Below are 144,179 nucleotides of genomic sequence, written 5' to 3' on the forward strand. Positions count from 1 at the left end.
TGCCAGTACAGGCTGGGGACTGACTTGCCAGAGAGCAACTATGCAGAGAAGGATCTAGGGGTGCTGGTGGACAAGGAGTCTATCATGAGCCTCCAGTGTGCCCTTGTGGCTAAAAAGGCCAATGGTGTCATGGGGAGCATTAGAAAGAGGGAGGTGATTGTCCCTCTCTATTCAGCCCCAGTGAGGTCGCATCTGGGGTGCTGTGTCCAGTGTTGGATGCCCCAGCACAAGGGAGACACGGAGCTACTGGAGAGGGCCCAGCGAAAGGTCACTAAGCTGATTAGGGGGCAGGAGCGCCTTTCATGAGGAAAGATTGAGAGAGCTGGGACACCAGCTTGGAGAAGTGATGACTGGGGGGAATTTAATCAGCATATACAAATGTCTTAAGGGAGGGTGTCAAGAGGATGGGGTCAGACTCTTTTCAGTGGTGGCCAGTGACAAGATAGGAGGCAACAGGCACAAACTGAAATAAAAGAAGTTCTGTACGAGCATAAGTAAAAACTCCTTTGCTGTGAGGGTGACTGAGTGCTGAAACAGGTTACCCAGGGAGGCTGTGGAGTCGCCATCCCTGGAGATACTTCAAAGCCATTTTAACACAATCCCCGACAACATGCTTGAGACCGGGCTTGTAGTAGATGATCTCCAGAGGTCCCTTCTGACCTCGACCATTCTGTGATGCTTTGACAGAGTGCCCTACTGAACTGAAGTGATTTTATATGGTCATCAGGCTGATCTCTAGTTACTGGGTAAAGAGATTTCATAAAATAGACTTGGAAAAAATATTATTTGCAGGTAGTTATGAGACTAGCCAACTAATGGGACTAATTCTTTTGTCAAATATTGATTTGATGAGTCATATTCATCAAATGTAATGCAACTTGTTGCTTTACTATATGCTTTCACAGAAATTGCCATATGAGCTTGTGATTTTGCTTCAATACTAGCTAGAGCTTGTCTGGGTTCTGCACAATAACCGAGTTTGTTTTGAGCTTTCTGTCACTTCCGTGGCAATTGGTCAGAAGCTGTTGTAAGCAGTATCAGACTTCTGCAGATCAGTCAACGTGTGCAAGACCGAAACAGCAACAGAGGTGCCAGAGTGTCTGTGTTGAAAAGGTGGACTCTGTTGATGGAGTGAATTGCTTTGAGGGGATTCTTGGCTCTGCTCAGCTTCATGCCTTTGCCTGCAGGGGCAGCTCAGTTTCTGATGAAGCAGCTCCTGAACCACTGCTAACTATAGCCTTGTTTCTGAGGAGGACTTCTCTAGCCTACCTTGCTTTATCAGTCAGGACTCTTGAAATACAGTCAGGAATCTCTGAGAGAAGGAGGAGATATGGGACCTCATTAATCCTTAAGTACAACCGATTTGTGTTTGTTGCTGCGAGTACGACGGGAGCAGATTTGCTTTAACACAGTCTTGGAGGACTAAAGTCAAGCTCTATTGAGGCGGTTCAGTGCCGAGCTCCCCATCTGGGTATCTAAGGCAACTTCAGGAAACTGAGTCTGAGAAAAACTAGAGACATTTTTTTGTGAGTTTTTGTTTGTTTGTTTGTTTGATTTTTAATAACCATACTTGGGAAAGGGGGGAAAGTGTTTCTGAAGCATCTTTTAAATGCGCAGATAGAACAATCAGCTTGGAACATCCTCTCACTCAGGCCTGTTACCCCCTCAGGTGTCTGCAGACAGCTTAAGTCCCCAGGCTGACAATGCGAGTGGAGTAATTTGCTTCAGAAATAGGCTTGGGATTTGTTCTGGGAGGACTGTGTTAGCTCAGATTTGTAGCCTTGCTTGCACTTGGCTCTGTATTGACCCTGCCTAAGCAATGTGTCTAGGCTGTCTACATTTCTGACACTACAAATTACCACAAAGAGCCCCTTACCGTGGGAGCTGCTTCTAAGGCAGGCCTATAAAATAGCATTAGCTGGATTTCCCTATGGTGCTTTCTGAAGTGTCAGATTCCTTGTTTAGCAAATGTGATAATACCAGCTCTTGTTCCCCATTAAACCAGCATTTCTTGCCTTCCTCACAGAAGGCAGGTGTTACAGCTATACAGGATATATCCTGGGTGGATCTAGGGGATGAAAATGATCCTTTATCCATGGTAGTACACACATGATAATGTTTCAGAAGAGGGGAGGAGATACTTATTCTCCTCTCAAGGGTTCAGAGTGGATGTATCTCAAATCTAATAATAAACAGGTGGCAGGATCTGCAGTTGAAGTGCTCTGTCCATGTTATCTGGCTAGCTGCACAAGGGTTGAAGATACCGTTGAAAAGTTGAACATGCTCTGGGATATAAGGTGTGAAGCAAGATGAAATGTATAATCTAGACAGGGCGTTCTCAATATACCTTCTGAGTTGTGTTCATGCATTGAAATAACAAATTCATTTATAGCAAGCCTGGGGTCTTGGTTGGTAGTGACTACAGCTCCTGGGGATGTTGCAGTGATTGTGAGTTGGGCATCACACAGTAATTGCAGTAATGCCCCATATACAAAGCCAGCAGCAGCGCAGAGTTTGGCCTTGGCTGTAGCATCTACTCATGAGGCTGCATGAACTCATTGGATGCCTAAACCAAGCCTCTGATTACAGAAAAACGTTGGAGGACTGAAATGAGCAAGAGAGAATCAGGTTGATGAGTACGTGACAGAGGAGATGCTTGCAGAAAATTGAAGTTTTCTGCACATTTTTCTTGAAAACTAGCATTTCAGACTAGCAAACTGCAGAAGGAAGGGAACAGATCAAAAGGTTGTGAGCAATAAGGTTTTTTTGTTAAACTTCTATGGGAACTGGCAGGGAACTAGTGACTTGGGTAGAAAGGGCTGGTTTGCTGAAATGGGAAATTCATGGGCCCATATAATCTTTACTTGTGTGATGGACTCTTTCCCCCTATATCCATGGTATCTGTCTTCCAGGGATGCTCAGGTTCAATTCTCTGCTGTCAGCCACTGCTCTGAACTTGTATTTTTTTTCTTGCTGGAAATAGCATAGTGTGTGAGACAGAAGATGGCCAAGCTCAGTGTTAGGGAAAGAAAGTCCCTTTGTAGTCTGGTGATTAAAAGCAAAACAAAACACACAGACACACACACACACACACAAAACAAGCATCCTGTCTAGAAAGATTGGTTTGCAGTCCTTGCTGTGAGTTGGGCAGAAGCAGCTGCTTCATTTATCGAGGGAAAAATCTGGATACTGTTTTGTTCTGATGCAAAGCAGATTCTTACATTTTTCATAGACCTGAAAATTCCATTTTTTATCTCTCAGCCAGTGGTACCTCTATCCTGCTGGTACTGGAAAATGAAAATTGCTGCCTGACAGAGGTTTAATGAGATGCAAATGGCAAGCAGGGCTTCTCCAGGCCAACAGAGAGCAGCCTTGCATTAAAAAAATGAAAGGTAGACTTAGCTATCGTAGAGAAACACTTCTGAGTTTGCGAACACTGATTAGGAGTAAAGCTCTTCCTTTTATGAAAAATGTACTTTTTATTTTATTTTTTATTTTTTTTTACCTTTTAAAAGCAGGCCATCTTCCCTCTTATTTCAGTTCCTGACTGAACCACTGTCTACAAAGACTGGGTGAGGGTGCTAACACTTTGTCTGCACCTCCTGGCTTGGCTTTTCACCTTTCCTTAGCACTGTCTTTGGAAATGCAGGAGGCCAGAAGTGGCTTCTCACAATGCTTGGCTGTTTGCTGGGGCTGCTGGGAGCTCTTGAGGTGCAAGAAGAGCAGGACTTGTCCAGCACCTGGGAGCTGCAGTCCTGGTCCATTGCTTTTTCTTGGGGAAGTTGGGTTGTTTGTGCTGCTCAGACAACCCCTTCACTTAGAGTCGGTGTGAGACCCTCATCCACACAGCCCAGCAAGACATGCACAAAAGCAGAGCTTCACTCAACCCCTTGGGACATCACACAGGAGCTAAACAAGGTTGAAGCCTCTGCTGCTTTCACAGTTTGGTGGATATTGTCTGACTTGTTGCAAATCAAAGCCGGTGTCATAGTGTGATTGATCACCTTATCAAGCCGTCAAATGTATTCTGGTGTTCCCCTGGGATCTGGGCTATGCCTTGTTTTTTTCTGGGCTGTCTCGATGGTGAGACCAGTGGTCAGGTAGCATTCTGTGGGAAGAGGTGCTGCTTAATATGCAGATCTTGTTAGACATTAAGAATAGCTTATTTTTAAAATTATCTTAATAAATTTTCACTAGCCTGAGTAGAGAAGAGCTCAGGTTGGTTTCTTAAAATATTCTTAAAATATTTAGATGAAGATTTAGTTTGATAAACTGTATGGTCTGCTACTGAGGAGACTTGCTGTGATGAAAAAAATCTACCGTTCTGGAATCAAAGGAAGGAGTGTGACACTGAAGACTGAGGAGAGCACCCAGAAGTTGATGGCCTCTTTGTGGTCCCAGGCTGGACATAGGGGCTGTCAGGACAGCGTGTGTTGTTGAGGGTGTCATGATAGTCCCATCTAGTTTCCACCTCTTGATCAAGCCCACAGCTTGTCCCACACATGGCAGCCATTGGAAAGGGGTTTTCCTTGCAGCAGAACAGGGCTCTGCTCTGTCCTACGCTCTTTGTGGACCACACAACATCTCCTTTGTCTTCACAAGGCCAAGACCAGATGGAGATGAGACGCATCCCAAGCCACTCTGGAGCATCACAGGAGTGCCATGATCCAAGGAGTCTTCAAGGGTCTCTCTCAGGGATCTGAGGCTGGCAGGAGGATCGAGGCCGCTGGACAGTGCGGCTCTTGGTATTTAATAACCTCTGTTAGTGCTATGCTATCTCCAGAACAAGAAATTGTCTCTGCTGAAAGTGTCAGCTGAAACTTGAGGCTTTTAGAGCTACAAATAATTTACTCTGCTGCCAAAAACCAAAAAGGCACCTTTTTGATAGAAGCTGAGCAAGATATAAGGCATGGAGTTTTACACCTTAAGAAAAATCCGGTACGTTTTATAATGCTATGTGTTATTTTGTATTTGAGCCACTAAAATAAAATCTCTGCAGTCATAACCATTACACAGCCTAATTTTTCTAAAGCAGGAAATTAAATGGCATAGCTAGGCAGGGTAATTATTTTACAAGGCTGAGTTGTTATTCTGGAATAGAGTTATTTTTTGGGTGGCATTCAATGTCCATGTGGGGGAGTTGTATACACCTGGGCTGCATAACTATTCTGCTGAAATATTACTTGCCAGCTTCTCTGTCCTCTTATGGTCTTACAGCTATTCATCTACTTAAAAATTGCTCTTCCCTAAGTTATGGCCCCCAAGGTCTAAAAATAGCAGTTAATTTAATAGCAAGCTTTACGCTACCAATGAGATTTATTTACACGTTAAGAAGAAAACAACAAGAAAAATCAAATGCTTCAAAAATGATGTTCATTGAGCTTATCTGTCAAATAAGAGAAGTAAAAAGAAATCATTGTATATGTCTAACAATGTTTCTAGCTACCAGCTTAGAAGATGTTTTATAGAATCAGACTCCATGGTCAAGCTGTTTTTGCTTTTAGAGATAAATTGATTGAGCATTGGGATACAACTGGCCCTTGTTGACTCCCACCCCTCTTCCTCTGCAAAAAGCTGGCCTAGGGAAACTTTATAGGGATTAGACCTCACAGGATTAGTTTGCCGTGCTGACCCACTCTGCAGAGACCATGTCCACATAGACTGGCAGAGCCACCAAGGGCCACCCAGCTACTTCCAGCCCAACATAATGGATTATTAATACCAAGATTGTAGCTCCTGAGGGACATTTGCTGTCTACTGAATATAGTTACTAGGTAAAATTGCGCAAGGGCTTGATATAGACATTGGTGATGTCTGTGTTAGACTTGCTCCTATTTGGATTTAAGTAGTTGGCAAGAAATGTTCCTGTGTGTTCCTGAGTGAGAAGGACACATGGTGCCACCTCTGGTTCTGGCCTTGGGGCTGAGGGTGGCCTCTGGACCTCTGCTTCTGAGCTGCTTTTTGCTTTTATATGCTGTTCCTTTAGAAAGTGCTTAAATGAGGAGGGGAAGGAACAGCCTGTGACATTCTAGTGTCCCTGCGTATCACTTCCCAGCTGAGAATATTGTGTGGAAAGTTTCCGCTTTTTATAGTGACTGGTGTAAGCCAGGTTGCTGTCTTCACTTCTCAGCCATCCAACACATGTGAAGGACTGTGGGATAGAAAGGTTTCATCTTGGGTTTCTAAAAACCCTGGCAGAAATCTCAGTTCCCCATTCTGAGTGTGGTTAATATATTGTTATTTAAAATGTCCATTGTGGGGTTGTATAGCCCTTGCCTCCTGCAGTGATCTTGTGGCCAGGTAGCTAATAGAATCCTAGCTTCCAGTCCCAGGGAAGTGCTCTCCTGAATTAACAGGGGTTATAGAGCCATCACGGCCTCTCCTCGTTTTGCACGGACAGAATGATCAGAGTTGGCGCCTGGGGACCGCAGTCGTGTTCTCTGCTGCTGTAACGTGGGTGACTGACGCTGCCGTTTCCGACCAGGCCTGACTTTGATCCATTTGCTGACTTGCCGCTCTGCAGATCAGCAGAACCGCTGTCCCTGGAGCAGGTTCACCTTTCCATGCAGCGACAGCATCGGCACGGGGGGCGTCCGTCCCCGCTCGCTGCCTCCGGAAGCGCCCTGGAGCAGGCAGTCAAAAACAAAGTCCCTTGATCAGTTGGCAAAGGCAGAAGAAATCGAGGCTGATTGTTTCGAGAAGGAAAAGTGACATTAGTGAAGAGCAGGATGAGTTTCATCTTGCGACTGAAACGCTATCTGAGGTGGGCAGGGGTGCTGGCAGCAAAGGTGACGGGTTTGTCTGCATGAACCTGGCTCATGGGAGACCTCGTGGCAGCGCCGTGTATCAGCGGAGCCAGGTACGGATGGGCCGCGCAGGCTCCTTTCTACCACGGTTAAGCTGCGAAAGGAACAGGAAGTTGCTAGCGAGGAACCATCTTACCTCACCTCTCCTAACATCCCCTGCGTCCTGGGGTCTGGGCCTCCCTCCAGAGGGCTTCCTCATGGCAGGAGAGCACAGGCAGTGCCCGGGCCTATTCAGCAGGTAACGCCAGGCTCACCCGGCCTCGCTGGCCATAGCGGGGTTCCTGCCTGAGGACCCCGGCAGGTGACCACTGTGATCTGTCCCATCCTGTTGTTCTGCTGCTTCTTATGTTGCCCTGATAAACCCGCCCAGCACTGCAGAAATAGCAAACTCTGGGCTGCAGCGAGGAGAGTAGTAGAAACATCTGGTTTGGTCTGGCCACCTCCGGACTGCATTGCGTTTTAATGTGATCGTGGAAGAAAATAGATATCTGGGAGCTTGAATTCATAACCCTAATCTTTCTGCCTATCTGCTTTGATAAGCGTGGGACACAGAGGGAGGGAAGAGCAGACCCAGTGAACGCTTGGGCTTTGAATACGCAGGAAAGGAAGGATTTTGGCAGAGCTGGAGGGCAGATCCTGTGGGGACAGGACCTGCGGAGGCTCCGTCCTGCATTCACAGCCCAAGAAGCAGCAGAAGCAGCAGCTTCGTGCTGGCCGTATCCAGCCCTGATCTAGATGCTGAAAGGGTAACACCAGGATCCCAGGGGTCCTTTTCTCTCCACCCCCAAACAAATCTAATCCCCCTGTCACTGGTGAATCCATGATGCTAATTACAGCCGTGGGAAAGGCTAGTCGTGTCTGCCAACAACTCGTGTGCACTGTCGAGGCTGAGGTCAGCTCCAGGAAGAGTTTTTCTGGAGCAGATCTGTGTTTAATCACAGTAGCTGTTCTTGGCTTCATTACTGCCAGAAATGCTCACGTAATTCCCATCGTATTGCTGTGCCTGTCACTCCGTGCAGGCTTGGGACCTGGTGCATGACAGCTTCCCTGAATGCATGAAGCTGCGTATGGGTAGGTGCTGGGGGAACAGCTCAGATCCCAGCTTGGGGGAGGGAAAGGATGTTTAGCTGAATGAAGAGGAAAATGAACAAAGGTCTTTTGAGTTTTGGGACATCTCATTAATATTTAAAATCAAAGGGAGCATCTAGCTCTGAAAATAACAGAATCATGCTGTGTATCAAGTCATTTTGCTTCAGGCTTAACTCTGCCAGAACTGGGACAGAGGAAGATGACTGTGAATGCCTTGTGTGATTTCGTTTGTCTAAATAAAAATAGCTGGACCACCAATACCTTTTCTATAAGCAGTGCTGAGCAATCATTATTAAAGAAAAGGTACCTTGCCCTGGAGGCCTAATTTCTATGATATTGGAGCAAGGTCAGCAAGGTCTGCAGTCTGTGCGATGATCATCAGTGCTGATGAACTATAGGTGATGAAGACCTTTCTGCCTCTATTTGCCACTTCCCTAGGCTACCAGAGCTTCTGAAGGGGACAAGGAAGACACAGAGCTGTTCCTGTTGCCTTCTGCCCAATTCAGCAGAAGGACAAATGCAGGGAAACACAAGGCAGATGCCTCCAGAGATGTTCCAGCTTTGGGCCACCTCTGCTGGGCTGAGTCTAAAATATATTCAGCCTTGGGAGTTGCAGGGGATCTGGGGATCAATCATTCTGCAGGAAGGTGGTAGGAGAATTGTGTTTGCATGCATTTCTACACAAGCACATATAATGCCACGTAGGTTTTCCTTCTTTGCTCTACCTTCTTTTCCTGCTCTTCAAATGCCTCTGGAGGAAATACTGCCAGATCAGCAATGGATTCTGTGTTCATGAAAGGCAGAAAACACCAAGGCAGGAAGAAATGAAGGGAAAAATGTAAAGTATCTGCAACATTTTTTTAAATGATGGATAAGAATGATGTCTTTGGACTTGACTTGAAAGTCCTCAGCTAGGAAGCAGTTGCTAAAATTGAGCTGATTTTTCCAGACTGAGCAGCAGTGGAGCTGCCCGAAGCATGAAGCTGTTTGCATGTCTGAAAAATCAAACCACAAAGAAATGAAACCAACACATGATGCATAGCTGAACAAAATTTTATCTTTCAAAATCTCTTAAAATGCTGCAGACAGGGGGATTTGGTGTAGTTTGCACATTGATTTTACGGACAAGAATATTAACTGATTTTATCTGTTAGCAACCTTTGAATGAACTTACACTTTTAAGAGTGGGAACAGAAAGGACTGGGGTTTTAGGATATGCCTGAGAAAAAAGGGATATTTACGTGACTATATTCCCTGTAGTTTTTTAATCTCTTTCTAGCACTTGCTGTTCACAAAGCTTTTGCTCTGACACTAGTGCCACAGTTCTTTACAAAGTATTTAAAAGCTGTATAGAGTGCAGGCATTTCTATAAATGGATTTGGTTATCTGCTTTGAGGAGGTTGAGAGGGGACTGAATTAGACTCCAGAAAAGCTGTTGCTAGTGCTACAGATCGTTGGAGTGTGACGCTTGCATCTTCCCCAAAGGGAAAAACGGTAGACGAGAAACTACTGAGTGAAGTTTTCATAAGAGTGATGCAGTTTTCATACTCTGGAAAAAAATGATGATTGTTTTTAATTACATGGAAAAATAATCAAATTTTAGAAATATATTTTCTGTAGTTTCAAACTGTGGTGGCAGCTTCCTTATGTGATTGAAACAGATACTATGGGAACCTGAGTTCTGTCAGTAATGCCGATACTATTATTTTTGCTTAAGCTGTGTGCTGAGGTGACGTGTTATGATGTGGGTTGATCTATGTGAGCGTCACGTCTGGAGCGAGGATGAGAGAGATGCCTGCACGGCAGCCTCGGGCACCCTGCTCGCGGCTCGGCCTGAGCTGCGCTTGGCACTGGCCCATCAGCCCTTGGAAGCAGTAATTAAAACATCTGCATGCAGATCCACCCATCTGACATCAAGTACTTTATGACCAATGTTGCCATGGTCCGGAGAGGAAAGCACACAGCCCAGTCTGTGCCCAGAATTTGAAAGCTTCCTAATAGGTTCTAGGCTGAACATAAATTATTGCAGTTTTGGAGCAAGGGACCTGCAAGAGGAAGTGACGGAGAAGGTGGATACATCATGGTCCTGCATTCAGGTTCCTAAGAGGACTAAAGCCAGAGGGTCACTTGCTGGTGTTAGGCAAGAGAACAGACAAGATTAACAAAATGGGTTCAAATTCAGTGAATCGCAGTGCGAGTGACTGCTGTTGTCTTTTTTGACCATGAGGCCAGCTGGTGAGGTGAAGGCACTAGGAGACTCTTGATCTATGTGCAACAGCTATGTGTGGAGCGAGACCTGGGGCACCAGGGTGCCTTTCCTTTGTAGTATCAGAGAGTGAACAGTGTTAGGAAAACCTGACTTAGCTGTTTTTATACCCATGTGAAAGATGGCCAAATGTGGCTGGTAGCACGGTGATCCCATCGACTGCTCCACTCAGGAAGAGCGTAACTCAGCGATTGCTCTTTCAGCACTGGCTGCCCTCTGTGCATTCAAGCTCAGGCACAGGTTGCACCTCCTGGGAAATAATATTGTGTAGAAAGCAAGCATGACTGACACATCTTGTGTCTCCTTCCTGCAACCCTTCTGCTGCCTTGTCTATGTCATGGGTGACAGCCTGGGACCTGGGCTGGGGAAGCTGGTGGCCTTGGTTGGTGACGCAGCAGTGGTGGGATTGGCATCGCCTCTCCATGTTAGGATGAAGCCTGAGCCAAGGCAGTGGTTGCTGTTTGCCAGCACTTGAGTGAATCGATCCTGCCCTTGAGATGCTCCATAGTGTTTTCTTGCTTTGATCTTTGATTTCCATCTGTACGTGCCATGAGATGTGGAGCAATCTGCAATGAGCTCGGGCTGCTGTCTGCCTTGGGGCAAAGCCATGGAGAAATTAAATTCTGCAGTGCTTTTCTGAGTAAAATGCTTACCTATTTTATAGACAAAAACATGTGTATGGCCTTTTCCTAGTGTTAGATGTAAAATGTCTTTTGGGTAATTTTAGTGTACTCACTTTTGAAAACAGCTTTGGGTGATGCAGCCTCAGGTAAATGTATTTTGTAGTCTGTATTTTAATTATCTTTCCTTCCCTCATGATGTTTTGCTATGGAAATTATGGTTGAGGAAATTTTGTAAGAGAAATATAGCCTAGATGATTTATGTCTAGGAATATCAAATGCTTCATTTTAGGGGGCTGTGAGCCTTTTGAGTGAAATAAGTCACATGAAGGTCTGCCTCTGAGCATATTTTATTTATGCTGAGATAGATAGATAGTATTTCACTTCCACAATTTGTCATCTTGACTTCGGAGAACTAAAGTACAGCTTTCCAATCGCATGACCAGCTGCAAAGGGAGAGAGTCAGCTCTTGGGCTGTGTAAATCTCACTTTTTGTCATGCCGTGTACACGAGCACGGGGGTTGTGTTTATGTCAGTCCTTCCTCGGGCTGGATGTGGACAGAAAGACAAGATGAATTACCCATGTTCTGGTGCTAAGGTTTATCTGAAGATTTCAGCCTCACTTGATTAAAAATTTGCAAACCAATCTTTGCTCTTCCACAAGGAACAGGATGGCAAAGGAGATTCATGCTTGCACCAGTCTAATTTGTTCTGTTTCTTCATGCTTACTTCAAAGTGTATAGATAAGTGGCGTTTTCCAAAGAAACAGAGTTCATCTATTTCAAGGCAAGACATAAAGCAAAATTAAACAGAAAATTGCTGAGGCAATTTCATCTACCAAAAGAAAAATGCTTGCACTAAGGCGCTTATTTACACAGATATGTCCTGGTTTACAATCACCCTGCAAAGAGTCATTAAATTATTTGTAAAAATTCAAATTGAATGTTATTCTTTTTCCTTTCTGATGCTGGCAAAAAGCAAAGCAGCCAGTCAAAGCTTAGGTGCAGAGGTGAGACTTTTGAGCTAAGCATTTGAGTGGCATTTTTTGAACAAATAATTTACCTGTTGAAAAATGCAATTTAAATGGACTTCTTGCTAAGCTCTTCATTTTGCTAAGATCATGGTCAGAGCCAGCAGCTTGCTGGGTCTCTCCTGGCTTGCTCTCTTGCACCTTTTGGTCTTTGTGGCCCATTTTTGGCCTTTGGAGCCCAGGGCATTTTCTGATTTGGGAGAGATTCTGAAGAGAATTCAGGAGCTAGCTTGGAAATATGACTATGTTTCCATATACATGTATTAACAAGACCTACATCGATGAACTCTGAGTGGTCTGCAGTTCACTGAGACAAGATGTTTCTGGTGGCTGTGATGCTCTTTCGGTAGCCAGCGTTCCTCTGGATGCTGCATCTGGGATAGCTGTGGATCAGTGAGCTTGGAGGCTGCAATTAAGTTGCTCTCGTGGGCTTCAGCTGCAATTACCACATATCTAGGGACCCAGGTAAGATCCAAGGCTGAACTTATCTCAGTACCTTTAAAACCACTGGAACTTTGGAAAAGAGAAAAAATCGTGTGGCAGACTCCTTCCTCTTTTCATGCCCTATTTCCTCATTTCTTGGTGTCACTTCTTGGAGAGCATCGAGGGATGCTCGATGGATGTAGAAGACCCACCCTCCACTCTGGTTTCTGTCAAAGGCTGGACCAGAAGCTTGCAATATCACTTCAGCAGTTGTTGAGCATCAAGACTTTATCATGTAAGACTTCAAACTTTGCACAGTTACTTTAAGAATAAGGCTTACAGTTACTGGAAATAAATGTCACTTCAGGTTCTTTGCTGGCTTTACCTAGTTCTGATACGCTGATCTTTGCCTCCTGGCAGGGTGCAGTCAGTGTGTGGTCATGCTCCTGACCCTGAGCTTCCCGCTCCAAGTGTTGCTGCCAACGGATCTCAGAGAAACCGGCCTTGGACTCCCGCGGTGCCGCTCCTGTGGGAGCCGTGGAAGAGTGGGAGGGTTCCGACTCTGTTTTCAAATGCTCCTTTCCCTCACTGAAAAAAACCAAGCAGTTATTTGTCAAAGGATATTTATTATCCTTTACCAAAAAGCATCAGGCTTTTTTCCCTCAATTTCTATTTTCTGTTTGCTTGAAGACATAAGGATAATTAAATGAGCTTTGTTAAATCTTTCATAAAACATTAGCTGTGAAGAAGGCAGGGGAATTAAGAGAGTCTAATGTTTCTCCTGAAGACTTTCTCATAGAGATTCATACAAATAAAGTCTGCCATTTCTATGTGCAGTTGCTTACTTTTACATGTCAGTATTCCTGAAAGCAGCCTTTTTAAGGATGAAGTCTCACTCACCCTGAGGTTTTTTTTCAATTCCATCTCAAGCCAGGACAAGTTTTTTAAATGGGAGAAAAACTTGAAAAAAAAGTCACAATATTTTCAAACCACTGTTTTTTTTTGTTTTGCTTTGTTTTGTTTTGCCATAAAGGATCAATTAATTACTTTAAAAGATGCTGTGCAGGAAAGAGTTTGAGAGAACTAGGATGGCTAGTTCTGAGAGTTCCTAGCTAACCTTCTGAGATTTTCCCAATTTTGGGGTATAAGTAATCTGACAAAATATCCCTGTTCCTGGATCTGCATTTGGAAGAGATTCTGAAAAAAAAGCAAAGACTCTGCGTGCTCAGATGATGAAGGGATGTAAATAAGTTATAGGACAGGTGACTGAGGGCTGGATTTCCAGTTTGAACGGTGTTTATTTCAGTCCTGCTTTGGTGACACTCTTGTACTCATTGCATTTTAAAATGCCTGATCTTTGTGTTAGCATAATTTTATCTTACTTCTTTTTAAATTTTAATTCACTTTTATCTCAACAACTGATGCGAGAACCTCCCTGTCTTTTTCTATCCTTTTTTTTTTTAATTCAATATTTTTATTCCTTAATGTCTATTTTTATCTGTCTTTCAAGCCGCCTAATGTAGTGGATTTTTGACACTTAAAATAAAGCAGATCCCTTACAGGCCAATAAATGTGGTTCTGCACCAGCACCAGTGTTTCTGAAACCAGTGAACCACGGGCGCACTTCTTGCACCAGTGTTTGACTTCTGTGCTACGCTAATTTGCCACAATGCTGTAAGGGGGTCATTTTTTTCTGTGTTTATGCTGGAAGAGTGTTGATATGTTCAGTACTTAGACATGCATCTTTATTGTGACTTACGACAGTTCCAAACAGACCTTGCAAATGACTTTGCTAAATTCAGTTAGTATAAAACAACTGTTACGAAACACTAAAGCTTTTTGTGTGCTTTCGCACCTCCTTGCTTAATGGGGACTATAATTTTTGTAGCAAGTATTTGGTGTGGGAAGACAATTTAATGGAGGCATATTCTCTCCCATTTACAAATCAAACCCTTTCAACAAACAGTGAGTCAAATCACAAGCTGCTTAGGGAAATACTTTCTCTCTCCTACGCTCTTTTGTGTTTGGATAGTCAGTTCTTTGAGGCAGCAGCTACGTTTTCCTCTCTCTGAGAGTCTGGACAGTACTAGTTGGTTTTAATGCCTAGAAGGGTATTATAAAAAAAAGTATAGAAGCAGCTTTTATAAAATAATCTTCACTACCTTCACCATTGCTTTTCACGGTTACTATGTTTTTAGCATAGTTCGATTCAGCATGTAGCTTGACCACTGCCAAGGGCAGATCTGTTTTATGATTCAGAGTATTGTGGTGGGTCACCTCGTTCATCCAATAACCTGGGACTTGAGAGAACTACATGACCTACCTGCACTCACATCTTCTTGAGCTCGTTTTTGCCCCAGTGGAATAGGGCTCTCCTTCCTAACATCATTTTGCAATACAGACAAGTACTGCATGTGGTTTGAAAAGACAAAGCCCCTGATAAGGAGGTCATGTCACAGGATCTATTTATAGGCCAGTGCATTTACAAAAATATAACCCAAGTTTGCCAAGATTTTTAAGCTTTGGAAGGTATCTGTCTGTGTGGATATGACTGAGTCCTAAGACTGTGGGACCGAAATTTTAACTGGGGACCTTGGAAGTACTCACTGTTGCTGAACCAGAGCAACATTTGCTGAGGCCACTGAGCGACCTGCAGAGCACTTGTGCCTGCACAACAGCACCACCGTCCTTCCTGAGAAGAGATGTGAGTGACCATGGGTAAAAGATGTGAAGAACAAACAAAGCCAGGAGGTGCACATCTGGGAAAGGTTAATGGGATTGGCAAACACATCTCTGCCAGGTGATGTTTGCCAGCCTCGCTGTCTCCTCCATGCCCTCATACAGAAAGTGAGCTCACGGAACCAGGGAAACCACAGCTCTGACTCTGCATGCTGGGATCTGAAGTTGTGTCTGAAATCATTACTGAGCAAATAAACATCATTACCGAGCAAATAAACATTTGCCAAAAGGACAAGGAAATTTCTCACGGATGTAGTATTCAAATAGGATACTTCCTCCAAGTAAGCTGCCTGCTTTACGCTAAGTTAAGCTGGTTTGAACGCATGATGCACAGGGGTGTCGATGCACACGACTTCTCCGCAGAAACCAGTCCATGTTCAATTTTGTATTTCTACTTGGCCTTCCATTTGATACTTTCTCTAAAAACTGCACCGTATTATGATCTCAATGAGCTGAAAATCTAGGACAAAAATAAGCCAAGAAGTGAAAAATAGCTAGTGCAAGGGGGAAAAAATGAGTTCCATTGTCAGAACTGCAGGTGGTAGTTAGCATTTCATCTCCCTCCCCTTCCTTATTTCTGATTTATAATAACTGAGCAAATTCTTTGATCTCTTAAGATTGATTTGCACAATATGTGGGAATATTAGAAACTCAAACCTCCAAGAGGTAGAATACTCCAACAGATAAGCTGGCTCTTCAGTTATTCCCTGATTGCTCATCCTGTAGATGGTTTTGCCTCATGAGTCTCTCTGCAGCTGAAGTATGGTAGAAATGGAAAGGGCATTTTAAATAAACATTGAGATGCTCAAGTGATCTTATTTCAACAGCTCAGGTGATAAAAAGCCCTGATAATATGATACTTGATAGCCTTGCCACGAAAAATCTCTAGCCTTGGTCCTGTCAGAGCAATAGATTTGTGCCCTTTCCACTATGACTAATCTCTTTTAACTTGCTCCTTTGTTTAGTAAATGAGGTATTTGCCTATAATTTTCTTTAAGTAAATTGAGCTACTACTGGCTTAGTTTTTGCAGAAGAGATGAAAATGGAACACCATATGGGATGTCTAGATCAAGGGCCAAATTACTGGATTTCCAGAAATGCTTGTATATCTATTTGTAAAGATGCTCACCATGCCTAAAAGTTATTGCATTGATTTTGAATGTTTTCTTGGTTAAAAACTCAATCCTGAATCACCCAAAAGTTGCCAGTTTGGATGCAGTCTCATTTTTCAGCTGCGTGGTTCGTATATGGGGCAAAGAGCTGTTCATGGGGAGAGCCCAGCCTCCCTATAAAGGCAGCTGAGGAGGGGAGAGGCCCCTTGATTTGGTATGTGGGAGTCCTGAGAAGTCTTTATCAATTGGCATTATTTTTGGTGCTCCAAATCACAGAAATTATTCAAGGACCAGGTGTTTTAGGGGTTGCGGTACCTATACTGGATGCTGAAAACAGGCTATCTGGATCCGTCCCCCTGTATTCTTTCTTTTCTGGAGATGGTCTATAATAATATTTGGCCATCAAGAAGAGAGATTGTGACCTATTACTCCTGTCATTTTCTATTTAAATCCTATACGCAGCTTTGAAGTAGAGACACACAAAGACATCACCATTCTGGTCTCATTCTGGTTTTGAGACATCATGGAAGAAAATTAAATAAGAAGATAATATAAAAAAATGGTCTTCAAATTATCCTGCAGGTATTACGAGGGAGAAGTGGTACAGATAAAATAGACAGAGCAATTCCAAATCCATTAGCAGCGGATGTGCTTAGAGGCCAAACGTCTATTATGGAAATCGGTGGGCAGCTGTCCATAAGCTGATAAAATGCTTGCTCCAAGGAATGCCAATGAAATCAGGACAGGGACAGCAATAGGTGGAACTGCAGAAGTCTCTGACACTAAATATTCTCCTTAACTGTGCACACATAGAAAAAAGATGAGGCTGGGAAAATCAGAATGAATGGTTAGCCAGCTTAACAAGGGGAAGCAATCATTTCCCAAGTGTTTAAAAAAGAATTCATCTAGTTAATGCAGATTTAAGGAAAGAGGAGGAAATTTGTTACATCTAACTGCACTCAAGTCACTGCACTGACTTGCACCAAAATCAAAAGCATTTCATAGGTATAATTTGCTTTTCTTATCAAGCATATACTATAGAATAGGATCTAAACAAATGAACACAGACATGATGTTACAGATACTACAACTACTTAGTCATACAAAAAATAAGAAGGCAGGAAAATATTTCTGCAATTTCTCTGTTATTTTAAATCATCATGTTTGTAGAAAAGTAGGTTCAGGAATATCAGAATTCTTTTGTAAATCACTAGAAGATAAAGTGATAATTTCTGGAAAGAAGAATGAAAGATTAGTATGGGTAATGCTCTGTGAAGTTTTAAAGTGCAAAACACTCCCTCATACCTATGACCAAGAAGCTGAAGCTTGGAAATTTGCCTAGAGGTGGGATTGTATTATGGATACGGATGAAAAAATTCTATATAGACTTGTTTCTGCTAAAGCAGAAAAGCAAAATAGGCACCTGCTAACACACAAGCATAAATATGTCACCCATAATATCTCTGATTCAATTTAAATGGATAAATTGTGGATTTCATAAACCACCAGAGCATAACTATATGAGTCACCAAGAAGAGCAGTTGCTAAAAATTTCCAATTTCTCTTTCCTAATATAACCCAGCTGAGGAGGGAAGCTGAGGAGGCCAACACTCCCAAGGGCTGTGCTGCCATTCAGAGAGACCTAGACAGAATGGAGAGTTGCGCAGAGAGGAACCTCATGAGGTTCAATAATTCCTTCCCTGCACCTGGGAAGGAATAACCCCAGGCACCAGTACAGATTAGGGGTTGACCTGCTGGAAAGCAGCTCCGCAGAGAGGCATTTGGGAGTCCTGGTTGACAACAAGCTAACCGTGAGGCAGCAATGTGCCCTCGTGGCCAAGGAGGCCAATGGGATCCTGGCTGCAGCAGGAGGATGTTGCCAGCAGGTGGAGGGAGGGGATCCTGCCCCTCTGCTCAGCTCTGGTGAGGCCGCACCTGGAGTATTGGGTGCAGTTCTGGGCTCCACAGGACAAGAGGGATGTGGAGCTTCTAGAGAGGGTCCAGTGTAGAGCAACAGAGATGACTGAGGGACTGGAGCACCTCTCTTATGAGGAAAGACTAAGTGAGCTGGGCCTGTTTAGTCTGGAGAAAGGAAGGCTGAGAGGAGATTTGATTAAAATGTTCAAGTACCTGAGGGGTGACTGTAGGGAGGGTGGGGCCAGGCTCTTCTCCGTGACAGGACAGGGCTAACACAGGAAGTTCCACCTCCATGGGAGGAAGAACTTCTTTCCTGTGAGGGTGACAGGGCCCTGGAACAGGCTGCCCAGAGAGGTTGTGCACTCTCCTTCCCCGTAGATCTTCAAACCCGCCTGGATGCCACCCTGCCCCCTGGGTGTCCCTGCTGGAGCAGGGGGATTGGATTAGATGATCTCTAGAGGTCCCTTCCAACCTTACACATTGTGTGATTTTGTGGTTCTGTGAAATCGACTTTGCCGTGCTTTTACTACAGTTGTATAGATGCAGCTGTTTGGATGGAATGTTTCGTTACAGAAAGAAACCAAAACAACTACCTCTGACTTGCATGGGAAGTCAAAAAGATGCCAACAAGGAAGACAAATTTATTTGATTCAAATGGGAATAAAATGTAGGCTCTCCAGACAGTGGAGGCACATGAGGCAGAGAAATTTTTGTGTGATACTTTCAGGCCACTGTGAAGTGCTCAGGTAACAGCAGTGAGGGGTCCAGATAAACGTCCCTGTAAGGTATAGTTGATATTTTAAGCTATATGTGATGAGGGCATGAAATCATTCTGTTAAGATGTTGTTGGAGCTCCACTGTCTGTGGAGCAGACTAGTAAGGTGCCAGTGGTGCACATCTTATGATGTCCTTCCCATTTGATGCCAAAACCAGGTATAATAAAGCTCTCAGATGTTATCAGCTAATATGGTATTGGAAGACCTCATTTGCAGTAAGACTACTGTGGTTGACACTTTGAGCTCGAAAGGAGTATATGAACAAGAACTGCAGCCTTCCTGGCATTAGCTATTAGACATGTCTTAAACCAGTAACTGCTACAGAAATCAGAGTTACAGAGTTACAGCTACAGAGTTCCTCTAGTAAGTGTCCAAACCTGAGGTAGTTCTCTAGAGATATGCCAGGTCAGCCAGGCTCTCAAAATGCTTATTTCCCTCCACTGACCAAGAGACTCTAGATCACTGATTCATGTGTAAACATTTACTATATTGAAGCCTGGGTTAGAAGAGATTCATGCCACCTCTATCATCCAGATGAGGTGTCAACTTCACTATCTGTGGAAAGAGGAGAGAAAACAGCAGACGAAATAGGACATTCGGCTTCAGGTTCAAATTATTCTACTTATGTGCACAGGCCTTTCTTCGTTTTGTGCTTTTTTGTTAAATCTGACTAAGCTGGGAAGTGGATTGTGTTGAGATAAACATAAACTTTTGACATGAGCCAAGTGATATAATAAAAGGATTTTTTGTCTGGAAAATTGATGTTGTCCTGTAGACTAATGCTGTAAGAATGCTTTCAGCAGCTTTGCAGACTTTCCTTTTGTAAAGACTGTTATTGTGTGGGTGGATTTGGGTGATGGGAATGCCCGAGTTGTAGGAATTACAGTATAGGCTATAGAAATAACAGACCTTGTCATGTTTTTTTTTCTTGGTGCTTCAGACATGGTAACTCAGAATGAAAACAGAGTTGCAGCGTCAGAAAGATAGAAATGTGCCTAATGCAGTGCTGTGACTGCATGGTGCCCATGTCTGTGGGTGCTTAGTGTCCAATCCTGATGGGTACTGGACATCTGTGGGCCCACTGCAACCAAAGGGAGCAGACCCTGCTAACCCATTCCTGGAGCAGCATGGTATTCCGTGTGTTCAAGTCCTTAGATGTAACATTTTCCTCAACAGTCAGGTTGTAAAATGTGTTGGCACTTACTTGCAATGACCTGCGGTGGATAAGAGGACTTTGTGCTCCTGAGGAAGCCAGGGCATATGTTGGCACCCCATCCTGTCTCACGCAAGTTGCCTGTGGCGTGCCCTCCTCGGTTGAGCTGTGATGAGGAGGGGAAGGAGGTCCCTTCGTTCTCCCTTCATTTGGGTCGTACTCTCCACACCAGCTGCAATCCAGAGGCTGCAGCTGCATCATGAACACTTGTGCCTCCCTCTGTTGTGCATTTAGGAATGGAGAATTCTTCCCTTGTGGTTCGTTTGAGATGGTGCTAATGAAGGAGGGCCATCTGCAACCTCTCCTAAAGACCTTGTGATGTCAGCAGACTGAGCTTGTCCCCTTCAAAAATATCAAGGAGAGGAAGGGTTCAAGGGAAGACAGCTTTGATAACCCGAAGATGGGGAATAAATGAGAACAATTGAGCTTTGTGACTTTCTGAGGAGAAAAGAGAGGAGTGAGGACAAGGAGAGGCCTATTAAAGGCAGAGTGGCCTTGGATGTGTGTAGTTAGACATCATGTCCATTGCCTCTTCTAGTGCAAGGACTCTGGGGCATCAAACTGGAAAGAGTTGTGTCAAAATGAAAAATTTTGGTTTATTACATCAGGTTTAGGCAAGGTGTGGAGCACATGCCAACAGGGAGCTGGAGCTGTTAAAGGTGTGGCCATGATTTCAGGAGGAGGCTGGGCAATTAACCCGAGACATCACTGGTTTTCTACATGAAAAGAAGCAAGATTCTCTCCTTGACATGTCAGTGATGAGGGCGCCTGTGCTTTCTGGGACACCTGGCTGACTCAGAGACCTTGCATCTCCAAACTGGCACCTGACCACAAGGCTATTCGTGCTGCTGGCATGGAGTATATTGTTGTTCTTTCTCTCCCCTCCCTTTTCAACCACTATGGACCAAGAAAATCCACCTGTCAGAGGAGATCCATCCCTTTACTGCTACCTCTCAGAGATGATCCCTGCCAGCACTTCCCAGCAGAATTTCCGCTTGTCATGACTATCGTTAGCTCTGCTAACTAAACCAAAGAAAAGAAGAAGAACCTTATCTTTACCTCTCTTCACACCACCGAGTAGCTTTCTCTAGGAGGCTTGACCTCCAGGAGACTCTTGCTGGGATGACTTGGAGTACCACCTTTTTCTGGAGAGGGTGGTCCATGCTTACACCTTCCCCAGCTACGGAGGGGCAGAGAAAGGAGATGTGGCCTCCCTGGTAGCTTTCCAGGCTCTACACTGTATTAGATAAGGCAATTTGAGATGTTAACTGCATGCCTTGGGGGCTTCTGTTCAGAAAGCAAAGAAAAAGTGCCATCAAAATTTTATGGGCTGTTGTAGTTAATTTAGATGACAGGTCTTCCATTTCAAGATGTGAAAAGCATTTTTTTTTAGTAGCTGTACATGAAAACTATTCTAATTCTTGTGCATCAATAACACTATCTTTAGGCCTGAATTTATGCATGAAAATTCAGTGATTTTCTTTGAGAAGCCTGAACTAATGGAGAAGCTAGGAATGAAATTCACTCTATTAAGTGAGTTTTTTTTTAAACCTTGCTTTAAAAATGTGCTGTGCTTGAGAGCTTGTCCTCTGAATGAAGAGGCTTTACTTTGACTTGGTTCTGGGTATATTGGTATTACATGATGCAGTGTTAAGCAGCAGTACCCGAACTAGGTCGTCTATTCCATAGTGTAGCTGTATATCCTGTGCAAATATGCTTCTACACTGAGAAATAACAAATGTTTCCTCTTCATCTTTGCCATTCCTCCAATGAATTTAGAAGTCCCATTCATATCCCCCCTGTTCTTCTTGCTCAAGTTTGAATGTCCCAGTTTTTTCAGTTATTACTTGTCTGGACACTATTCCATATCCTTCATCATCATAGTCATTCTGCTCTCTACCCTGCCCTCTTTTACCTTCTTGTCTTGCAGAATATTGCACTACTGCACGGAATATTAAAAGTACAAGGGTAGCGTAGCTATATACAGTGGCATAATATTTACTTTTTGTCACAAAACAAACAAATGATGGATGCTTGAGCACACCAGGGTTTCTTAGATGTGATCACAGTGTAAATGAAATACCTTCATAATGAAGTCCCCAAATGAGTTTTCACAGTAGATCAGCATTTTTTTTTCTTCCCCGCACTTTCTTTCTGAACCAGGCTGAAGCATCTGCCAGCTTTGTACCTGCTGGAACCTTTTCCTCACTGCCTCTTTTCCCATTTCTGCTCAGCAATGGGCTTTACACAGACTGTGCTGCTCTTTGGCATTTTGACAAACCACGTTGCACTCGTCAAACCCTTCCTTGCAAGCATGATGACACTGTTCAAACTAATAATAACAATATAATGAAAACTAGCCCCACCTTTTGGCTACTCTCATCTCAACTTTCAAACTGAGTTACCCTGTAGTCTGGGTTGAGGAAATATTCACGAATAAACACTTATGAGTCACGGGTATTTCTAGCAGTCCCCTGCCCTGGGACCTGGCTCACGTAATCCCAACGCCAGATGAGCAGCTCACTCTGATCACCATTGCAGCCTCAGCGATGGGCTGGCCCAGACAGACCTGCTTTTGTCTTTCTTTCCTCTATAGAAACACAAACATATTTTCCGTGTTTAGTCACTGGATAACTATTTTTTTAAGTTAATCATTGTTCTTCAGTTATGAGCATCAGCTAGTACAAATCCCACTGTCAGAGGACAGCAGAATCCCCACTACGGATTTGCACTTATTTTGTCTCTGTGAAATCTGCTTATACAATAGGTATGCCCTGTGTTCCTGGCACTCCTCTGAGTATGCAGTAACCCTAAGACCCTGGCAGCTGCTTTGCACCAGAGCGAGTGATGGTTATCAACGCATTTTCCTCTTCTTTTCCTCCCTGATGGCAACAAACAAGCACCATAGCCCCTCCTTTCTCGGCTCACAGTTAATATTCTGCAGCCTCCCCTGCCCTTGGAGACCTCAGGGGGATTGCCCAGACCGTGAATATCTTCCAGGTGAAGTCCTCTAGGACGTTCAAGTGCCCCTCCATTCATTTTCATTTTGCTCACTTCTTCCCAAGCTTTAGCAAACCAAAATCAAATTAGTGTCACATTAATTCTGAGCATATGTCTCTACGTTGAGATTAATGTGGCTGAATTTGTCCATGGTAACAGTTAATTCCTGGGCCACATGAAGAACAGCTTTTGGTGGCCGAGAGACTGTCCACTTCTGGGTGCTTAAAGAAAAAAAAAAGTAGCCAGGGGGAGGTTACTGCCACTTAATTTTCCCCTTTCTGCTTCATGCAGAGTAGTACTGTGCAGATCCACTGGCCTCCTGACCAGTGGATAAGAAAGGACCCAGAGCTTTTGCTGCAAAAGTGCTTGAACTGAGGTCAACCCAAGACCAATGGCTGTGCAATGGGTGCCTAGCATTGGATGATCCTCCCTCATCGCAGGAGCACCAGTATCCTAAATATGAGTGAAACTACATCATCACTGTCATGCAATGCCCACCCATAATCATATCAACTGAGCTCCCCACGAAATGCCCCAAATACAAAGTTGCTCAGCTCATTGCCTGCCAAAAACTAAAAGGTCACATCCAAGCACCCTCTGGTCTACTGAACCACAAGCAAAATGGGACGCCATAAACATAGGCATCTGGTGCCATTGGAGATGCCAGCGATCCCACGTTCTGACATCTACAAGGGCTGGCAGATGCAGCACACAACCATGGTACCTCCACGGGTGTCTGAAGCAATGAAGCTCCCTTCAAGCAAGTGGGATGTCATGAAGTATCATAGATAGCACTGGCTGACCTTGCTTGAGACTGACCCTGTTGAGACACTAAAGAAGAGGTTAGTAAAGGAGGGTACTGCGTCCCTCCTCTTGCAGCAGCAATGAGTTGTTAAAATGGTTGAAGCTGTTGCGTGAAACCCCACCCAATGATAAATGTCCAAATTTGATCATACAGACAAGTCCCCGTGTGTTTTCCATAACACCTAGAATACCTGTGGTGGCTAGACAAGTGCTGAAACAGCCACATTATCTGAAAAATCAAATCCCAGAAAAGCATCCCAACAGATGCTGATATCCTTCATCGCATTGCTCTGTCACAGTCTGTCTTAAAACAAGCTGGAGAGGAACTTCTACTTGGAAAATTCAGAATTAACTTTTTTGGACTAAACACGCCTTTTATCAAGAGCCCAGACTTTGTTTTTCTTTCTCATTAGTTCCTGAACAAGATCCTTGGCAACACCTGAATGTGAACTGCAAAGCTACTGAACTGAGTACCAATGAGCCACCTCTCCCCTTTTGTGCTAATAGTATTCATTGCATCAGTTTGTTTATCCTTTTGTATTATTGGCACTTCTCACTTTTTTTTTTTTTTTTTTAAGAAATGAAGTAGAGCGACTGTCAAAGAACTTTACCGTATGAGAACACCTCTCTATATTTTTGATCTGGAAGATGAAATAACTCTGCTTTCGTATTTAGTCAGCAGGTTGATGTTCTGTTGGTTTAACAGGGATGAGCAAGACATTTCTCATCCTCCCAAACACACCTGTGCTTTGTGCCAAAGTTTACATTCTTTTTGGTCTAAGGACTAATGCAAACTCTACATCTGATCTGTTGCTGTGACACTGTAGAGTATCATTTGCTGCATGAATCAACTCAAGTTTTCATACAGTGCTCATGAAAGCCCCGGGGAAATAAGGAACTAGACTTATTCCCATATTGCAGATGAGATGAGGTCAGGGAGGAGGAACATCTTGTGCTGTCGCTGTACCATCAGCATCAGTACATGGAGCAGATTTCATTCTCAGCCCATGCTGTGTGTGTCAATATACGTGCACATACCATTATCAGGTTCAGAATACTGGACCACTGGATAACTCAGGCTGTAAGAGTCTTCAGGAGGTCTCTAGATCAACCTCCTGCTCAGAGCAGAGGCAGCTGTGATACCAGACCAGGTTGCTCAGGACTTCATCCAGAGGAGCTTTGAAAACCTCCAAGGGTAGAGACTGCACAAGCTCCTGGGGCAACTTGTTCTGATCCTTGAGTATCTTCATCATGAGAAGGTTTTTTCCTGTATCCAGGACATATAGGGAGAAATACCTCTGAGTTCTTGAGGAAACAGAACTTCCAAGCTTTTGGGAGCCTATCTACTCCACTGTTTTCCTGGCCAAACTCCCACAGATATCGTGGTGGGTATTTGTACGCTAAGGAGAGTGGACTGTATTGGCAAGTGTGGGGAAGGAGGAGTAGATATTGTACCAGCTTAGAATATACCTGAACTGCATGAAACTGTGAAAGGAAACACCAGACTGCTGGGGCAGTGAGACCCTGCTCGCAGCGTGAGGAGGAAAAGCAGTGGCGTCTCTATGAAGAAATGCTGTGCACCAAACCCACTAACTTTTGAGAGGCTTCACTAAACAGTTAACCACCCTTGTACACTTCAGTGCAGTGGGAAATGTTATCTAGAATAAGAAAAGAGTCATGAATATAATTAAGTGTTTAAACAGCCTCACCCTAAAGTGGCGGACGTCTCGGTGGGTTAATCATAAACACGGGCAGATCCCTAGGGCAGCCGGGGGAGAGCGGCGCGTCGTTCAGGGGCTGCATGAGCTGCTGAAGGCCGGTCCGCCACCGTGCACGAGGAGGCACAGGAGATGGACGGAAAGAAGCCAAAGTAATGCCTTGTCTATATTTCATTGTTTTCTGATAGTGAAAATTCAAGACATGCTGGAGTGAGGAAAATGAGGCTTAGAAGTACCTGCAGAGTTAAAATTTTAACATTGATGTGTGTGTGTGAGGGTTTCATTTATATCAGCAGTTTTTGTATTAGTACTTGTTTACGCTTTAAAAATCTTCAGGAGAGTTCCACTGAACTGCAAATCAAGGGACATGACTTTGACAAGTGTATTTTGTTGTGTCTTCAGGATTTTCTTTTCCTGTCCACTTTTACTTAGAAATGCAATATATTGAGGATTAGTCTGGCTCATACGTGGTGTGCATCACCCCAGTAGTGCAATGGGAAGAACTTGCACCAACCAAACAGGGCAAGCAAGAACACAGAAATCACCCAAAGCATCGGGTCTGGTGCTTGGGGGCTCGAAGGCATTTCTACAGCAATATGAATCATTCTGATATAACTGGCATTTCTCCCTGCAGATTTGTCATTCTGCCTTGAGTAAGTACATAGAAGCAACAAGCCATGTCTCTTACATGGATGCTTGTAAACCTTGCCTTGCCAACTGAAAACTTCTTTTGTTTTCTACAGAGTGCATTTAAGGGCAAAGATTGATACTTTAATCTTTTAGTGCTTAGGTATGATCAGCAATAATTTCAGCTTCTCCAAGTCAGTCCAGTTTGTGAGCTGAGGATCTTCCTTAATGTGAAAGTGCTTTTTTTTTGGCCTTCCTTTCTCCCTCTTTCTTTTCTTTCTGTTTCTTTCTTTCTTTCTCTTTCTTTCTTTCTTTCTTTCTTTCTTTCTTTCTTTCTTTCTTTCTTTCTTTCTTTCTTTCTTTCTTTCTTTCTTTCTTTCTTTCCCCTTCTTTCTTTCTTCTTCTTTCTTTCTTTCTTTCTTTCTTTCTTTCTTTCTTTCTTTCTTTCTTTCTTTCTTTCTTTCTTTCTTTCTTTCTTTCTCTCTCTCTTTCTCTCTCTCTTTCTCTCTTTCTTTCTCTCTTTCTTTCTCTCTTTCTCTCTCTCTCTCTTTCTTTCTCTCTTTCTCTCTTTCTCTCTTTCTCTCTCTTTCTCTCTTTCTCTCTCTCTTCTCTCTTTCTCTCTCTCTCTCTCTTCTCTCTCTCTCTTCTTTCTCTCTTCTCTCTCTTTCTCTCTCTCTTTCTCTCTTTCTTCTCTCTCTTTCTCTCTTTCTTTCTCTCTTTCTTTCTCTTTCTCTCTCTCTCTTTCTCTCTCTTTCTTCTTTCTCTCTTCTTTCTTTCTTTCTTTCTTTCTTTCTTTCTTTCTTTCTTTCTTTCTTTTCTTTCTTTCTTCTTTCTCTCTTTCTCTCTTTCTCTCTTTCTCTCTCTCTTCTCTCTTTCTCTCTCTCTTTCTCTCTTTCTTTCTCTCTTCTTTCTTCTCTCTTTCCCTCTTTCCCTCTTTCTCTCTTTCCCTCTTTCTCTCTCTCTCTCTTTCTTTCCCTTCCTTCCTTCCTTCCTTCTAGAGGAAAGGATACTGCCTTATTTCTGAAGAGAAGAGAGAATGCGTGGATGTTTGGTTTATACATGCCTATGAGTGTGTGTGTGTCTGTATACGTGTTCATTTATATACTTACATATTTCCATATTTCCATTCACAATAGGCTGCTTTAAGTAGATATCCTGATTATGGTGTATTTCTTGTTTCTACCTTCTTTTGCAGTATTGACAAACGAATTCTGCCCTACCTGTAACAGACCATGGGTTTTGTGTGATAGCTATAGACTCACAGATGTGGAACTGAGATCAAAGCTTGGTTAGAGGATTTGTCTGATAATTTACCATGAATTAATTTATATAGTGAATTAATTTCAATGGTTGCATAGATTTCACTTAGTGGCAATTTTTATTTTGTTCCTGCCCTAAATTCTAGACTACTGCATGTTGGTTTGTGTATGAAGCGCAAAGCATGCCTTATTTCCACAGTTTTCTTCCTCATAGAAACAGTCCAAGAAAATATATCAAAAGAAATCTGGCATTACCTTTGATAAGATTTAGATCAAGTTCATGCTCTTTCTATTGAAACAGATTCGTTCTGCCGAGTCGGAGTCTGAGTCATTTGCTGCTCTGTGGATCTGGTCCTGTGGTTACGGCAGGCAACAAAAATCTTTTTCATCAGATGCTTGAGATGCTGGATTAGTCCCTGTGTTAGAGTTCCCAGGCTTTAAAATTGACTCTAAACTTCTTATTAATTAGCTTTGAAAGACAATAAGGGTTTGTTTTTGTGGGTTTGATACATTTTGTTTCAGCTAATGTAGTTGATTTTCAAGAAACGATAATTCAAAGCACTATAAACAGCCATCACTAAAGCACCTGGGAAGCTGAGCCAGTCACACATGGCTCAGAAAATGTGAAATAGGACAATGACGTGAATTGGTCTCAGAAATATTAGTATCAATTCCTTGTTTCCTGGAAAAGAGTGGGTCCTTTGCTGAAGTTTTCCTTTTCGACATCAAAAGATTTTTTACTTTGAGGATGATGAATTTGTGTACAGACAAAATATCAAAAGTGTTTCATATTTTATTCAGTTAATCAAACTTGTTTCCTTAACACGCTGCTACTGTGGCTTCTGAAGTTTCTATAGGTAAAGAAATACTGATAATCTGTTATTAGTGCCAACCTTCCAGATGTTGATTCCAGTTTCCTCAGAGCTGTGTTTCTGAGGTAGCCCTGGAGAAATGAGGCATTCCTTCAGCATTTACCCCAGCATACATGGCAGCAGAATTTAATCCACTAAGAATAAAGGATGCAACTGTATTAGGGTAAAAGTGATGGATTTTTATTTAAATTGTAAGAAGCCCAATTTATAAGACAGCTTAGGGCTGAGGCAGGCAGGGAATTTGTCAGAATAACCACAAAAACACACCAGGGGAGCTGTTAGACCTCCCCAGATCTCCCTTGACTAATTCTGTGAGGCTGCAGGGAGGTGTTTGGCTCCACTGACATTGTCGCTGTTTTGGAGAAGGTTCTGGGTGTCTCTGTAAACCCTCAGGGAATTGTAGCTGTCCCCTTTTCTGCCCCTCTCTGTGGGTACCTGTCATCAGCAGTGCTGGTTCGCCTTGCTGGGGCTCAGGCTGTCTCCTGGCACACCTTGCTCCATGTGTAAAGTCTCCGGCACACATAAAGCTTGAGATTTCTGACCTAGAGCTCTGGCCTCCCAGGGATGCTGGGCTGGTGCTCTACGTACTCTTAATTCGTGGTGAGCCGTGAGCTGTGGGCGCAAGTTTTGCTTTTGTGGGAAGGCAAAATCTCACCCAGGAGCTGTATGGTGTGTCTGTCCCATCAACACAGCAAGGAAATTCCTGCTGTTTGTTTTGTACCTGCCTAAAATGTGGTGCCTCACGAGACCCAGACAGTGCCGATAAGTAATAGATTTCTTAAGTACTTCAGACAAATAGTTACCTCTGAGGTATTTTTTGCCTTAGCCTTTCTTCTTCTCCTTGTTCCATACCTTGAATCTTTTTCCGTAGTGTTTTCGTGGGATTGGGATGATGTAGGGACACCGAGAGCAAGCAAGTATCTCCAGCGGGTTCCTTCTGGGCTGGGTCCTAGGGAGCAGAGATGGATGGCACAGAATCTCCAAACCCTGTGAACTACCCTGTTGCTGAGCTCTCTGCACTTATGAAGATTTGAATAATTTACACGCTTCCATAACTTATATCCTCATTTCTCCCCAGTTTAATTTGCTCTGTTTTTGTCTAACTGGAATTTGTGGTAAGTCCAAAGCTACAGATCCTCGTCAGACCACGAGGCAGAATATAATGAACAGCAGGAAGTCTCGGGGGCATAAATTTTTATGAGGAATGCAACAGCAAAACTGCTGTTATTAGAACCAAGTTATCCCTCTTCTTCCTCATCATTTATTACTTTATTCCTTATTTTTTTTATTAGCACGTTATTGTTTATCGCAGAACTACTGCAAAATCTCTGGGAGTCTGGCATTCATGCTGCTCTCTTGAAGCACCCTGAGGTACTGTTGAAACTGCTCTCTGAGGTATCTTTTCTTAGAGATAGCCCAAATGTAGAGTCTTAGGATGTACATGGGATTCAGAGGTCTGGTCTGACTGAGAGGACCCATGTGGATATAAAAGGCCAGGGCTTCAAAGAGGGGCCACCAGGTGGCATTTTAGGGCAAAGTGCTGATGGCACAGGCAGGATTTACATTTTTAGTGACTTCTCCCTCAGGGTGGTGACTGCTAATCCCTAATCGGCCTTACTGCGAGCCGGGGTAAGAGCTCACCCCTCATGCTCTCCTGGGGCTTCACATTAGCTTGTGGGCAGAACTGTCAACTCAGGCCATCACACTGCTCGCTGGAGAGCCTTGATGTACATCTAAGATGATCATGTTCTTAAAAGATGACCTACACTCACACGAGGGTCAATACAAGGGCAGTGAATCCCTTGCATCTTGACTCTTCAAATGAAACCACACAAATTGAAAAACGAAACCAAAAACGTTATATATTATTCCTCAAAACACAATCACTCTACACAATCTCTCAGTGTTTGAAATCTTTTTCTGTTGCTTTACAAAGTTTAATGTGCATTTTTGGTATTTTTATGACCAATTGCCTAGGCTGTACTTGCTCCATGGGGTAGGTTAGATCTGGACAAATATAGATGTTTCACGTGTCCAGATTCCCTCTCCATCTCATGGGGGTAAATGGACACTTTTGGGGCATGATTCATTGGATGCATCTCTGAGTCCTATCTGATGCCGATCACTTGGGATGACAAGGCGGGGAGGTAGCACCCTCGCTGTGGATGTCTGAGGTGAGAGGACTCTGTCACCAGTGTCTACACCTGCGACAACGGCTCATGCTCAGATATAATCCATCTTACAACTTTATGGGGGATCAACAACACGATAAGGAAAGAAAGTCGCTAAGGCAAACAAAAGCACTTCCATACTTTCTGATGGAAGTCCCAGCCAGGGGAAGGACCTGATTCCCACTAGTATAAGTGAGGAAACCTATGGAGCTGTGTGGCAAAAGTGCTATTTGTGGCCAACTGAGTATTTGACTTAAATTTCTATTTCCGTATGAATTCATATTTCCTGCTTTACTTTCAGTTGAAAGTCACTCTGGAAGTCTTCTTTCCTGGGATTTGTTTTTCTTTTTAAAAGTGTACATTTGCACATGATAAAACTGAAGCCAAGGGAATTTTCAATGTGAGCTCTTCTGCTTTCAGAGAGAAGATGAGGTGGATTTTCTGGGTGTTCTATAAAAGTACTGAAATATATGTTCTTTTCATTAAAACAGTGATCTTAAAGTGTGGTGTTTCTGATTGTGCAGGCTTGAGCCACATGTTAAGTCCAAAAACACTCAAAATAGCCTTTTTTCAATCCGTACCTACACCTTGGGGCTGGCACACACACTCTATTTCATCAGTAATAACTCTGGCCTTGTATACTTGGTCTTATATACTCTTAGAAAATATGGTGCAATTTGATTCATTTTAGTCTGCAATGACAGATGTTCAAGTTAAGTCAAATTAGTTGGCATTCCCTGCAGCTAAGGTTCAAGACAACACAGTCATCTGTCTGAAGCCTTTTCACACTGACTGTGCCTCTTCCAAACCATCCAGTGCATCTGCAGTTGGACCTGTGCGAGGCACTAAACGATGCCCCTGGTCTGCAGGCAGATGGAGTTAGCCACCACCGCCAGAAAAACTGCTGTGGTGGAAGAGTCTCCTGTGAAGAACTCCAGGTAGGAAAAGCTATCAGGCTTTGCTGTATCCCTGCTGACAGCAGAGGGATCGGAAATTTTCTGTACTCCTACGAGAGAGAGATTCCAGGATCTCACCGCTGAGAGCAAACAGGCGCTTCCGCTCTTCATTTCTCACCCTGCTTCTGCTAATGTTCCTTCGCTCATACTGGGGATTTATCAGCAGTGGTGAATTGTGGAAGATAAAAAAAAAAGCAAAGTGCTATAGTGCATAGCTTGTGACAAAAATAAGCAGCCCTTTCTAAAGCCCAGATGAGCCTTCATTCCTCACTTTATTCGCGTGCTTTACCTGTGTCCCCAGTAAGCCTGCCATTTGGGCAAGCAGAAAGGAATCGTGCCCTGTGATTTATATTCTAGCCTCTGTACGGCTATTATCTTTTCAGTTCCTTGATTTTTCTATCTTTAAAAATGAGTTTATGCTTGCCCTTGCAAATCCATGTGAAATCCTCAGGAAAAAACAAAATGCAATTATTATCAGGTAGCTCTTTCTGCAGCGTTACTCAAGAGTGAGTTCAGAATAAACAAAAGGAAGTGCCTTCTTCTGCAAATGGTTTATCACCTTAGGAAGTCTCTTGGGAGCTGGATGGGATTATTCACACGGCTTAATTTTAGATATTAAATACAAGCCAAGCTCCTTGTATTGTCACAGGAGGACATGATTCCTCCTGAGGACAATTCAGATAATCCTGGTTGAACCTTTGCTATTCGATGTTGTCTGGAAGGGCTCTCTCTCTTCAGTGGCCTGCCAGGGAGACTGACTGCTGATGGGCAGTAGGACCATCACTTTCTTGACCCCATTAAAGGCAAACACGATGGGTGATTTTTGTTTCAAGGTTGGGACAATAGTTTTATTTATTACTGCTTGGCAATTCTACTAGAGAGCACAGCACAAAAGTGAGCCAATTGTACTAGAGAAGATATGTGTTCAAAATAGGGGGTATAGTAAATGTCTTCAGTGATGAATTGCTTTCCTTCTGAGTAATATGAGTAGGACATTAATTCTCTATGTGTTTTTACAGAAAGAGGCACATTAGTCATTCCTCCAACAATTTTTCTTTATTATAATAATCTATATCTTATTTCACGTTTGCTTGCTTTTCTTCTTTATTAAATGATTCCAGCAAAATATTAGTGAAATTTGAAGCATAAAGGTTGCAGATATGATCTCTTTTGAGGAAGCTAATTCCATTTTCTTCTTCTTTGAAAATAGGACACTGAGCTGAGTCTGACCACAGCTTTCAACAGTTTCTGATATTTCAGCATTTTCTCTTCACTGTGAACCAGGTGACAAGGTCGAGATGCTGACATGGAGTTCACAATCCCAAAGCATGCAGCAGTGACATTTTATTTCCCGTCAGTTTAGCACTGAGCCGTATCTGAATGCAAAGGGGACTCGTAGCATGGATTGCTCTCCTGCTCAGGATTGCTCTCCAGACTATACAGACAGCTATTTTTAACTGGTCATTCCCTTCTCTGATGCTAAGAACGCTTCTAATCACCTATTGAGGATTACCACAGTAACAGACAGTGTTTGCTTGGGGCAACCAAACGTTCTCTTATTGACACAGGGTGAATCATCCTCCAGAAGAGCAAACTCAAATGAGTTGCACCCTGTCAAGGCAGGCTGCTTTCAGGGGAGATAGATGAGAAGCAAATATTAAGATATAAAGATGTTTATCTGAGGTACTCGTGGTGCTTTAATCATTTTATACAGTCTTTGGACAGCTTCCTTCCAACTCCAGCACACTAAAGGACTGATAGCCATCGATGATAAGATGTTGATGGCTATGTCAGAAGTGCAGAGAGTTGTTTGTCTGGAAAACCTTCAAGCCTTCTTATCTGCAAGGTGCTTTGGATGATTTTCTTTGGAAAGCCCGGGCAGGTTGCACTTTTTATATGTTTCAATTTTCTGGCACCAAATGGAAACTAAATTTCTGTAAAACCTATGACATTTCTGCAGTCTCCAGTGTAATAGGTTCATGAGAGTTAGTGTGGAGCTCGTGCTTGTGGCAGAGCACTGCTACTTACCTGCTCAGCATCCTGGTTGCCTGGAGCTGAGTGGCAGCAGTTCCTTGGCCCACACAGTGCTCTAGAAGCTCCCATGGGTTTGGCATGGGCAATAATCTAATGCTTTAATGTAGAGTATTTTAACAAATAAAATCTAGTGCTCTCCAAATAATTACGTTACGTGTGATACTATTTTTCTCTCTCCTATGACTAGTTCCTAGTCAGGAGTAACTAGTTCAGGACCAAAGAATGAAGGGGTTTATTTGCTCTGGTAGGGTACAGGATATCCAGAATAAAAAACAAATCATCCTGCAGTGATTGCTATCTTAAATTTTCCAGGATTGCAGCACCAGCCATTTCATAGAATGTCCAGTTTAAACTTAATATATCTAGACTTTCAAAAGACAAATTTGATCTGAAGATAACCCCCTAAAATCATACTGAAATTTAGCTTGAAAGATCTCCTGAACAAGAAGACGTTCTAGAAGATATGACTTCTACAGTCTAGCATTTCACAGCCCCACTGAGCTGAATAAAAGGGGAAAATTTAGCACTCTAAAAAATAGATTCCTATTTGAAGAGATACCAGAAATACCTGCTACTCTCCTCTTTATCTAACAGTGTCTTTTACTCTGGCTAACAGCTATTTTGTGACTTACGCAGACTGTGACTGAAACAGGCACAATTAAAATCGTCTTACGATGGAAAAGTAGGTTTAAAAAGAAAAGAGGTCCAGTATCGGCAATGTAAGATTGCAGGGAAGTAGGAAGTCAGAGAGTGTTTCAAGCATAAAGGCAGTGCAAAAATGATGATTTTGATCTTATAGATATGCAGCTGTAAGTGTGGAATTACATCACGTGTTCAAAAATTGGTGGTAGTTTTGGCCCCGTCCCTCATCTGCCACAGCTGCCCATCAGGGCCCGTGAGTGTGTCTGACAGGCTTCCTATGTTCAGTCTTTGTACATGTTCTGGACTCCACAAGCGGAAATACAACTTTTCCAAGGTCAAAGTGAAGAAATTAGAAAAAGTTTGTATAATAGGGGTGCTTTTTTTCTTTTGGTTTTTTTCCTGTGCCAGAAGGGATTCATCTGATATTAACACATCCCTGCTGAAAAGTCCATGGTGGTTTGTATCAGTTGGCCACAATTTTGGGCCACTTCTCCAAATAGAAAAATTCAGAGCCCTGTTTTGAGTAGAAGACAGAGCGTTCCTTCTGGAGGTGTACTTTATGGTTCTGCTTGTCCGTGGTGAGGGAATGACTGGTGGTGTATCAGTCCTTGAATCCAATTTGGGCTGACAGCGTTTGGTATAAAATAGGACAGCCCAGAGGATGTTTTGCATTCAGAGCCCAGGTAGCTGTTGATGACTGGAGATGTGTGGATGGGAGAAGGGAGGAAGAGGAGGTCGATCTCTGTGGCTTAGTGCAAACCCTGACAAGACTAACATCTGACATGGGACTGATCACCAAAACTGCATCCAAACCTTATATCTCTCAGTGCACTTAGTCCATCCAAATGGGATTTAATTACTTCTCTCTCATCCTAGCTCTGCAGCATTTTGCTGCCAACTCTCACTGAAAGTCTTTGGAAACTAGAAGATTGACTATGTTGGGAGTATTGTAAGATAACAAGGTCCTAGAAAAGAAGTAAGTTGCGTAGTTGAGCTACTTGCTAGTAAAGCAAAGGCAAAAAGACTGAGTTAAAGATGACATTGCTTGATAAAGCGCAAAATCACTGTCCCACTGGGTGGGACACTGAATGTAATTCTTCACGTTCACAGAGCATTTATTTTGTTTTTGAAATTTGACATCTTTTTTAATGCAGCTTGATATTCAGTAAGAAACACACTCCTGGCAGCATTTCTCAATTCCAGCCAGCATCTACAGCTGTCGACAGGCTCTGGCTCTCTGGCCCTTGCCAGCCAACCTCTAATGTGTCCATCAGAGCTGTGGGAGCCTCGGGAAAAGTATGGGCATGGTCTCCTGTGGGTGCTTTGGATTCAAAGGTCTCGGCTCATGATCAGCTCTGAAGCATCACCTACGAAAGTCATATGCTACTTTTTAAATAAGGCTCTATCAGACCTCTGTACTTGTTTTCATTCAGATCATTACCTAGATGCCTCTGCCTGGATTTTGACACATGGATTTTCTCCCTCAGAAATTACAGTTATCCCATTTGTAGGGACACACTGTCACTGAGATAATGCTCCAATTTGTACCTGCTGAGGAGATGGCCTATTTAAGCGTCTCTCTTTTTTTTTTTTTTTTTTTTTTGCCAAAGTATTACTTATTCTCAGATAACACTGTTCCAATGCTTCCAAGCCTCCCCAGCAGTGGGTGATTTATGGGACGTGTTCTGACATAGTACAACAAGAATTAACTCTCAGTTTATAGTTACCCACATTTGGCAGCAGCAAGCCCAGCTGGGACCAGGCCAGCACCCACAGAGCAAAAAGCATCAGTTCCCTCACAAGTTCAGAGATGACTGAGGACAATGTTTCCCAGCCTTTCCAGAAAGCTGAACCAAAACATGCTGATTTCTGAGTGCCTGGTTTCTAGTTGCAAGGATGCACTTTGCTCAAGGGAGTTTTTATTTAGATACACAGGCCCTTCTATAAATACTTCAGGTTACATTGGAGCACTTTTCTAACAACACTGAAGTCTTCGGATGTTCTTCCCATGGGACAGGTGAATATTTTAAGTCCTTTAACTGAATTTGCCATCCAAAGCTACATCACAGTTTTGGATGTGGCAGGAGTGAGGTTGGCAGTAAACTCCATATGGCCATTTTCGTCTACCCATCCATACTGCTAGACCCGTTTATTTCCCCACAGATCCTGGCTTAGCCCAGGACTGGCCTGCTCTTCCATGACAGAAGATGGGCTGAGTCACTTTCTTAACATATTGACTGCTGAAAACCTCCCCTTATGTAAGCTCTGCAGTTTCTTTACACAAGTGCCCGTCTCATGACGGTGCTGGGCACAACTCCCATCCCGGTTTATCGGGCAGCTTCTGCAAACGCCTCCTTCGTAAATATGAGTTTTGTATCCAGCCTCAGATTCATAAAATGAAATAAAAACACCCTTCTGCAGCTTACTGTGGTGCTTGCTCCCATGGTAGGATGCAGATCCTCATGCCTCAGGGTACTTTGTCTTTGAATGTCAGCAAGAGCCAGCGTTATTCTGGGGACATTTTTCATTGCTTCTGCTACAACAGCATCTGGAGACTAGGAACCAGCTGTTTGGGCCAGGATTTGTGAGTCTCTATCCTGAAGAATTTTAATCTCACTAGTGAAGATTGACACAGGATGAGAGGAAATCAAGCACAGCTTGCTCTGTGAGCAGCTATCAGAGCAAGGAAATAATGCATGGGGCAATTACAGTAATTCAGATTTCACTTTCCATATAATGGCTCTCAGTTTTTAAGCAATTATTAAAGGAAAGCAATATTAAAGGAGTAATTCCTGGGACAAGATTTTCTACCCAGGTGCTGTGCAAACATTGATTTATTTCAGTGCATACATGGTCACATATAGACAATCTTATTGCTGAGAAGCCCTGGACGTGTAAACTTTAAAAAACATGAACAGAAACTACTGTTGAAAGGATAGCAAAGGGCAAAGCAGATCTGTGATCCTTCCTGGAAATTGTTAGAGAAGATATCTCCACCTGGAAATGATTAGAGAAGATATCTCTGTCTTCTTTCCTTGCTATTTATTTTATTGAATCATAAAATTGTCGATAGGACTTCTTCCTCAAACCAACTGCAGACCAGTCTGGAGACACATGGACTGATGTGCCATGTCATCCATCCGTCCATATCTTTCAAGATTGCATCTTTTAATCTGGGTGGACACAGGCACAGCCCTTCAGCAAGGCAGGCACAATGAAAACCTGCAAATGTGGTTGGTTTGCTCCTCTTTGCAGCCTGGACTGTTAAAGTTTACTAAGTCTGAAAACATTTCCTATGCAAAAGAAAGAATTAAAGGAGATACTTGTTGACCTGTTGCAGATCTTTTGGGAAGTTTTGTACAGTTAAGAAAGGGGACACTGGGGACCTGTATGGCTTAGCATGCAAGGAGCCCAGCACGGAGGCTTTCATCCGCAGCAAGCAAAGTTGCATTGCCTCCCAGGGCATTAGTGACAAAAACTCATTAGCTACTGACAGAGGATTTTGGGGTTCTGGGACTGCCTCTCCCCTGGCAGCTTTTTTTGCCTCCAGAGTTGCCAGTTCAGCTTATCCAGATGAAAATTTCAGGGTAATGTAGTGAAACCGCCCCATATTGGTAATGAATCATTTCTGAATTCAGCCCCGCAAGAGAACATGGCTGGAAGTCCTGAAAGTTAAATTTTGATATTGGCCTTTTCTTGGATGTTACCAGGCTGTGAGCAAGCTTCCCCTGAGAGTTTTTGTGTGCTGCTCACAATGTTTAGGATTTCAATGGGAAATGGAGTGCTTTAAAAACAATTTTGGGGAATGAGTTTTAAAATGACAGTGCTATATGGTGCATCAGCCAAGTCTCGCTGGACTCTATCTCCCTGGTTAACTCTGCTGCTGTATAAGTTGTTACACTTTGTCAGGGTCAGTGTAGCTGGCATTTTGTATGAAGAAGTTATGAAGTTTTCTAAGGGAACTAGATGGCAAAAGTGCCTAGAGCACAGGCACACTTCATAACCCTAAGCTTAGGCATGTGCAGGTGATCATTTTCATTATTATTGTTGATTTTTTTGATGATGGCTTATTTGTGTGAGAAACAGCAGGAGAGAAATCGGAAAAAAGAATCAAAGGATAACAACCCCCAAAAGGCAGCATAGGAATTGCGAGTTAGGTGTGGGTTTTGGAAAGGCAAACAGAAAATTCCTGTTCCGCTCTCCAGAACATGCGATTTGTATGCGCTTTTTAAAAAGTAGAATTATATGAGATTTAATTACCAATTTCTCCTTGTAACAGAGACTTGTCCAGCTGCTCAAATTGACCACGAGTGCACCTGGTGCTAAGGGAGGACAGGGCAGCTCCCTGGGAGCTGGGCTGGCTGCTTGGCCCTTGCTGAACCAGCACAGAGCAGGTACTATGAGCCCTTGGAGGCAGCCAGCTGTCAAAAGCGGCCCTAGAGAAATTAAACTGTACAGAATTTTGAACTTAGCCGATCATTTGGGTTAAAAGCTCTTAACGAGGTTTTGTTTGTCACCGCACTTCTCATTTGAGTAAAATTGCAGATGCTTCACATGCTCTATGAACCTCAGTAGTACAGTGAACTTGATGATATAATTTGGGAAGGATGAATTCAACCTACTGGGATTTGAGTACATAAATCCAAAGGTATCCTTAAAAAAGTGTTCAGCCTCATGCTAATAGACTCCCTATTCAATGGGTGACTTCCTTCTCATTTGCATCACAAAAAGTTAAGAAGAAAAAGAAAATAGTCTTTGAGGATATGGCAGAGCAAAGAAGTTCTCTTGCTTCTGTAACCTGCTCTTTGCAAGGAATGTAGTGGCAGCCGAGTTGGAAAAAAAGTGAGAAAATAAAAAGATGAAAATGCAAAGTGAGAAATGAAAAGATGTTCTAAATTGCAACTGCATATGCATACATAAATGCTAATTGTAATGTCTGTAAATATTCAAATGTATACTTGAAGTCAATGCTTTGTGCTGAATTCCAGAATAATTACTTGAAACAACCAACACACAAAAAGCAGAAGAGTAAAATTTTGGTTAGATCAGATGCCTCCACTTCCACAGTGGCCCACTCAGCTTTAAACACTTAAAGGCCTAACTTTCCAGAGAGTCATTGCACAGTCTGTCTAAAAGCTCGCCCCCTCTGAGGTATTGTGGTAGGCATGAGGATCTTGGTGCCCTTTGAGCTTGGAGATGTCACGGGCAGGCAGCGTGCGGCTCGCTGGCACGCTCCTGCAGATCGCTGCAGGACATGAGAGGCGTTAATGTTTGCCCAGGGAGAATTCCTGGTTGTGGTTCAGTGTTTACCGACTCGCCTAACCAGGCGTTACATTTGCTACATGCAAGTGGACAAGTCTTAAATAGAAATATGAGCTTGGAGAGTCTGTTCACAGTGTAACAGGGAAGAATTGCTGGAGGAAAAGCATTCCCAAGCAGGATGGAGCCCTCCGCAACGACACCACAGTCCCACAGGTACGCCTGACGCTCATAGAGGAGGCTTCCAAGCTCTGATTTTAAATTCAGCTAATCATATTTAAAGACTTCTTGAAGAAAAGGAAAATAAACAAGCCATTTAGTGCTTAATTGTTTGTAGCAGAAGTCATTACTGCTGCTTGTATTTATCTATTCCACACTGCCTGGTGCTTTCTGCAGTAATTTCAATTTCAAGGCAAGATTTTCTCAGACCAGCAGTTGATGGCTGAAAGGGGGCATGACTGTAAGAGGTGCAGGAACAAGAGAAACAGACCCCTTGTGTGTAGTAACTGTGTTTTTTATTTCGTGGGTGCATGTGTTCGTATTTATTACGTCCATTACTCGGCCTTTGTGCCCTGACTTAACAATAATTATGGAGTACAGCCTTTGATTTACCCTTGCTCAGGATGTGGCCTCTTTGCTGTCATGACTTATAATTTATCAGAATGCTAAATATATCAGTAAAAAGCAGTTGCTTTTCTGCAGGAGGGACAGGATTTGAAAGACCCAGAGCTATATGTTCTGGTAGGTGGTCCTCATTTGCAGAGGGCTTCTGCTGTTGCTCTGTTGTCCCCTAAGTCTTGTTGGAGGTTTTGAGATTATTTTCATTTGTGAAAGAATTGTGCATGCTTCAAAAGGTTCAAATTACAAGTTGTGCAGAGTGTGCTTGAATAAACCTGGTATTTCCTCTTTCAGATTATCTTTTAGTTAATCAGCGTATAAAAGCATCTAGGGAAGTAGTACTTTTGAATTAAAATGCTAAGGATGTGGGAACAACTGAGTAAGGTCTGCTTAACTGTGGTTTCTGACTCCCTGTTTCTACTCGGGGAAAGCGTCTGTGAAATTCCAAATGGGAACTGAGTGATTCTAATATTAGAAGTTTCCTGCGGTCAGGGAGTTTCTGAGCTGGATGGTCGTTCAGCATCCCTATCAACAAGCTCCATACACTGACCCAAAACATTTTTGAATTGTTTGGTCTTATTCCTGGCAATATGTGTTATGAGTTATGTGCCTTTTGGAAAAACATTTTCATTCTTCACTTTCAAGCTTGTTTTATGATAATTTCATGCAGTGCTCCTGTTTTGTGGTCTCAGGCTGAAAAACTGCAAACACTTCCTCATCCTCCCCATGTCATTTATTACTCCAAACTGCCCTTCAGCTCCAGGTAGATGAGATAGTAAATCCAAGAACCTGATCAAGGATGTGGTGGTCATACAAGGCAGGACTAATTGGACATAAACTCACATCCCAGTTTAAATGTGTTCCAAGAGTGGATTAATTTTGCAGTGTGAGGCTTAATACTGGATTAGGTGTAAACTTCTATTGCATGTTTGAATAATTTTGATGGAAATATGATTACGAACCTATTCCTGAGCCAGGTCCAACACGACTGCTAAATGATTCAGCAATGTGTAGATCTGATATTTATGATTCAGGACCACTAGAACATGAGGAATACTCTACAGAGTCAGACCCAGCATCCATCTAGCACTGCTCTGTCTCCATCAAAAGAGGCGATATTCAGGGAGAGAACATGAGCCTGGCCACTGTCTGTGATCCTTTTCCCCAGCATCCACAATGTTTTATTCTGAGTGTTAGTAAGTCCTTTGGTATTTATAATCTGGTTCATCAAATGCTTCCTAGCTCCCAAGCTGCGGGATTTGCTAAGGAACAGTTCTGCATTCACCTTGTTCACCAGCTTCATTTCATGAACTTTGACCATATTCTCTTAGCTGTCTCCTTTCTAAATGAAGAGTCCCAATTGTCTTAGTTGCTCTTCATAAGACAGCTCCTTCGTCCCCTTGACAGTTTTTGTTGTCCTTCTCTATCATCTATTCTTTATCAACTCTTTTTTTTTTGCCCATGACCAAATGCTTATTCTTTTTGAGAGATACCTGCTTGGAGCAACGTGCAGTAGCCAATTCAGTGGCATATAACATTGTTTTTCATGGCCTTATCCCTTTTCTAACATCTGATTTCACTGAAGTACTACAGAGAATTATCCACAAAGAGAATAACATTTCTTTCCCAAGTTGTAATAGTTAGTATAAAGCTCATTATTGCATGTATACAATTAGTGTATAAATAATATTGGCCAGCGTATTTTCACCTTGCAATTTTGACTTACCATTGCTGATATAGTTAGAGATACTAATACATTAGATAAAACATAATATCATGCTGATTAGATAAAACATAATATCATGTAGATGTGAAAACTCCAAGCTCCACGTAAGTATTTTAAATAGCAGCTTGTCAGATAAAATTGTGTATCCATCTTCTCTGAGAAGTTGAAGATTTTCTCTTACAAATCCTTGGACCTGTCAAAATACAGGAATCAGTGAGAAATCAAGAAAAATGGAAATGAGTTAATATAGCTAGTGAGTTCTTCTGGACTATGAAAGAAGAGCAGCAGAAATAATGGATTTTGGAATACAGGGAGTCTGATTACTGAATCTGGACAGAGTGCCTGACAGTATGCTGTATGAAGCAGTCCTGCACTGGCAAAGGAGATAAATTAATAAACAGCCAAAATCTTCCTTTGACTTTGGTAATTCTGCAAAAAGAATGCATGAAATGAAATGCATTGTTAATTGGCCATTAAGGTGCTTCTTGCTTTCCAGTTGACCAACTATATAACTGTTGTTTTGCTCAGCTCTTTGCAACAATTAAATTTAATGCAATAACTTTTTCCATGGGATTTCATTTATTAGCACAAACGAGATAATAGCTGAGTTGTGCTTACATTATAGTTTTAGACTAATTAAGCTTTTTGTTCTGAAGTCTTGTCTTCATATTTTGAATATTGTGTTTTATCATTTAGAGGATCAGTTTAAATGATGAGATAATTTACTTTTCCTTTCAATTTTCCTCATTGTTTTATATTGTGGAGTGATAAAAGGAGCCAAGAGTCCTTCTTACATTTTTACAGTAAAAAAAAAAAAGTATGTTCTTTTCATTTGGGTTTATTCAACAAAAAGAGAACTAATCATGTGGAGTTAATTATTAATTCCCCAATGCATAGTGTTTGATCTATTGCAAAGTTCTATGGAAAATTTAATTTTATTGAAAGAGGCAGAATTTTAACGAGACATAAAACTGCATGTACAGACTCATCTAACAAATTCTACATTCATCTGTGAAAATGCAGAAGGGTACTTCTCCTGTTTCTTCGATTTCTAACATTTTCTTGGATGTAAAGGCAGTCATTCTGCTTATAGATTTATAGGCCTTAGGCACTGAACTGGCTCAGATCTGAGCTGCACAAAAGTTTGATCCTCCCTAGAATAAAATCATTTTGATAGTATCAAAAAGTTTACTGAAACTGCGTCTTCCGATGAGGACAGGACTCTGTGTGAAAAGTGGGGCATCTGCCCTGGTAGGAATTCTTTGCTGCCAGGAACATGGTGGTAGGTCACTCATGCTGCCCACCTGACTTTTGGGTGGTCTGTGGAGGTGCCAAGGTAAAATAGGGCTAATTTCCAAGTCTGTTGTTTCAAGGATCTCCAGAACCACAAAATCACAGAATAGCTGGGGTTAGAAGGGGTCTCTGGGATCTCTGCTCCTATCCCCCAACTCAAAGCCAAGCCAACAAGAGCACATTTCAGGACCACATCTGAACAAGTTTTAGATATCTTCAAGGATGGAGACTCCGTAGTTACTCTGGGAATCTTATTCTGGTATTTGACAATACTTAATACAAAAAGTATTTTTTTATGCTCAGACAGAATTTCCTGCATGATAGAAATTGAGAAGAGTTTGGTCCTGGCCTCCTTATAACTTCGCTTCAGATATTAATACGATCCCCGTGAGCCCAGGAGGCTGCTGGTCTACTTTGCCATGAGGGCACACTGATGGTCAGCTTTGTGATTGTCAGGATCCCAAATCTTCCTTTGTAAAGCTTTTCCAGGTGATTTGCCCCAGCCTGTATGGTGCCTGGGGTTATTTCTTCCTATATGCATGTTAGACTACATGCCTGAATTTATCGCTCAGGTTATTCTTCTGACTTTATAACCAAGAGGGAGAAATGTGTTTCCTGTAATCCTACAGTAAATATCTAAAACGTGTTTGATAACCCACACCCTAGAAATGCCCATTTCTCTTCACTGACTGTGAAGGTACCTAGGATGGTAGAGGTAGACTTCTAGGTCAGATGAGATGAATCCCTTCCCTGCTGGTAGTGTGATGAAGTCTCTGGTCCTCGTCCTGAATTGAAGGTTAAATACATGATGTTTGACTATTCCTACAGCAAAAAGGTATTCTCATCCTGTGTTAATTTTTATAGGACAGCGTCTATTTGGAACATTATTCTGTAAGAAGAAACTAAGTTTAAACAATGAAGAAAAACTTCAAGTAGATTCTTTTGCTCTCCTGCAGGCGAGTCTGAAATGCTTTTTTTTTTGCTAGCCTTCCTTTAAATTAGACTGCAAATTGCAATTAGATGATAACTGAGAGAACATTATGCAGAGCAAGATTTGATCATAAAGTGCCTATGAAGGGACAGATAAATGAAAATAAAAGCGCATAAAAAAATTTTCTTTTTTGGAATGCTAAAGAGGGAAAGATGAAAGCTGCCATCAATAAATCATGATGAGAGATGAGTATGAAAATGAGTGAATTCAGAGACCTAGTAGGTCTGTGTCATTGATAAGGGAAAATGGACCCTTGTACTTCTAGATCACTGCTTCAAATCCAGCAGTCTGAGTGCAATCAAAAGCTGTTGTACAGCTCAGGTCTCACTGTTACTTATTTGTTTTATCAGGGAAAGATCAGTGAAACATAATGATCCATGGTCATAAACCAGGACCCGTATTGCCATGGTACATACGCAAAAGAAGGAAGTTGTCCTTACTCCAGACTTCTTACAATCTAAGAAACTGTTCCTATATGGAGTAAGCTGCTAGAATAAGTCCCATTTGTATTAAGCAATGTTCCTGATTAGAAGAGATTATTGATTTTAAAATGCTTCTAATCAATCAATTTAAATGGGAAACCTCCAAGCTAAGCATTTCACTAGCCTGTAGGAACCTTTCTCCCATCTTCTCGTTGGTCATGAATTTGTTTTATTATATCTTGAATTAGCTTCTTGGCTCCAGATAGGGACAAAATCCTTATTCATATTCAAGAAGAGAAGATTGAGAAGGGATATTATCAATACGTATAAATATCTGAGGGGAGAATGTAAAGCGGATGGGGCCAAACTCTTCTCAGTAGTGCCCTGTGACAGGACAAGGGGTAATGAGTATAAGTAAAAATAGAAGGAATAGAAGGAAAATAGAACAGGAAGTTCCATCTCCGTATGAGGAAGAAACTTCTTTCCTCTGAGGATGACAGAACCTTGGAACAGGCTGCCCAGAGAGGTTGTGGAGTCTCCTCTGGAGATCTTCAAGACTCGCTTGGATGTGATCCTGAACAATGTGTTCTAGGTGTCCCTGCCTGAGGGACAGCTAGATGGTCTCTGGAGATCCCTTCCAACCTCAAGCATTCTGTGATTCCCTGATATTTGTGTATCATGCAAACCTTCACTGATTCTTGTCAGTGCTACTGTGCTACCCAGCAGTAACCTCACCATACATCAAAGAGATGAATGAACTTTCTTGTACCCCATGCAGTCTGTTCAGGATCCTCTTGAAATCCTGGTTTCTCCCAGTGCTGTATTTCTTCCTTGAGGGCAACAAGAAGATCTTACTAACTCTCCGGCTTGCTTTTCACTGTGGCAAAAATATAGATAGTGTGCACCATGCACAGAGAAACACCTTCTGGGGAAATTCAGAGAAAGCTTACTCTTTTTTTTTTTTTTTTCTTTCCAAAAGAACATTTTTTCTGTCAGGAAAGTAATAACCATAGAGCAGTCTCAAAAGGTTTTAATGACTTTTCTAAGCACATCAAGGGTGCTACCTGTGTGCTCTGGCACAATCCGTGGAGCACAAATGCTATCACTGGATGACAAGCAGCTTATGTATTAAGGTGATGGATTGTCCCTATTGTGAAGGAAAAATACTTTCAATTCCGTGAAAATACCATTTACTTAGCTTAGACCTGTGTGGATGAATGGAGGGGATTTTCTATATCAAATCCTATGTATATAATGGTATAATGAACTTTTTTTTTTTTTTTTTTGCATAAAGCCTGTATGGAAGTTGTCCATTCTTGGCTATAAAGCCAAGCATTGCTAACATTTCGCTTGGACTTGACAACTCAGTTCAATTTGTTTACATAGAACAGGATATTTAGAATTATCAGATTTCCTTTCCTGTTATCAATAACTTTTTCTTTAGAGCTAAGCACACCTGGAGTTTGCATGTGCTTGAGCATTGATTGCTGTCAGGTTTGCTTAATTCATAGGTGCCTGCTGTTTTGGGCTAGTTGGGCTTGATACTTTTATGGAAAAGTTCATTTCTATTCTGACAGCAGTCTCGGCATGTAATTCCTCTAATGATAGGGGAAAAAAATGTGCTGGTAATCAAACCTGCGCACTTGTGGCCATGGATATGTCCCACCTCATGAAAACTCCCTGCTCCTGGACAAGCCTGGTAGGCATGTGGCAAGGTGTTAAGGTCAAAACTGGGTGAACTAGGAACTAAGAAAGCCTTAATGAGGCTAAGAATGTAATTTTAACCAGGCATGATCTGAGAAATAATCCAGCTAAATCCTCACCAAAGCTTTATAACTGGGTCATTTTTTTGGATGAGTTATTTCCCTAATCAAGCTTAGGAAGAAGTGACTGGAGCAGGAAAGAGAGGCAGAAAAGCTGAATTTGGTGGTAGCTATAACTGATGCTGGGGTGAAGCAGGCCTGAAAGCAGCTTGAGGAGAAAGCCCTTGTCCAGCTCCCAGAGCAGCAAGTAAGAAAAAAAAAAAAAGAGCAATAAATAATTTAAAAAACTAAAACAGCTTTTATGGTGGAGATGGCCCCAGCACAGTGGGTGTCATTACAAAGGAAGTTTAAACAAACACATTTACGCTTATCTTATTTCACTGGAACTCTGCTTTTGACCTGGAGCTTGTTATTTGTGAGATGCTTTTATTTGTGGCCTCTGCAGAAGAATTGTGGTGGTGGGAAGTCAACAAGACTGGGAGCTTATCATGGATTTCCTACCTTTGCCTCTTGGTCAGAGAAGAAGTTTCAGCTCTTCTCTCAGTATGTTCCCCTGTGTGCTGCCAGATTTTAAAGTGAACAAAATTAGGTGAAGCACAAAACCAGAATGTGCCTTTGTTTGCTTTATGTAAGAGGGAAATCAGAATAAAATGATCTCAGTGGAAAATTAAATCTCCTGCTTATCAGATCCTTGAATTAAACTAGATTCCACCACAGAAAAGGACTGGAAGGTATGGAAATGATGACTTTTCATTATTTTTTCAGAAAGGGGCTGTTTGCTGGCATGAAGCTGAAGAAGAAGAAGAAAGGTGAAAAAGGGTTAACCATTGCAAACAAAGACGCACTGGGTAAGGCCTCATGAATCAGCACTGCATCTGGTGAGAGCAGGATAGGGACTACATTACACCTAATTTCACAGTGAACATACTGGAATTGTCTTAGGGCTATTGCCTTAGTAATTGATAAAATGGGCAACAAATTCCTCATCACTCCCAAATAACAGAGAGCATATTCCTTCTGCATTAGCTGTTTTGTTACAGCCACTTTAACTTGGATCTTCCCACAGAGGGGCAACAGGTTTTGAAAGATTTTTCCGTGCTCTAAAGACAGATAAGTCATTGCAGGAATGTAATTCCATCCAGAAGACCTGTTTTTGCTAGGAATCGTAATGGCAGAGCCTGAGCAGTATGTGATGGCTGCAAGCTTTATCTAGCAGCAGTTCTCTTAAGAGTGTGCAAGGGCTTGGTTTTTATCTTTATCTAACTGCATATCCACCAAGCACACAGAGGTTCCTGCTTCTTCCTCTGAATGCACTGCTGGTTCTCCTGCTCTCTCCCACTACCGTTGATCTTCCCCAGCCGGACAGTTCTCCTGCTGTCACACTTCACCGCGCTGGTATGTCACCAGAGCAAATTATTTCCCTTATGCAGTTCTGCCTTGCAGTCTTTTGACTCAGATTTCATAGGGCCTTTTAAAGCAGGGACTCCTGTGTGTTTAGTGCAGCCCATGAATTATAGTACTGCAATAAACCTGCCAATATTGTGCAGAAACAGAATACTTATTTTGTGTCATAAGCACTGTTTAGCTGAAGGATGATACTTTCAAAACGATTATCTTTTGGCCTTTGTAGCAAGAAGGGCTTTGGGCTTTTGGAGCAGAGAAAAGCACTAAATATCACTAAACTTCCTTGTAATTACAGATATTTTAGAGTTTATGATCTTATACTCAATAAGCTATACCATGTTCTATATGGTACACTGTATTCTAATTGCTTCAATCTTCCTTATAAGCATCCACACTTCTGCAACCTTTTATTTTAAATGATTATGTCTTTGAAGCATTGGATAGATTGATGTCTTAATGTCGCATCGTCATATAGTTCAGTAGTGTCTTTATTGTTTAAGAGTCTGATATAGCAAAGATAAATAAATTACTGGTTGTTTCTTGTCTTGATTGTGGTTTTGGGCTTAGTTCACCTGCCAGGGACATACGCAGGAATGCGGTTACTCACTGCACCCTTTTCATTTTCTGCTCTTGATCCACACAGGAGGAGAATTCCTGCTGATTAGTGAGGCACAACATGCACAAGGTTATTGAGGAAAAAACACATTCCAGTGTTAAAATGTTAGAAAAATGCAGCTTTAAAGGGAAAGAAACTTTAAGAAGACATTACATCTTAATCAAGACAAAATGGAACTTACAAAGATTGGTCCTGGCAGCGCGTCATGCTGACACATGCCTGGTCCCAGCTGGGCTGGAAATTTTATCTACTTTAGCCTACAAAGCAAATAATAGAGCTTATTACGAGACTACAATCAAACACTCTGCTCTAGAATAAATAGGATGTGGGAGGTAGTCATGGGAACATGGTGCTACAAATGCAGGGCAAATCTGCAGAGTCTGTAGATGGGCACTATGCCCTCAAGGGGTGAAAAGCAGGCTATGCCTATGTGGATAAGGAGACAAGTTCATTCTCCCAAAGTCCTTGAAGTCTGGACACGAGCCAGAGGGGCTGTCGGAGTACATGCAAGAAGGTATATGAGATTGGTAGTGCAATGAGCTTCTTTGAGATGCTGTCTATATCAGCTTCCACACAGCTGCACATAATGGGGCAGCAGGACACGTTGTCTGGAGCTGGTTCATGCCTGGCTACCTTTCAGCACAGGATATTTGTCTGTACCTTCCTGCAGTATATGCCTCCACGCAGGGGCTTATGGAAGGCAGGCCAAAAAAGACAGAGATGCATCCAGGCTTGATGAGAACTATAATGAAGAAATCCAAGCGAGTTTTCCTGTACCATGTTCTTTGCTATCATCACCACAGTTTCTAAGTGTCCATTAAATCTCCATCTCTGCAAAGAGATAGGTAAGCACCATTATAACCCTTTCCCTAGGTTTGTGGTTGGAGTACAATGTCATAGGGTACTAGCAGAAAATGTACTTGGTTGTGCCTTCACTCATTTAATGCAGGGATGTCTCCAAGGGTCACCTAAGCCCATTGGGTATTTTTGTGGTGGATACCATTTGATACTTTCTAGACCATGTCCAGAGTCACTAAAATTTTCCTGTTTATAGATATCAATATCCAAATGAGTTACAAATGAATTTTAAACTTTTACCCATAACATACAGCTCTCTTCCTAAAACAGGCATTGAACCTAGACACACTGGGCAAGGGACAGAGACACTGGCAGAATTTCTACTGGACCAAGAGGATAAAACAGAGCAACATGGAGAGTGCTCTCCTGGCCAAATAATGTGGATGTCTACATCTGAGCTAGTTGCTCATGTCCTCTTTACAGTCAAGAAAAACATAAAAAGGCATTTCTGGAAGCAATTCATCTGATCTGGCTATAGCTGTGTACAAGCGATCGTAGGAATCATGCTCACAGTTCTCTCTTTCTGTGCTTGGTTTTCCAGTCCTTCATCTCTACAAAAGGGAAAGAGGAGAAATAATTTCCACCTAAGCTCCTCTTCAGTCATTTGGAAGGGACTGCAGGATCCAATAACCAGAAATGATAGGCTAATTGCTCTAAAGTAATATGTGCTAAAAACAGCAATAATCTGCCCCACCATCTTTCTACCAGATGAGAGAGGAGATAGTCGGGTGCCTCTGTTGTGCAAGTTTTTGGTGTGGGTTCAAATGGGATGGAGAGAGGGGATGCAGGCACGGTTTATACAGAGCATATGTCTGCACAGAAGGGGACTGCTACTGTTTTCAGTGCCGCACAGCACAAACCACTTCTGTATCTCTAATTGTGACATCCAAATAAATAATATATTCAGCTCATGCTGCTGAATTCACTGCTGTGCTACAGGCTAGCTTTTTGCAAGCAGCAAACAGAGGGTTTTTTTTTCTCTTGATTGTTTTATTCACCAGGTGATCATGATGCAAGTGAAAATCTTCACCATGAAACTCCCAGAAGACAAGAAGAAGGAGAGGAAGACCTGACGATCAATGACGCATCATCCAGTATTTTTCCTCCTTTAAGCCCAAAAAGGAAAAGGTGCTGCTTGACATATCTTCCTTGATACCCTCCCAAACACATTTTCTGTCTTTCTCTGGAATGGTATTGCCACAGAGCAATACATCTTCTGACAGAAAATCTGTTTGCTGACAGTGCTGATCTCTCCACCCCTGTACTTCCACATGACAGAGTGGGATGTACTTGTCAGCAAAATATTATCAGCTCAAGACAGATTGTCACCAGATGCTATCCACTGCAGAGAGATTGAAATGGATGCTGAGAGAGCCTGAACTGCGCTGCTAATGAAAATGAACCAAAGGGGACAGGAGCCAATGTGTCTGTGTAACTGTTCATATGGGAGGAGGAATAGAGTCAGATTTAATGGGATAAGTAGGTGAAATCATTCCCATGTAGGACACAGCACTGGGCTATGTGGATTCAAAGCATTTCCCCATTACCAAATATGTGAGAGCTGGATAGAGATCTGGAGTGATGTGTCATGCAAATCCTGGTATGAAATCCTTCAGTATTCAAGGAGCGATACCAAATTCTTCCATGTTAAGTATCTATGTGAAATGGATAAGAACCTCCCATCCTCTTTTTATGTTCATAATAAGCAATAAGAAAAGCTTAAAGACACACTGGGTGCTGCCCTCAGTGACAAGTAGAATTGCTTGGGTGCAAACTGTTGTGCTTACCAAATTTCTGGATTCAGAGCTAAGTTGCAGTAAGTGTCCTTGCACGTGTTCTGAGCTCCTGAGAAGGACAAGCAAACACAGTGTAGCCTGCTTCAGTTTAAAGAGGAGTAAGTTATTTTGCATTGTTTTCCACTTGCATTGGTCACTTCCACGGGCAGCTCCTGTGACTCGACTTGCTGTGCAACTGTCTTCCAACCATGAGTCTGAGTCCTTGGACTACATGTCCCAGTGATGGCATTAGAGTGATTGCTGGTGAAATCAAGTCTAACAGTCCATAACAAACCTACCTGCCACAGACAATACAGGCTTAGTGACACAAAGTCTTTTCAGTGCATGTCAAAACACTGCTTCTTTCTAGAGAAGCCAAATAATCCAATTTGTGATTTAAACAGGGCAAAGTTGGTGCCCAGAATTCATGGAGAGGAGATGAAAACCCAGAACTACCAGGTGAGTGTGGGGTGAGGGTCTTGATGCACCTGTACAACTCCTGGGTGTGCTGGAACTCCCAGGAGTGCACACGGTGTCCTTGTGCCCCACAGATTGCCATCACCATCACTGAGGCCAGGCAGCTCATAGGTGAGAACATCGACCCTGTGGTGATCATAGAAATTGGTGATGAGAAAAAGCAAACGACAGTAAAGGAAGGCACAAATGCCCCTTTTTACAATGAGGTAGGTGTTTTGTTTTGGAAAAAGTGTTTTCTTTGATGGTTTGGGTGGTAATCATCTCCTCGTAGTTTGAACAGAGATGGACCAGCCAGGCAGCACCTACATATCTGAGCAGTGAGGTACATCCAGAAGCTGCCTAAGTTTTAAGCTTGGTAAAGTGCAGGCAAAAGTTTCCTTGGTTTTAGTTCTCTTTACGCTTTGTCTTCTCAAGCTCTGTCTATCCTGATTCCACATCACATCTTTGCTACTGCTGCCTCACAGCATTTTTCTATGTGATTCATTTGGGAGATCTTTCTAAACTGATCAGTAACCTTCTCCTTCTACGGATTCCCTACTCGAACGTCTTCTTGAAGCTTCCTTATCCCATCTGGTGATAAATGAGACCAAAACATTTCCTAAAACAAAACATTCCTCTGGACCTTTGAGTACCTCCTGTCCCTTTTGACTCTTCCTCCTGATGCCGAATGAGCTCCAGGGGCACTTGCCAATGGCAGCACCATGCAGCCAGGTGCAGACTGAGGAACCATGCAGGAAGAGGAGAGAGGCTGAATGGTGGCCAACAGTTCCTGATCATGATGAGGACAAGCCAGGAGCAGGGAAAGGTGTTTGCTGTGCCCACTGTTGTCCCAGTAATGCCTGGGTTGCTGGCAGTGTTGGCTACCAGCAGCAGGGTGATTCTGATCCTCTGTCCTGTTTTCTCACAGTATTTCGTATTTGACTTTGTTGGGCCGCAAGTCTTCCTCTTCGACAAAATTATCAACATCTCTGTAAGTATCCAGGAAAGCTCAACACTGTAAGTGAAGATCAATCATTTGTGTAACATTGGCTCTAAATGATTCTCCTTCTAATTAAAAAGACAAATAGTTTAAGGTGCAAAGAATGCTAGAAAGTCGGCATGAAGAGTATTGAAGAACGGGAAAGGATAGGGGAAGATTAAAAGGAGGAAAGGCAGCTGGCAACAGTTCGAAGGGATGTAACCCTTGGGCGGCTTCAGTGCATTTTTGGGAGTGCTGTTTTGCTGCAGGCTTGGCAACCCGCAAAGCAGAGGGAAAAACTTCACCTTGTTTAACAGCACCTTTGTTTTCAAACTGCCACGTATTTTGGATTGCTGAGCTGAAACTTCTGGTTTTCCTTTGTTCCTCAGACACAATGTGGATTCTGACTAGAAATCTTCAAGTCCCTTATCCCCAGCAGTGGCTCTGGTGCTCTCCGGGGATTTTAGTGTTAATTAGGAAGGGGGCTCCGAGCGCTCAGTGCTGTTCCCAGTGCTCGCAGCAAGTCCAGACCCAGGGGAGGAGTCCTGATGGACGATACACGCACAGCTTTTGTCAACCTATTGCCTAGAAAAGCCCCTAAAAACTGCTGAGAAGATTCAGGAAAGGGTTTGTGCCAACCTGGTAGAGCCAGGCAACGCATAGGAGCTATAGGAAGGCATCTGTGTGAATCTTCCTCAGAGACGGCTACTGTGTACCTGCTCTGTGGAGCATTTCATTAAATGACTTCATTGCTACACAGATCAAACACCTTCATTTACACATGCCAGGTTGGACAACTAGGTTTAGTTCTGTTAGTAAATTAACAGCTTATATGTGAAAGTCTTAACTCAGAGCCGCCGTGCCACATGCACAGCTCAAATGCACAGAAATAAAATTCATACCTACATAGGGTATCTGCAGATCTTTGCTTCTTCTTGACGACAAAATTCTGACATTCTTGCTTAAATTGGGTTCCCCTTTTTGCATGGGAAGGGGTGCCGTCTCACAGTCATGGCTTATATCACAACATACGACCCCGAGCTTCTGGCATGTTTAGGATCAGGAATGCTCTAAGGCAAAAGGCATTAAATCTTTGTGAAGTGTCGCTGCTTTGGGCTGTAGAGACATTTCTCCAAGATCTGGCCAGTCTGTTGGATCTCAGATTCTGTTGCTAATGCTTATATATATCGAGTGAAAACACCAGTTTTCCAAGTGTGCTGTAGGTGGGAGTATGCCAGATTTATCTGGTATAAATCAGCATAGTTTCATCAGGTTTGGGGATCCTAGGTGAAAATTACATTTTTAAAGGAAATGGTAACCCAGTCCAATACTCCTATATACTACTGAAAACAGCAAGTTCTGTACCATGGAACAGAGTTTTGGAGAAAACAATAAGGGAATAGAAACAAATGAGTGAGTAAATGTGTGCTGGTAAGGAAGGGAACTCTTGGGGATGGAAAGTTTCCTAGCACTTGCTTAGCCTCAATTTCACTTAAGAAGAAGCAAGGACTGACAGCTTCTATTACTAGCAGTCATTCAGGCACTGAATTCACTTAATCCATGAAAACAAACCCCGTATCTGGAATTTGTATCTGAAAAAATCTGTACCTGGAAGCTCAAGGAGAATGAAAAGAGCATCAAACTATTGTTTATCAGTTCAGCAGTTAATCTAGCTGCACTCAAACTCTGCATTTGGAGGGGAAAATAAGTTTTTCTGCTCCTCAATCACTGCTAATGAATAGACTTTTTTCATAATTAATATCTTCCAGTGCATTCTAGCAGTCCTGTAGCAATGTAGTAGTACAACTCTGATGCCTCTTCCGTCCCAAACCTCTGTCATTCTTGTCCTCACTATTCATTCTTGTCCTCATTTTGAAAACACAAAGAAAATCATTTAGTCATTTTTAAAATTTAATCAAGTCTGCAATGATGTAAACCTTTAATTTTAAGCATGATGTAAATCTGCTGCTCCCTGTCAGGGAAGACAAAAGAGTTTGCAATAAGCTCCATGCTTACCTGCTTTGTCCCTGTATGGAAAGTTGGCTTGAAAAGAGATGCCTGGAAAGATGCAGAGCACTAACAAAAGTAGTGAGGTATTTCCTCAGCCCCTCTTTGAGGCTACGATTCTTTTCTGTTGGAAAAGGTTGATTTGGGTGAGCTCCTATTTCTGTGCAGCTTCTCCAAAGATGGAAATTTGTTTGGCTTCAGGATGGGACTCAGGAGTCTTTGTGATTCCCTCTCCCAGGGGCTCCAGTCCAGCCTGGTCAGAAGGAGGTTGGTGCCCTGATGGGTCCTGGCAGGATAAGGGCTTTAGAAGAGCAGTGGTAGCACATGGGGTCTTCACTGTCACGCTACTTCCTCTTCCAGACAAACATCACTTAAGTTTTATTTTCAATAGTAGTGTCAGAAACAAAATATTCCTTTGTCTGCTCTTGATTTTTTCAATCCCAGAGACATTTTCCACATAAAGGTGAGGAGTTGAAAAGGACAAATGAGCACAATCCTTAAATCGTAAGGCCACAGTGGCCCCAGCTCTTTAATGGGAAACGACACAGCACTGCAATTGGCAGTCTTCTGAGTTTTCCAGTAGATCTTGGTGATGGTGGCTGCGATCTTCACTTTGGAGCATATATCTCTTGATCTTAAAAGAAAAATGCACAGAATGAAATCCCATGATAAATTCAAAGCTAAACCCCACCAAGTCCTGTATCCATGACATGCAAGTCCAAAGACAGGGTGTGAATCCTTCCAGAGGCTGGGGCGTTTGGCTCCAGGAATTGACTTTAGCTCTTGTGGCCTTGGATCCAGGGGTTTAGTTCATCTTTGCAGTTTCACCGAGGTTTGTTAGAAGGGTCACTCCACTTTCGGAAACTTTTCCACAAACGAGAACTGGGTTTCAACCTTTAAATCATTCTCATACCAGGTGAGATGTCTATTATTTTTAAAAATATGGTTCTAGAGCAAATCTTCTCTTAGGATATGTTGCTGGCTTCTGTTAAATCTATGAACTGGATTTAACTAGAATGAACACGCATTTATTCACAGCAATCTGAAAGCATGTATTTGAAAGCCAGACACAAAAGTATATAGATACAGGAATAATTTCATAAAATTATTAATTAAATTAATTCAAATTCCTTTGCTTACAAGAAGGATAATAAGACAGATTCTATAGCGCCTGCTTGCCATCTTATTTGTACTCATTTACATCTACATCGTTACATTTGTGTGATGGCAAATCAAAACTGAGTCTCTTGGTTTATGTGCACACTGAAACGTTTGAAAGAAACACTTTAATTCTCTCTCCTGTGGGTGTACTCAGTTTATATGGAAATGTAGCTACTGTGTAGAAAATGATATAATTCATGCGGCCTGTGGGGAACCAATTATACCCCGTGTGTTTAGGTACTTTATGATTTATTTAAAAGCATCAGTATGAATAATGTAACTGCATCTGCTCTGAAGACATGTCCATCTTGTACCCAGTCTGTTTGATCCTGGGATCAAGATTCCAGCTCTAGTGATTTCTAAATTGGCACAAGAATTGGGTGAAGATCATATTTCAAATACTTGCTACTTTCCTGGATTTGCACATTTGTCTTTGGCTGCAGTTGGACACAGCTGCTTATTCTCTTTGAAATAAATGTGATCACTATTTGTATTGTTCTTTCTCATGCTGACTGGAAAGAGAATGACAGTCATTAATGTGCCCTTTTCTGACAGGTTATGCATAACAAACTGATCGGAAGTGTGTTGATAGGCTCCTTTAAAGTAGATCTGGGGACAGTATACAGCCAGCCAGGTATGCATTACCTTTTTGCTTTCTTTTCTGCTAAATAAGGGTGCAGGGATGGAGGGGAGAGGTAGGGGAAAGGGAATTGCACTGATTTACCTATTAGATAATTAGGATTTGTGTCCCATGGTAAGCTAAGCAAGGTTTTCAGAAGAGTTGCTTTTGTATTTAGCTGGCAGAGTAGCAGCCAAATTTCTGAAATTTGAGCAGCAGTGAAAATACCTTGAAAATCTGCCCATTGGCTGGATGTGGGTCTGAGGCCACTTTTGCAAAACTGGCTTTTGTTTAGGGTGTCAGAGTGGCTTAGGAAGCCAGACCCTTTTTGGTCATGATGCAGTGGCTGAAAGTCTGCTAACCGTGTTGGGGTAGGAGAGAGAGGGAGTGTGGAAGGAACCTGGAGATGAGGAGAGAAAAAAAGGACACAGCAGAGATGAGCGTGGTTCCACTTGACCTGCCATCCTCAGAGCTGCCCAGCACTTTCTGAAATTTTAAACCTCACACAGCCCTTTTGGGCCCCTGCCTGTTTTCACAGCTAGCCATAAAATACCTGATTTTCTCTCTTCCCTAATTACTGAAGGTCTTTTTCTCATTCTACAGGAATGGATGTATTTAGGACGTTATAGATGTCAACCAGTCATGGCATCTAAAGTCAAGAGCAATGCGTCATTCAGACCACTCTCTTCTTGGTGCTCTGGAAATAGTAAATAGAGAGAAACAGTGTGACTGTAGTGAGGAGGCTACTGCTTTGGTCTCCTAATGCTGCCCTATATTTCTTTGCACCTGGCTTTACGGGAGGGCTGGAACTGAGGAAAGTTCCTTCGATCATATCACTGAGATCCCAGAGCAGCCTAGTTCGCTCCAGTCTCTCCTTCCCTCTCCTTTACACACATGAGTGGACGGCCAAGGAGTTAGTGTGAATGTCTGAATGCAAGTGGGTTGGGAACCATGGGGCCATGAGAAAACAGAGCAGTAAGTGTGAATGAGGAAAAGGAGAGGAGAGCCAGGGTGAGGCTGGGGGATACATTTCCTTACCTGACCTTTTGCTCCAGCTGCGTAGTGGCTGCCCTCACGCTCTGCAACTGTTCTGCACAGTGAAAACACTCTGCTGCATTGCTCCTCCTTCTAATATTCCTGAGTGCAGCTGGCCCAGTGAATCCCATCCTGTCCATATCCATTAACAGGAAAGGTTTTAGGACCTTCCTTGAGAAGGGTAGCTCAAGAGAAGCTGCTTTTGGCTCCTTCTTCTGAAGGCTGTTTGCCCTTCCGCAGTTCCTAGTTAAGGTTTTGCTACAGAAGAATATTAAGATCTTCAAATAGTCCTCATTAAGAAAAAAAAAAGTCTTTCCTCCTAGAGGCCTGGCCTTAAATCAGTTGCTGAAATCTCACCCCAATCTCCACTGGTGTCCAGTCCTTGACCTTATCAACCCTTGATGAAACTAAGTTTATTCCTGCAGAGATTTAGATCAATCCTCTCACTTGTCTTTCTGGGCACACAATATTTTGGAACTTGCAAATGTGTTTGATAAACAAGGGTAATTCAGCATGATCCTCCTGAATGCTCAAACTTTCTGGCTACAGAAGTGCCTTTCCTGGGGAGGAAGGCAAGAAGAGTTTGCATCGTTTGTATCATCACAGTTTTTGTATTTTTACAGGCCATCAGTTTTGTGACAAGTGGGCTGTTCTCACGGACCCTGCTGACATTAGGACAGGAACCAAGGGATACCTGAAGTGTGACATTTGTGTGATTGGGAAAGGAGACACAATACAAGCCACTCAGAAAACAACTGATACTGAGGAACAGATTGAAAAGTACTGCAGTAGTTTATTTCTTCCTTCATCCTTTTTTTTTAATTGAGTACCTCAAAAGTCCTCTGTTCTCCTTTCAGTCCCTGCCTTGCTAACCTGAAATTACAATTTTGTGGGGAAAAATTATTTGTTGTCTGAGTTTTCCATTTAAGGAAATGGCTTCTTTCTCCTTTTAGGAACCTCTTGATCCCCAAAGGATTTCCATCTGAAAGACCATGGGCCAGATTTTATGTGCGAATTTACAAAGCAGAAGGGCTTCCGAAGATGAATTCTAGCATCATGGCCAATGTCACCAAAGCATTCATAGGCGACAGTAAGGACCTTGTGGACCCCTATGTGGTGGTCATGTTTGCAGGTCAAATGGTAATTGGGATCTTCTTGATCACAAACGTAGGCATTCCTTCATATTAGCTGCAGGCAATGGCAGATATACTTTCACTTGTTTTTATGTATATTCTTTCATCATCAGCAAATAGTCACTTCCTAACTTATGCAGGAACAAAATGAAGGAAATATCTAACGCAAGCCAAAGGACCAATATCAGCAGCATAGCATTGAGTTAGAGTCAGGTGGCAGTAGGAAAGATAATTCTGTAAATTTGTTACTAAAACATCAGGTTAAAAGAGAGTGATTTACAAACTGTGACACAGTATTGGTGCTGTTTTGGTCTTCTTGAGGTGAAAAGAGAAACAGTACCAAGCTGAGGAAACATGGTTCAGCCTGGATGTTAGAGCTTTGTATTTACCTGAGAATTATATCATAATTCAGGACCAGTGCAGATTTTCTGGAGGAAGCAGCAGAGGAAATATTTGAGTAGACACTTCCTCAGTGTTGTTCGGTGTTTTTGATCCTGTAGCTGCAGCAAGACCTAATGCAATGCTATGAAGACCTGCTGAGAGGGCTCTTCTGACTAGCTGGCTTGCAGCTGAATCATCAGGATCTAGTTCTCGTCTTAGTGACAAGTGAGACATAGTGAGATGGAACTCCCCTTGATTACTGGTCTAAATAAGAAAAGAATCAAACTTTTAAAGTCAGCAATACTTTCTACATGCAAGGAGACTATGGGAGAAATACAGTTTGTCCTTTCAGAAGCTTTGGTTATGTGAATGAGGCCTATGGTGACAACTCTGTGGTTTACTGTGAAGCCAAATTGTGAAGTATCACATCTGGAACTAGTGGAGGTTATGCTAAATGCAGACAGCAACTTCAGGTTTAAAAGAAACTTGAAGAACATGTAAGAATGGGTCACTGATGTGAGTTGGCCTGCTGGCATGTAACATGGGGGCTTAGAGATGCTAGTGGGAATCCCAACTCAGTTTCTCACTGAATACAGATGTAGAAGACTTGCTACAGTCTGCAGCTACACTGACATCCTTCATATGGGCCTGCCATCTTCAGGCCTAGCCTCTAAATCCCTACTGTGCAGGCATTTGCTCAGAATATGAGCCGCAGTAACTGCATGCTATATGAGATAAACTGACTCTATTGAGGTAATTCCAGTGGTGCATCCGGCCTGGCAAATGTAATACATTCCATCTTCTACAGGACAATTGTGCTGAATTACTCCAGGCATTCAATGGCCACTTAAAGATGTGCAGTTCATAACACAAATGCCAAGGTCTGACTGCGCAAAGATGTTTTATGCACTAAAAACCCTGAAGAATTAGACTTTACTCCCAGCCCTGCTGTGTGCAAGTGTGGATTCATAAGCCATAATGTGGTCTTATATCAGATACAGAGAGAAATAAAAAAAGAACATCACCTGCATTAGTTACTTTAGCACAATGTTATGTCCTACATTAAGACTAGCTATTAGAAAAGCAGAGGTACTTTCAGGTTTCAGTTATACTAGACAGGACTTTTTGCTTAAAGGTTATCTGCAGAAATGCTGTCAAGTGCAATCTGACCTACACTCATCCCTGTTCTACAGAGTGTGAGCTAAATGCTGGGGCTAAAGTTGCTGGACTTTTATTTCAGGGTCGGACAACAGTGCAGAAAAACTGTGCGGATCCTGTATGGCATGAACAGATTGTCTTCAAGGAAATGTTCCCTCCACTATGCCGAAGAGTCAAAATCCAGGTCTGGGATGAAGGCAGCATGAATGATGTGGCCTTAGCCACCCACTTCATTGACCTGAAGAAAATATCAAATGAGCAAGATGGTGACAAAGGTGAAGGGGGAAATATCTGTTCCAAAATAAGCTCTTAGGGTAGAATCCACTTGCTTGAGATCTGGACACTCACTAATCCCACCTAAGGGATGCACAGAGCTCAGGTGTACATCTAGCCCTTTAGTTCATTCTGGGAGCCTAAACTGAAGTTATATTGCATTGTGCTAATTGGTGTGTGGTGGTCACTGCCTTTCTTACTTATAGGACCACTACATACTTTGGTCCCTTATTGTGGCAATATTTTGCTTAATAAGTTAGCGGTGACTGATATAAGCTCACAGCTTGTGCCAGTTTCTGTCTGGCAGTGAAAGTACAAAGTGCAAACTGGGGCCAAGCAGCTTTGTGTTTCTGATCTAAATTGTAAGAACAAAGCATTTAGCTAGGGCTTGGTTGAGTGTTATCACAGCTCAAGGAATTGCCATTGGCTAGTGCTTTAGCTCCTTACATATGCAGGGTAAAGTTCATTACCCGAAATCTTTCCACGGATGTTTGATCTATGTGTATAATTCTATTTATGTTATGTTATCTCAGTGTGGAACATGGTCATTTATCGTAGCTCAGAAAAGGCATGGTAACTCCTTAAACTTGGCAACTCAAATATCTATAAGAGCCCCTAATAAATAAAAAATACATCACTTAAGGTGAGTAGCAGCATGGACTTGGGAACAATTTGTACAAGGGGAGCAAGATTGCATTTCTCTCCCACCATGACCAAGTCAACAGTCTGCGGCAGCAAGATGTTCTTCCCCACAACTGCCATTGGCCTCATGTCTCCAGCACATGTTGTACTAGCACTCTTCTCGTAAGAAAGAGCTTCATGTTGGTGGAGTTCCTGGTTCACCCCATCTCTCTCCTAAGTATCCCCTGTAAAATACTGCTTTGTATGAAATGGTCCCTGCCTATATAGAAGTGGGTCTAGGTTTGGCTTTCAGTGTCCTGGAGGTAGCTTTGCTTTGGGTAGATGGTGACAGGGAACCTGCTAAAGTCTAAGAGGAAGGCTGAAAATACACTTTTTCTCCAGGTTTCTTGCCTACTTTTGGGCCTGCCTGGATCAATCTCTATGGTTCACCCAGGAATCACAGCCTCATGGATGACCACCAGGAGCTTAATGAAGGCTTTGGAGAAGGGGTCTCCTTCAGAGGACGTCTCCTTATTGAGATTGCTGTGGAGATACTTTCAGGAGGAGCCCGGGAGTCAAAGTTTTCAAAGATGATCAAAGATATCAAATTGCCATCTAAAGATAAAGACTCCAAAGCAGCCAAAGGAAAAGACAAAACTGACAAAGCAGGAGAGGATGGAAAGTCAGCTTCTCCTTCAGATAAGACAAACTCAACTGAAGTGGAAGTCGAGCCTTTTGATGTGCCTTCAGAGGTCAGTATAAGATTAGGAGACTGATTGAAATGCATCCCTAAACCTCTGAGGTAGGTCCTCATATGTGTATTTGACTTCAGGCTGTGGAATATTTTTAGGTGCTTCCTGTTAGCTTCTTCACGTTTCCACAGTTTTGGGATCCTTCTGTAATAATGTAAGCACAAGTGTTGCATGAGCGTATACCCGTAACTCTTTGAATATTTTGAGTAGAATGGTAATACTTGTAGCCATGAGTATTGTGTTAAAGTAAGTTTTTTCCCCCTTACTCTGTTTCCATAAGACTTAATCTCTTTTTCCTATTGTCCCTGTTGTATGACCTGCATCCATGTGTTTCTACTGGAAATTTAAGTGACATAATACCTGCTAAATGGTAGAGAGAGAAGGAGCATAGCTAGTGTTTTTAAAGTCTGTTTTCTTGCTTTTATTTGAGAAAATGGAAAACTGTCAGTTGGAGTCAGCAGGAGCGTGATGCAGTTCGAAGAGATACAGCCTAGGTGGATGCAAGTTTTATTCCTCCTTTGACACCTCATGTCAATATCTACATGTCAAAACCTCCTAGTGGTTGTAGGTGTTTATTCTTTTAGATTGCTAATCTCTTTCAGAGAGGGCATGCAAATTATATTTTCATGCTAAGAACGAAACAGCACGGATGATTGCAAGCCAGTGCGCAAACCAGTGTCCTGGTCTTGTTTTATGTAGTTGTATACATTTAAATTGCCTCTGTGCCTCAGCATTCCTCTGAAGACTGCGCTAGAAGTAATATGAGAAGAAACCCATTTCCATCTTTGCCCATATAGAGAAAATGCATTACTGAGAGGGGCTCCAATACAATGGTTATAGGTGCCTGTTATAACACCAGTAATTATTAGAAGTAATAATAGGATTTTTTTTCTGGCAACTGCATCTGAATTTCAAATACAGACTGAGTATATGAGCAACAACCTAAATTGGCACTGCTCAATATTCTTCTGTTTTTGACATTCAACAATATTTCATGCTGCAGTGGGTACAATGATTACCTTATAACTTTCTAAAAGGAAAAGTAGGAACTGGAGGCATTAGAAACAAGGCAAAAAGTGTGTCATTGAGCCTCTGTCCAACCTTCCCTACAGTCCAATGCTAGTGGCTGAGTCCAAGAGCAAGACGACATTAAATATTGACAGTTTGCTTTCTTTGTAAAAGGAGGTGCATGTGTATGTCCAAGTCTCTGAGCCTCAGCTTTACTAAACCATGGTCTGTGTTCTGGTTGAACATCTATTCTGCAGCTATTCTGCAGCTGCAGTCTGTTTTAGTGCCAGCTTTGATAAGAGATGATGCTACTTCTATCACTGGAGGCCTCTGCCCCTTTGCTGTGCTGGGCAGAGGAGCTTCAAAATGAAGAGACCATGGGATGAATCAAAAGATGTTTCCTACTTTTCAAAAGGCTGGCAAACAAACTGTTAGATACAGCTGGTATCCATTGCTGTCTTCTCTGTTGCAAAAGGAGCTAGTTTTGGGCTTGCTTTCAAAACTCAACACACTGCTATTCCTGCAACGAAATCAGTGCTTTGCCCTGGGGAGACTGAGGCAGCCAGAGTGTAAACTGGGGAGAACTTGAACCGCATAAGCTATGCTGAGCTTGGCCTTAGTTTGGGGTGGTTACATAACACTTAATCCACAAAACTTAATCTCTTTTTCCTATTGTCCTTGTTGTACTACTTGCATCCATGTGTTTCTATTGGAAATTTAAGTGACATAATACCTGCTAAATGGTAGAGAGACAAGGAGGACAGCTGGTGCCCTTTCTGTGAGTGAAAGTTTCCATGTGATGATGCCAGGGAAAGCAAACCACCATGAGGCTTTCGTCCCAAAGCAGAGGTCTAACAAAATGTGGATCTCAGCATTTACCAGAGCAATGCAAACAAAAAGTATTGCCTCACTCACTGTAAAATGACTTATCTCAGGATGGTGATACTTTGTTGCTGTAGCTCCCTTGAACTACTGATATATAGTCTGGATGATAGTGTAATAGTATGTGAAACTACTGAAATCCTTTAGTGGAGACTATTGATGAGGCAGAGTTCAAAGTGGGAGGTGATGATTTTTATTTGACTGTCTGATACAGCTGGAGAGTACTGAAAAGACTGAAGCTGCACAGTTCGGTCCCTCTTTCTAATCATATAAGTTTCTCAAGGAAGCGATATTCTTTCCCCCATGATATTTTCTCACTGATGGTCTCAGTCCAACAGATTTATAACAATAAAACAGCTGTTAACGATTTCAAAAAGCTTCTCTGTGCTGGAAAAAGAAGACCAGAAGGTAAAATAAATGTAATTTGCTGTCTCATGCCTCTCTGATAGATCTATGAAGAAAAACTTGAAGAATTTCTCCTCTATGGGACATTTTTTGAAGCCACAATGATTGATAGGAAGGTTGGGGACAAACCAATAATCTTTGAGGTTTCTGTCGGTAAGTGTTTTAAGCTCTTCTCTGAAGTAGTAAGGGGACACTGCATATTATTGATAACTGTGTCTCAGAGCTCAGGAGTCAGCTTCAAATAAAACTTACACGTTTGAATTAAGCTGTGAACATCATTTTTCTGGATAGTGCCATGTTTCTTCTAGTCAAGCTGGTTTAGCTGTCTTTAGTCCCAGGCAACCCTTATATTAATATAAACCATCTTGCCCAGTGCACAGCTACTCAAACAGTATTTAGCCTTGTAATCTCCTGGGAGATCCAACTTGAACAGTTTTTCCTCAGAGTGGGAGTCACTCAGCAATGCCCATTGCAACCCGTCCCTAGCACTGATGAAGCCCTCTTTGCCCAGTCCTGTTGATGTATAGACATAAGTACATGAGTACATGGCGCAGGGGTGGTAGACAGCCAAGCCTGAAAATGTACATACCAGCACGACTTCTAACATCCTCCTGGTAAATACTGTCCTCTATGTGTATAAAGCAGAACTGTCCAGTGAAGGGTCCTTCCCGTGGCGGGCTGAATTGCCCTTGAGAGTAGACTAAAGAGAAAGCAAAAGCTTTTCCATAAGCATCGACTATTTTCAAAGCAGATGAAATTTCCCTGGAGAGAGAAGTGTTAAATGACATTATTTCCCTTGCAGGGTTTTGTTCATCTCTGTATTAGCTCCACTGGAGCCCAAGTACACAATAGCCTTCTGGCACTTGCTGCCTTTGCATCTGTGAACCTAGGTGCATTTGGTGGTGGTGGTGGGCTGGGTGTAGAGATGTCTCCAAGACAAACACAGGTCAATGAATGGTCCCGCTGCACACTGAGACCTCAGTGAGAAGCAAGGCTGGAAGAGCAAGAAACTCATTTGTATACTGGGGAATTAATGATGCTTATGGAATTAATATTGAAGATGAGTCTGGCTCTGAGCTCTGGACCTGAACATCTATGGGCTTCCTCTGGGCCACAGTTGAAATTTGTGTCCATTATTTGCACAAAGGGCTGAATTAAAATTGAGATGAGGTTTGTGTATGGAGTGATTGAGCATATCCCACTTCCCCTGCAAGTGTTTTTTGCCTAACTCTGCCAATTATACCATCTATAATTGCCAGTCTAATGGATGCACCTCTTTCATAGTGCATTTTAAAGCATATTGCTATGAGAGAAGATAGCTATACTGTTAGCAGCACTATCCAGCCCCGGACATGAAGTTGTGTCCTCAAAGTGTTGCTATTAGTAAAGGCTCCTCTGCAACCCTGCTGTGCTAAATTTGCTTGGCTGTAAGCAAATTTTAGCACTTCTGAGACCAGATTTTTAATGTTGTAAAAAAAAGAGAAACAACTGCTATTTAAGTCAAACACACATAGGGACTCCCAGTTCTAGAAATACCAGGAATTCCTCTGGCAAGCAACAGAAGCAAGTTTTCCTCTAGCAATTCCTCTAGCAAGCAGCATGGTCTTCCTGGGGCCACCAATGAGAGGATCACATTGCTTAGCCACAAGAGCAGAAGTCACGACTTAGCCAGGCTTGGTATTATGGCTGGACTCAAACATCTTCAAGGTCTTTTTAAGCCTCGTGGAGGTTTGTCAGCTCCTATTCATTCATCCTGTCTTTGGTAACTCCGCACCTCCAGGCAACTTTGGAAATATTACTGAGGGAGCAGGAGCTGGAGGAAAAAAGAAGGCACGTGATGACAGAGAAGGGGAAGAAAATGCCCCTCTGCTCCATGACGGGGAGGATGAAATTTCCTGTGACCTTGGAGTGCCCCTGATATCCACCACACACCCTGAGAAGCCACTGGTCACAGATGGCAACAGGTGAGGAGCTGCGTTTCGAAGCCTCATTGTGCAGAAAATTCAAACATGGATTTTTGTTTAGACTCTGAACCTTCACAGTTAAAAAATATTTTTGTCCTTTCCTGCAATAAATGGTTCAGTCAAATTATATAAGAATTAGTGAAACAAAACACGAATGAAAATACCATGGTAGAAATTTGCATTTCTGCAGCAATTGTTGCCTCTCCTCATTAACAATACTGCAGATTTGGGTACATGCTGGTTTATTATCCTCCATGGCAGACTACAGGATTTTTAGTTTTTCCCTTAACAAGAATTTAAACTTAAAGAACTGTTGTAAAAGAATGAATCATTCTTCAACCATGCAATTTGCTTTTTGGCTCACTCCAGTATTAACAAAGCTTTCCCTCATTACAGACTCATTTTATGGAGATGTAAAATGTTTTTTTCACCCTCTTGTGCTGTCTGTAACTGTTTGGCCAGTCAAAGATACCACTGAGTGACTTTATGACCATCACTTTATATTGAAATACTATTAGTCTCACCACTGACTTTGTTAACATTAATCATTAATTACCCCATTAATGAGGTATCCAGTAGATTAAATAAACACGACATTTTCCAGTAAGTGAATGGTAGAAAAGAATATCAGAGCTCATTTTGAAGATTAAAGCCACTAGGTAATTAAAAGAACAGGCAGAAAAATAAGACTACCAAAACAACACTGTGAAATTGCTAGGGATTTTCTTCCCATTTATATCAAAATATATATCAAGGATAAACTAACAATAACAACAACAAAAATAGTCACTACCAAATCTCTTGGAGGGAATGATAGGAAAACTCAATCCTTATGAGCTACTTCACAACCATATTGTTTCCTCAGTAACAAATCCCATGACAGGACTTGGGAGCTCTTTGAAGTCCTGACAGTGGGCAATCGTTGGATTGTTCTTCCCTACTATGAAACCACTGAATGTATGATTGCCCAAGACCTGTGTGGTGATACTACTCACAGAATTTAATGCATAATGGGGGTTATTAATTCACAGCTTTGCTGTGGATTACTGAGGAGAAAGTAGGTAGGAAATTCTATTTCTCTTTTGATATCCCATAGGATGATCAAATGAGGTTGTAGAGAAGACCTCTGTCTATTTCAAAAAACAACAAGGACAACAAAAAAACTGCTTTTCAAGTCTACTTCAAAAATCTACTTTCACTGGAAACATGAAAGTCAGGAGTTATGTCTAGGGTTGTCAATAGTGACAAGTAATTTGGTCTCTCTGGGGTTCATTCAGTGGTTGCCCAGTTTTATTTGAAATGACCTAGGTTATCTGAGGCATCTGTATGAGTAGATATGACACAGGACTATTGCTTCCCACCCATAACACCACATTTCAGAGCTTCTCTGCATGTCTCTTTTCTTGTTTTTTTGCCCACCCTGGGAAGTGCTAGCATTAGATCCACTGGTTCCCAGCTTATCATCTTCAGGAGCGTCACAGGTAGCGTAATTGATACTTCTCATGTATTTACTTGACAGCAACTGTGAACACATCCTGCGGCATCTTCAGTTTCTGTGCCTTGAGAGTACATCAAGCATTTTTTCCTCTAGTGCATCCTCCAAACTCCTTACTCCTATGCTCTGCTCCGTACTTTATTTTCACAGGAACTATCAGTACCTCCCATATGATGAGCGGAAGCCCTGTATCTGTGTCAAGAGCTGCTGGGGAGACCAGACCTTTCGTTTGTATGCTTCCAACACTCTGGAGAAAATGGCAGATCACTTGGTAAGCTGCAAGCATTTTCTAAGGCTCAGATATTTGGCAGAGAATGCCAGTAAGAGGTCATGTTCTCCAAAATGTGTCTTCAAAACTTCCCCGCACTATTCTCCTCCTTATTCAGTTTGTGAAAATGCAGCAGGTATCAGTCCCTTCTTTTTTTTTTTTTTTTTTTTTTTTGTTTTCAAAACTGATTTGGTCTGTTGGAGCTAGTCAGATATTTCTGAACACACTTTTTGAGGGATTTCTCTTTTTTTTGCTATAGGGCTGTCTCCTTAAAAATATTTTATTCAATGTAAGAACACAAAACATTTAAAAGGTGTCATTTAGAATTGTTCTGTTTCCAATGGCCTGCCTCTGGCACCTACTGACCAATTTATCATGTGCTTAGGCTGTAGACACTTTCAGGGATATTTTTGCTTTTATTTTTTCTAAAAAAACATTGATAGATACCAAATCCTGTGTAGTCTCATGAACAGCAGTACTGAAATCATAGTGATGAGAGTTTGAATCATAAGAACAAGTGGCTTATAGATCAATATTTTAAATCAGAATGACTGAAACTTAAGCATCTGAGTACATACAGAAAGACATATTTGATAGAGAGAGACATATATTTGTCAATGTATGGGAACACCCACAGGTCTTGCTGGAAATCCAGCCACTTATTCAAGTAAATGAGAACAGACTCCAGTTCTCAACGATGGCAGCAGGTGTTGGGGTGCCTGCATTCAGATGCTCAATAAATTTTCAGAAGTTACAGAAGAAGCTTGCTAAAGCAAGCAACAGCTCTGTAAACAAAACCAAGAATTATAGAGTTCCATTTCTCTAGCAGAGAATGTTTCGCATTCACTTGAAAGAAGTATAAAGAACCAGAGCTGCTCCAGCAGTAGCTGGAGAACCTCAGCAAAGGTCAGTGCAGTGAGAATCTTCTCCTTGTGCGCTTCAAGCTTAGTGATGTTTCAAAGGTCCTGTTTTCTCAAGTTCTTTCTAGTTATACAATGAATAATGATATTCTAACACAGGCAGAATGATAAAGTGTCCTCCTTTATGGAACATCTTTTTCTTGTCTTTTTCTCAGGAAGAGTCATTAGAACAAATAAAAGACTTGATCAAAGTTTCAGAGATTGCGCCTGAAGAGAAAATGAGGAAGACCATAAGTGATTTTATTAGTCAAAGCAGGTAACTGTATTTACCAGAAGCACATAGAAAACCAACTTCATATATTGCCTACAAATTCCAGGCTAGACTACGAAGCCAGTGGTGGTAAAAGAAACATAGCTAGATAATTGAGATTTTAATTCCAGTATAAAATCAAAGGGCTTCCTAATCCGCAGTATCTATCTACATAGGGAAAATATTTTGCTATCATTTTCAATATTCAGTAATGGCAATAGAAAACTGCCAATCATTAGATTATTATTTTGGGTTTCTGGACTCTAAGAATACAGTGTATGTGGGAATAAGTTGAAAGTAATAAACTGTGTGACAGACATACTGTAAAAATATGCTGAGCTAAAATAAAATCAACGGATCTCCCACGCTGGGATAACCCTTCTGTGGACTCTGTGACAGGTGTCATGAGTGGGCTCAAAATAGGTAGAGATTCTAGTTTATAGGTATGAGCCTTGTTTTATAGAACATGGTGCAGAGTGGTTTTTTCACTCTTTTCTTTGACTCGCAGATAGGTGTGCAATATTTATTTTAGCCAGAGGATTTCAGCATCTCTGTCTTCTGGTTCATTTAATGCAGCAGATAGGGAGCATTTCATTCTACTGTATCCTACCAGAAATAATTCACACAAAGAATCTGCTATTGTGTCCTAGGGCCTTCATTAGCAATGCTGAAAGGAAGCCCAAGGGGTTGAACTACACTGCTTTGGATAAAAAGAGACTCATGCTGTTCAAGCAAGAGCTGGTATGGATGCTTTTTCTTCAGACATTGGTGCAGTGATGTTAACTGAAAATGCACTGGCTGTATACATGTTAAGTTGCGTTTACTTTGTAATTAGTGTGCATATAGTATCCAAGAGCACTTTTAAAAATAAAGTCTGCTTTTTGTGAGGAAGAGTTTTAAGATACCCTGAAATAATTCAGACCTTCTTCTTTTGTAGTACAAATAAGAAACTATAATAATGAGCTGTTCTTCTTTTTGATGCATCTCATAATAGGATGATGTTGGTTTCACTGGAATAATGCCCAATTAACACTGTTGTTAGGCATTTATCTACCGAGGAGGAGCTAAACTCCAAGACTAGTAGAATCTGGTGTTTGGTATTCCCGAACACAGACAAATGCACACATAGATTTCAGTACATTTTTGTGTGCTCTGGTTTGGGTCTGTTCTTTATTTACACATTATTAAGCTTCCCTTACAACACTCTGGTACATTATCCATAGACACGAGCATAAATGAGATACGTAAGGATCTGGATTAGACTAAACATAGCAGTGCAAAGGAGGAATTATGACACTATGTGTCTTTCTTTTTTCTTTTTAAGATTATGTGTGTCTGTCTGTTACCTATCAAGGCATGTCAAGGCCCTATAACTCTAGGTAGTAATCATGCATCTCTTGAGGCTTACAAAGTACATACAGACAAAAGGAAGGTGGGGGCATTTAGCTCCTAAGAGTTAATTCCTTTCAGTTGTGACAAAAGATAATCATTACCTTGAACTGAGTCTCTCTCTCTCTTTTTTTTTGTTTTTAACTTGAATTTTAAACTGTTTTCTCCTTTTATGTACAGTATAAACTACATGCTAATGCATAAAGAATATATGCTGTCTTTCCTGGTTGCAGGAAGCAATGTCCAGTGATGCCGAGGAGATTGTTCAGCAGCAGAAAAAGAAGGTGTCACTGGAGGAAATGATGCGTGAGACTCAGATATTTATAGATAAAATTCGATTCTTAGTTGATGAGGTAAATCACACAGAAATTCAAATAAGTTTAAAATTTAGGATTAGCCTTTCATTTAATCATAATCCCATGTGAATAACAAGTCATGACCTAATTACCTAAAGAGATATCCTTTGGATATCTAGCCCAAAATCCAGCTGGTCAAGTGTTCATTCCCTGAGATTGGTCTGCTGGTAAATCTAGGCACCGTGTCTGTTCTAGCAAGCTAAACAAAGCTATGCTATTCCCTGTCCTAGGGAGCAAGTGGTCTGGTTTGCATCCTTTGGCCAAACTCTTTTCCTTCCCAAAACAGAATGGCCTTGTCCATAGGGCCTCCTGGGAACAGCCCTTGGCCAACACTTTGCTTCAAAGCACACTCAGATTTTTCTTGGGAAATGCTTTTAGGAGCAGGGCATAGCCATGACATGGAGCATCCTAACAGGTGGAACTGTATGCCAGCACCTGAGTTCGTCCCTACTTCTCTTTGATTTGCTGATATAAATGGAGCTGGTGATGTTTCTCCAGATGGTACTTCCAGCTTCCACACTCTGTGACTAAGGGACATCCTGAGCCAGGGTCACATATAGGTTTCTAGTTTTAATTTCTGCTGAAATGAAATCCCCCAGAGTACCACTCCTTAGGCACCCACAGAAAGCACTTGTCTTTGCCTAGGGCTGGAGGTTTGTACTGATTTTGCTAGTTCTGGTTTGCTAGTTCAATACTCCCTGTCATTTAATAGCCGCAGAACACGGTGCCTGACGTGTTCATCTGGATGCTCAGCAACAACAAAAGAGTCGCGTACGCGAGAGTCCCAGCGAAAAGCATCCTCTACTCCCCTGTGAGAGAGCAAAGGGGCAAGGACTGCAGCAAGATTAAAACCCATTTCCTGAAAGTAAGTCTGGGACATCCTCCGAACATGGGTAACTCAATGGAAAAACTCAGTATTTGTGTTCAACCCAGGAGCTGGATTTTACATGTTAGTCTTTGTAATGTACTAAAACATATACATGCTTATATCTACCATCTATTGCCAATGCTTATTTCCTCTATTTATGTTTATCCTTTTTTAACCGTGATACCATGCCAAGGCTCTTGGTGCCTGAGTGATTCATTCGTTTGCTGTTTGTTATAGCTAGATCTGTAGTTTGTCTGTCTGTATGTATATATATATGCATGCGCACCCACACACACATAAACAGACAGAAAACCACAGCCCCTTTCGTGACAAAGCCACCAGAAAGCAGCACGTAGCCCAGGGGGAACTTGTTAGAAGATGAGGATTATATTCAACACAGATAGCAAAGAAACCTAGATAGTCAGAAATACTAAACCCATTTATGCCTGCTACTTGAAGTCTGTTTAGGTGTTTGTAGCATATATCCACAATATTGCATAATATTACTTACTTTGTAGGACAGTTTTAGCGGACATCATACTCCTACAAAGGCAATATGACCTGCAGTATCCAGCAGTGAAATATTACGCAAGGGAATTTTTACTATGATCAGAAGGAAAAATCTGATCATATTAAGCAATAGTAATGTCTATTAGGCAATAGTGATGTCATATAGTATTTTTTTAGCAACTTTTCCTCTGGACTGGTTGGGAGCACTCCCATAAGCACAGCTGAAGAGCAGATAGTAATACCTAAACTCTTGGAAACTGGTCATGGGTGTTGTTAAGCAGGGTAGTCTTTGCTTGCATAAGCAAAAAAAACAAAACTGGAAAACTTGTAATTCACTCTCCAGTCATGTCAATATCAGTAATTGCTTTAGGAATAGATAGTATAAAACAGTGAGTTAAGCAGACCTGGATTAGTTAGAGAAGAAAAAAATACTATTAGTATTTTGTGTCAAGATTAGTAATAGTTAATATTGGAATATATTTTCTGACCTGTCCCATGAAATTTTCAGTGGTGGCCACCGACAGAACTAGAGGAAACGACCGGAAACTGAAGCATCAAAAGATCCACAGAAACTTAAGGAAAAATTTCTTAACAGTGAGGGTGACAGAGCACTGGAACAGGCTGCCCAGAGAGGTTGTGGAGTCTCCTTCTCTGGAGATCTTCAAAACCTGCTTGGATGCAGTCCTGTTCCACGTGCTCTAGGTGACCCTGCGTGTGCAGGGGGGTTGGACTAGATGACCTCTAGAGGTCCCTTCCAGCCTTAAGCATTCTGTGATTCTATGAAATAGTATTTTTAGTAGTACAGAGGACCAACTCTCAGAGACCAGCAAAACTTCATGAAATGTAAAGTGCCCCAAAGTCTGAGGAAAGCAGTATATCAAACAGCACTGACATGCTGGCAGCTGTTAACTAGTTTGCACAAACTTGTGCATACTAGCTAACACACCTTTTACACAGGCTTTCAGCTGAGCCAATTAGTCATTACTTCCCAAAGAGGTTTCAGGGCCACCTGCCTTGGAGACATGCCATTTATCAGTTTACCAACTCCATAAATGCTCCTTTATTTTAGTAGCCTACTGTGCAGGACTCAGCATTGTCATCCCTCTTTATGGGTGTTCTTTCCTCAGTTGCCAGGCAAACGTCCACCAGGCTGGAATGTGCAAGCAAAAGTAGACACCTACCTGTGGCTTGGACCTGCTAGATATGCCCAGAGCATCATGGAGAACTTGCCTGTGGGATATCAGCCAGAAACACCATCCAACACCAGCCCAGGGCACAGCACGGTGCATCCCCCTGCCTGCCTACTGTATAAAAGTAAGACCATGTTTATTCTGTGTAGTAGCAATGTCAGAAGGGTTGTAGGAAACACGTGGCCTAAATACCTCTAGTTTTGAGGGGTGCAAGACCTTTGCTAAAAGTAGCTGTTTTAAGATGATCGCTGTTTAGCATCATCGCATCACAAAAGGCCAGTTTCATTGCTGAGTCCCCAGTCCTGTCATTGACAGAAAAAGAAACTGGAAAGGAATTTTATATTTTCTGTTTCCCATCCCATGGTTCTGTCTTCTCGCCATGAGGAGGCATCCCTCAGGTCTCCTGATGGAGCTACCTTGATGAATATCTAGTAGATAGACACGTGATGGGAGATAAAAGCTGACAATTAACAGTCTCGCAGTAAAGACTTTCCTCAGCTATTGATTTTAAGTGCACACAGCAGGCTCACCTCTGAGTGTATGAAGTATTTCATTAGCGAAATGGTGCTCGAAACATTTGCCAGGCCCCTGGTCGGACGGCGGGTGGTCAAGCTCCCCCTCTTGCATAGGTGCTGTGTCATTTCCATGAGCTGACACTGCTGTTTTCATTGCAATGACGTAGCCCCGCACCTCTTCCAGCTGAGAGCCCACATGTACCAGGCGCGGGGGCTCATTGCAGCTGACAGCACTGGACTCTCCGACCCCTTTGCAAAAGTTACTTTCACGTCACACTGCCAGACCACGAAGGTAAGCTGCACAGCCCCCTTCAGTAAATGAAAACAGCTTTCTCAAGCAAGCTGTGAAAAGGAAAGATGTTGGTTTTGTGAGGAAACACCTAGCAAGCAAAGTCAGATGCCTCCTTTTAAAGAGCAACTCCTGACAGGCCACTGTGAGCGAGGAAATTGTGTGAGTGCAGTCGGCTACTCTACTGCGAGGTGCTGTAGAAATGTTCAGCTCAGCTCCTTCAGATGTCAGGTTCCCTAGGTCTATTGGTCTCCTGTAGAAAGTAAATTACCTTTCTCTCCACCTATTTCTTTTGAGTTTGTGCCATTTTCATTGTTTGGTATGAGGATGATCCCCCATAGTTTTTTTTTTACTATCATCTGTATGTGCAATCATAGCGGAAAGGAAGTAGAAGAGCTTCAGGGTGGGTAAAGTTGAATTGACCTGAAGGTGTAGTGAGGGATCTGCATCTCCTAAATGCTGCAGAAGGGTGATCTTCTTGAGCATTCCTATTAAATGCATTGCAGTGTCTGTGGTGCACTAAGGAGCTCATCATCAGAGGCCGGTGGAGTTGCACAAGCGTGAAAAGGCATCTTTTAGCTCTGTGGCACCTCAAATTTGCCGATCTTTTGCAAGATGGAAAGATCTGACCTAGAACACAACCCAGCTGTATTTTCTGAGCTGTCGTCACTGTCCTTCTAGGCTGATCTCTAACACCTGCTGTTTGGCAGAAAGTTCTGCAGCGCATATTTGGGGAGGGAGAAGCAATAAACTTTCTCTGCTGGAAGCTGTAGGTGCTTGACTGCTGCTTTTACCTTGAGAGAATGAACTGATGCTTTTCCTCCTGGCATCTAATAATGCTGGTGAATAAAACTAATGAAGTTAGTGCTTAGATGCACCAGATTCAGGAAAGCAGAATGTGGTTCAGGATGACAGCATTTAATAGGCATGAAAGTGTGAAGTTTATTCACTGCCTGAGTAAAATACTGCAGGCAGTAACTTGCATGTTTTTAGAAGACTGTCAGCCAAGTGACAATAAACCATAGTGAAAAGCCTTATTTCCATTGAAAAAAAATGCTATGAAATGTTATGAGCCATTTTACAATTGCATATTTTTTTCCTTTTTAAATGTTATCTTAATTTAAAATATTTCCTGCCAAGGCAGTTCAAACATTATCTGTGATGCAATTCCATAAGCATCCTAGTAAGTTAAAGCACAGGAGACTAAAAAATAGTGATTTATTATGAGTGATTCATTAAAATATCATGTTTTTTATAAAAGCATATGTGTTGTTATATTGAGGAAAAAAATAAATTCAAAGAAATGTACTCTGGAGAAGTGATAATTGAAATCAGTTTTGAGCAAGGCCTTTATTTAACAGCTTTGGGCCTGACCTTGCTTTTCTAAACCAACAGCTTTCCTCCTGATTTAATTCAGAGTCTTCCTACACAAAAAGTGTAGGTCACATGGTGAAATGTTTGTGATGAGACCATGAGGCAAAGAGGGAACTTGAGAACAAAAACCTTTGGGAAGAACCGGAGATACAGACATCAAGGCAAATCAACCATATTCTTTTGGGTGGGAATAGCTGCTGAAAAATACAGTGTCTCAGACACCTGAGTTGTTCAAGGCCATGGGAAAGATGTCACCAGCATGTCAGCATGTCCTGCTGAACCAACTCCAACCAATCTATAGCATATTCAACTTTTCCTCTTTTCCATTAGATCATTCCTCAGACGTTATCCCCTACCTGGAACCAGATGCTGCTCTTCAACAACGTTGTGCTTTATGGTGACAGAGAGGAAATCACTCAGTTCCCCCCTGAGATTGTCATAGAGCTATACGATGACGACGCAGTGGTAAACTTGAAATCCTTCTGTTTCGCCTTATCAACAGCTTAAAGGCAAAGCTGTGTCACTGAATAGGCATTTTAAAAAAAAAAAAAAAAAAAAAAAAACAAGCAATCTGGATGACCTTCCTGAATAGAGCTCAATGTTACAACAGTTTGCAGCTGAATATAGTTCTAAGGCTAAAAATTCTTGCAGAGCTGTGGCCTTGTCTTTTCCAAGTGAATGCATCCCCAGGCAGATTTAAAGAAATTAGAAACATCTTTTCCTCTCCCAATATACAGCTGTAAATATTGTATGTATATGTCTGGGGAGACCTTGATTTATCTCTGGCCATGCCATCTGACACATCTCACTAGTTTAGTGTAGCGCTCAGAAACTTTGGATGACTGAAAAGATAAAAAAGGACTCAGCAGCTCCATTTGCATAGCTGCCATTGCATTTTATGTTGCCATTTACCTTAGGGGAAGGTTTTTGGCACAAATACTAAACTCTGCATTGTCTTGACTCTCGAGAGAGCTGTTAAATTCAAAGACTTTATGCATGTATTCTCCTTTATCTAGGGTAAAGCAGAGTATATTGGATCTACAGTGGCTGCCCCTGTGGTGAAACTGGCTGATCAAAAGTATGAACCACCTAAACTTTCTTACCACCCGGTGTATTGTGGAAGCCTTTCTGGGGGAGACCTACTTGCTACGTTTGAGCTTCTGGAGGTAAATTAAATTTTCTGGACTGTTAGTTCTCTCCTTGAGGACTCTTATGTTATGTGCTCCTAAAACTAGCCATGGTATTGAGGACACCACCCTCTCAAACTGGTAGGAGTTGCAACCAGAGCAACATGGTTTTGCTGTTGCACTCTGTGATTGTAGCTCCTCCTACGCTGGGGCTGCAAGCTTCCTTCTACTGCAAACCTGCAGAAGTTTATTCTGAAATCTGGAATAAGGAAAATGTGGAGCTCTGTGACATCATCAAAAAGGTATTTCTGAGGTAAAATGGACTTTTAAACACCATCGGCTTATTAGATACTATGGAAATATGACACCATGCAGAGCCTGTCTTCATAGAGGCCCGTACCTAGGGATAGTCAATTACCTTAACCATTATTTTCCCTTCTTTTTTTAACTGAAATCCACCTTTCCAGTGAACAATGAAAACGTTCTATTTTGTGATGTTGTCTTATAAGATGAGGGAAGCAGAGCAACTTCTGGGATATAGCTAAATATATCCCTGAGGCTGCACTAGGGAGTTGAAAATAACTAAGTAAAGACCTTGCAGTCTTAATTTTCCTGCTCTGTATTATTCTTCCTAGTGACAGCACTTTAGGGCACCTTTCCCAACAGATAATAGCAACACAGACTTAAGGAAACTTCAGGAAAAGGCACATTAAAACACCTACAAGGTTTCCAAGCACTCAGAACTGTGGTCCAAGTCGCACCTTCCAGTATCAGGGATTCCTGATGATGCTCTGTGTCAGGATGGAAATGAAAATCTCTAATCATTAATTCATTCTTCTCTTTTACTCTTCTTTTAACCCCTTAACTGCATCTGCTATAACCCTTTATGCACTCAGTAGTTCAGATCTGCAGATATCCCTTGGTGTAGTTAAAGAAGCAGTGTGTACGAAGTGTTTCGTCAAGGTAACACTGGTATGCTGGGTCACTGCTAAAAGCTAAACTGATGTATATAATGAACCAGCCTGTAATTTATAAAAATAATAGATTAAGACAAGACCAATTAATGGGTACCGGGAGCCTTGATATTTGGCTCAGAGATGCTCAAGATTTGCTGAAAATCCAGGGCATCTAGATTTGATATCAATAGTACATGGCCATTTGTCATAGTCTGGACAGGGTTTACAGTTTGGGAGTTCAGGGGGACTCTTGTAGTATTAAAACAACAACAACAACAACTAATCTTTATGTGGCTATTTTATCCTCAGATATGAGATTTCTCCAGCTTTCCTCTTTTAAATTTTGCCCCCGTTATTATATGTTCCCATGTTCCCAAGCTGTAAGAAAAGAGACAAATAGCTATTTGTTTTCTAGTTTTAAAAAAAGATATGATAAATGTAACAATTTAGGAACTACGTGTGCATAAATCACTTTATTTGTCTTCATTAGCTAAGTCAGAAAACGCATTAATATTGAGAATCCTGAGAGAGAAACTGGGATACATCATCTGCCATGAGATCTGGTTCAGATGGTATTTGCCCCTTACCCATTTATTTATTTATTTATTTTTCAAAGGGTAAGTTAATCTATTATATTTTTTTGAGTATTTAATGTTCCTTAATGTGGAATTTAAAAAGGGTTAATATAATTAAAGCCAGATGTATTTCCTCACAGAAAGGTAGGATTCCCAAAACTGCATGTTTCTGTTCATTTTCAGAACAGCATTGCAAAGGTGGCTGATAGAAACCAGACACATTGGTGGAACAAAACTAGATCTATCACAATCATTTTCCTTGGAAACATATTTCTTTTTGATTAGAAATATGCATTAGATAGAAGAGAAAACTTGAAATGGATAGAAATGCTTCATTACTGGAACTCAAAGGGAAGATCTAACAGTGAGCAGGGCCATCTACATCACTCCTATTAGCAACTGGATAATGAGCTAGTGTTCAGATGCTAAGGGAGATACCTTCATTGAAGATCAGGTCAGGTCTGTAAATGCCTGAGCTTCTAAGAGATTTCAGACAGGTAATTAAGATAAGTTCATCTGAACTATACAACAATTTCTACATGTGAAATTTCTAAAAAGGTTTATTTTTAATTTATAATTATTTATAATCCCACATTTAAAAAAAAAAAGAGAAGGCCTGGCTTCTCACCTGAAGTTTTGGGAAACTACCATGGTACCTCCCAGGTGCTAGACCTAGTTCATACCACTGTGGACCCTCCTCAGGAACCTGCCGCTCCATGGTGGCGCATATGGAAATATGTTGGGAGCCACTGGCCTGGTCTGAGGAAGGTTTTTTTTTCTGGTCTTCAATTCTGTGAAATCTATTTAATGAATTGTTTTGAATTCTTATGAATAAAAGGCAGTAAACATGTATGTGACTTATGGCTGTTGGTTATGTTATTACTATCACATGCTATTACTTGCTGCAGGTGCTAGGAGGTGTATTTTCCACACATCTCCCTCACCTGTGAGATACTAAGGAATATATTCTTTCTTCTTTGTACTAATTAAAATCCCACACAGCAGTACATAGCTGAATATAACAGACAGATGGCCCAGTTAAAAGAAGGAGAAGACTTCAGCTTTACAGGTCCCTTTAGAGCTGTGTCTCAGATGCTTTACCTTTCAACAGTGACAATTTAGCTTAAAAAACTATGAAGCACTCCAAAACTTATGCTTCTTTTTCAGAGAACCCAGACATTTTCAAAGATGTTTGGTCCACATCCCAGCATGGCCCATCTTTTTTCCTTTAAAGTCATCCAAAGATATTTTTATTCCATCTCCTTTACAGTGTTTTTCCGTATACATTCAGTAATCTTTAAGTATCACAATTCACATGATACCAGTTACACCTGTTTGTTGTCAGTTCACCCCTTAACCCAATGCTTCTACTTTTATGTGACTGAGTCTCTGGTAGGAGTGATCATCACATCATGGGTTTAACTGCTATTTATAGAGATCTGCTACACAGGCTAGGTTCAGATCTGCCTTACTTGGGTTGAGAACATAACAGAATCACAGGATGATTGAGATTGGAAGGGACCTCTGGAGATCACCTGGCCCAATCCCCCATGCTTGAGCATGTTGCCCAGAATTGTGTCCAGGAAGCTTTTGAATATTTCCAAAGATGGAGGTTCAACAGCCTCTCTGGTAACCTGCTTCAGTGTTCTATCATCCTCTAATTAAGAAAGAGCTTTTCATTAGTTTAGACAGAACTTCTTGTGTTTCTGTTTGTGCCTGTTACCTCCCCATTCTGTCACTAGCCACCACTGAGAAGAGTCTGGCCCCATCCTCTTGACACCTTCCCTTCAGACACTTGTACACATGGATAAGATAGCCCTGAACTTTCTCTCCGCAAGGCTGAACAAGCTTAGGTTGCTCAGCCTTTCCTTACACAAGAGATGCTTCAGTCCCTTCATCATCTTCATGGCTCTTTGCTGTGCTCTCTCCAGTAGCTCCATGTCTCTCTTGTACTGGGGAGCCCAGCACTGGACACAGCACTCCAGATGTGGCCTCACCAGGGCTGAGTAGTGGGGGAGGATCACCTCCCTTGACCTGCTGGCAACAGTTTTCCTAAGGCACCCCAGGATACTTCTGGCCTTCTTGGACAGAAGAGCACATTGCTGGCTCACAGTCATCTTGTTCATCAGAACTGCCAAGTCCTTCTCTGCGGAGCTGCTCTCCAAATGGTCAGTCCCCAGCCAGTACTGGTGCCTTGGGTTATTCCTCCCCAGGTGCAGGACCCTGCACTTTGTTGAACTTCATGGGGTTCTTCTCTGCCCAACTCTCCAGCCTGTCCAGACTTCTCTGAATGGGAGCACAGCCCTCTGGAACATCAGCCACTCCTCCCAGTTTTGTATCATCAACAAAAATGCACCAAGATCTGAGGGTGCATTCTGCCTCTTGGTCCTGATAAATAAATTGAACATGACTGGACTCAGTATTGATCCCTGAAGGACACTGCTGCTTACCACCCTCCAGACTGTCTTTGCACCACTGATCACATCCCGCTGAGCTCTACCTTTCAGGTGCTTCTCAGTCCACTTCACTGTCTGCTCATCTAGCCTGTGCTTCATCACCTTGCCTATGAGGATGTTGTGGGAAACAGTGTCAAAAGCCATCAAGGTAAATGACATCCGCTGCTCTCATCTCATTTACACAGACAGTCATGCCATCATAGAAGTCTATCAGATTGATTAAATATAATTTCTCCTTTGCGAATCAGTCTGACTACACATTCTTGAACCTCGTACACTTAGAAATGGTATTCAGAATTAGCTGCTCCATCAGTAGAAGTCAGCAATATGCTGTTGAAAATTAGCAAGGGATTGGAAATGAAGCCAGAGAGCTTTCCCACAGAAGGTGACTTGTGAGGGAAGATGGGCTTGGAGCATGGCAAGAGGCACAGAGCAGTGCGAGATTGTCAAACCCAGTGCTCTGGTGGCATTTCTGCCCCATCAGCCTCCTGACATGGGGCCACTGTGCACAGCTGAATATGCTCCTGAACATGAAACAGACTATTGCAACTGCACGTGGCAAATGTGAGCACTGCCTGCAGCAAAATTGTTGAGGTTACAAAGAGGGAGCCCACTCTTAACAGTGGAAATGAGACTGGCGTGTTCTCAAATGCTGTGGCAGCATGTTTCCCAGCTTGGCAGCTCTCCTGATCTGTGCTGGCTGCAAATCATAGGTGTGATCAAATAGCTAAAATAATGTCTCCAGAATAATACAGCATGGTTATGCCAAAGTATAATATGGCTGAAAAGGGTTAGTGTTCTGCCCATGTGGTAAAAGCGTGGTTCTGCTCATCTGTACTAAATTTATCAGACTTTTTGTAGTTAGAATAGGAACTAGAATTTTCCTACAAAAGTTTCTCATCAGCTTTTATTCAGTTCTTTTTATTAAATAGAATTACCATGCTTCATCAGCACAAGTGAGTGTGACCTGCTAGGACAAAAGAGTCTTTCTGGAAAGGTACTTTAACTCAATCTATTGAACACACTTCCTGCCAAGTGTTTCAGCATCACAGCAGGACAGATAGCAATCCAAGTTACATTACTCTCACAGCATCACCTGTCTGCTCTGCAATGTATCTTGAAAAGATGTGTTAAATTGATGCTTAAAGTGTCATTCACAGATATTTGTGATATTGATTTATTCTTCCATAAAGCAGCCTGAGCCTTGTCCATTGAATTTTTCAGATTCCTGAATCAGATCCAAACAGTCTTCCCCCACTGGATCCACCTGATGTTAGCCAGATCTACCCAGTTCCTGCTAACATCCGACCTGTTTTGAGCAAATACAGAGTGGAGGTGAGTTAGAATATTTCTGCTGCTTCAGAATCTCCCATCCTAACATTCCCTACTCAACTGTAAAGCTCTAATTGTGGTGGAGATGAGGTTTAAATTGTAATTAGCAGGAATCACATAATACAAAAAGCATATGACTTGCAAAGCACATGGGTAAGGTCAGATCATCTTGATTCTTGGGCGCTGGACATCAAGGCAGTGCTGCTTCCTGCAGTCAGTCAGGCCTAGATTACAGTCACAGATGGAGGGAGCAACAGCTAATGCGGTAGCGTGAGCGTGCTTGTCCTGCCTCTCCTCTCCCATGGGAACTGCTTGTGCGACACTGAGGCCATCCCCTGGCACCTGACCTTGCTCTCAGCAAAGTCCGTCATCAGCCACCTCCCAAGCCTTTCTGAGTCCCAATTTTCAGACAGGAGATGTCTCCTGCCTGTCTATGAGTGTCTGCACCTTCTGCCTGCTCCTCTACCAGACACCATTTGAGCCTGCTGTCCTGTTATGCTAAAAAGCAGGGAAAAGTGGCGGCTTTTCGTCTGTCCGGGCAATGCCTGGATTCTGCCCAACCTCATCACTCCTTCACCCATGCTGCAGCCTTCATATGAGCAGGAGCTCCGGCGCTGTTCTTGATTTGCCTTCAAAGACCAAGCCATCAAGCAGTGCAAAGGAGAGACAGAGCTCTGCTGCATCCTTCAGTTAACTACTCTTCTCTCTATGTAGGAAAGAGGTTTTTTTAGCGGTATGTCTTTTATGCCCAAGTCTATGAGGTAAACAAGGCCATGAACTACTGCTAAAGGGACAAATTAAATCCTGAAGCTTAAGTGTTTCTGTAAATAATGTGCTGAGGGCTTCCCACTGCCCCTGCAGTAGGATTGCTTTGCGCTGCTCCAATACTTTCCTTCTGACACCACTGTGAAATACCCACTACCTATTTCTGGGGTTCCCAACCTAGAAGCATCTTTGCTGCAGGCTTCTTGTTTGTCCAACTGAGCAGAGCGGCCACCCTCACAGGGTGGTTCAGGTTTTAATAGATAAAACCAGACATTGAGAGTGCTTCTCTGTGTCTCCTGACTGTGGAGGGAACCCAGAACAACTCCACTTCTCAATGTGATACCTCAGGCTTCTTAAAACCAGGCAAATTGTGTCTAGATTAGATAGTTTAAGTGCCATGAGAACATGTTTTTAATTGAAGTGCATGCATGTTTATAGGATTAAGCATATTTTCTGGAGGGTTCCCAGCAAGGGAAGGAAGAAAGGATACGACGGGGTAAAGATAATACAAGTACGTCAAGATACTATGGACATTCCACACCAAAGGAAATTGCAGTGGAGCCCTTGTACCCTTATGGGAATATTCTCTTTCAGCTAGGAAATCCTGGCAGTAGAGCAGGAGCTCACAAATCCCCCACGCTGCTCCAGGACCTTCTGCTACCGAGGGCACTTTGGGAGTTCTATGAGATTGTTGCATCCCACTTACACCAGTCCCCTGTCCTCTGAGCATGCAAGTCACCCTCGTGCTTGCTTTCCATTCCAGTCTTTTTGGATTCATGAGGCTCATAGTTTCACTCACTGATCTTTAATTTTACCTCCTATCAGAAAATGTCAACCAAAGTTTTTCCATCACTAAAAATCCCAGTCCTCTGCTTCAGGACCCTCCAGCAAATACCAAATAGAGCCCCATTTTTTGCACATCTGTGGTTTACAGAACCAGCCTTCTCCAAACCAGGAGGAGTTTTCCGTGCATCTCCCTCCCTCATAAGATACTGCTGGTTCACAGCAGAGGCTTCCCTCATACTTAAGAATCTCTGTGTGGTTCTGATCACTTCTCTCCGCCTGCAACAGGTTCTGTTCTGGGGCGTCCGCGAACTGAAGAAAGTCCAGCTCCTCTCTGTAGATCGGCCGCAGGTTCTCATCGAATGTGCAGGGAAAGGGGTGAAATCCTCTGTCATCCAGAGCTACAAGAAAAATCCCAATTTCAGTGTCCTTGCAGACTGGTTTGAAGTGGTGCGTACAGCATACTGCTCCTTGCTTGTCCTTTTTCTGGGTAGGCAAGGTGTTAATTATTAATTTCCATCCTTTCCTATCAAATCATCTCTTCTATGTCTTGATTAAATATTAAGGGACATAACTTCTTATGGAAAAAGCTTATGATTCAAATATGATTTAAAAGACCTCTGATACAAATGTATGATAAAAGATGATGATGTTGCTAATCATATCTCAAGAAGGTAAGAAAATATCTTGCAATCAAGATTTTGCTGGTAGGTTGGAACTTTTATTATCCAGATAATGGATATTTTTACTACTTCTCCTCCTCTCCTATTTTTCAAGGTAGAGCTTAATTTCCTGCATTTTTTTCAGCTCTCTTAAGTCTTCTTAATTTTCCCTTGTGTGCTCCTGGGCTTTTAAGTGGATGGAGCATATCTGGCTTATGAGCTCTAGACCATTTCACATTGTAACCCTTGATATTATGAACCAGGAGCTTTATTATTTTTCTGCTATTTGAGTTATAACAGCTGTTAGTTTCACTAGGCAAAGATCAATATGAGAAAAAAATGTCAGCTGATTTGCTCTAATTGACATCACCCCTACGAGTAGAAGTATATCTGCAAGAAGACACCAGGATATGAAAACCTCTACAGTAGTGCCTGGCATTAATACAACCTCCAACCCATTCCGTCTGAACGTTCCTGATTCTCACAGAGGGCTGATGTGATGTGTTTGTCTATGACAGCACAGGACTGGACTCAGTAGCACAGCCTAGGTTGAATAATTTTACATTTTGAGTGTAGTGATTGCTGTGGAGGAGAAGAGAGGAAGGAATATCATCCTCATAGCTCTGCATGACACATACCCTATAGCATGATCTCTGTCCTCTCAATTCTCATGTTGCTGTCTGTCATCCTTCCCTAGGAGCTGCCTGAAAATGAACTCCTGCATCCCCCGCTGAGTATCTGCGTAGTTGACTGGAGAGCGTTTGGGAGGAGTACCCTTGTTGGCACGCACACCATAAACTGCCTTAAGCAATTCCTGTTTAAGGCCCAGCTGGGTCCGCAGAACACATCAAATACACTAGACATTGTAGAAACTGACAATGGTAAATGTCCTGTCCTGACCTTGGATGAAAGAAAAGAGCACTGTTTCATGAAAACAGTGAAGGGTCTGCTCAGAGACTCAACAGTAGGCATGTGCTTAGAAGACGTGCTGATTTGGGGTTACATGAGATCAAACCTCATCTGACTTGCAAAATTTCAATTTCAGCTTCCCCTGAGTCCTCCCAGGCTGCTGAGTTATCCCTAGCAGAAGCTCCTTCAGCTGATCATATCTATGTTGATGTGGAGCATGGTCAATCTACGGTAGTAGAGCCAGAAGCAGACCCTGCACCTCTTCCTGCTCCTCAACCAGAATGCTCTGGCTCTCAGTCAGGGAAAGACAAAAAACAGAAGGTGAGCATTGCTGAAGCTGCCAGCTAACTTGTAATTAGAAATGTTATTATTTCTGTTTCAGTCTTGTAGATTGGATACATTCTTGATGAAATGGTAACATTTCATCTTAAACTCAGGATTAGCTATGACATCCGCAGATGCTGTAGCAATAGCAGAGCTGTTTTTCAGATAATAATTTGCTGGAAATTCTGGATATGGCTGGGAACACACACAGTATCTTGCTGGCCCTTGAGAGAACTAGTTAGCAAAGCTGCTTTAACCTTACATAACTTCATTGTAATTCCATTAATAGATATTGTCTGTTCTTCCCTTTGTGCCAGATGTTCCTCCCATAATTGATCACCTCCAGAGTAGTGGATTTTTTTTCTTTTCCTGTCTTTAAACAATCTACTTAATTGAAAGACTGTCACTATGAATAGCTGCTTTATGTCTATGGTGTTTAGGCCGCATGAGCACTCCACTGTGTTAGATGTTGCACAAACATTGAGTAGAAAGAGTCTGCATCCCAAAGAGCTTACAGTCAAAGTTAAAACTGGTGTCAGTCGGTGGGTAGAAGCCTACAGGGAAACAAGGCAGTACTGGTCACCATGACAGCTACAGTCCTAGTATATGTTCTAGATCGTAAACAATTTTTTTGTGTTCAGATGCATGTGCTAGAGTTCTTTTCTTCACTGCAGTTTCTCCTTTTATCATCACTCTTTCACTGACAGCAATAAAAGCAGAGGAAACTGGTTGGAATGACATTGCAGAAGGTGTTTCTGCAGGAGCATAAAGCATCCATTTCTTCTAGCCCCTGGTTTATGGATGGTCAGGTGTTTCTAGTATTCTTAATAATTAGAAGGTCAAGGAAGCAGCTACCATATCTGAATCTTTCATCTGTTACAGGATAACTTTTATGTGCGAAGGCGTATTAGGAAAAGATTTGTATATGGAACCCAGTAATTAACCATCTATGTCATATTAATTATTGCTGCCAACTTTCTGTCTGTGTTCCTACCTCTCCAGCCACATTGACAACTCTTAGTGAGAGTATAAGATGAAACACACTATTTAACAAGGGCAAATATTCTTAAACAAGAATGAAGCTAGTATGATTTGCTCCATTAAGAGGTGACTTTCAGAATTAGTTTTTTTAGCTTTTTTGTAAGGAGAAAATGGTTGAATTGTGGCAGCTACTGAGAATCTCTCTTCTTCCAAAAGGCAATGCAGTAATAATGGGAGTTCTTATAATATTTGCAAACTTAAAAATCTCAAGGTGGAAGAAGCCAGTTTATATCAGGATTCTTAGATCATAATTGCTTGAAACAACATTACTATTTGTCTGGGTAGATATGCTTTTTGTGTGGGTTGCTCTTGTACCAATACTTCAAATAACCAAGTTTTGGTATAAGCAGAAAGTAATGCAGAAACTGCTTTAATGATCATGATGAAATTTCTTTGAATAAAAGAGAGAGAAACTTATACATATTAATTAGCTCTTGGAGGTCAAAATATTATCTCTATATACCTATTCAAACTCGATGTCTTGGTTCAGGTGATTTTTAACCAGTCCTACAGTTTGACAGTGCTTTCTTTCTGCTTTGCTAGGACTTGAAAAAATCCATCCGACGGTCAACAAAGAAGAGAAGAAGAACAATTGCAGATGAATCAGCTGAAAATGTTATTGACTGGTGGTCAAAATACTATGCTTCTGTGCTCAAAATGCAAAAAGTAAGTCATCCAGCATCTCAAAACTCACATGGATGAGCAATATTATAAAATAGATTTACAGCTCAATGAGGCTTTTTTTTTTTTTTGCTACTACATTCATACTAAGAAGTTTGTTCATCATCTTTTTCTTTTGAAAGGCAAAACGACTTTTTTCCAATGAGGGAAAACCTGAGAACAGTGAGTGAATTGTTCTAATTTTTATTACTAATGTTTTGCATCTATTCTATATTACTGTTCACAATAAATACCTGATCCAGAATTATGCCAGTAAGACTCTCTCTATAGCTGATCAGACAGTGAGTGCATTAAAACTTCACAGGTGATGCTGAGGTAACACAAAAATATCATGCACAAAGTTTTTCAGATTCCATGCCCTAAAAGATGCAAAGTGGAGATTATTGTAACATAGGTTGCATAACAGATTCAGAAAAAGACACTTCTCTCCATTTTAAATCCAACTAAGGATCAATGACAGAGAAATAGATTTCACTAGGGAAGTCCAAAGGTCTCACTCTCGTAGCTGCTGAGCTTTGGGTTATCTTAGGGTTGATGGGAAAACCTTATGTACAACAAGCTAAAAGAATTTGGTTCTGTATGTGTGTGTCTATGTGCATAATATATACAGTTAGAATGAAATATTCCAAGGCTTAACATACCCCTCACAGTGAAACTGAACTCTAGTGAGTTATGTTAACTAGTACAACTACTTGAGCAGACTGAGAAAGGAAACAAATGTTCACTGTTTGCACACAGTTGCTGTTCAGTCTTAAGCTATAGCATATTTCTATGCCAGGGCTGACTGCACTTCACCCGAGATCAAGGTGATTTCTATTTTAAAGGAGGTGTGGAGATTGCTCTGATTGGAAGACTCAATCTAAATGTCAGATTTTGTATTCTGGAAATGGCAGCTGACAGTGTTTCAGTGATCACCAGGGTTGCTCAGAGACAAGACATAGATGAGTGTCTGAGCAGAGCTCACTTTTCCACAGGGGAGAAATATTTACACAGAAAACATTATACAAAGGTGTAATGTTCAGTTACAATTAGATTTTTGCTTGATGTTGTAACATCCACCCACATGCTATTCAGGCAGTCGTGTCAGGTTTTCTTGACTGATGACTTCAGACCCTGTAATATCTCTTTTATTTTTTTTCCAATGTAGCTTAACCTATGATTGTGCCATGCATATATGACAACACTGAGATATGTATATATAGTTCTAAATATTTGCTGATATTGATGTCAAAGATATATGAACTGCTCAAAAAAGCAAAAGTGAACTGATCTCAAAATCCAGACCTCAGCCCAAGAAACTGAACCATAATGGAATCGTCTTTGAGAACTTGTCTTGTTCTTATTGGGAAGTCCCCTCCCAGTTTAGAGTCTGGCTCGAGGCTGACCTTCCCCCCATTTCTCATACTGCTGGACTTTCCCAAAGAGAGATGAGCTTTGTCATGCCATCGAGTAGAGAAAAGCTTCAGTGACTAGGAAATCAGCCAGGGGATTTCTGCTTTTAAAAAAGCCTTAAATTTTGCATGAAATACTAAATTCTGCATGATACTAAGATATATTAGTTCATGTCTGGAAGGACAGAGAGAGAGGCAGGAACAGAGTATTGTAGCCAGCAGGCAAGAAATGAGACAGGACGACACAAACGTCATCATGAAGACTGAGTCAGCCACAGTCTGGTAAAAGTGCCACCTTTCTGTCTGGGAGGAGTGATGGGAAAAGAGAGGACCTGCTGCTTGGCAGTGAATGGAGGAGGAGGGAGAGGGACTCCTTGAGCTGTGGTTTCCATTTGAAAACAGAAAATCTTTCTACTTTTTTCACCTTTTCAACTCTGATCTGGAACATTTGGTTGTCATCCATCACTAAAAACCTAAATGGCATCATGACATTTCTGCAGATAAGCAGACTTCTGACCACATTGCATTGAACGTAGAAGAGGAACCCGACAAAAAGAAGAAGGATAAGATGTTCAGAAAGAAACTGAAGGAAGAGGCTCCCAGCCTAGCAACACTGAAGGTAAGAAAGAAGGCAATAAGTAAGGATGCTACTCACTGTCTCCACAAGGCTTATCCTTGGGGACCAAGTTAAATATTGCTCTCACATGCATTTATTTCAGACATTTTGAATAAAACACAAAATAATAGTGGTGGTGCACATCAGTGTATGGGGTCAGGAGAGCCAAGGCCATGTAGACTTACTTCACAGAATCACAGAATCTCAAAATGGTTGAGGTTGGAAGGGACCTCCAGAAATCATCTAGTCCAATCCCCCAGAACCCACCTAGAGCACATGCTACAGGGTCACATCCAGGCAAGTTTTGAAGATGTCCAGAAAAGGAGACTCCGCAACCTCTCTGGGCAACCTGTTCCAGTGCTTTGTCACTCTCACAGTAAAGAAGTTCTTCCTCACATGGAGATGGAACTTCCTGTATTTAATTTGTAAATTGTCCTTCACCTTGTCCTATCACTGACTACCATGGATAAGAGTTTGGCCCCATCATCCCTACATTCTCCCCTAAGGTACATATACATATTGATCAGATCTCCTCTCAATCTTAACTTCTCCAGACTAAACAGGTCCAGTCCTTTAGTCTTTCCTCATACGATAGATGCTCCAGTCCCTTAATCATCTTTGTTGCTCTGTGCTGGACCCTCTCTAGAAGTTCCACATCCCTCTTGTTCTGTGGAGCCCAGAACTGCACCCAATACTCTAGGTGCGGCCTCACCAGAGCTGAGGAGAGGGTCAGAATCCCCTCCCTCCACCTGCTGGCACCATCCTCCTGCTGCAGCCAGGATCCCATTGGCCTTCTTGGCCACGAGGGCACATTGCTGCTTCACGGTTAACTTGTTGTCAACCAAAACTCCCAAATCCCTCTCTGTGGAGCTGCTTTCCAGCAGGTCAACCCCTAATCTGTACTGGTGCCTGGGGTTATTCCTCCCCAGGTGCAGGACCCTGCCCTTGTCCTTCCTGAACTTCATGAGGTTCCTCTCAGCCCGACTCTTCAACCTGTCTAGGTCCCTCTGAATGACAGCAGAACCCTCTGGACTGATGGCCACTCCACCCAGTTTGGTATCGTCTGAAAACTTGCTCAGGGTGCACTCTGTGCCCTCATCCAAGTCATTGATGAACAACTTGAACAGCACTAGGCCCAGTACTGAACCTTGCGGGACACCACTGGCCCCAGGCCTCCAGCTAGACCCAGCCCCGTTTATCAACAGCCTCTGAGCTCTGTCATCCAGTTCTCAATCCAGCTCACTATCCATTCATCTATACCACACTTCCTGAGCTTTTCCATAAGGATGTTATGGGCAACGGTGTTGAAAACCTTGCTGAAGTCAAGGTAGACAACATCCATGGCTCTCCCATCATCCAGCCAGCCAGTCATCCCATCGTAGAAGGCTATCAGTTTCGTCAAAAATGATTACCCCCTTGCTGAATCTATGCTGACTACTCCTGATCACCTTCTTTTCCTTCACATGCCTAGAGATGGTCTCTAGGATGAGCTTCTCCATCACCTTTCCAGGGATGGAGATCAGGCTGACTGGCCTCTAGTGTCCCGGCTGCTCCATCTTGCCCCTTCTGAAGACTGGAGTGATGTTGGTTTCCTCCAGCCCTCTAGCACCTCCCTGCCCTCCATGACCTCTCAAAGATGATGGAGAACGGCTGAGCAATAACCCCCACCAGTTCCCTCAGCACTCTTGGAAGCATCCCATCTGGGCTCGTAGATATACGGCTGCCAGTTTGCCTAAATAATCCCTAACCCAATCCTCCTTGACCAGCGGAAAGTCCTCCTCTCTCCTGGTTCTCTCTCTTGTCTCCAGGCTCTGTAGTTCATGGGGACTGGCCTTAGCAATAAAGACAGAAGCAAAGAAGGCATTTAGTAACACTGCCTTCTCTGCATCCTGCGCCACCAAGGCACCCTCCGCATTCAGCAGCAGATTAACATTTGCCTTAGTCTTCCTCTTGCTGCAGACATATTTATAGAAGCCCTTCCTGTTGTCCCTGACATCTCTCGCTAACTCAAATTCCAAATGTACCTTGGCCTTCCTCATTGCATCCCTGCATTTCTTGACAATGTTCCTATGTTGTTCCCATGTGGTCTGGCCCTCCTTCCACATTGCGTATGCTCTCTTTTTTTCATTAAGTTTTTCCCAACAGCTCCTTGCCCAACCACACAGGTCTCCTGCCCCCCTTGCTTGACTTTTTTCTTGTAGGAATGCACCAATCCTGAGCTTGGAGAAAGCGGTGCTTGAATATTAGCCAACTCTCCTGGACCCCCTTTCCTTCTAAGACCCTGGCCCAGGGGATTCCTCCAAGGAGCTCCCTGAAGAGGTCAAAGTTAGTTCTCTTGAAGTCCAGGGTTGCAATCCTACTTCTTGCCCAGCTTCCTCCTTGCAGGATCGTGAATTCCAACATCTCATGGTCATTGCAGCCAATATTGCCCCCAACCTTCACATTTCCCACTAGACCATCTCTGTTCCCTCCCCTTGTTGGCTCATCAGCCACCTGCATCAAGAAGTTTTCTGCAGTGTTCTGCAGGAACCTCCTGGACTGTGTGCTCCTAGCTGTGTGATTATCCCAGCAGACATCAGGGTGGTTGAAGTAAACCACTTGGCCTTGAATTCACCAATGCAGAGGTAGATGTTGAGACTGAGGCCAAAATTCAGCTGTGGTGCTCTCCTTCTGTAACATACCTAATTATTACTGGCATTAATTCACTGTGAATATCAGGTTCTTCTCCCCTCTTCTACATTGTTGCGATGTTCAGAATATAATTAATCAAATGTATCTCTGTAACATGAAAGCACTTCACCTAGCCAAGTCCCTTAATTGTTTTAAAGTTTGGCTTAAAAATATCTTTTCTGGAATGGTGTCAGCACTGAAATGCAGTTGCTGAGGCATGTCATTTTGGAAATGTTGCAGTGTATTAAGAAAGAATGGAAAACATTACTGCTGGTGCATCCTCCCTGATGGTGAGGCAATATTCAGCTTCTGTTAGATAAGCTTGAGCAACGGCAGAAGGCATTCAAAGGAAATGTTGTGGGTCATGCAGAATGACTGGAGAGATGTGAAGGTCTGAAGAGATGAGGACTGCTTGGATTAGATAGCAGCTGAACAAAGGAGCGTTTGAAACAGTTGTCAATACTGCTTCCATTTTCAGAAGATGGCATTAAACTAGCCCCCTCACCTTCACACTAAATAACCCTTCTTAAATTACAAGTAGCAAGGGAAGGATAGAGTTGTCCTTTTAAAGGCTATTCAGTCTTTTTACCTGTAATAAGACTCTCTCCCCACAACACTTCGTCACTGTCTCTTTTGCTGTCATGTTATGATACATTAACAAAACAGTCAAAAGAGTAAGTAAATCACAAGCATGTTGCAGAGCCTCCTCAGGAAGGAAAGAACATCCATCTGCTTTGCTTTTTACCTAAACCAATGCTTATAAATATTCATTTTGGCCCTTCTAGAGCCACTTCTATCTGCTACATTATGCTGTTCCAGAGGTTGGGCATGACATTGGTTAAGAACAAAACTCTTCCTGTTTTAAGTGGGGAATGGATTACTTTTCCTCAAGGGGTTTTGTAAAACCTTGGTTTTATGAAGACCTGTATTTTGTGTCAAAACTGGATTTCAAGTCATTCTGTAATAAAACAGTTGCTATAAATATATTCACCACATCACCAAAAAGAAGCATTCTCTTATTTTCAAAGATTTATGAAGGAGACTTGGAGAGTGAATTTAATAACTTTGAAGATTGGGTGAAAACTTTCCAGCTCTTAAGAGGAAAATCTAATGATGAAGTTCATGCTGAATCTGAGGACAGAATAATAGGAAAATTTAAGGTGAGCTCAAGTGCTGATTAAGTGTGTGATAATCTAGAGGCTGTTTATTTTCATGCATATTTCAGATATCCTGAGGTGAAAGACAAAGACATTGACAGTCTGTTATAGTTACCTCTTTTACTGGATCTAGAATCCTATTTTTCCATTCACATTATCTCATAGATGAAAACAGCATCCAAATCCAGGTTCTCATTGTTGTTTTGAAATAAGAAATTATCAAAAAAAGTTTTGATCACAGTGAGTGGGAAATAGACAGAGTCCAGATTCTACTACAGATGCAGCTTCATTTCTACACCGTCAGTTACAGTTCTTTGCATGTAGTTTTGAATAATTTAACTGAAGGCTCTTCTGGCTGTTCCATTTGGAGACAAGTGCACAGCCTGATCCAGGATACCATTAAGCAATCTGCAAATGTATTTCAAAGCATAAATTATGTTAGTAGGGCTTCAAGCACTTCATACTTCAGAGGGATGAGTATCTTAAACTCATTAATATATCAGCGAGTTTGCAATGCAAATTTCTCTTCAAATGACTTGCCAGTTGCTTTCAGGCAGTATGATCTACTCACAAGCATGAGTCAATATTGATTTATATGGTTTGTATAGTGGCTGCATAAATATAGGTCAATCTGGGCTCCAATCTGAACCTAACTCAGTGGAATTACAAATTTACAAATGCCCCATGTTTTCTTTAGAATACCAATACTTAGCAAATTAGACTTGTACCTGCAGCTGCTATTTCATTTAACAAAATGGAGAGCCAGGAGCTCGAAGGTAATTCTTGCAGTAATTTAGATGCAATAGTAAGTTATAGAAGAGATATATTTCAAAAGATCAGGCCTAGCACATTGAACCTGTGCTCCCTTCCAATTGCTTTTTTGCACTGTGCTTGATGTATTTTCAATGAAAATAAAACACAATATGTTCCCAGGGTTGTCTGTGCATATACCCAAGCCCTGAAGACTCCAGTGTGCTGGAGGGAGGGCAGCCCCGTGTTCTGCAGGGGATACCGCCAAACCACTCCGTCAAAGTCCTCATCAGGGTGTACGTTGTGGCAGTAAGTAGACACATGCTCTTTTAACCTTGAAATAACTTGTGGATTGCTTTTCAACTCAGATTACATTCAGTCTTGCAGTGGAGCTTCTGAAGAACCTCATGTGTGTTACATTTTTTTAGTTGTATTTCAGACAATAACTATTATATTCCTATAATATCTTAATATTAATATAATATTCTTAAATATTAAGAAATATCCTAAACTATTTCATGTTTTAAGAATGGATGTTTAGAACAGAAAATGTCCATTCCTTACAATAAATCCCAGAGATGCTGACTCAGACTGAAGAAATACTTTGCTTCTTCAAACTGAAGAGGCTAGAGCTATAATTAATGTAATACAGACAACCTGTTCCAGTCACATTATGTAAATGCAGCCAGTTTTAATCAGGAGAGTGGTTTTGATTTTGCTCACATGTAAATGCAACAGTCTCTGTAAGGAGGAAGTGGGAGAATATCTTGTGAGGGCTGTGAATTTGGAGAAACAAAAATGGTAGGTGTTGTGGAAAAGGTACTGGGAGGAGAGACAGGGGGGAATACAGAAGACCAAACACTGAGGAAGCATAACATGAAAACTGAAAGGAGAAGATGAAAGGAGATGGATATTTCAGAGGAACAGGAGTGATTGAGATGGTCTAAGAGGGAGGATGAATGCCAGGTAAAGAGGAGACAGCAAACAAAACAATAAGAAGGATGGGAAGAGGTTATTTGTTTCTTGAGTGTAAAGTCCTCCTGAGCGTGAAGTCTTCCCTGGTGTCTTCTAGATACAGCCGGCCAGTCTGGGAAGCAGTGTTTTATACTGATCTTTGGATCAGGTCCACTCTTTATGGAAACCTTTCCAGTATTCCACATACATGAATGCAGCCAGCTTCTTCCTTGGTGTTGCTTCCTTCTCTCTCACGTTTTTTTCCTTTAACAGTGGTGGTCTCTGGGGATGGAGCTTGTATCTGCTGCACATTTAGGAATGCTCTCCTACTCCAGATCTTTCCCCAGTAGTCTGCAACCCCAAATGCCTGTATGACACCAGGCAAGCTAGGCTTCATCCCACACTTGCAGGACCTCAGGGCCTATGGGGAAGCCTGTGCAGTCACTATACTACCTTCCACCAGGCCTCTTGACACGGTCTTTCTTCTTAACAGGCGTTTAACCTCAGTCCTGCTGACCCAGATGGCAAGTCAGATCCCTACATTGTGCTGAGACTGGGCAAAACAGAAATTAAAGACAGAGAAAACTATATCCCCAAGCAGCTAAACCCAGTATTTGGAAGGTCAGTGATAGCTTTATTTCATTTTCAGTAGTGATTTCTGCTTTGACAATTGCTACCACTGCTGCTATTGCAAGCACTGGGTGCCTGTTATATGCTGCTGTCTGCCCACTTGAGTGTTTTATAAGGGTACTGATTAAAATGTTGAGAACAGGTGTCACCTTATATGATTATAATTTACTCCTTTTTCATAACAGTCAAACACATCCTGAAATGCAATCTGTAACAGGTTTTATAAACTGATGTATGAGAGGAAATGAAGCAACAAATGATCTACTTCGCTCAAATTAATGCAAATGTTAAATTTAGAGTGAAATAAATATGACCACAGCAAAGTGTGATTTCAAAATATTTATTGACATTTCAAGTTGAATCGAGTGATAAATGAATCTCATAAATGTAGGATTAGTCCAAAAACACTAGGCTTTTGAAAACCCCCAGGCTTCCAAATGTGAGAGCTAGGGACAGGCTGTCAGTAAACATCAACTTTGTTTTATCAAATGCTATCTGCTTCTTTCATGTGTTTATTCCACTAGCCATGATTTTGTTTTTCTCTGTAAGTCTGCCTGTTTTAAGAAGGATGAAAATATTTGAATTCAGGATGAAATTATTCTACCAGAACATTAGGATACAGAACCTATATATGTTAGACTAAAATGCCTCTATACCAGTGTTTAAGGAAAAAAGTGTAGGAAGAAAAGATAAGAATAGAGCAGTCCTTCAATATCTTCACCTCTGAGTTTCTGTGATTTAAGCTCTTCCTTAGTAGGTTGCATCTGAACCATCATGGCTGATAAACCTTAATGCCTAGATGGAATGGGCAATTGCCTGCTTCATTTGTTCCAGATGAGATAGGAATTGGTTATTAACTTGGACAGCCCTTTGCAGCACCTTTGACTGCTGCTACTGGAAGCCTTGGGGCGGGTGGACCAGCACCCCCTTCCCAGCAGTACTATCAGTGCCAGCAACGAGCTCTCCCTGCCCTCGTGGCCCTGGGATTGATCAGCATGGACCAGCTGGCCCTATAGTCCCCTTTAAAAGTCCCTTTGTATTTTCAGCTGCCTTCTTGTACCTCTCATGACAGTGATCGACACCGCTGAAGTGTGCATTGAATGAAAAGGGGGCTCTCTTCTTCATTTTTTTGAAACTTGTTTTAAAGCTTTTGCTTGGTCATTTTGTTGGTTGTCACCAAATTCCTAAATTCAAAACATGATCTGAAGATTTTGAAAGAAACCAGAAAGCACTCATTCCCTTTGGTGTTGTGAGTACCTCATACAGACAGCTTCTTTAACCTCATATTTCTCTTGCTTTCCCCTCCATTGGAAGGATACAGCCTCTTCAGGATAAACCAGTGCAGCTGTCCAGATCCCTGCAATTGCTCTGCTTGCTGTAGCTGGGAGCAAGCTTTGAACTGTAACAGGAGGTGATAGAAGAGCAGGAGAAATAAATTACTTTTGCCCTGCGTGTTTACAGTGTGTTGAGATATTTCATTAAAAAAGCATGATCTACCAAACCACACTGCCCATTAAATAAGACAGTTTGCAGGGTGTGCGTATTGTCCATGTGTTGTTTGCACAATATTCATTACCTTAATCTTTCAGGCTTAAAAAAAAATTAACTAGCATGTATTTCTCAAATTTTGCTGCAGATCATTTGAAATCCAGGCTACATTCCCCAAGGATTCCTTGCTCACAGTCCTGATCTATGACCATGACTTGGTGGGAACAGATGACCTCATTGGAGAAACTAAAATTGATTTGGAAAATCGTTTCTACAGCAGGCATCGAGCAACCTGTGGGTTGCAAAGTCAATATGAAATGTAAGTTCTTCAGTCTACCATAGAGAGCAGCACATAATGAATGAGATTCTTGAAGAGATTTCCAGATGTGGCCAAGTATTGTGACTTCCCTAGCACAAAAGTCATAGGAGGTATTTTAATTGAATTTCACCACAAAGTTCAACACTGGCTTTGGGAAGCTGCCAATCTGAGCATGAAGTGGGTATTTTAAATTTAATACCACTGTTTTTTTCATGAAGTTTTTGAGATGCCAAACAGCATGTGTGTCATTTCTCTTATTGACAAACTGCCTTTGGACAGGCTGAAAGGACAAGTGAAAAATGATGTGTCAAAGAAACTGTGAAAGGGCTCAAATCTGCCCTCCGCTACTCAGCTGCAACTAGAATAATTGCAGCAAAGCCCTGGCACAAGCACGCAAGTGAGCGGAAGCCACTCCAGGCTGCTGCTCTTGCTGGGCCATTGTGCACAGCAGGTTGATAACGCAGAGAAAATCAACCTTAAATAACTCCAGTACCCTTAGATTGGGGCACTTACTTCCTTAAGAGATGAGTGTTTGGGCCTTTTTTTCTACAAATGGAGCACACTAGTGACTGGGACATTTTATCTGAGCTAGGAGAAAGCCTGCACCACCTAGTCTTGTGTTTTAAGATGAAAAAAGTGACCCTTGCTCAGGCCTGCAAAAGGAAAGATGAGACTTTGGCTTCAAGACCTGAGCAGGCAGGGATGTAGCTCAAGTAAGAAGTAGCACTGGACAATCCAGATAAAACTCTTGCCTGAGCAGATAGCAGGACCACTGGCCACAAAGCAGATCTCCTTCTGGGAACTGTCAGAGCACTTTACTGAAGGAAAACCTTACCTCTTTCTCTCCATTCTCCACTCTATCCTTGCAGAGAAGGGTACAATGCGTGGCGAGATGCAACCAAGCCAAGTGAGATCCTAACTAAGCTTTGTAAGGACTACAAAATAAGCGGGCCCTTCATGAGACCTGGAGAGATACAAGTAGGAACAAAGGTCTTCAAGGGACAGACGATCTTCACTGAAGATGAGAATGGTAATGAAGTAGTTCACTGTACTTTGGTTGCATTATTGGTTGCAGTACCTAGAAGCTGCCCCAGCTGCAGCTGGGGTGCCACTGTGCTATGAACACTGATGCTTGATTACTAGAGCAAATTTCTGCTCTGAAATACTTGTATAACTATGATGATAAAAGCAATGTCTATGTTAGCTACCAGTGAAGTTTAATGAGAGAGGATCTTAGACTGAAATAGTTTTTGATGAGAAACTGACATCCACATGGTGGTAGTGGGTGTACTTTGATCTAGCTACTGCCTGATCCCAAGGATGGAGTGCCCAGGGGTTGTTGTAGGATATGGGATGCTCTTGAAATGTATCTTCATCTGAAAGGAGTGTAGCTAGCAGGCTCTGAGACTACTCCACACAACAAAGAAAAGCAGGAGAAGTTGGGATAGTTGGAGTCTCTTCAAAACTGACTCCCTATCTGAAGTAATACACTAGTGTAGACATACCTAAGCAGTGAAAACAAGATGAAAAGCATGTCCAAGGTAAAATGAGTCATTCAAGATGAGAGAAGTTTGGTGCATGATTCAGTTCCAGGCCACTTGCCATCTGGTCCTACCTTACCTGGTTGGCTTTCCTCTTCTTGGTTGTTGTTTACCCCCTCCTGATTATTACCATTCCAACTGCTCTTTTTAAGTGCTAATGTGATGCTATGTAAATCCAACTATTTGAGGGTCCATGAGGGCAGAACAGAAACTTTTAGAGCTCTCAGATTAAAAGAAGGGCAAAGGTACCAAGAATCTGAGGGTCCATATCACACATGGGTGGAGTGGGCGTGAGTCATCAATGATTCAGTTTTATACTTACAGTAAGTAAAAGGTGAGGATAATGACTTTAAAGTGGGAAGAAAAAGAGCTGGAGACAGTAGTGGACACTGGAAAGCCAAGAAGGTAAGGACCTTGGAGACAGTAGTGGCAGCATAGGGCAACATATACTTCTCGCTCCTTTGCATATATTCTTCTTTAGTCAAACTCCTTTTGACAGCAAACTCCTTTTGATAGCAAAGCATAGTTCTCACCTGCCTCAGGTAGCACTGTTGGAGGGACAGGAGTTGATCCATTTTTAGCCCATTGGCCAGATGTTGTATGATTACAGTATTCCTGTTAGTTTTCTTTCCTGGCATAGAAGGGAATGTAACTGCTGGCAACAGAATCTCTAGATGAAAATTCTGATTCACTAAAATGTACTTCAGCCCCATCAGCATCAGACAAGATGATAAAAACCAACAGCAAGGAAATACAGACACAGATGGCAAGCCTACCTTCTGAAAACTTGTGTACACAGGTTTTTCAACATGTTATAAAAAACGGGATACAGTATTCTCTTCATCCAAACTGCTTTTCTGACATGTCTGTCCTGGTCCTGGTCTAGTCTAGAAAGGCACATCCATCCTTAGCCAGTGGGAAGAAATAGCTTTCTTGAGAGGATGAAAACTGTCCTTAGAAAGGTGTTTGTGACAAAGAGGATCCTTTATCAAGGGACAGTCTATCCCACTTGTCATTGGAGCTGCCTGACTGAGTAGCTCTGTCTAAAAATCTTGGTTTTAGCTGGCTAAAATTAGATGCAATGCATGACACTTCAAATGCATGCCAGTATTTATAGGCAGGACAGCTCTCATAAGCATAGGTCCTACCTCCATCTCAGAGGTATTAGGAAGGGCTTAATATTTACTGGTTCTATCTAAACAAGACCTTTGTCATCAACATGATAAGAAAAGTGTAAGCTGGTTTGATAACACAGAGATCCTTTCTTCTCACTTAGGTGCTTATCTTCTAATCCAGGAGAGGTCCCCTCTTCAGATCTCTGAATTCCTCTTGTGTAGTACAAAAGAGAGGAAAGAGAGGCTCAAGGGCCCAAAGTCTTTCTCTGTTTTTCAATATCCACTTTGTCTTCACTTTTCGAACTGTTCCTTCATGACTATGTCCTTCTTCTGGGTCTATCCCTACAGTGGCCATGCTTCTTAGGAGAAGACGTGGCCTTGCCCGTGGTGTTCAACCCTCACATTTCTGCTCCTCCACTGAGATGTGGTTTGCTTCTCCAGGGGAGCCTTTGCTGTTGTCATCACAAGGCAAAATGAGCTATAGACATAACCCTCAGCATGTAATTACTGATAGCTCCATCAAAGTCTCATTGTCTTTCATGAGCCATAAAAAAGTCTCACATCTGCAGTTATCTGTATGAAGAAGGGACGTTACACAGAGTGCTTCCATCTTCTTGTCAAAAGCAGTTGCTGTAATACTGAAATGATCCATTGTATTTTACAGATTAACTATCAGCTAAGTGCTAATCTTCTAGTTACTCTAGTGGGTACCCTATTTACAGGAATTAAATGTGTTTTAAGACCTTTTTCTCCTTAGTTTAGATACATAAAAACTTGCTTTTAACTCAAGCAAAATTTTGATGACTATCTTTAATAATTAATGGAACATATTGCTCAGGGATCTTAAATGCTAATTCAGCTCTGGTTGTTCTTTTTGTTTCACTCTTTCCCATAGAGGAGCCAGTTGAATCATATGAACATCTCTCCTTAAAGGTTTTACGTGCTTGGGATGAAATCCCTGGAGTTGGATACAAATTGGTCCCAGAGCATATTGAGACTCGGCCTCTCTTTCATAAGGATAAACCAGGCATGGAGCAGGTAGGACCACTTAGAGGATGGTGATATCCTAGGCCTCAGAGAAGTCTTGCTCCTGTTACTCTGGTTTCTGTTAGTATCAGCAGACTGGTGGAGACAGCTTTCAGGTATTATATCATACAGGAGTCTGCGCACAATGTCAGCGTGGAAATGGTCACATACACCGACACTAGTGAGCTACCTAGTCACACAATAGCCATGCGTGGTATGATTGGTATTTGAAAAGCTGGATCTGAAAATCTTGTGGGATCTGTAAAAAGTAGGTGAATTCTATATTGCCCAAGATATAAGAATAAAAAAAAACTTTTCTTTTTTCTCAAGGGTCGCGTACAGATGTGGGTAGACATGTTTCCTACAGATATGCCTCTGCCAGGACCTCCAGTGGACATTTCACCAAGAAAGCCGAAAGGGTAATAACCTGTGCATTTATCCCAACATGATGGCATAAATCTTCAAGGACTGAGTTTGTCTTAGGTGTTTGGAAAGAACTACTAAAAGAATTATCATCACAAACTTATGTGGCCCTAACAAAACTTTCCTTTGGTGTGCACTATTTCAAACTGAAAGAGAACATCTAGTGTGCTCCATTAAGCAAGTCAAGAATGGTGGGCAATTTTTTACATTAAGGGCTATCACATTCCTTTTATGAAGAGATGCCTTTTTCACATCAGATTTCAAATAGGTAGAGGCAAGAGTCCCTTAAGAATTCTGATATTATCAACCATTTTCTGAGCTGAAAGGACTAGTTCTCTTTTCATTACCACTTCCAGCCATACAGTGTACGTGACCACAGGCCGAAATCTTTACCCTGGTGCAACAGTTTTGTACCTGCTGGATTTCCAGCACGTGATTCAGGGATAAACTCAAGAAACATATAAAGCAGGAGCAGACTGAGGTGCATTTGAAATATCAATTGCTCTTATTTCAGATGGATACTTCTCTAGATTTATATGCAGTGCTATACAGAGCTCTTCAAACTAATTAAATGTTTGCAAATGATAAAAAAGGCAAATAGAGTTCTGAACTGTTTCCATATCAGCTTTATTCCAGTATTTTAACAAGCTTTTTTGAGGGGAATTTTATATCTGACGCAACATCAAATATTTTGCTTTGACAAAACCAAGAATCTATGTAACAATTATTTTCTTCAGACTAGAACTTTCTGTAAAGTACCTTGATAATAGACCAATAGACATTTGCCAAGACTGTATGTGTATATATATATATATATATTAGTAATACCCACAAAAGCAGAAAAAAAGGAAAAATGTTGCTAAACCATTAGTTATCAGAAAGAAGATAAGCATGCAAACAAAGGCTTCATGTTTTGCAGAGAAGTGCAGATTTGATGCAGCAAAACAGTTTTCAGGCTGCTTTTTGAAAACATTTCTTGCCAGTGATCCTAGACTGAACCAGGGTCTGCAGATGGAAATCCTCCTTGCCTAGGGTAGAGGTCTGCAGTAGCCCAGGATGCCTCTCCGATGCTGGATTCATGGCAGGACTGACTGCAGCTGCTGAGTGAGGATACCTGGTAGTTCTGGGGCAAACTGATATATCTACCAGTCTCACACCTGAGAACGAGGGTATGTCCCAGACAGCACATGCCATTTTAGAAAAATCATAGAGGCTGCTCTAGTGATGATGTTCAGACCAGTTTAGCCCGGCTGCATTGCAGCATTTTTGTGAACAGTACTGAAAAGGAACATGCAGGTAAAAAAGCAAGGACTCTTCCCCTCCTCCAAAGCTGGCACTGATGCCTCCTGTCATTCTGCACATCCAGCGAGCTCAGAGTCATTGCTTTTGCTTTGTCACTAGACACTCTAATAAACAGAAGGGTCCTGATGATCCTGCTTTAAGAGATTTGTGCAAGTACAGCATTTCTCACTTTTTAAAACCTGATACAGGTTTTCACCAGTGTCTGGCCACACCTTAGTGACACAAAGATCTGCTAAAAAGGGGGGAGGGGGGAAAAAAAGAGCTTTTGGTAGCGTGATCTTAAACTCAACTATACAAAATGCTGTTTCTTTCTTTTCCAGCTATGAACTGAGAGTAATAATCTGGAATACAGAGGATGTAATTCTAGAAGATGAAAATATCTTTACAGGGCAAAAATCAAGTGATATCTATGTAAAAGGGTAAGCACCTCAGGATGCTATCATCATACCAATGCTGCTTGTTTCTTAAAAGGACAAATAATACCTGGGTCAAAATCAGTCACAAAAATTATACTGTGAGCATACGCCATAAGCTTATTCTGTGATCTTGGTCATTTATTATGAATCCTCATTCAAATTAACCATCTATTTTGGAAAATTCTTCATCTTTTTTTTTGCTTTTAGAATCAAAATACTATAAAATGTCATTAGTCCTTATTTCCTGCTCAGGCACTGGCAGCATAAGAGGACCAAGGCCAGCTTTTAACAGAGCTCAAATACAGAATTTGAACCATAAGGTTCAATGCTCTTGCACAGATGCAGAGAGGTGGAAGTAATGACAGAAAAAAAGTACTGCCCATATTAAGACAAGGAAGCAGGTGTATCCCAAGATATTCCTATGGAAAATTCTTTCTAACCAATCACTCCTTATGTGGGTGAGTGACCGTGAACAGAGGGGGAGGACACTACATCAGCACCTACTGCTCTCCCTCTGGATGCTGCCACCATCTAAAAGCCTGTGTCAGCTTTGAAGCAATTACTGTGATGATCAGTAAAAGGGAAGGAATTCACTTACAGAAAATGAAGAGAGAGTGAAAGTGGAGTCTTCAATAAGCTCTTTCCTGATATTGCAGCACATTATTGCTTAAAATTGCTTTCCTTTTTTGGAGTATTGCTTTGCAATATCTGCTTCTGATCAGGGCTTGTACAGAGATATCAGAGAGGAGGGAAGAAGAAATTGTGGTGTAAGTGGAAGCATGAATTATCAGAAATCTCCGCTGAGACTGGTCTTAAATTTCTTGCTGAATTTCTAGTGCTAGAGAGCGAGATGATTATACCAATACAAATTTCCAGGGTGCTGGACACATGGAAAACCGAATCTCCTGCTTGACACCTTCTGCATTGCCAATGACTGGACACAGAGAGGTGCAGGAGGGGCCCTAGCACTGACTGGGGTGGATAAGGAGAATGTTTTCCACTTTGCCTGTTCTGAGAGTCAAATGAACACAGTAAAAGTAAGCATAAGGACAGAGCAGGCTGGTAGCAGCTCTTATTCCTTTGCAGGTTATACCTACAAGCATTTTTCTGCAGCAAACTGAGCAAGCTCTGATCAAGTTCCATAGGGCACCAGGTGCCAATCGTTTGGAATAGGTGATACCAGCAGGTACCCTAGCACAGCCACACGGCTCCAGGATGCCATGAGCATGGTTCTTGCACAGACTGGCCAAGCAAGCCCTCCCTGGCAGGTCCTTCAGTGGTGTTTAATTTGAAATTACTTGCATTCACACAGATATACTCACCTTAGCATTAAGTGAATGCATTCAGCATGGTAGTAGAGCAGTTCTGATGATAACACAAAACTAGAAACTGAGGAAGTAGCCAGGCAGTCCCTTCGAGCTGAGCTGCCCCGCAGTATGAGAGCATCGCTGCCTGCACCGTTGCTGGCAGATAAGGAGAACTCGGAGCAGAGAACTTTGTGCTTCTGTGCCCTAATGATGAACACATAAATCTTACTATGTTCAGGTAGCTCTCTTAGCAGCCCTGGCACCAGAATCTGCTACCAGACATGGATTTGCATGAAGGACTCTGATGTACTTGGGATTATTAACGTCTTTCACCAGTATTTTTTGAAATAATGGCGCTTGCAGGGAGGTGGCCAATTTTTTGGCTGCACTGCAAAGAAATTTAATCTGTACTCAAGCTGTAATAAATCATCCTCAGACCTGAAGCATACATAGCTGGGTCATTACCTTCGGAAGAGAGGATAATGTATGCTTAGGAAAGCATTGTCCTTTTGAAACATATCATTGCACATCAGAGGTTGTTCACACTGGATCAGAAAACGAGAGGAAAAAAATACAGAAGAAAAACTGCAGAGGCTTCGCCAGCCATATTTATGCCATGTTTACACTCTGGAACTACAAGTGCAAACAACTTGGACTCCAAGCACTTAAATCAGCTCTAGGACACTGAAACAAAATTTATTAGCATGGTACAGCATGAATAGAGTGTGATTAGTAAAGAATATAAAAATAATGCTCTCTTTGGCTGTCCAAAACAAGGCAGATATCCTAGCCAAGAGTAAATGGCACAGTGGATTTTCTTTGTGTCTGATATAAATAAAATTCATGATCTCACTCTCAAGTTTTGATCATCACTGGCCATGGCTGTGTCCTGTGCCATGACTGCGAGGTAGCTGAGACCCCTGAGCCATGGTCATCACTGCCCTGCTGCAATCCTGAGCTATGCTGTTACTTCCTACTGACTGGGGAAGAGCTAAGAAATGATCACCCTTGTAACTGAATGCTAAAAAGCACAATTCAAGCTCCTCTAGGGACTACCATGCATTCAGCTATGTGCTTTCCTTAGGTGGATAAAAGGCCTGGAAGAGGACAAGCAGGAGACAGATGTACACTACAACTCCTTGACGGGAGAGGGGAACTTCAACTGGCGCTTTGTCTTCCCCTTCCACTATCTCCCAGCTGAGAAACAAATGGTGGTTAGTAAAAGAGAAAACATATTTTCCTTGGAAAAGACAGAGCGCAAAATACCTGCTGAGCTGGTGCTTCAGGTCTGGGACTTTGAAAGACTTTCTTCAGATGATTTCTTGGGTAAGTGTGCAAAGAAACTATCTGAACTTCAGCGGAGGTTTCATCAGACCTTTGTTTTACAGAGGTACATACAAGGAGGCATCTGGGACTCAAAGTTTGCTTGTATTTTTTTGAAGTACCAAACTGCAAGATTATACCATTTCTTGGAGACTAAATAGCTAGGAACTCGGATGAGACAGCGTTAAGGCAATATAAATGAATGACTGATGATGCAGAAAGCTTCGCAGTTAAGCACCTTGGACCCAAGCTGCTCTGTTGCTCTGCATATCTTTGCTGGAAGCTACTATTTGAATATTTTTGTGTCTGTTTGGTCTCTGAGTGTTGTTGCATTATTTCTCCCTCCAGGCACTCTTGAAATGAACCTGAATGGGTTCCCTCGAGCTGCCAAGACAGCCAAGAGCTGTGACCTAAACATGGTTGTGGCAGTAAGTGAAGAAAACAAGATCTCCATATTTCAGCAGAAGCGTGTCAGAGGCTGGTGGCCCTTCGTCAAGGCTGGGGAGCTCACGGTAGGCATCTCACTAGTGAGTTACAGAAGCTTTTCTCTTGGATTAATGTGCTTTGCTGAGATCCTGAAACAAGACAGATGATAGATACTAATTTGCTGAGGTTACCCAAAGAATAACCAACACTGGCAATCCGTGCAACTTCTCTAAATGCTTCAGTAGTTCTCTGTAGATTAAGTTCAAATGATCTCAGGCAACCAGAGCACTTTATATTATTATTTTGCTTCCTTCTACTGTTCATCTCCTAACATACTGGATGGGTAGAGTGGAGAAATAAGTGCTTCCAGTCAACTTCATGTCAGCTGAGGAATCCATGGCAGAAATCTTATCTACTTATTAATTTCTTTTCTACTTACTTCTACTTATTTTCTTCTTCTACTTTTCACACTTTAAACAGGGCAAAGAACCTGATTCTTGCTAGTGACACTTTGCAAGTGGAAAGGATACAGTCTACTCTTCTTCTTGAATTATACTCCCTAAGCCAATTATTTCTTTATCTAAATGGAAGACAGAATCCAAAGGGGCATGACAACTTTCCTAAGACTGGAGGAACAGACTTTTCAAGACATCTTTTCTGATCAATTCCTTTGTAATTTAGGAAGCAGAAAAGGTTTTATAGGTCCAGATGAAAATATGCTACCTCTGTTTCCTTGTGGTCTTTGAGTATATAGAAATTTGGTGTCTATGTTTCTTCTCTGTTTTTATTTATTTATTTATTTATACCTACAGCCTATTTCTCTTATTTTCTTTAATCAATTTCCTTCATCCTTAGCTGGTTCCCATATTTCTCTGAAAGGCAAAGACTTCTGTAATTGTTTTAACTCAGGACTGGATGGTTATGTATGATTTCTCCGATCTAGGGCAAGGTGGAAGCTGAATTTCACTTGGTAACAGCAGAAGAAGCTGAGAAGAATCCTGTAGGCAAAGCTCGAAAGGAGCCCGAGCCCTTGGAGAAACCCAAGTGAGTGGTAGCATATTAAACAGCTTGAGGGCTGAGGCATTCAACAGAGGGGAACAGATCCCCTTGCACCCCTCCTGGCTTTTCTCTTCTTTTGTGCTCTAACCTTGAGAAGCCGTTTGGCCTACTTGTGAGTCCCAGTGTGCCCGTGTGCCAGGGCAGCCTGGCAGCAATCAGACCTGGAGTATGTTCCAGGTGAGCTGAAATGTCTTTCAGCCAAAATAAATCACGTTACTTTCCATCTGTCCTCAGACAGAGTTCACATGTGGGCCAATTTCACAGTTGACCTGGCTCTTACACTGTCGTGATTTATTCATAAACCCAACACCTCAGTTTGACCATGTAGAAAACTCTGAGGGACGAAAATCATCCTGTTAAGAAGATAAGTTTAAGTGGTTAATGTTTAAGTGCGCTAAAATGATTATATTCAACATTTACTATAACCATTATCGATTAATCTGGCCATTAGGAGACAGACTCTTAGTGCTAGGAAGCAAGAATTATTTGCACATGTATCAGTGTCTTAGTTGCTACATACCAGCAGAAAACTGAATTTTATATGCCTGGTGCTTTTTGCATAACTGATCACATACAAATAAGGACACATAAAACATGCAAAGTGAGGCATATAGGAATCACACAGCTGTAACAAACCTGTTTCTAACTTCACTGTATTTCATAATAAAAGAATGAAGCTTATTTTTCAACATAATATTCTCCAATGAGGATATTTTAAATGATTTTAAAAGGACGGGTGATCCAAAGGAGCACTTTGCCTTTCAATGTTTGACACGCTAAAAGAAAAATATCAGTTGAGATATTTGTATTCAGGAAAAAAATACTTTTAATCCATTTCAGCTCATAAACTGTATATATAATAACATATATGTATAGTAATGAGCTTAAAAAAAGAAATTAAGTTTCTTCCTAAGAAAAAAATTTCTTCTGAAGATCAATTGAAAGTGGTGGTGGTCGTGGTGGCATATTCCATATATTTTTTCTTTGCATGATATATATATATCTTACATATCATGTTAAACATCAAAAAGATCAGTTTTAAGAGGGAGTGCGGTTGCTTAATGCAAAGTCTGCATGCCCAGAGCAGGACCCACAAAGGCCCCTCCTTTTCAAGGTCACATCTCCTGTCTCAGTCCCTGCGCTCCAGGCAGTCTGATGGTCCTGGGCTCCCTGGATTTCACTTCAAGGACACTTTATCTGTAAAGGTGCCAATGTGCAAAAAGGCTGTCGCTGGCCTGGTGTCCCCTTCTCTGCTGCACGGCCTGCCCTGAGGTGTTTCAGCCCACAAACCACAACACTAGAGTTACCTTCCAGATCTTGTTCTGACTTAATGGAGAGGCTCCTGTCTACTTTTTTATCACAAAATATACATCCAACACATGGTTTGACCCAGTTCTACTCTTAATTGTGATGCATGCTTTAAATTAAACTAAATGTATCTAGTCTCACCTAGCTTTATTCTTCTCAGAGACAAGCATTAAGTCCGAGGCTAATCTTTTCATCTCTTTTTATAGCTGCTAATGTACAGAGCAGGGAGTCATCCCATTTAATGCAAATACGTAAGGGTGGGAGCAGTCACCAGCAGGATGCTGGGCAGAGAGATGAATTGTGCTCTGGAAGGTCCTTCCTGTCCACACTGGCTGTGCAGGCAGCCCACGTGGCTCACCAGACCAGACAGCCAGCTTTTAAAGCTCCACAAGATAAATCCTAAAGCAAATAAAGTTATACCAGCAGATCAATAGAAATACCACGTCAGCTAGACAGTCAGGCACTTCAAAAAAAAATTATTCAAGACATTTCATACCTCAGTTCAATAAAATACACAATCTTCAATACTCTCCTTTATATTAGCTCAGACACATGCATGAACTGGGTATGAAAGTTTACCAGTTCAGTGCCGTGGAGATCTGCGAGGAATATGAGGTTTGTTCAAGCACAGTAATCAAAATCCACTGACAGATGGTGGCAAATTGGTTCTGCACTTCAAACAAAATCTTTCCAGGAAGAGGTAGGCCTCAGAAAAGTATATGTTAGGATGGCTACATCTCCATGCCAGTACCTGTCACTGTTAAACGCGCAGAGAGGAACAGGCACTCTCAGTTTGTTTTGCATAATTAAGCTTCTGGATTAAGAAACAAAATAATTTCAAAAACTGTATCATATTCTAGGAGCATAGACCATAGCTCACTCTTTGATGTAACAGAGTAAGGGCTCACAAAGATTAAATGGGAACTAAAGCAAAACATGGACATGAGATACAAGATGCATTGATTTTAGCAGTGAGAGCAATTTCCTACCGGCCAAACCACCAGGCTGGTACCCATCTCTTCAATGCTGCCAGTCATGACAGGATGCTTTCCCGGCAGATCTGATATACAAGTTTTCTGCCTCAAAGCCCAGGCAGGGGAAATTCAATTGCCTGAGTTGCACAGGAAACTAGTTGAATGTGTCAAGGTTTGGGTTTGTCTTTTTTTCTGTATATAAAAGTTATAAAAAGCCCTTGAATACCTGGAAGACATGGAATAATAGTTCTATTACTGAAGTCTACTGTTTGGTCAGTTTTACTATTTACAGTATCCATTTTTTCTGAATTGCTTTATATCTGGAGGGCCTATTTGTTGACTTATTTCTGAGCCATGTCCACCCTCCCTATAAAACACTTTTATTTAAAAGATGTTCAACTGGCCTTTTCAATTTCCTGACTTTCTGTCAGATTGACATTCACTTGCACATCCTGAATTCCCACGATGACTGAGACGTTTACATTCTTTAACAGCTTTCTGAAGTAAGACACAGTCATTGCTCTTTGTGATGTCTAGTCTTAATTTTATTCTCCCTACACTACGATCTGCACAATTACAGTGATATTTGGTAGGAAAGACGATGTGCACCCAATTTTGCTGCTGGTAACATTGCTCAGCACCATTGTGCTCTGCAGGTCATCTCATCACACACAGGTGACAGATGTTGTCTCAGCTCATGGTAGGAGGAAGGCTGTTAAAGTCAGAGGGATAATGAACTCCAAGGATGTGTGGCATGGTGGAGAAGAGATCAAGCCAATATTTTTCCCAAGACAATGTGGTCTTCCTCTCTGTACCTAGCCAGCTTCGTAGCACAAGATGAAGAAGCTTCGGGTTATGAGGCTATTTTTTAGGAGAAGAATATGACATGGGACAACTTTTGGAAAAAAAATAGGATGGTAGATGCAGAAAAAGGTGGCTCTTATGTAGCCAGACAGACTAAGCAGACTTTGGGATCCATCTCTTGTTGTCAAGTGACTTACTTTAAAATCCCTTTGGAAAATATGCTATTTTAGGCTGTAAGCCAGGCCTGAGCCTGTGCCTGATATGGCACTGTGACTACCACCAATAAATCAGATTTATTGTACTGTCTCTTTACTCCTATTTCAATGCTGAACTCATCACAGTGAATAGAAAGCAGCATACTCAAGAAGACCAGGTTAACTGCATTTCTCCTTTAGGATTTATGGTGGTCTTGTCTGTAATCTTGAACTCCATATCTTGTCTTAAATGGGAATAGTTATGAAGTGTGAACTGGAATTTCATTTCCAGTGGTGGGTGGAGAATGCACTCGGGGGCTGATGGAAGATGAGTGACCCGAGAGTGGGTAAAATTCCTAGAAATTCTCTCCAGAGAGTTCATAAATCCTTCAGTGGGATCCCAGGAGCTAAAGGTCCTTTTAGACTCAGTTTTGCAGTGGGGTCATTTTGGAAATATCTAAATCTGCTTTTACCGATGTTTTTCTTTCTTTTCTACTTTCTTCCTTTTTAGCCGACCAGATACATCCTTCTCGTGGTTTGTCAATCCTTTCAAGTGTTTGTATCATCTGATCTGGAGGAATTACAAGAAGTACATCATCATCGGCATCATTCTGCTTATTATCGTTGTCTTCTTGGTGCTCTTCATCTACACTCTGCCAGGAGCGATCAGTCGTAGGATAGTCGTAGGATCGTCATAGGAGCATGGCTCTTGTTGCAATGAACCATACACAAATGCTTCAGTTTAAAAATCAGGCATACAGAGTTAATAAGACTGAAACATATCTCATTTCTTGTAAATAGAAAATGTAACTAGTCCTATCAGAAACTCGAGCTGTCTTAGAATAGTTTAAGATTTTACTTCTTCGGCCGCTCATTCAGACTCAACTTTAATGTGCATTTTCTTTAAGATGCCGCTGTAGATTTAGTGACAATTAAAGTTTCATTCTGTGTCTAAGATTAAGTTTGAAAATAAATTACTTAATAACATGCACAAACTTGACAAATGAAGCATTTATTATTTTTATTGTTATTATTTTATAAGTGAATAAATACTGAGAGCAAAATCTGTACACAGAGACAGAACTACAGTTCAGTGTAATTTTGTAATCAATTATTTTAAGTTTCCAATGACTTAATAAGGGTGCCATTATTTTGAGATAAAAAGTTTATTTTAAAAAAATCAAAATTTAATTCTTTCACTTGGTGTCATGTACAGATATTTTTCCTCGGTCTCCTGAAAACAGCTCTTTGCTGTATAAACATGTGGCAGTAAAGGGAGGAGGAAAGAGCAGAGGTGAGAGATCTTTCTTCAGCTGTAAAGAGCAGGAGACTGCTGGAGGGCTGCAGGAAGATGCAGTCGGCTGCAGGCAGCACAGCTTGTAAAGGACAAGGAATATATACAGTAAACCTTGTATATACAATACCTGGTATGTACAATAAACCCTGTAAAGGAGAAGGATCAGCGAGCCTCCTGTTATTAAATGAAAAGGGGAAAAGCAGATTGAAGAAGAGAACCGCTGTGGAGTGGAACAGCTAGAGAGGTTTAGAGAAAACAGTTAATGAAACCTTGCACAGTTGTTGTCAATGCCAAAAGCTCAAATGAATTTTGGGGATAAAGAAAGTGCTGCAGCTTGTGTCATACACAAGGCAAGGCTCGATAATTTAATGGTCACACTGGCCATGCCAACGCAGGCATCACTCTCAGATGTCCCTTCATGTATGCTGACAGGGCTTAGTTTTGTATTTGGCTTGTTTTAAGGCTGTGTAGAGCAGCTCTGTTACCCTGTCTGGTACCTGGTTACACAGGTACCGGGCAGTGTTTTCAAAAATGGGTGGCAGTGAAACTCCCATAGAGAAAATGTTTTACCTTTCAAAAGCACTTTAGAGGCTTTTATTTGGATGGGGTGAGTTATCTTCTGAAAGCACCTCGTCTTTCCTTTGCTGAAAGTATTGAAAGCATCCCTTCTAGCACGTGGTAGTACTTAATATTTATTCAGGATTTCATAAGTGTTTTATAAGTATTATAATGTTGCATTATTTAGGCATGGGAATAGCTCCACTGCAGTTAGATGTCTGGCAAAGTGCCACACTACATTGGTAAGTGTTTGCTGCCTTGTCTGGCTCCAGGTATCAAGCCCTGGCTCTGGACCACAGCAGCAAATACACAGTGGCAGCACCGCTAGGGAGAGACTGAGATGCTCCAAGTCTGGATGAGCCACCACTTTGCATCCTGCTCCTTCCTTCACATCCTGAAGCAAACAGCCATTCCCTCCAGCCCTTCTGTCCCTGCAGCAGAGCTATTCCTGAACCTCTCATTACCGAGTCTGGGATCCCCAGGGCACTGGACAACCCAGCAACCTGGGCTAAGAACGGCGCCTCTCAGGCAAATTGCAAGCAAGCTAAATCCTCCACTAGTCTTAGGCTTATCGTTTAATTCCACACCTGTCAGCTGATATGGATAGTGTTGTCCCATGGGGCAAAGCTAAATTGAATATCTTTTTTTTTTTTCTTAAGTTTTCCAGATGGCTGCGAAGTAGCAGGAGAGGTAGAGCTGTCAGTAGGTATCAGAGAAATAAAATATAGCATCTCTCAATGTCGAGTTACTCGAACATATGCCAGATGTTTTGGTTTTGCATCTTAAGTGAGTTTATGGTGACGTGGGCTTTGTGGATAATAGGGAGTGAGGTATGTACAGCTGACTCTTATTACTGTCAAGTGCATTTCAAACAGAAAGAAGAGAGCCTTGTCCTGAGCAGTTATCTCAGCATTGGTCTGCAATTATGTTGGCTAAATTTTGAGGCCAGCTGGTACAACTTGGACTTTTATCAACTGTTTTCTGACCACAAATAGCTCATTAAATAGCTGAGTGCTGCCACTGGCAAACACATGATTTGTGAATGCAAGGCTCTGCCCTCAGAATAGGAAGCATCCTAAAAATATTTAGAAATAATAGCCTATTATAGCCTAGGACTTAAGTGCGCATGTCCTGCTCTGAGTCATATGACTTGCAGCAATAAACACTGCTTTGTGCTTCCAAAGAACTTTGTGGGAGCAGATGCCATCCTTATCCTTCCGGGGACCAAACCTAAAAGATAGGAAGACTGTTGATCTTCCTATCTTCCGGAACTGTTGATGATGAATTCATATTTGGGGTGTATTTCTGAGTCCCTTCTGTACTTCTGAGTCCTTGTATCTGATTTTTAGATGTGAATCCACCTTCTAAGGGTTAGAGTAGGAAGTGTCCTGTCATTCAGTAGCTGTGGAGCAAGATGACCACTGATCAGCTCTTCCTCCTCTAGCCTCCAGTCTTCATCTGATTAGTCCTTTCTGAAAGCATGGGCACATCTAGATGGGTGGTTGAGGAGAGGGATGCCACAGAGTTGCGTTGACCAGACTGAAACCAGCTCTAGTCTGGAAACATGGAAAGGTTTTCAACAGGGCACATCAAGACATGGCTCAAAGCTAAGACAGTTCGCAGCTTACAGTTGGGAGAATGGGAAAACACATCCCCACACATGCAGACATTGCTTTTGAGTGAATGAATAGCATTTGGAGGCAGTAGTAAGAAACTTTGCTTCGAATTAATTGCATACGTTTATAAATCCTCCCAGCAGATGACCCAGCACAGTGGCAGAGATGATAGGTGACAGGAGAAGATCGACTTCTACCTTGTTCTGATGATACAAGTGAAAAAAAAAGCCCAGGAAAGGAAGTAGAAATTTTACTTTTAAAGAGGAAAATCAAGACATAATCAAGACATAAAGTGAATGAGTAAAAAGTAATAGTCCTCTGCAGAAAAAGCTCAGCTCCAGGCACATTCCAAGGCAGATGAAAATGAAATCTTTATGAAACATTGTTATTACATGTGTCAGGAGGAAGGAGCATTACTGCCATTGCAGACTGGAGAAGTGAAAAACTACTCACTCGAACAGAGCAAGATGAAAGTGGATAGAAAAACACTATCAGATCTTTGCCAGTAAGGCATTCCATAAAAGCGAACAATATCAAATTAACTCAACAGATTACAGAATTGTAAGGGCTAAATTTATACCCCTGTCACTTCCTTTGGCTCAGTTCTGGAACATATACTGACAAGTTAGTACTGCAGGCAACCTAGAGCATGAAACATTAAGCAGTAGCAGGTGTTTTGAGCTGGACCCACAGAGTATAATCAAAGGCACAATTTGACCCTTACACTCTTGGCCAATAAAGTCAGACAGTTACCAGTAATGCCACCATGGTGAGGCTACCTCAGTCTCACTATTTCCTACTTTAAGAGCACAGAAGAGCTCTTAAAGTTATCATGTCTGCATGATAACAAAGTAGGTGGTGGTGAAAGGTGAGTGTTACTGCTGATGAGGTATTTTGTCATTTTGTGCTACCACACAGCTTATTAGGACAAAAAATATCTTAACTACTAACATCTCATAATTCAACAAATTCCAAAGAATAAGCACGTTGTTTCTGACTCTTGCTGTGGAAAAATTCAACAACAAGCAATATTTGGTTGTGTAATCAAAAGCTATCGCAGCCTAAAATCTGTTGAAGACCAGCCATTGATATTTGCTGCTCTGGGAAATACCATTAGTGAATTAATACCTGGTTGCACAGGGAGTTAAGGATGGGGCCACGTGTAGCACCCATGAGGAGCCATTTCCAATTCATTATGCCACAGTCCCCCAGAAAATCCTCAGAAAAGTCCAAGTACAGGCTTCCTTACTGCCACCACAATTCAGGAGATTAAACTAGCATGAGATTAGAAAGGAATCAGAGATTTCTAATCATGAGATTAGACAGAAATTGGGGAGGAAATTCTAATTGCCTTTCCCTGTCTTTCTGATTCCCCCTTGCTGCCAGTTGAGTGAGACAGAAGCAAACTGTGCTTGACCTCAAATACTGTGTGCAGTTTCAGGCCTCTCACTACAAGGAGGACATTGAGGTCCTAGAGAGTGTCCGAAGAAGGGCAAAGAAGCAGGTGAAGGGGCTGGAGCACAGACTTTGTGAGCAGCTGCTGAGGGAGTTGGAGTTATTTAGTTATTTAGGAGTTGTTAGTCTGGAGGAGACTCAGGGGAGGCTTTATTGCTCTCTACAACTACCTGAAAGGAGGTTGTTGTGAGGTGGGGTTCGATCTCTTCTCCAAAATAACTACTGATAGGACAAGAGGAAATGGCCTCAAGTTGTGCCAGGGGAGGTCCGGGTTAGACATTAGGAAGAATTTCTACCTGGAAAGAGCAGTCAAATATTAGAACAGGCTGCCCAGGGAGGTGGTGAAGTCACCATCCCTGGCGGTGTTCAAGATGAAGTGCTTAGGGACATGGTTTAACAGGCATGGTGTTGTTGAAAGGTTTATGGTTGGACCCAATGATCTTGAAGGTCTTTTCCAACCATAATGATTCTATGATTCTATGACTTCATGGTGAGCCAAGTTCCCAGCAAGTCCCTATGGGTGATGAGGCACCCAGAAGTGCATAACAACAGTGTCCTCAAGCAGCCCCAGTCCCAGTAAGGCCCGGAGTCTGTGATGGAGAATGAGATTTCAGAGTTAGAATCATGCTGGGTCAGCCAGGACACACTCACTTTCATCTGCAAAGTCATTTTTGGAAAATTCGCTGGGTCTTCTTCAGCTTCCATATTTTGTGAAGCTAGTCTGTGCTCATGTCCCAGCAGAGCTCTGGACCTGGCTGGTACACCAGCCTTCCAGAGGGGCTGCAGTCACGTCTGCAGCTTAGCCCTCTCTTGAGTGATCTGCTCAGTAGACCTGTTTTCTTCTCTCTGTCATGTAGACTCTGACTCTTGGACACAGCAATGGTATATCCCGGTACGCGCCTTAAACGGGAAGATCTAACACCATTTCCTGGCTTTGCAATAATTTCCCTCTTTGTCTTTTATTGAGGCACAGCAACTCATGTGAAGTATGTCAAGCATGAAAAGCATCAAGAATTGATTAAATCTGAGGAAGTTTCCATATAGGCACCTAACTAGGGACTAAATTGTGAAAAAACATGAAAAGTCAATTTTTAGAAATGTAAATTCTGGTTCTCAGTGTATAAGGAGATGGTTTTTGAAAGTCTAGTCTTCTTATTTTCTTTAGGTTCTTGCAACTGTTTTTAAAATTAAGATAAAAATGCGTTTCGTATAAATTGTGGAATTGTTTACTTGATTCATTCTGGTGGGATTACTTTTCTGAGGTTAGCTTTTCTAAACTGAATTAATGTTGTACTGAATACTGAACTGATGGGCTCACAGAGCAATTTATCCTATAAAACAGGGCAAGGGGGAAAAACTATACTCCAAAAAGGACTGGATACATATTTATCCTACAGTTATTGTTCTTCTGAGATAATAATTTTGACAGCATTGTGCAACTTCATGGCTTTTAAGGCTAGTATGAAATTGCATGAGATCTCAAGACCTCCTGGATTTCAGGTTTTGGTGGGGAGGGAAGATTGTTTGGGGGGAGATTCTTTGAACTTTTTTGAAAGTTAAAATTCTGGAAAAAAATGACTAGACTTTCTTCTAGAAAGAGAGATTTCTTTGTTATTCAGAAAAGGTTTAAAGGCACTATGTATGATTGATGTTCATGTCATCATAGCTTAACAGGTTGTTTTATCTGAAGGTTCAGCACCTGGGGGTCTCCTTGCCATTGCACCCCCTCAAGGTGTCCCACAATTCTGCATGGCCTCTACAACATTTGCTCCGGCCAGGCCTGGCACCCCCAGTTACAGCAAGGTGTCCTCCATTTTCACCCCAACTTCACAAAGGGAGAATGATACATTAAGGACATACAGGAAAAAAGAATCACAGAATCACAGAATGGTTGAGGTTGGAAGGGACCTATAGAGATCATCTAGTCCAACCCCCTGCTCCAGCAGGGACACCCAGAGCATGTGGCACAGGGCAGGACCCAGACGGGTTTGGAAGATCTCCAGAGAAGGAGACTCCACAACCTCTCTGGGCAGCCTGTTCAGGGCTCTGTCACCCTCACAGGAAAGAAGTTCTTCCTCACATGGAGGTGGAACTTCTGTGTTTCAGCTTACACCAGTTACCTCTCATCTTGTCACTGGCCACCATGGAGAAGAGCCTGGCCCCATCCTCCCTGCAATCACTCCCCAGGTACTTGAACATGTTAATCAAATCTCCTCTCAACCTTCCTTTCTCCAGACTAAACAGGCCCAGCTTTCCTCATACGACAAATGCTCCAGTCCCTTAATCATCTTCATGGCTCTATGCTGGACCCCCTCTAGAAGCTCCATGTCCCTCTTGTACTGCAGAGCCCAGAACTGCACCCAATACTCCAGGTGCGGCCTCACCAGAGCTGAGCAGAGGGGCAGGGTCCCCTCCCTCCACCTGCTGGCAACATCCTCCTGATGCAGCCAGGATCCCACTGGCCTTCTTGGCCATGAGGGCACATTGCTGCCTCATGGTTAACCTGTTGCCAACCAGGACTCCCAAATCCCTCTCCACAGAGAGGGAAGGCATTTTCCAGACTTTGATTCTTTTTCCACACCAAAGGTACTTTTTGATGTTTAACCCTCTCTGCTCTCTGTATAGGTAAGAGACAGCTGTACCCATCCTACATGGAATATCACAAATCAGACCGAGATACTGGGGGCATAGTCTGTAGCCTCAGGTGGTTCTGCAAAGCGCAAAAATACCTTGTAACACTGCAGTTGCTGCTGCTTCTGAGCTGAAGAGGTAGTTCAGTTGGGGGTCTAAAAAGCCAAGAGCAGTAGTGGGAGACTGCAGTTCAGCCCGGCTCTGTAGAGTATTTTGTACTGCCCTCCTGTCCTGGGAAGTGCACCTCACCTGGTAGATTCATCTCTGTAGTGACTAATACCTACATTAAAATTACTTTTACATTTGGAAGAAACAAGTCCCCTGATGAGATGATGTAAGAATTTGTTTCCTCCATGTGTTAGTCACAGAAAGGGCTTCTGACTTCCCCGAGAAGCTCCTTGTTGTGCTGTGTGTGGTGAGCTCCAGAAGGGATATTTATGAGATCAGCTGAATACCCTACTCGCCTTCAGCTCCAATGTGCAGAGTGCTGTCTCTTTCCAGACAAATTTATATATTTTCTATCTGTTATTTGTGACTGGGGAAAAGTTTAGCCCAAGAGCTGGTTCCAGGCTCGCAGACATTTGCTGTATGACAAACAACTCTCCCTTCTTCTCTTTCTAATTAAGCCCCCATTTTAAAAGCAAACAAACAAGCAACTTTTCACATTTGTCTGATTGAGAAATGATGATTTATAAAAATCTTCCAGATTATGTGTCTTTTAAGGATTTCTGCAAACAGGTATAGAGACCAATCAGAGCTGCATTAATTATGGGGGACTGTGCATTTGCTTCCCAGCTGCCTCTCTGCCAAGGCTCCAGCACTCCTTGGCAGTGACAGGGGTCCACCTTCAATTAGAGCAAACTGGAAAGATCTCTAGCTCTCTCCTGCAGACAAATCAGTGACCCTGGCTGAACTCTCTCTGATGACATTGACAGCTAATTATCCTGCTAATTTCAGCTTCCTGGTCTTTCAAAGTAACCAACCATTCACACCACAGAACTTCCTTATATTTCGGCTCTTTGCAAGAACTGCGGTTGGTCCTGCATGGGAAGATGCTGTTACCAGCTGCTCCTCCTGCTTTTGCTGCACTGATGGCAGTTACCCTTGCTGCAAGCATCTAGGTCATCCTGATTAGTAAAGTGGAAAAGTGCAATTGCAGTTTTGCTGCATGTAACCCAGCTGGAGAACACCTTTGCAGAGAAGGATCAGTGGATCCCAGTCAACCACAACTCAAAACACAAGTGAGCAATATGCCCTGGCAGAAAGAAGGCAAATGGCATCCTGGGGTGCATTAGGCAGAGGAAGGTGAGCCTTCCGTTCTCATCAGCACTGATGAGATGAATCTGGAGTGCTGGGCAACATGTACAAAAGAGGCATGGATATACTAGAGCAAGTCCAGTGAAGGACCGCAAAGATGATTAGGACATTGGACCATCTCCCATAGGAAGAAAGGCTGAGAGATTTGGGTCTATTCAGTCTGGAGAAGAGAAGATTGAAAGGATGGATCCATGTGTGCAAACATTTGACGGGAGCATATAAATAGGTTGGAGCCAGAATTCTTCTTGGTGATGACTCAGAGGAGCAGGAGGCTCTGCTCGCTGCTCTGGGAGCCTGCACTGGTCTTAGCATAATTGATCAGGAATCAATGCTTCCCACTCAGACACAGCAGCTGGCACCACAGCACAATGAGCTGGAGCGGTCAATGCAATCTCTGAGGAGCACTTAGGGACTGGATACTATAAACACGAGAATATGGAGTTTGGGATTCAAAATCCAGGCACTGTGATTGCCCTCCCAGAAGTGTGGTAGCTCCTTAGCAGAGCTGAATATTTTCCTTTTCCAATGTAGTCTATGTGATGATGGTTAGCCAGCGTGTCTCATGGATGATGCTCACTGCCCACCAGGACAAACCTTTGGAGGGTGGAATCAACACATGGGCTCAAAAAGCAGGAATTTTTTAGATCCTGCAGTTTTTTGAGCTGTGGAAATGCCTAAAATATTGCTACTTTGAAAAGTGAGGCTAGGATTCTTTATAATTTTTTTTTTTTGCATTCACATATGTCACAGGAAGAGGAAAGAGAAGGGCTGGAAGCTTTCTACTGACTTTGGTTTGCCAGAACAAAGATTGTGCAGACAGGTAAAAAGGAAAATGACTCATAAAGTTTGGAAATACCTATGTTTACCAAGAAATGTGGTCCAGATTCTATTTATTTCAGCTCCCTTAAGTTTCAGTGATTGTAGGGCACCTGAAGTCCTTCAAGTCCTATATCTTCTTTATTTTTGAGGACTTTGCTTTTTCCCAAATTACTTCTGATTCTGAAGTTTTGTGTATTTTAACTCTTCCATTTCCATTCATTGATTTGAGAAATCAGGTGGATTTTGGAAAAGGAAAGTGCATAGTAGCTAAAACATGGGATTGCTATAACAGATTAGACTGTGAGACATCAGCTCCAGGTTTTCATCCCAGCTTTCCACTCCAGACTGTGAGATCTTGCCCTGTTGAAACCCTCATGGTTAAAGCCTTTTCTGACTGCATTGGACTAATTATTTCCCAGTTTGCGAAGGGCTTTTTCCGTTGCTTTAAAAGGTAAGTGATACCTGCAAAGTGGTAGTAAAGGGGGTGTTGAATGGCATCTGGAGGTGTGTCAGACCTCAGACACTCAAAAGCTTTTGCCAAAGCAAAACTTCTTTTTTTTGAGGAACAGAATAAAAAAGGTCTAATATCTGCCTGAAAGATTGTTCCACTTGGTTAGTATTCAGATATGCTAATTTATTCACTGTGAGAGAATTACTCTGCTGCAGACAAAGCTGAAGACTAACTGCTGCTTTGTTTTCATGAAAAGCGAAGGGCTTGATTCTGCATTTACTGCAATTCGTTTTACTCTCACTGTGAGGAATTTCCTCCTGACTCATCTAGAGAGCAGCCTGAAGTCCTCCCAGACAGGCTGGGGACAGGCACGTGGGAAGAGAAATTCCTGCTGATTTATACTTTGGGTCTGCTCTTGGAAGAGTTGTGGTATAAAATATGGCTTGGTGATCCTGTCTTTGCTAACTGATCACAACTGACAGGATGAACAGATCCTGCAATGCAAACGGTAACGCTTGCTCTCATCCTATCAGTTGATTACTGGGTCACTTCCACCTTTCAGATTACTTGTTTGCCTGATGTGAGGGCATAAGGCCTTCCCAGGAGTACCTGCTACCTGCTCATAGGACAACAGGGTTTCTAAATCAGCTTTTGCTTTACTACTAAAGGAGACGTTCATCACGTCAAGTGATCTGCTAAAACCCTGTTTCTATTCCCTGATGCCCCCCAGCTCCTGTACTGTAGGGAGAAGTCATTTTCTCCTTTTTGAAAGAAAGCAGCTTTAAGGCCTCTTAGTACCTGTTTAATTTTTTCATTTTCATTTCACTGATCCACCAAGCTCATGGCCCACCAGCAATGAGAAGTGGATGCACACCTGCTTTAACTGGGCTCATCACTGCTCTGTGCAGAGCAAAGCACTCAGAGGATATTCCTTATTGAACCTGTATGTTTATCTTTGCCTTGGTAATTGGCTGTAAATGGAAGGATAAAAAGCAAGTGTATCACATCTCTACAGTCATTTAGACTGACAAATGTGCCAAGTAAGTGGAATTGGAAATACACGAAAATGAGCTACAAAAAGCATTTTGCAAGAGTTGAAAACACGAACTGAAGACAGAACTTGAACTGAACTCCTGAGCATCCCTAACCCACTGGAGTAATGTCGATGAGGAACCAGCTCCAAATTTCACAGCCGCCCCTGCTAGCTCCAGGTTTCAGAGCAGCTTGAGTCTGGCAGGAGCAGCTCTAGCAGCTGGATTAGGTGCCTCATGGGCTGTGTGCCAAAGGGGTGATTCGGATCAGCCCTGATGGGGATCGGCATTTGACAGCACCAGCCCACTCCAGGTGATTCAGTCTAATCCCAGCTCCATGGCCCTGATAACATTCCAGCACTATTTGCTGATCTTTGTTCTATGAAAGTTTTTCACAGGCTTTGGGTGATTCAAAACCACCGGCAGTTTCTCTGGTATTTGGATGAAAGAAGTCATGATCTACATCTCAGAAATTCAGGCATTTTTTGGGGGGGCAATATTTTTAAGGAGGCAAGGCAATTTTGTCAACCAGAAATGTTCTTACAACCGGGGACAGCTTGTGAGTGCTTTAGGCATGATAGTTCATTGATTTAATTGCTCATTAACTCAGAGTTTCAACCAAGCTCTTGACCTATGAGTATGTATCAATGTGATCTCTTTTTTAATCTATAAAAATGACTTTCATCCAACAGCCTTAAGATATTTTACACAAGTGTTCGTGAGATGGGTTTACTTGCAAGGCATTACCCCATACCTAATGGAAAGGTCCAGAAATGGAATTGGGCTCTGAACAGCTGCTGTAAAGTTGCGTGTCACTGCTGAGCTGCACACAGCCTAAGCAAGCCCTCCTGGCACCTTGTATGTTATCCTTGTAAAATCCAAAGTCAGAGCAGAGCTCTGGAAACGCCGGCATGCCAGAACATGCTAAACTAATTACGGAATGGGCAATGTGGCTTATGTGCTCAATCATCCTGGGCACAGCTTAAGCTTTTATGTGAAATGCCTCTCTGCAAGCTTTCAGCCACTGGTTTAGCAAGGCTTGTTTAGCAAAGCATTACACGGGGAGCTAATCCTGCTGTCACTGAAAACAGCAGGAGCTCTTGTATGTGATGTTTGCAGGGTCTGAGACTGTCTGACTTCAATAAGTCAACAGATTGAGAGCAAGTAATTTCCCTGCTGAAAGCTTAGGAAAAGCTTCTGTTGGCTCTCTTCAAAAATATGTGTTTATGCTAGGACCTGTTTATAGGAGGAAACTAAAAACGCAGTAAAAAGAAGCTGCTGTGATCAAATGCACCATTATAAAAAAAGGCTTCTAGTGCATTCAGGATTTGTATTTTGTAGTGCAGGACTCAAGATGAAGGCTGAAAGAAAAGGCTTGAAACTTAGTGCAGCTTGATTGCAGCCCCAGCGAGCCGTTTGGCTCACCCCGAACTGCAGAGTGCAGCTCTCAGGGAGCGAGTGACACACAGGAGTGTCCCAGGAGGACGTTAAGGCAGATCTTGCATGAGACACCCCTCTAGAAGCATCACGGTGGGGTAGGTGTTGTGGGGAAGAGGAAGCTCATCTCACTGTCCCCGTTTTAGTACCCTGGGAGAGGAACACCTCAGCATCATCGCCTGATCTGTGACCAGATTTGTGTCCAGATTCTTCTCCAAGCCTATATGTGACCATTGCTGCTGTAACACCTAAACGGCCATTTAGAGATGGGGGCAGTGACCCTGGAAGGTTTTTTAGTGGTTTATGACTGCAGATTTGAACCCTCTTAGTCAAAAGCATCTCAGTGCCAGACAGGAGGAGGATGTGGCCACCACAACGGCCTTTCTGAGTGGTGGTGGAAAGGGATTCACTGAGTTCAGACCCAGAACCAGGCATTTCAATAGATATAAGAATCAAACCGGCATGGGTAAATGCTGAGTTAACAACCTGAGAGTTCAGTGGGGCAAAACTAGGTCAGCAGACAAATCTACTTCATTCAGTTTACTCATCAATCCTTTTATTATAAAAGCTGAGAAGCAGTCTATGTAAATTGTAAATAAATCGTATCTCAGCATTGCAGAAGAATAGCATTTCTGGTCAAAAATCAGTAAAAATAAAGAAAAATAAAACCAAATGAATGAAATGGAGAAGATTCTCCTGTGTCATCTGTGATTTTCAACGACACATATCATCTTCATTACATTTTTATTGGAATGTCAATTTTTTGTTCATAATCTGTGCTGTGCTTTCATTGATCGCTTATTGACTGAAATGGAGGAGTCTCCTGCTAGAAGTGCCTTATCTCATCATTCACTCTGAGAAAGTTTAGGTAGTGGCTTACCATGACTCTGTGTATAAAGCATGAGTGACTGGTTCCATAAGAGACAAAACTTGAGTAATCCACTCATAACATTACCATTTATTCCTTTTTTTTTTCTCCATTTCCTGTTTGTAGAATAAGTAATTTGCAGTTATATGCAGTTGTCCTTTTTGAGTAAATCCTGCAGAAGAAAACTGTTATTAAAGTGTAGTTACTAGACTGTTGGGGCCTGTAAATCCCCTTCAGTGGGGAAGCTGGTAATGAAACTGTGACGCTTTATATATCGAAGATAAATTGCAGATAAATGTGGAACAGAGCTGCTTTCTGCTGCCTCCGTGGAGCAGGATACAGAGGACTCTGCAAGCAAAGTGTGTTGTGCTGCCCAGTCTTGGTGCAGCATTGGCCCTGTGTGGCTACTGGAAGTAGAAGTGGCTGTTTGAACCTTGGTGGGACCAAGCTTGTATTTCCAAGACTCTTTAGGGGATGTAATTTGTGAGTCTGGGCTTGGGTGACCTTGCTAGGACAATGTGGATTGTCACAGCAAATGGAACTTGCCCCCTTTCTTCTCAGTCTCAAGTTCTCTTTGCTGAGCTCACCTACCTCCTAAAAGCTGAGCAGAAGCAGAAAACCAGGCAAATTGCAAGCAAAGCAATATACATTCCTTGAGCACCATTTCCTTGGGAGGGTTTCCAGATCCTTCCCCATCCTTGTATCACTGTGCAACAGCCACAGAAAGGGTTCCAGAAAGCTGGGGCTTTTCAGGAGAGCCTCCTGCCCAAGATGGGGGCAGGAGATACATGCAGGGTTTAGAGATGGTGAGTAACTTCAGGGAGGACAGAGGGAGCATCTTTACTGAGTGGAAATTAACTTACTGGGAACTGATTTGGTGGAGGGAGGCGAAGAAGAAGAAATTCGGTGGAGGAACAGATGACATTGTCTAACACATAGAAACAGGTTGTTACTGGGAACAGCACGTTACTCACTATGTTCACCGTGTGCTCTACATGTCCTCATTAAGTGGATGTTTGATGTGTGCCCTTTGAAGTGGGCTTGAAACTCTGACTAACATCTAACATAACATTCTGCGGTCATACTAAAGCTTTTCTTTACCTGTTGATTTCTGGGTGCTCACACAGACAACCATAGTCTGCAATTCAGCAGAAAGCTGCTTGGAGAACAAGAAAGAGTAGGGAAAAAGTAATTGCAATTTACCTCTATCACTTCACAGCAGGAGAAAATAAATCATTTATTGTTTGAGAGAGACTCAGCCAAAGAGAATTTGGAAGACATAACCAGTCCTGCAACTTTCCCTTGTGCTAACGCTGACCCTTGCATTTCTTACAGCATCAGAATACCTAAATGATGGCTGCCTGGAAAGCAATTGCATGCTGCAATGAGCAGTTTAGCATCCAAAAGAACTAGCAGAACTACAATCTGATATTTTTCAGCCATGCAGAAGATGTTCAATTTGTTCCCTCTTCTCAGCATTCCCATTTATTCTACCCATTTGCTGTAATCAAGACTAGACCAGGTGGAAATCAGATTTTAGAACTGGTCCTGGTTCAACATGAAGTTGCTACTGATGCCTTCTCTAATAAACAGACAAACAGAAAGCTTTCTGAGAAAATTAATTCAAACTCTTGGCAAGCTGCCTTTAAGATATGCTGCCTCCCAGAAACAAAAACAGCTCCGGATGTGTTTGTATAACGGACACATGCAGATGCAAATACCTGCCTTTCTCCTACGTCTCAAATGAAGATCACCCTGCGGTAAAACTTTTGTAACATACTTTTAAATAGTTTTGTAGTATTTAAACGAGCCTCAGAGCGCTCCGAAGAGGTGTGAGAGCTGCCAAGGACAGTGAGTCTCTACTTCCCAGGCCACAAGGAGAGGAGAGGAAGCCTGGAGAGCCACATCCATCTTTTAAGAGGCAGTAAAGATACGCTGAGCCCCATCTGAATTATCTTCCTATAGAAGAGCAAGGACAAAGGCTCTTTTCATTTTCCTTTAAGGAAAGAGGCCTAGCAGATTTTGGGGAGAGATGAGAGAGGGAACTTTCTTTTCTACAAGGGAATAAGAGCAGCTCTCCCATTCTCTAATCAAAAGTGAGATGCTGTGTCACTTTGTGGGGGGAGATTGCTTTCGTCTTACTGAACTAAAGATGAAAAATAGAAAGGCCTGCACTTAAATCTCTGACATATGGGTAGAGTTAGCATACCATCCTCCTCCCCTCCATTGAATACTTTTGGGAGAACACTGAACAAATCAGATCTCTGCTACCAAAGAGCTGTCAAATCTCAGCTTCAATGGAGAGCAGAAGGGCCAGCAAAAAGGTCGTGTGCTGAATTGCCCAAATTAGAGATAGGTAACCTCAGTGGATTTAGACTACGTGCTGCTAATATGCTTTTAATAGACTCTCTGAAAATCATCCTCAGGAGCTCCTAAGCATTGCCTCAATTCACTGAGCAGTCTGCAAGTTAATGTAGCTTCATTTTCCTGTGTCATCTCTGTCAAAAATTTCTACAGTGCTACCAAGTGTAGCATAGTAGCTTCCTCCAGCTTAGAAAACTCACCTCTATCTACCAGCAGAAATAAAAAGGGCCTTTCTGTGTCTAGTCCATTGAAAGTCCAGCAAAGTAACAGGCGTTTCAAACCAGAGCATATTTATACAAACTATATTGTGCTGGCCTTGGCAATCACTTCACTATTTTCAAAATATGCAATTACAATTGAAAGTTACTTGTCCTCTGAAGTGTCTACAAATTAACATTTTAAAATAACAAATCTTTTCAGTCAAGCTACTGCAGCTGCGAACCTCTCCAAGACCCATTGTTTTTCTGAAAAAAATTGCTTTTTGCTTTTTTTTTTCTTTTTGCATTGCTGAAAAAAATCACCATATGTTCATCTCCTGACTGAGTGCTGAGCATGGACAGATCTCAAATTTAATCTGAGAGCTGTTTTTTTCTGCTTGAGCACTGTGGCCTTTTTCCAAACATCTGTATCTTTCCCTTTCACTCAGGGCTTAGGTAATGAATGAAGCACAGTGGATTCCCACAATCTGTTAAGAAAAAAATAACTGATGATTTTCAGAATGATGCTCTGCTGTCTGTGGTACCCTGGAGCTGCTGTCACTCTGCAAGTACACGGCTCTGGCTTTGTGTTGTCTTTTTCAAAGTATTTCTACTTATGGGGAAGCAGAAGCAAATAATGCTAACCCTACCCAGCCCCAGTTTGCTCCCCCTTTCACCCTAGACCAGTTCAGCAAATTTAACAGAAATGCAGCAACGCTGCCATTGGTACATCAGGCAGGAGAAGAAAGAGGATGAACTAGTAAGAGACTATGTGCAACCAAATTGGATCAATTAATCACAGTGTGAGTTAATTAGATAAGAATGATTGAACAGCTGTGCTCTGCTGCTCAGCTGAGGTTGAGCTCACCTACACCTGCTACAAATAGATTAAAACACTCCCTAGAAACCTTAAAATATAGATTTGACTTTTATGGTATCACAAATTGCTGATACAACTGGTATTTGTCCTGCGTGAAGAAAGAGACTGTTTCTAAACAGTTTTGTGCATGGCCCACACGTGAGTACAGCATGGGCTCATGCTGTGCAGCTGGCAGAGGATGACAGGGCTTGCAAGGCGTAGGGAATTCAGAATCTGGTTTCTTTCTCCAGCCTCAAACAAGCTTCCTTAAGTGCCTGCAAAATGGTGTCCATTTGCTTTGAAAAATAAGCATTACTCTAGATTAACATCCAATGTGAGACCATGCCAGAACCTGTCCCAACTACAAATGCACTTGCATCTTTGTAGGCCAGGTATGAAATTTGGCCCCCGTCATATGCATTTTCCCTCAATGTATTGCCTCTCTGGGCAACCTCTTCCAGTGTTTGACTACCCTCACAGTGAAAAAAAAAAATCTTCCTTATGTCTGAATTGAATTTCCTGTGTTAGAATTATTGCTTATTGCTTCTCAGTCCATCACCAAATGCTACTGAGCAGAGTCTGGCTGTGTCTTCCTTACTGTCCCCACCAGGTATTTGTAGACATTGGTAGGATCTCCCTGAGCCTTCCCTTCTCCTGGCTGAACAGTTCACCTGCTCAGCCTCTCCTTATATGAGAGATGCTCCAGTCTCTGAAACATCTTTATAGCCTTTTGCTGTGCTTGCCTCAGTCTGTCTATGTCTCCAGCACTCCAGATGTGTCTCACCAGGGCTGAGCAGAGGGGAAAAATCCCCTCCCTTGACCTGCTGGCAATGTTCTTCCTAATGCAATCCAGGACATTGTAGGCCTTTGTAATACTTACCCTTATCACTTACTTATCACTTAGTTCACATATGTACTATGGGAGGAGTGATATTTTATCACAGAGATGAGGCGAAGCTAAAACTCTTTCAAGAGCATGAGCAGTCGGAAATTTCTGCAGTAGGGCTCTTCATAGTTATTTACAACACAGAAAAAATGTTTTGCTCTTTAGGCGGTAACCAAAGTAATGAAAACCCCTTCGGCTTCTTCCCACACACCTCACTGCACAATGAGTAAGTCCCAGCTTCCCAGTGAGCACACTGTGGTGCGTATGTGGGCAAGCACGGGAGTGACTAGTTTGGACACCTCCGTCTTCTGCATTAATGATGCAGCTTTCAGCCTCTGTGGACGGATAAGGCTCCCTAAGACTGTGGGCTGCCTACAATGTGTGTACAAGGAATATACTTTGAAATGTGTGATTTATTAAAGAATAATAATATCACAGCTGAAGAACACACTGGATGGATGGATGGATGACTTGGGAGGACGGGGGCCCCTGTTACATTTACACTTTATAATGCCAGCTCTGTCTCCAAAAGACACAACCCAGGAAGATGTTAGAGCAGACAGGCACAGAGCAATGGCCTGAGTCATTGAGATCACCTCCCTGCTACAGAGAAGACCTGGCAAGTGGAATTCAAATATGGCTTGGAAAGAAGATCCCACACTGATAAAAGGAGCAAGAGAAAGTTCAGTCACAGCTGCCCTTCTGGTTTCATTAAATATCTGAGCCTGAACCTGCAGGCATTTCCATGAAATGTTCTTCAGTCATCCGAATGGCATGACTTTACATAGCCATATCTCAGGTGCCATTCCCACTGCCCTAAATCAGGTACAACCTCGTTGCAAGTACCCAAATTACATCACCACAAATCCAAGCCTATTGCCTCTGGCTCTGTCTACCAAGGACTGTGGCAAAGACAGCCTCTCTAAGCTATTTTTGTCAAGCTGGCCAAGAATCAACTACTATATAGCAATTATTCATGTCTTTGCCATTAGAAGAGATATTCTGTCTCCAGGAGAGACATCCTAATTAATTGGATTTAAGATAATACATCTGTCTGAGGGCAGCTCCAGAAAGGTCCATTGTGGACTTGGATGTAATTACTATAAAGCAAGTGAGGAAAGCTATTTTAATAGCTGCAGAAGCAAGATAGCCACATGGCCTGGGAAAGCTCGCACCTGCACAGTGTTCCCCTGAAAGGCAAGCAGATCAGCCTGGGGCTCTTTCCCAGCCCTTCATTCAGAGCCAGAGCTACTTGCCAGCGCTGGAAACTGCACTTCTTCATTTGTCATTCAGAGTCATTACAAGGTTATTGGTGCTGCTGATATCTCTGTCTCCCCATCCATTGCTGTACTGCGGTGCTCCTTCAAAGGTTTATTCCCAGGGCCAAGGGACCGTCGGTTTGCTGAGGCCTTTTAGCTTCAAAGGCAGTGTTGGGAACCCTTGGCAGCCGGCAAATGGACCAAAGCTTCTATCTGATATATATTGATGGAGAAGATCTGACCCTACTTTCAAAGCTGCCTGGAGGTCTCAAGTCCCCAGGGATGGCTGCATATGATTAGTGTGACACTTTCTCAAATACGAAAGTCTTTCTGCTGAATGTGATTTTATGTATAAAACTGACATTATATGCTAAGAAACGAAGTGAAATCAAGCATTTCTCTCACCTCCTGTGAGGCTGGAAAATCAGCATTACAAAATAATTTCTTCGATAGCGCAAAAAATGCCAAGGAAAGCCCCAGAATCTCTGCAACTTTCCCAGGTCATCCGACCACAGAACTTTTTCAGGTTTTATTCGGATTCCATCTCTGTGCATATGAAGAAGATTTCTCTCTCAGTAATCCCTCTCTGAATGCCCAAAATCTGCTCACGCCACCTTTCATCCTTGGTTGTACTGTCTTGTCAGAGCAAGCCCTATGTGTGGACTTCCTCTAAATTACAGGCTATGAGAACAAGCCCATCACAAGTCACACTGTGATATGTTCCATCAGCTAGAGCAAGAAGAGTCCCTGGTGTAAATCTTCTTCACGGACCTTTGAAATGCTTCTGGCATTTCATGGAGTTTCAGTCTCACACTACTTGTGTTTCCTTGGGGACTTGTCACAGCTGGAATTTTCACATTAGTTTAAAAACTTTTTTTTTTATTATTATTTTCTGGAAGTAGATCATTAATGTATGAAGTTCTGTTAAAGCTTCTAAGTGAACTGGCATGTGCAACCACAGAGGAAAATGTTCCCTGAATTGATTGGCATGTGGGAAAGAGCAAGTATCAGCTACAGCGAAAAGCTGTTTTCAATTCCAGTAAGTTCACAGGTTGAAAGTCCTTGTCCCTCACTGCTTACTCTAAGCTCCTTAGCCATGGTTAGCTGGTCACCTATCTCTTCTTAGCTTCAGGAATGAAAAGAAGGATCCCACACTGCTCAGACGGGATCTGCTTTCTCTAGTTGGAGACTTCTTTCACTCTGTATTCCAGGAGAAATTTTCACCTCTGGATGGCCAAGAAGAACAAAGAGGCATTGACAGCTCTTTCCACATCCAATGTTGCTCTCTCTTGAGCAGGTCCATGTGGCTCAGGCAGACTTGGCACCGGTGACTCTGCTCTTGGGATGATTCCAAAATACAACAGCACTGCTTCCATTTCATGACATTAGAGACTTGGACACGGAAACATTTCATTGCTACTCAATGGTATCGTGTTGGATATCATACTGTATTTCTCTTCTCTGGAACATCGTGTAAGGACTCCCAGAGGTTGCCCACCTGCGTTGCTAGCTGCCTTAAGGCTTGGGGCAGTGACTAAATATAAATGTCCACAAATATAGGTGCCTGTCTCTGGCCTAGGCAAACCAGGCCTCCCTTGGAGCTGATATAATGCACCTGTGCAAGCGTATGATTTTATCTGATACTGATGCAGATGTCTAAACCTTGCCATATAATTGCACCCTGCTTTTTATTGTTGCATTAGAAAAAAATCCTCCAAGGTGTGTTATTCCCTCCCAGGGCTCAGACAGCCTCTTCTGCTTATTTTGATGACAGATCAATACATGAAATCTGAAAGGCTATAATCTGGACCATTAGTGATGAATTTATGTCCCATTTCTCACTCATAAAAGTGTCTAGACTATATGCTAAATTTAGTAAGGTTGCTATATAATCATGCCTTATGTAGGGCCTTTCTTCCTATATTCAACTAGGCAGTAAAATTGCTAGTCCTGTAAAACTGATTATATGTGAACTATCATAACTTGAAGAAAGAAACAAAAAGTCAGTTGTCGTACAGTTACCAGCTTTTCTATGTGCTCTGGGCCTATAAACTCCAAGACCCAGCCTTTTTTTAAGCTTTTTTTTTTTTTAAGAATTGTATTACCATAAAGAATTAAAAACACATAAAGGAAATGAAAAGAAGGTTGGTGGAACTATAAATTGGGTAGACTAATTGAGCATTAGGAAAAAAGCTGCATCTTCAGTTTTTCCCCCAAACAAGAAACCATATCCTTTTCATGAGCATCCATTTACATATACCTCTAACATCACTCACCAAATGGGCCTTGACTGGGATTAATCATCTCTAATAGGATCTTCCCAGACGTATCTTTAAAGAGATCATTTCTGAGAAAAGGAAAGGAATGATCTTCATTATCCTTTCTCTCAGAAAGACAGGCCTCTCCACATTCTCAGAATCACTGCATATTTCCCCCGTGGCTGCTGTGCGGACAAAGCCCAGGAGGAATCAGCAATGCACAGCTGAGCACTCTCCCTGCTGCATATACGTGTCCTTAGCATGGGACAAGTCCAAGTCTTCTCTAAAGTGTGGTCTAGCTAGATTAGGAGAAACTATTCAGTTGGCATGAGTAAGGCTGCAAAGAATATTTGTAGTCTAATATCAATAGCCTAAAAAGTAGGCTACTGAAATGCCACTATTTTAAAGCATCAATAACCTCCATTTTGATGTGTAATTCTGCCTAAAAATTATCAGATTAAATGAGATTCTTATAATTCTTCCACTAATGGGCAGGGACTGGAGCTGGAAGGATCCATAACATCACATTTGATGTGTTGTACCTGTATTAGGTAGCAGTACCTGTACTGCTATCTTTGCAGAAAAACTTACATTTTTGTCCGTACGTTTGTGACACATAAGTCCAGAGTCAGAATCACTTAACGCCTCAGCAAGTTGCCTGTAGTTGATGGCTGCTATGTGCCCAGGAGAACAAAATGTAGGGGCTATAAGTGGCCTGGCATGGTTAGCCAGAAGGAGCTAAAGCTGCTCTTTTTCATCCCATGACAGTTGATGTAAAGATGTGACGAATCAGTGGGGAGCAGAGGCCATACACATGAAAAAAAACCTACCTGTTGTGGTGATACGCACAAATACAGAGCTTGACATGTGGGATGTGTGAGAAAGAAAACCTTTAATTTCCACCCCAAGATTGGTGGATTGATGAAACATCCTTCAGTTTTCCATTCACATGGACATAACACATTCACATTCATAAACTTAGAATAAAAGAGGCCTTTAGGTGTGTGGTATTGCAGACTAGGGTATGCGTGTTGTGGCTGTCATATACATGGCTCCATACAGTGCCATTAGGCGTTTGACAGCTTTTGAGGTGGTTACCTATTTCTGCTTACACATCTAACACTGTATACCAGCAACTGTAAAGGAGTTGAATCAATAACTCTATCTTTGGAGTATAGTTAAGCTTCATTTGTTGTTGCTGTTGTGGTAGGGTTTGTTTGTTTGTTTATTGTTGTTTTGTTGTAAGAATGCACAAGATGGAGGGAACAAATCAAGCCCTTGTATGGTGCCCCCATTAAGTTAATAAATGGTTTAAAGAAAGGACTTCATGCTCTAAGCATGCATTTCTTTAGATAGGAGCACAGTTCTCTGCCATGTAACAGGGTCATGCAGAAGAAAACCTGGCTTCATGTGGCCCCAAGGACACCTACATGGTGAGTATGGACTGATCAGTCTGTCTTCACCCAAGTGTCTCTCTGCCTCAGTCCCATGTGGAGAGCTGGACTTCCACCTTCCACACAACCATTATGCCAGGCTCCATCACTCACTGCCTTTATGTTTTGTCCTGCATAACGTGCTCCAGGGTTGGAGAACTGATCATCAGTTCTAGAGCTAAATCACTTTCCTGCTTCAGCTCCCTCCTTAAACTGCCCCTTTGCTACAGCACATTAGACATAGGTTACCATACCATTTCCTCAGACTCTTGCTTCACATGCTTGTCAGGACTGTTTTGCTGTTGCCTTGCACACCCCAACCAGTCTGCCTGTGTCTGTCTGTTATTCTACCTTTTCTATTGGCTTCGTCTCACCTAATTTCAAGCTTGTAAGGTTTTCCTTTGCAATAATACCTGAGAGCAGTTTCAAATGAGCCAAAGAAAACATCTATTCACATTGCAGCAAATCAAGTTGTGAACTCTTTGCCTCAGCGTACTGCAGAGGCAAAATATATGGAAGTATTTAAAGAAAGGTCAACAGGAATCTATAATGGGGCAGATTCATCAGAAGCCACTTAATATGATAGTTCATATTCAAAATCTCTCACTGAGAGTTCCCTAAATGCTGATTTCTGGAGCTGGAAATGTAACAATGAGGGTAGTAGCATTCTGCTGTTTTCCTGATATTTGCATGATTTCCTAAACATCAGCCACTGGCTCCTGGCAGAAATGTGGGTGTTGCTAGGTGGGTGTTTGCTCTGAGCTGGTATGGCAGTTGTCACATTCTTATTAAATAGTTGCCAGAGAATAACATGGTAATATTTTTCTGGCTGCTTTGGGGGCTCTTGATCTAAACTAGATTAGGACAGCTGACTTTCAAGACAGCCTCTTCTACACTGAAGGCTACATAGGTTGCAGAGGTTCAATCAATCAGTCCCGGTTGCTCCTGACATGATTCTTGGCCCCTCAACACCTCACCTCTGCTGAGACCAAGGGCAAGGTCTTAGTGGGGCAGCCTGAAGCTGTTTCCACAGTACCTATGCCAGAACAAGATATCCCACAGGAACAGAACCCTGTAAATAGGGATGGAAGATGAAGATCCTGCCTCATGACGCTTCAGCCTATTGCCCTTGACACATGAGCCAGTGGAAGAAGGAGGCAGAAGTCCTATGCAAATGCACACAGCACAGATCTTGTCTCCAGGCTGTGTGAAACAGCAGGTAATTGCTAATATCTCAACAGAACAGGCAACTTCAGGCTGTGTCATGTAACATTCATTGTATATGACATTATAAAGCAACAAAAAAGACCAAATTAATCCCTGATGTATCTCCATTGGCACAAGAGCTCATCATTTTCCAGCACTGAGAATTCAGTGAGGACAGAATGCCAATAAAACTTTCTTTCCAGCAGCGAGTTTCTTACATCTTAATTTCTTTCAGTCAACAGTATCCGGCATTCATTTAGCTGCAGAAATTTGTTAAATTTACTTTTTCCTCTGAGTTCATAGCCTTGTGCTCTTTAACGGCTGAGTAAAACTCAGCCTTAAAAATGCCTGCCTCCATTTTTGTTTATTTTTGGAGGTAGAGGGAAAAAGACAACTCCAGGAGGAGGTAATGAAGTTCTCAAGGAAGGAGCAGAGAGGAAAAGGCAACGGCAAGAAGGCAGAATAGGTTCAATTTGAATGTGAAAGACTCGCTGCCTAGTTCCACCTGTGTCACAGGTCTTCTGATAACTTGAATAAGTCGCCTCCTTAGACACCAGCATATATTGGTTCCCCTTTGAGGTCTGAGATTTGCTCTTCCTGGATTCTAACTTTCCTCCATGGATTTTTTTTTCCTGCTTGCAAATCCAGTGTGAAAATCATATTTGTTTCTTTTCTGGATAAGAGGGATTCATACACTCCTCTCTAGGACCTCTTTAGCCAGGGTTGTACTCTTCAGCACACTGGATTGGGGTAGGAACTGTATTTCTCCTAGGATTCCTATCTCTTTCACTGTGTGCTCTGCAGTCTTGGAATTTGATGGAAATTACCTGTTTTGTGCTCCCACCTGAATGCACATGTGCTTTTCTCTTTCCGCAGTGTGTTGCCTTTATTAATGTCTTCACTTTCACTTTCACAGCTATAAAATAAATAAAACATAGCTGCAAAGAATTTCAGTGTGAGTCCTAAGGTTTGGAATAGACCCCATTGCTTTCCAAATTCCTTCTGAGAGGAGCCTGGGTGCAGCTGGATCCAGTTCTAGTCCCATACTTGGTCAACAGTTTATAGCTAAAGGACTTCCCAGCAAAGTATGCAAAGCAGAGCCATTGAGTCACAAGGTTTGGGATGGACCTCCTTAGCTTTCCAAATTCCTTCAAGAGGAGTCTAAGATAGGCTGGATCCAATCCTAGTCCCAGATTTGGTCCAGAGTTTCCATCTACAGATTTATGTGCACAGTCAATCAGAGATAGACCTTAGCAGCGTTTCCCCTAGATTTGCAAAGTTTAGCATGCTATTAATCACTTACCAAGGATCTGTCACACATAAGGAATCTCTAACTTTCAGAGAATAACCTTGAGAGATGTCCCTGCTCAAGAGGAGGTTCTTCAGTGTAGCTCATTGCTGTGCAGGAGAGCTCAATGGGCTCTGGGCTGACCCCTGTTTATGGGGGGAGAGATGATTAATTTGCACACTGGATTGGTCTTACATGGTGCATGTCCAGTTACCCCCTACTTACGTGCTGCTTACAAGGAGATCAGGTTGAGGTCAAAAGAGCACATCAGAGAGGAAAGGAGCAAAGCAGCACAAATATCCATCTTTTCAGAAATCTATTTCTGAAAATAGCCAATACTAATCCTTTGGTTACTTCCAAGCACAACATGCTCCATCTTTCCTTTCACTTGATGGAAGTAGGTAAAGTCTGGAAAAGTCCACTCTGCCCAGAAAATGAAGTAATCCATTCAATTAACCAGCTAGCTGACCTTTAGATAGCAAATACAGCCTGAAGTCTGAAATTGCTTGTTCTGCTCATGCCCTTATTAGAGCAAATGCAGTCCTGTACTAAGACACCTATATCAGCTAATGAGCCTACGGAGAAGAGAGAGTTGGCAGTGTGAGCTGCTTGCACTAAACAAGGTATGTGACTTATAAGAAAATGTCACTCCACTGGGACACTTGGCTGAACAAAAGATTTAAAGTTTATTTTTTTCTGGGTTATTTATTTCCTCTCACTTTTTTTTTTTCTATTCAGCTATGAGTTCAATCAGTTTAAGAGAGAAACAAGAAAAGATTGGAATAACCACAAAATGGGCTTATTCTACAATTTCCTTGGAAATGGGAATGATTACATGCCCATTACATGCCCATTGTGGCTCACATATAGATCCCCCTGCCCTGGGGGGAAGCAAGAGTGATGGACCAGTCAACCTCTGAGCCTACACTAAATGGTTCTGTATTAGAGCTTCTTTATTTTCTGTGATTATCTTTCTCTTTTTACAGTGAATAAAACAAACACATTGTTTTTGTTCTGCATTGATGAATTCATATTGTTCGAGAGAGAGATACATTTGAAATTGTTGAGTCAGGCTCCACAATAGGAAGACTGTGAAGACCAAAAATATTTCAGGAAATGTCAGGAAGTGGTCCTTTTATCTTGCTTTCTTACCCTCTTACCCACAAGTTTTAGGTGATGGGTGGCCTCTGTTTTCAACTACATCTTCTAGCTATGAAGTTTGCTGGCTTCATTGGGTACAAGTTGCATCTCTAACTAGGCAACATCACACAAACTGGTTTGTACTTTGGGGCAGAGTCTGACCATGGCATACATCTCAGGCCAGCAAGCAGACTTGAGTGTTGTGTCAGAACCACAGAGAACAGTGGCATTTATCACAATGGATGAAATCTGACTCACCAAACATCTATTATTATGATATAAACACCTGTCACTGACTAGCTCACTGATTGCCGTTATGATCAATAGAGAGAGACAAGTGCAGTTCATGTCATCCTGTAGCTGACATGGTAATTGTACCGCATTTCTCTCCACTGACTGGAAAAGAAGCCTGAAGCAGTTAAATCAAACGGCAATGTCTGAAGTTTGGTAGAGTGAATCACATCCCCACCTGAGACAAGAATTGTTCTCTTGGGTGACCCATATCTATAGGGTCAGCTAAGACTAAACACATGAACTCTCAAACGTCTAAAGACTGACAAAGAGCTTGCCCTACCATCCTTGTTTTCACCTTCTGCCACAGAGGCCTCTGCCCCAGAAGAATGAGATGCTGGATTAGAAGCATCATGTAAGTTTTCTGAAAAAACATGGTAGATATATGAGCTATTAAATATTATAATTTTTATACTTTTTATATTTTTATATTATAATTTTATTGTAGTAACAATTATATTACTGCACTTAGAGATGTCACATAGACTAGAAAGGAAAGGAGAAGGAGGAGGAAATGTTGAAGGCATTTTCCCAAGGATCCCTCCATATAATGATTTGGGAACAGGATGATAGTGAAGCCTTGGCAAAAGCGGAGCTCACTGCAGACGTTAGAAGGCCAAGACAGAGGTAAGGCAAGGTGACAACTTTACAATTCCAGCAGGGCTGGCTCACTCGGAGCTACATAGCAGAGGCCTATGGGCTTTAGTTAGGATCCAGAGAGTACTGCAAAGTTCATATTTGATTGCCTGCCATATAAAGTCCCCTCCCTCAGGTATCCTGAGCATGCAAAAATATGCACTCATATTGATTTCTCTAATATATGCACAGAATAAAATCCCTCTCTATCCCTTTGTGCTCCTTCTGATTCCTCATATCCATATTTTCTCTCTATCAGCTAGAGAAAAGCTCTTCAAATTCACTCAGTCAAATCTGCTCCTTATTTAAAATTTTACAGTGAGGATGCATGCAGCATTTTGTACGTTTGCCAGAGAAAAAAAAAAAAAAAAAACAGTAGTTAGAACAAGGAGAACAATAGTTTATTAGCAGAAGGAGAAATACAGGGAAAATAACTGAGTGTGCAAATAAGGTCATTACTGACTTTGCACCATGACTTTTTAAGTCTGATCTTTGCTTCTTAATTGCACAAACCCAGAAGATATTTCCATCTTTTACAGCATAATTTACGACCAGAAGTCATTTTCCCAAAGAGATGTGATAATTGCATATGAACTTAATCTTGCTTTCGAATTGAAAGGAAACTCGCAATATATATCCTACTGTTTATTCCAGCTACCAGTGGGCTATCTGGAGAAATGCTATTCAAGTAACATTAGCAAATGTTACAGAACAGCATGCTGGCAAAATAATCTCTGTGAACAGCTTTCTTAAGCCAGTATCCCATCAACTCAGTATAGTAAAGAAAATCAGAACTGAATGAAGAGATAGATTTGATTAAGTTGCAGCTGATAATACTCAAATTGTCAATGCTTCTTTGAAAATACTTATTTTGTGGAATCAAAGCTTCCTTCTTAATTCCCTGGCATACTGGCACAACTGAAAATATCTGTATTAGCAGACAATTCTTACAGTCATTACTGTCATTAGAAAGTGAGAGGGGCAGCACCCAGGCATCCTCAAATATAGGAGATAGAAAACAGAAGGCCAGAAAAGAGACCTGCTTCAGATGGGGCTGCCCGGAGACTGCCTATCTGTCTATTTATGGCTAGCTATAGTCTTTGCACAAGGCCTTCCTTGCTGTGCTTTTATTATGCATAAGAAAAAAAAAGGACTATTTTACCTGGAAATATCAAGACAAAGATCAAAAACTACCAGTTCTAGCAGATCAGTGAAATCATCCTGGAAGACCAGCAAACACTGCAGGTTGAGATAATTACTCCTTTGATAAGTTCATCTGATCAAAGGTAACGAAGAGGACATAACAGCCACTTATCTAGTTTACTTATTAGTTAGTGAAGAGAATTAGGCATATGAAGGCTTGTTATCTCACTCTAAAGTCAGTATCTAAATCCAGTACCTGTGATACATAAATTGCGTATTTTTTAGTTTTCTTTGACAAAAGCAGGAGTCTAGGACGAGACACTCAGATGCACGGAAGTGCACTACAGCCATCCAAACCATAAGATATGTCTCTCTATCTAGCTACAGCAGACATATTTTAGGCACAAAGGTTTATGCCCAATCAGTTTAAAACATGTAATCTGGAAAAGCATATGGTTTTAGGTCTTGCTTATTGGTTTGAATGTAGTGTATAATCAATGAACACACTTTGCTCTTCTTGCAGTGTATTGAGTTTTACCTGATAGCATTGCCAGTAAATTCCTGCACTGTGAGGGCACAGAGGCTATTTGCTAAGTGCCCACTGGAAATGATTATTAGATTATTCTGGCTGTTGCTTCTCTGTTTGCTCCCATTTCTGACATGATCTGGTTACTTTATGATCAGATTCTTTCCTTGTCAGAAGTACCTGCTGCAAGCATTAGTAGGGTGCATGTTTCAGAGAAACTGCAAGAAAGGTATGACTTAACAGAGACAATTAATCACATTTATAAGAAGTATCTGACCTCTAGTAACCTCCTGAACTGTGGAAGCAAAGAGAATATCAATATAATGTTTGGAGAAGTGTTGAAAATTCATATTGTTTTTAGCTTCATTTTCCCATGAAAGAGGGAAAATAGGAAGGCTCAGAAAGTAGGAAGCCAAGAAAAATTCAACGTGCTTTCCAGCTTTCCTCTGCCTCTCAAGAAGCAGGGAGTTTGGATGAAAATGAAAATTCCCCTACTTTAGTATTTCAAACAGAAATCTGCTGCAGCCGCCTGTTTGCCTCCAGCTCTTGCTGTTTTGCCTGACAACTTCTATTTTTAAACTGGATGAATTCCTGTTTGTAAAGAATTGCCACAGCTACTGCCACCCCTGCAGTCCCACCCTGCTCTCAGTTTGGGAATACATTTCCTCATGCTTTGTAGCCCTGTTGACATCCTATAACTTTCAGTAGCCTGTTTCTCTAGTTCCTTCATTATGCATGCTGTGTGGAAGTGACTGGGAAGGGAAAAATGCATTACTGTCCTTCTGCCACATCTTTCAGCAAACGCACTACATTTTGCTGACATCTCTGTCCCTACTTTAACTAGGATCTTCATATTTGCTTTCTGTGGCCATACATGCCATGAGCACTACCCAGGATCTCATGCTGCTAAGTGTTAATCATGAGTAACTATAAATGTTTCTTGCAGAAGTCAACAACTTGTTTCTCACCCGAAAAACTTATTTTAGTCATTTCATGTTCCTCTAGATACTAAAGACAAGCATAACTATTTTCCCTGAATAACTGAGGGGAGCAAGCAGACATCAACTAAAACTCAGGACATTGCAAGAACAAAGTGTGTTCATTGGGGTATCCTCTATGATGTTCTGAATCAAGCAGCACATAAAACAGCTAATGGAGCTTATTTGGAAGGGTTGTGTGTAATGTAACATAGCAAGTAGATATCTATTTCATTAAACACTGCCTCTTTTGTTCAAGACATTTTAACCCTGATTTTATAAGAACACTTCCTTTCTAATTCATCTACTGCAAATGCACGTTTGTGACTGAAATTTCTGACTCAGGTCATCATGCTACTAAATGCGGTAGAAGCCGATTGCTTTGGAAACCCAGACTAAAAGTGAACACAGAACTGAATCCTCAGCTCTGAACACAGGCACGTGCTCCTGAATGTGACCCATGCTTTGCTTCATTTATCCCTAGATGGCAACTTCATTCAGATAGGAATTTACTTTGTTCTTTACCCAGTGCTTAGCACAGTGTAATCCTGGTGTTTCAAGACAAGTAATAAATACGATAAAGAAGCTTTTTGTTTGTTTGTTTTTGGCTTTTTTTGGGGGCTTTTTTTCCATGAATTGAGGTCAAACCCAGTCCTAATCCTTCAACAGAAATGTGAGATTTCCAAATCCTTATCCAGAGGCCTGATTACATGCCTAACTATAATCTGTTAGCATCCAAATACTTTTCAGTCCTTTGTTACTGCTTAGTCTGTGTTACATGGATAATTTCCTCCACCATTCCAACATCTTAGCTTTTTAAACAGACAAAATAGACATTAATGAGGAAAAAATAAATGTCTTATAAAAATAGTGTGGCAAAATTCTGTTTCATAAGAAATGGAAGCCCACTAAGTAAGGAAATCAAGAAGACATCTGCAGGTATTAGTTTAATGAGCAAAAAATACTTGCTGTTCTGGCCTGTGTCTGAGATCCACATGGCTTGGTCCCACCATCCTGTAGGGTCCAGCTGCTGAGTTGAGTCCAAAACTGTCTTGAAACACCAATAGATTCAATTACTCAGACTTCACAACAGTAAAATTAGGCATCAAGCCCACTTTGTACAGTGCATGGACACTTTACGCCATTCAAATGCTATTGCTTAAAGACCAACTATACCTTGAAAAAAAAGTTCCATATAGTCAATTTAGGCATGAAAGTCTTGGATTCACAAAGGCATAGGGCATTCTTCTCTCCAAGAAGGATCAGTGCCAGTCTCAGAGATGATGCCAGTAAACTGGGCTGCACAGTGTAGATAGCATATACTTACTGAAGAATCATTTTCTTTGGCCCTTCTTAGTCCAGAAAGGTCTTCCCTAGCCTGAGGGCAACCTGGTAGGCTAGGAAAAGCTTCACTTTATTTTCTGTAAGGAGCTCATTTTGATAATTGTCAAGTCTATTGGTCATGAGTGGGTATGAAACTTGTTGCTCATCTTACCTTTTCACAAGGACTATCCTGCAGGCTGCAATTTGTCAGATATTGACACATATCAAGGCTGGAAGTGGAGTCTTTAAAATTGCCTTGTTCTCCCTCACTCTTAGCATGTAAATGCCCTGGTCCTCATGGCACTGCATGCAGGTATGGAGCTTAAAGTGCCTGCAGAAAGATGGCATTAACTATGCCAGCAAGCACATGGGGACAGTATCAAATGTTGTCCCAAGATTCCAAAAGATCACATGCTTTCCGGTTCACGGTTCCATAACAACTGTGCCATGTGCTGAGAGACTGTTCAAGAGCATCCAGACATACACCGTGTTCTGCCTATGCAGCACGGTGGGGAGCAGCTTGGCCAAATCCTGTAGGAGCAGCAGGAGGAGGAAAACTGCAGTTGGACAAGGTTTACCTGGTGTCCTCTGACGGGGGACACTTATATCCATTTCTCCCATGACAAGTCCCTCTTCAGGCCCACAAGCGCCAAGGGGCCCCATTTTCAGAGCTGAACCCAAAGGTGGCAGAGGCCAGTACGGACTTGACTGATCCCCTGTATGATTATAGCTGTCAAGCTGGGTCTGCGTAACGAACCAAGCCCTTCATTTTACTAAGCTGGGAAGAGTTTTCCTCTCTGTCTGGGTAATACAGATGTAACATTGATTCTTTTACACCATAGCTCTCTGCATCAAATGTGGGTCAAAATGCTGGTTCACATTCAAAACAGAGAGCACGCCATTCTCAGGTAAACAGGAGATCCCATCAACTTCAGAGGCCTATTCCAGAAGGCAGAGCATTTACCTCTTCCCCTGGCCTATAGAGGGGATCCAGACATCAATCTATCATTGATGTCTAACTTGCAGACAGATAAAATGAAGGGCAGTGACTCCAGTGACATTTAGGGATCAAATGGTCCGATTTTCTGCAGCACTGCTCCTCATGGTGCTGCTCCCACTGCAGGGAGCGAGCAAGAAATGCTGCTGTTCTGATTTTGGAAGGCATTTACATTCACTTTGCACTGAAATAAATGGTTAGATAACATAGGGGTTGATGGAGATTCAGATTGAAAATCCATCCTTGTTAAGCAGGAGCCTATTGATTACTCCTCTCTAAAAAATGTTTTTGAAGATAATTTTTTCCCCCAAACATCTAAGAGACTAGTTATTCTGTACAGAGATTATGAGCCAAAGGCAATGTTTCTTTATCAGTGTGCCCAGCCTGCAGGAATTCTTCCCACATAATTTCAAATCTAAACCCCACTGTGCAGTCCACTTGCTTGCCAGCTCTCTCTTCGGTAAGTGCTGTGGTCACATCAAGCAGCCATTTAAAATAATATAGGTATAATAGCTCCAGCTCTTACTGGAATCAGATAATATAATGAGCAGCAGAAAGACACAGGGCAAAGAGAATATTTGATCCATTTGTGGGGGAATTTTTTTTTTACATTTTGTCTTACACACACAAGTGAAGAAACTCTTGAAAGTTCAAAATGAGCTGAAAGGAAGAGGAAAGTCTTGAGCTGAATTAGGAGAGAGTGATTCCCTAGACTCAGAGGCAGGACACAGTGGGGAGGCACAATATCAATCGTATTTGGCAGTGATATCAAATAACTGGGGGCTAACAATAAACAAGAGGGCAGATCTAAACAACAGTAGGCCTTGAATCATAAGGCAGGACTTCACATGAATCGATTTCAACTTCTATAGTGGAAAAAAACAATACAGATAGATCCTGCGAGATTAGGGATCTGGTGACAGTGGTAGGTGGGGAGTGCAAAAATGGCAAAGCCACGTCCATGGGTACCCAGGAAATGATAATAGCTCCTGGTATGCACGCTCAGTGCTTGTGATAAAATATATGGCCTGTGCATCTGAATGCATTGGCTGTGCAGACAAATCAGGGCTGAGTTGTGCACTTTTTTTTTTTTGTGCCCTGCGTACAAGACTCTCTGAAAATAAAGTTTCTAATGTGCATAATCTGGAAAGAGTCCCACTTACAGAAAAGCTCTTAAAATCCTTCAGTAATTGAATTCTATTTCAGAGCAAGATTGCTACTAAATGACGTTTTTCCTCTGGGTACCTTTCAACCTAATAAATTATTGCTGAAAATCAGCATGAACTTATGTTAATAGTTTTTCACACTTACCTCTAGCGTTTTGGAGGGCAGGGTACCTGTGTTCAGCTTTCCAGCCTGTAGGCAGGACTTTGAAAAACACCCAAGCTATTGTTATTTTCTCCTAAGCGATATAAGGTTTCAAAGGTGCATTTTGTCTATTTTTACAATGATGTTTAAAACAGACAGGATGAATCATTGCCTACAAGTCTCTCCATTGACTATCAAAACAGAACGAGTTGCCAGGCTGCTTTGTGAGCATATAAAGTTAAATGATTTTAATATACATTAATAACACTGTCGCTCGATCATTAATAATTGATTGTGGACAATGTATTAGCTCTCTCCACTTGGAAAATAAAGTGATTTAAGGCTTTATCACAGGTCGTTAAGGTTACATGGGTAACATGGGTAGTTGCTCTAGTTCAAGTGACTGGAGATGATTTGATGGGCCTCTAATTACTACCTTAGCCCATGAAGCTTTTGAGAAGTTCAGCCATTGTCCACAACATTCATTTGTTCATATGGCAAAACTATTCAATGTCTATAGTGTAAGTTATTTACCCTGCTCTCATAAGATCAAAGTCTGCAATGAAGACAGATTTCTAAACAGGCTGGCAATCATTTTTCCTTTTTCACCCTTAGCACTGAGAAGCTAAAATATCATGTAAAATCCCACTTCTTGCATATGCTATGATTTATTTCACTGTTACCTGAACCTCTGAGGAGTGGTTTGGTCAGAGACAAATAGGCACAATTCAAAAAAAAAAAAAAAAA

At 42.0% G+C, this 144,179-nt stretch overlaps 1 protein-coding gene across 1 annotated transcript; it reads left to right on the forward strand.

Annotated features, from left to right (window-relative positions):
* Positions 1-31,294: 31,294 nt before the first annotated feature.
* On the forward strand, positions 31,295-110,563 carry FER1L6 (fer-1 like family member 6). The gene is made up of 41 exons (XM_088533336.1): positions 31,295-31,380; positions 46,912-46,994; positions 50,026-50,152; positions 51,204-51,258; positions 51,351-51,482; positions 52,184-52,246; positions 55,958-56,036; positions 57,680-57,836; positions 58,010-58,196; positions 59,811-60,003; positions 61,025-61,374; positions 63,714-63,822; positions 65,450-65,633; positions 67,279-67,399; positions 68,472-68,572; positions 69,217-69,307; positions 70,189-70,308; positions 71,024-71,176; positions 72,817-73,003; positions 73,562-73,686; positions 75,388-75,522; positions 76,074-76,223; positions 81,396-81,506; positions 83,340-83,501; positions 84,411-84,594; positions 84,759-84,943; positions 86,531-86,653; positions 86,791-86,830; positions 88,560-88,678; positions 92,374-92,505; positions 93,436-93,561; positions 94,700-94,827; positions 96,473-96,643; positions 97,513-97,673; positions 100,195-100,337; positions 100,656-100,744; positions 102,371-102,469; positions 104,858-105,099; positions 105,445-105,608; positions 106,466-106,566; positions 110,373-110,563. The coding sequence occupies exons 1-41, from the start codon at positions 31,295-31,297 to the stop codon at positions 110,557-110,559; spliced, it is 5,655 nt and encodes a 1,884-aa protein (XP_088389462.1). The 3' UTR covers positions 110,560-110,563.
* Positions 110,564-144,179: the final 33,616 nt, after the last annotated feature.

This window comes from Tinamus guttatus, unplaced genomic scaffold (genome assembly GCF_059628265.1).
Source record: "Tinamus guttatus ecotype Peru unplaced genomic scaffold, ASM5962826v1 Tinamus_guttatus_pri_ptg000492l, whole genome shotgun sequence".
NCBI classification, from domain to species: Eukaryota; Metazoa; Chordata; class Aves; order Tinamiformes; family Tinamidae; genus Tinamus; species Tinamus guttatus.

Coding starts and splice junctions, on each gene's coding strand:
- FER1L6 (XM_088533336.1), top strand. CDS start 31,295: ATGCCCCTGGTCTGCAGGCAGATGGAGTTAGCCACCACCGCCAGAAAA. Junction 73,004..73,561: donor TGCCTGCCTACTGTATAAAA/GTAAGACCATGT, acceptor GCAATGACGTAG/CCCCGCACCTCTTCCAGCTG. Junction 83,502..84,410: donor TTGCAGACTGGTTTGAAGTG/GTGCGTACAGCA, acceptor ATCCTTCCCTAG/GAGCTGCCTGAAAATGAACT.